This window comes from Camelina sativa, chromosome 5 (assembly GCF_030686135.1).
Source record: "Camelina sativa cultivar CO46 ecotype springtype chromosome 5, ASM3068613v1".
NCBI lineage: Eukaryota > Viridiplantae > Streptophyta > Magnoliopsida > Brassicales > Brassicaceae > Camelina > Camelina sativa.
The window spans coordinates 9,785,714-9,894,142 of NC_141884.1; the positions used below are offsets into that span (position 1 = coordinate 9,785,714).

Here is a 108,429-nt window from a genome sequence, read left to right on the forward strand (position 1 = left end):
GAAATGATGAAAAGAACGGGTTCTTTAATTCCTTGTAGAATTGGCAAAAATGATGCTTGTGGAGTCTTCTCTTTGAAATCTTCTAGTTCAGTGAGAGTAATCAGACTTGCAATGGACTTGTTGAATTGTTCCCTTAAGGTTCTTGCTCCCAGCCTTGTCATAGGTTTGTGTATCATTGTTGGCAGAACGGGTTCTTCAGGAAATGGTAGAACGGGTTCTTCAGGAAATGGTAGAACGGGTTCTTCAGGAAATGGTAGAACGGGTTCTTCGGGAAATGGCAGAACAGGTTCTTCCGGAAGTTTACTATTGATGTCCTCATGATTCCCTCCCTCTTGAGAAAGTTCTGTCTGCAGAACTATTTCATCTGCATGGAAAGGAGATAAATCAGCAACATTAAAGGTAGGAGAAATGTTCAACTCACCTGGCAGCTCAATCTTGTAGGCATTGTCATTGATTTTCTCTAAGACCCAAAATGGTCCATCTCCTCTTGGTGACAGCTTGGACTTTCTCTCCTTGGGAAATCTCTCTTTTCTCATGTGTACCCAGACCCAATCTCCAGGTAACGTCAGCTCCTTGCGGTGCTTATCCGCATGCTCTTTGTTCTTTGCGCTCTTCTTCTCAAGATTCTCTTTAACCTTTTGGTGGAGTTTCTTCACAAAATCAGCTTTGGTGACTCCTTCTGCACTAGAATAAACAGCTTGGGGGCAGAGGTGTGATGTCTAATGGGGTTAGAGGATTAAAACCATAGACAACTTCAAATGGAGAGTTTTTGGTACCAGAATGCTTAGCATGATTATAAGCAAATTCAATATAGGGTAAACAAGATAACCAATTTCGGAGATTTTTACCCACCGTAGCTCTCAAAAGAGTGGAGAGAGTACAATTAACTACCTCAGTTTGGCCATCAGTTTGAGGATGACAAGTGGTGGAGAAGAGTAGCTTAGTTCCTAGCTTTTTCCACAAAGTCTTCCAAAAGTGGCTGAGAAATTTGGTGTCTCGATCTGGAACAATGGTCCTTGGGATTCCATGTAAACGCACAACTTCTTTGAAAAAGATTTCAGCAGTTTGAGTAGCATCATTTGTCTTGTTACATGGAATGAAATGCGCCATTTTAGAGAACCGGTCCACCACAACAAAGATAGAATCTTGGTTGTTGATCTTAGGTAGCCCTAAAACAAAATCCATAGAAATATCTACCCATGGTAGGTTAGGAATAGGCAAAGGCATATATAAACCATAAGTATGTGACCTGGATTTTGCTTTCAAGCAAGTGATGCACTTTGCGCAGAACCTTTCCACATCTCTTTTCAAATGCGGCCAAAAGAAATGTTCCATAAGTCCTCCTCTATGTGCTTCTCCTATTAGCAGCTCTCTCATGGATCCTTGAGGAATGCACAGTCTTTTGTCCTTGAAGAGAAATCCATCATGTTGGTAGTATGACCCATAAGCGGATTTGCTTGTTTCCTTAAAGGCTTCTTTGAAATCTGGATCCTCCTCATATAAACCTTTGATATGATCAAATCCCATGACTTTAGCCTCCATTGTAGTGATCAAAGCATGTCTCCTTGATAAAGCATCAGCTACAATGTTCTCTTTGCCCTTCTTGTACTTAATCGCATATGGAAATGTCTCCACAAATTCAAGCCACCTTGCATGTCTCTTCTTAAGTGTAGTTTGTCCTCTTAGGTGCTTGAGTGTCTCATGATCTGTATGAATAACAAACTCTTTGGATAACAAATAATGTTGCCAAGTTTCTAGAGATCTTACCAAAGCGTAGAGTTCTTTATCATATGTTGGATAATTAAGTGCAGCTCCACTGAGTTTCTCACTGAAGTATGCTACTGGTTTTTCTCCTTGAGTTAGAACAACACCTATTCCTGTACCAGAAGCATCACATTCAATTTCAAACATTTTATCAAAGTTAGGAAGTACCAAAACAGGTGCATTTGTTAGGCTGTCTTTGAGCAGTTTGAATGCATCCTCTTTTGCTTGACCCCATTTGAATTCCACATTCTTTTTAATCACTGATGTCAAGGGTGCAGCAATGGTACTAAAATCCTTCACAAATCTCCTATAGAAGCTAGCCAGCCCATGGAAGCTCCTAACATGTCCAATGGTTGTTGGATTTGGCCAGTTTTGTATAGCCTTGATCTTTTCCTCATCGACCTTTAGTCCCTGAGAACTCACAACAAATCCTAGAAACACAACTTGATCAGTGCAAAACGTGCATTTCTTAAGATTAGCATAGAGATGTTCAGCCTTAAGCGCTTTTATCACCATTTCAAGATGCTTTATGTGATCTGCAAGACTTGTGCTATAAATCAAGATATCATCAAAATAAACAACGACAAACTTACAGATGTACTCCCTTAGGACCTGGTTCATTAACCTCATGAAGGTGCTTGGGGCATTGGCGAGTCCAAATGGCATGACTAACCACTCATATAATCCTTGTTTTGTCTTGAAAGCCGTTTTCCATTCATCACCTTCTTTCATTCTGACTTGATGATAACCACTCCTTAGATCAATTTTAGAAAAGACAGTAGCTCCATTAAGCTCATCTAGCATGTCATCAAGCCTGGGAATGGGATGTCTATATTTGACAGTGATGTTGTTGATTGCTCTGCAGTCTACACACATTCTCCAAGTTCCATTTTTCTTAGGCACTAGAAGAACCGGTACAGCACAAGGGCTTAGGCTTTCACGAATGTAGCCCTTTGACATTAGATCACGAACTTGCTTTTCCAGCTCCTTTGCTTCTTCAGGGTTTACGTGGTAGGCTGGTCTGTTAGGCAATGGTGCTCCGGGAACTAGATCAATTTGATGTTCGATTCCTCTTATAGGCGGTAGTCCAGGTGGTATCTCCTCAGGAAAGACCTCTTTAAACCTTCCTAGTAATTCAAGCACTTATGGTGGTAAGTCTTTCTCCTCTTGACCTGAAAACAAACCTTCCTTAAAGATCATTAGTAGCACCTTGTCCTGTGAATTAATTGATTTCAAAACAGTAGAAGGTGTTATGTAAAGATTGGTTTTGTTTGACTTAGACAATCTCCAATGGTTTTCCCTATTTTTACCTCTAAAATAGAGGAACTCTCTAATAGAAGTGACTTTTGCTCCAATGGATACCTCTATTTTTTCCTCTAAAAAAGAATATTCCATGGAGATTCCTTTTTAATTTTATTATTAATATCTTTTACGTATAAAAGTTGCAAGCTAACCCATTTATTTTAGTATTTATGAAACTTTCATAAAATTATGATATTATTTAAATTTTTAACATTCATAAATATTATTTAAATATCAAATTTATTAAAAGAAATACATTGCATCATATAAAATAATAAAAGTGTTAAAAGTTTAAGGACCATTAAATATATAATTTATTTATTTTGATCATAAATATAAAAGTGTTAAAAGTTCAAGGACCATTTTATAAATAAAAAAGTTCAACTCTATTATAGAGGAAAAAATAGAGTTCCTCTATATATAGAGGAAAAAATAGAGGAACCGTAGACAAAAAACTTTTGGCGATGGCGTATGCGATTAGGTTTTAGAGCTGAATGGTTCACGGCGGCGGGTATCGAGATGGATTTTTGGGGTTTCCTTTTGGATTTCGGGAGCGGCTTGATGGGGAGAGGCGATCTTTAGCGTCTTTAATGGTGATATATCGGGATTGGGTGGAAGATATTCATGGGATTTGGGGAGGGAGGGATCTCGCTCTTCAGGGATATGGATCGGATCATTGGCTGTTATCACATAAGATGACGGATCCGATTTGGTTGGATTTGGTTATGGTTATGGTGGGCTCCGTTGATGGTTATGATGGAGGATTCGGGTGTGGAAATGGAAAGAGGGAGATTTCGTTTCAGATTTTGTCGATGGGTCAGTTAGCTGGAACTTGGGGAGTGAGGGATTTTGTCTCTCAGGGATTCGGGTCAGAGGATTGGCTGTTCATACTGATAGCGATAAATCCGTTTTGCTGGGATACGGTTTTGGATTCCTCGAGACTTGTCTATGGATGTGTTAGGGGATTTGGGTGTGAAAAAGGAAAGTGGGAGATTTGGGTTCAGGTTCTATCGGGTAAGCAAATATTCCTTAGACTTTTGTTTAGGGATTCTACAGCTGGTTTACGGGTTTGTGGATTAATGGAGATTGTGCTCTTTCTTTCTGTGTTATGGGTATTTATTTGGTTCCTGATGGTGTCATGGTTCCTCATCTCGCTTTTTTCATTCAATCTCGGAGAAGCATTTTCCTCTCGAGAGTCTTTTGTTTTTACGTTGTTCTCTTTGAGTTATTCTTTTCTGTCTCAAGGGTTTCATCGTGTTTCGGTTATTGGCAGGGTTAACATGGCTCAACTGAATCTCAACAAAGGTAAAGCTGCCTTGGTTCGAACAGAAACGGTCAAGATTTCAGATTCCGTTATGGCACATCGTATCCAACAATTTTCTCTCACTCTCATTGGGAGATTGATGAATCCAACGGTCCAGCGAATGGAATCCCTGGTCGCGAATTTGCCAAAGATCTGGAAGCTCGAGGAGAGGGTTGAAGGTGCTGACTTGGGTCGGGACACTTTCCAGTTCAATTTTGAGACAGAGGATGATCTCCAAGGAGTGCTAAGGAATGGTCCTTATCACTTTGATAACTGGATGTTGTCGTTGGTTCGTTGGGAGCCTATTATTTCTGATACTTATCCTTCAGCCATTACTTTTTGGGTTAAAGTCTCGGGGATACCAATGCATTTTTGGGAGGTTGCAACCCTTCAGGCAATTAGGAAGAAGGTTGGGATCCTTCGAGAGGTAGATGAGGAATCTGGTAGTTTACTTGTCACGATCAATGGGTTTAATCCTCTCATTTTTCATCTACTGGTCCCTTTTAATACTGGTGATGAGGTGGTGGCCTCGTTAGAGTATGAGAAGTTGCTTGGCTACTGTAGCCATTGCTTGAGGTTAACTCATGATGCTAAGGTATGTCCAGAGGTAAGTAAAAGTGAAGGGGGTCGGGGTCAGGGGGAAGTCGATGATAGGAGGGGAGGTTCGTGGAATCAACCCTTGCTCAAACCGAAGGTTCAACATTTTGAGGGTGGTTGGGAGAAGCCAAGGAAGTTTGCTAAACGTTCTCTGGATTTTAATTCAGAGTCTTACCGTGACAGAGATCATCAGCTGGGGCGTAATGGTGAAAGCTCAAAGAATGGGCTTAGATTTCAAGCAAAGAATCAGGGGGATTTTGGATTCAGAGGAGTCATGGGAGAAATGCAGAGTCTAGGGAGGGTGCTGGTACTTTTCTGGTTCAACAGTCCCGTTCGCAACCTACTAGAAAGGGGAATGGGCCTGCCTGGCCAAAACTTTTGTATCAGGCGAAGCAGAAGCTTGATTTGCAGGCTACTGCTGTTCATGAGCCGGTTATCCCTTCAGTTAATGATTTGGTGGATCGGGATGAGGATTCTCTAATGGAGGAAGTTAAGGGAACGAATGGTGGAGACAATGAGGCTGGGTTTTCAGTGAGTTCCGATGACTTACTCGAAGATGGGGAATATCATGAGGGTGAGGCTTCGGAACATGAAGAGGATACTGGTGTTGATGACGATGGTGCTCAGTCGGATCAGGAGAAGGGTATGTCAGATCCCGAGAACGTTGCTCCACAAGGTACTATCTCTAACTCTTCTTATCTAGTTGATGATTTGGGGCAGGTTAATAAGGCTATGAAATCTTTTAAGTTGGGAAATACTGAGGTCATTAAGGCTAAGAAAGGTAGTTTTTCTGGTTATAGTGGTGCTAGGGGGAATAAAAGACATGTTGTAGCTATTGCTTCGCCGGGTAAACGGCTATTAGCTAAAGCTCTGTTATTGAAATCTGCAGGTGACGCTGGTAAGAATACAGGTACTGTCCGGTCAACTCAACAAAAGTCAGAGGGTGGCAGCAAGGGAGGAGGAACCCGCAAGCAGAAGAAAGGGATGGTGGCTCTCCCGAAACCACCGGCTCAAACGTGAAGATCTTGAGTTGGAACTGTCAGGGCATTGGTGCAGATCTAACAGAGAACTATCTGAAGGATTTATGGAAGCAGAATAAACCGGATATTTTATTTTTATCAGAAACAAAATGATGTTTTTCTTATTTAAAAAAGTTTCAGAATAATTTCCGTTATCATCATTTGTATACGGTCGAACCCTGTGAGTCTAGCGGTGGTTTGGCTATTTTCTATAACAATAATATAAAACTTGAAGTTATTTCTGCTTGTGACCGGTTAATAGATGTTCAAGCTTTTTTAGGGTCTCAAATCTTTTTTATTTCTTTCGTTTATGGTGATCTTGTGCCGGGGTGTAGACAGGTGGTTTGGGACAAATTAATAGAAATTGGTGCTGTTCGGCAGAATCCTTGGTTTATGATAGGTGATTTTAATGAATTAATTGGTAATCATGAAAAATTGGGAGGTGCGTTAAGATCGGTTTCTTCCTTCCTTCCATTTATTTCGATGATTCGAGAGTGTGGAATGTTAGAATTCCCGTGTTATGGGGATTTTCTTTCTTGGCGAGGTAATCGTTGCAATAACCAGGTGGTCCGTTGTAGGTTGGATCGCGCTCTAGGGAATGAAGATTGGCATGCGCTGTTCCCTTGTTCGCGAGTAGATTATCTGGAAATGATAGGTTCGGATCATCGTCCTATATTAGCCTCTTGTGCGAAATCTGGGGTTCGGCGGTTTCGTCAATTCCGTTTTGATAAGTGGTGGATGGGGAAAGAGGGGTTTTCCGGAGCCGTGGAATCGGGGTGGAATCGTACTAGAAATTTCAGAACACCGGTGTTTGTAGATAAAATTAAAAACTGTAGGAATTCTATTTCATGGTGGAGGAAGCAGAATGTTCCGAATAGTAACACTCTTATATCTTCCCTAAAGACGGCTTTAGAGGATGCTAAAAAAGATGATGCTATTTCGCAAGCGGAAATCCGTATTATTGAGAAGAAGCTAAAGGATGCCTACCACGATGAGGAATTGTATTGGCAACAGAAAAGCAGGAAATTTTGGTTGCGGGTTGGGGATAAGAATACGAGTTTCTTTCATGCTTCTACTAAACAGAGGAGAGCTAGGAATAAGATTGTGGGGCTGTTTGATTCAGAGGATGTTTGGGTTGAATCGACTGAGGGTATGGAGAGGATTGCGTCAGATTATTTCAGATTATTTCAGAGATGGTACAAGCGGTCAATCCTTTTGTTACTGAGCGTATGAATAGGGAGCTAACTAAGGATATATCGGAGATGGAAGTTCGTAAGGCTTTATTTGCGATGCACCCGGAGAAAACCCTGTGACCGGATGGGATGACCGCACTTTTCTTTCAGAGGTTTTGGGCGAGCCTTAAAGGGGATCTGATTGTTCTAGTCAGAGATTTCTTTCGGACTGGACAGTTTGATCCAAGAATTAATGAAACTAATATTTGTCTGATCCCAAAGGTTGAAGTGCCTAAAAGAATGGCAGAGTTCAGGCCTATTAGTTTGTGTAATGTGAGTTATAAAATCATATCGAAGATTCTTTGCTTCCGGTTAAAAAAGATTTTGCCCTCGATTATTTCTGAAACACAATCGGCCTTTGTTTCTGGACGGTTAATTACAGATAATATTCTGGTGGCACAAGAGATGTTCCATGGTTTACAGACCAATAGGATGTGTAGTTCGGAATTTTTGGCTTTCAAAACGGATATGAGCAAGGCCTATGACCGAGTTGAATGGGACTTTTTAAAGGCGGTTTTATTGAGGCTAGGCTTCGATTCCAGATGGATTTCTTGGATAATGTGGTGTGTGAGTTCGGTTTCCTATCAAGTGTTGCTTAATGGTCAACCACGCGGCTCCATACTGCCAAAACGGGGACTGCGACAGGGGGATCCTTTATCCCCTTATCTGTTTATTCTTTGTACAGAGGTGTTGATAGCTAATATAAAAAAGGCAGAGAGGGAGGAAAAAATATCGGGCGTCAAGATTGCCCGAGATTCTCCTCCTATTTCTCATCTGTTGTTTGCGGATGATAGTTTATTTTTTTGTAAAGCAGATGAGGAACAATGTTCAACGGTGATGGATATCATTGGTAACTATGGTAAAGCGTCAGGCCAAGAGGTAAACCTGGATAAATCCTCTATTATGTTCGGTAAAAAAGTGCCTTCAGAGGTCAAGGAAAAGGTTAAGTCCGTCATTGGCATTTCCAAGGAGGGGGGTTTGGGCTCCTATTTGGGGATCCCTGAGAGTCTTGGAGGATCGAAAGCTCAAGTTTTCGGTTACGTTCGCGATCGGTTGAATGACGGGTAAATGGCTGGAATGCAAAATTTTTATCTAAGGGTGGGAAGGAGGTTTTAATAAAGTCGGTTGCTTTGGCCCTGCCCACGCATGTAATGTCATGTTTCAAACTTCCTCAAGGTTTAACATCTAAATTGACGAGTGCAATTTCAAATTTCTGGTGGAGTTCTGAAGGGAAAGATCGGGGGCTCCACTGGGTGGCTTGGGATAAAATTTGTAAGGATAAATCAGAGGGAGGTTTGGGATTTCGAGATTTGGAAACTTTTAATGATGCGTTATTGGCTAAACAGTATTGGCGTTTAATACAGTTTCCGAATTCTTTATTTGCTCAAGTTTTTAGGGGTCGATATTTCAGGAACAAACATCCGTTAATGGCTACAAAACCATACTCTCCCTCATTTGGGTGGAGAAGCATTTTCTCAACTAAATCCCTAGTGGAGAAAGGAGCCCGATGGTCGGTTGGCTCGGGTATTAACATTTCGGTCTGGCGTGATCCGTGGATCCCGGACCAGCATCCTCGACCTGCAAATGGTAGGGGACGGCACCTTCATCCAAATTTAATGGTAAATCATTTGATTAACCCACAGACTAAAGATTGGTACCTCCCTATATTACAAGAATATATGGATCCGGAGGATATTCAAACTATTCTTAGTTTGCCTATTAGCAAATCTTATAGACCTGATCGTTTGGTGTGGCATTATTCACATTCTGGTCGGTATTCGGTTAAATCAGGGTATAAGGTAGCCCAAGATATGAAAGCTGAAATTGAGTATGGTCCCAATTTTAATGCTCTGAAGGCTAAGGCTTGGGACCTCCCGGTTCCACCTAAAATAAAACATTTCTTTTGGCAGATCGCATCGGGTTCTCTTCCGGTGATGGTGCGGTTAGCCTCCCGGGGAGTTAATTGTGATACGGTATGCAAGAGATGTGAAATGGAGGAAGAGTCGATTAATCATACCTTATTTCAATGCCTTCATTCTCGTCGGGTTTGGGAGAGGATTTTTGCTGGATCTAATATGGACAAGTTCCCTCTTGGTTCAATCTATTCCAATTTAGATTTTATATATGGAAAAGGTTTAGCCCATTTGGCTTCAGGCGTTACACATAGTTCGATTCCATGGCTGGTCTGGTTCTTATGGAAGGATAGGAATAATAAAGTCTTTCAAGGGTTACAATCAGAGCCAACTGATATTATCGATCAGGCTTTACGTGATCTATTATGGTGGGAGGAAGCCCAGGTAGCCGTAAGGGCGGGACCCGTTTTAAAAGAGTCCTCGAGTACGCTAGAGCTATCAATTTATTGTCAGGTTGATGGCTCGTGGAAAGCCACAGAACATCATTCAGGGTTAGGATGGTGGTGTGGTGATAGTGAACATCTGACCTTGGTAATGGGTGCCAGGTGTCAACGTCGCAGTGTTTCCCCACTTCATTCAGAGCTAGAAGCTTTATTATGGGCGATGGAGTGTATTCGTTCTAGAGGAATTGATTGCCGAAGATTCGAGACGGATTCTATAGAGTTATTAGCGATGGTGCAAGCTCCGGAGGAGTGGCCGATTTTCTCAACGCTTCTTGAGGAGTTCCAGATGCTTAGTGCTTCCTTGCCCCCCTTTTCCCTGATCAAGATCCCCAGGACGTCCAATATGAAGGCTGATTGCTTAGCTCGATCTTCTAGAGTGCTTTTATCAGAAACATCTTTTGTAAACAATTTCCCTCCAGATTGGGTAACCAATCGAGGAGTTTTATTTTAGCTTAATGTGAGGTTGACAAAAAAAAAAAAAAGAGGAAAAAATAGAGATCTCTATTATAGAGGTAGAAATAGAGATGGGTTGGAGTAGATTTTACTCTAAAATAGAGTTAAAAAGCAAATATAGAGATGGGTTGGAGATGCCCTTAGCTCCCTTTGACATTGTTTGTTGCATTTCATGCACTTCTTGAGGGGTGAGTGGAGCTAGAGTATGCTTCTTGTTGTTGTGTGAGAAGGTGTAGTAGTTGGTTTGGCCATTGTGTAAAGTCTCCTTATCAAATTGCCATGGCCGTCCTAGAAGAAGGTGTCCAGCTTGCATAGGAACCACATCACACACAACTTGATCTGAATATTTGCCTATGGTAAATGGTATGGTGACTTGCTCGGAGATCCTTAGTTCAGCCTCATCATTGAGCCACTTAAGTCGATATGGATGGGGATGCTTTGTCTTTTGGAGACCTAGCTTATCAACCAAATACTTGCTGGCTACATTAGTACATGAACCACATCAATGATTAAGCTACATACCTTAGAGTTTATTGACCAGCGAGAGTGGAAGATATTTTCTCTTTGAATTGTTTCAGGATCAAAAAGAGTGCTAAGAGCCCTCCTTATGACTAGAAGCTCTCCCATCTCTGGATAGTCCACAATATCCTCCTCAGATTCAACACGTTCTTCTTCCTCATCTTTTGATTCATACTCTCCATTGGCTTTAAGGATCATTACTCGCTGGTTTGGGCAGTCCCTTGCGTAGTGTCCTTTTCCCTGACATTTAAAACAAGTAATATCACGAGCTCTTTGGTTAGTAGGCTTACCTTGCTCTGGTTTGGTTACTTTTGATGCCTCAGGTGCAGCTCTTTTAAATCTCTGGTCCACATCAAGAGATTTTCCCTTGTCTAAAGGTTTTTGAGGTGGTGGTGTCCATGGAGTCTTACTGCGGTTAGTAGAAGCTGCCTTCCTTTTGATGTGTTGTTCAGCTTGGACTGCTAGATGCAACAACTCTTCAAGATCATGATATGTTTATCTTTCCACCTTTCTAGCAATCCGATCATGAAGACCATCTAGAAACTGTGCCATCAAGTTCTCCTCAGACTCTTCTACCTCCAATATGTTTTTAAGAGATTCAAACTCTTCAAAGTATTCCTCAACAGATTTGCTTCCTTGTGAGAGCTTGCAGAACTTCTTTTGTAGCTCCCAGTGGTAATAAGCTGGGACATATCTCTTTTTTAGCTGAAACCTCATATCATCCCAAGTAGTGATTGGTATATGTCTGTGCCTCCTCCTCTCAGATACATCTCTATCCCACCAAGCTAAGGCATTGTCGGTAAGTTGAGCAGCAGCTAGGGATACCTTTCTCTGTTCAGAATAGTTGTAGTAGCCAAAGATATGCTCCATACGTCTTTCCCAGTCAATGTAAGCTTCAGGATTAACCTTTCCAGCAAATGTCGGCGGATTGAGCTTAAGATCATAGCCTCCTACTCTTATGTTGCCCTCATCGCGTCCTCTACCTTGTTGGTAGTGTCTCCTTGGCCTTTGGTGTTGATTAAGATCTTGATATTCTTCTCTGAATCAGACTGATCTCCATTATCAACCTCATGGTTTCCTCTTGGCAAGTTACGAACTGGTGCTCTTGGTGCAGGTGGGGGTTGTTTAATTCGTGTCATGCGATCACAAAGCGTTTGGAGTTGGGTTTGAATAGCTGCAAGCATCTCAGCCATGTTCACTTCTCCTCCTTGTTCTCCCATAGTTCAAATCGTTTCTGTAAGAGTAAGAAAAAGAGATCAAGTGCACAGGAAGTCGAAAGGTCCAAAAACTAACAGATCTAATAAACAGATCTGAATAGATCTGAACGAATTTTTTTTTTTTTTTAAGAAGATGACCAGTCAAAATAGAACAAAGACACTCGAAAATAACAGATCTAAAAGTGAAAAACGAACTGAAACAAAATGAACTGAAACAGACACAAAATGAAACAAACAAAGGAAAGCAAACTGAAACAAAAGGATAGATAAAACCTGATTTGGAGCGTTTAGCTCTGATACGAGATGATATAGGAACCCAGATGAGGGAACCCACGAGGATAGATGGAAATAGGCAAATAGTTGATAACACTGTTCTGCCTATTCGGTGGATGATAGATGGAACGCAGTGAAGAGATGGAGAATAGACAAATGGTTGAAAACACTGTTCTGTCTATTCGGTAGCAGTGGAAGATGAAAGGATAGATGGGTGGATTGAGGGACGCCACACAGATCTGTGAAAAGATCTATGATAAGTCAAATCTGAGTCTTCAAGGATTCACACACAAGAAGAAGGAGAAAAGGGTGGTTGCTTCTATCTCAGAAGATAACCTAAGAAAACTCTCATTTTATTTCATTAAACTTGAAAGGTTACAATGCTGAGAAGAGACCTTATATAATGGTCCAGCAGCAGGGGACCTTCTAGGTCAAAATTTATTACAAATAAAAGGACTAAACTTGCAAAAACAACAGACTCGATTTTAGGACTTAAATAAATAAAAGACTCATAAAGACCCAACGGTCGATTCCTGCAAACAAGAAAAGAATGACCATTTATTATTTGAATTCAAACACTTACCTTGATAATAGCTCTCATGCACGCTCCAACCCTTCATTGATTGCTTCGAAAATGATGAAAAGAACGGGTTCTTTAATTCCTTGTAGAACTGGCAAAAATGATGCTTGTGGAGTCTTTTCTTTGGAATCTTCTAGTTCAATGAGAGTAATCAGACTTGCAATGGACTTGTTGAATTTTTCCCTTAAGGTTCTTGCTCCCAGCCTTGTCATAGGTTTGTGTATCATTGTTGGCAGAACGGGTTCTTCAGGAAATGGTAGAACGGGTTCTTCAGGAAATGGTAGAACGGGTTCTTCGGGAAATGGCAGAACGGGTTCTTCCGGAAGTTTACTATTGATGTCCTCATCATTTGTCTCCACTCCTTGCTGAAGTAGAAGCTCTCATTTGGGCTATGCGTTGCATGATTGGACATGATTACCGGGACGTGGTTTTTTATACGGACTGTTCTGATTTGGTGAAGATGGTGTCTTCTCCTCATGAATGGCCGGCTTTCACACCCTACCTCGACGACATCAAGATAGATCAAGCGGAGTTCTCTTCCTTCCCTCTATCTCTGGTTCCCCGTAATGCGAATGTCAAAGCGGATTCTCTGGCACGCCAAGCGCAACTGTCACCGCAACATGTTTTGTTTGTGAACTCTTTTCCTCCAAATTGGCTCTTTTGAGCTGATTCTATTGTTGTCAAAAAAAAAAAAAAAAAATAGTCAGACATACGCAAACCTAATTTGCCGTTGTAATTCATAAGAGTTGTTGCATCTTCCATCGGTCCACTGAGGTTCAGAAAGCTGAACTTCTCAGAACTAAAATCAAAACAAACTAGCATCGATTCATCAGAAGACCTGTCGGCCGAACCTAGATAGTAGAAAACACAATTGATGCATATCCCTCCAGTTACGGGTAAATGAGGTATACAACATTCGACCATTCTCCACAATGGTTTTCCAATTTCGAGTGTCAGAATTTGATACTTATCATAATCTCCACATCCTTCATCTAACAATACCTTTAACTGTTTCATAACCGGATCATACCACATAAAAGTAATCATGTTGCTCTTCGTCTTCAACCGCGGTAAAGGTAACGATTGACCGGTGCTGGGGTTAAATAGCAACGACACCGACACTCGCTTTTTCCTTCCCTCTAAGATCATGTTACCTCAAAGAAAGACGAAGCCGTTACTAATACCAACGATTTCACATAATCTGAGGGAATCGGTTAAACGATTGGCGGCTACAGCAAACAACGACGAGTTCTCCTCAACAGGATTTTGAGGATGAGGTGAGGAGAAGAAGATGAACCCGTCCTCGTTTTCTAAGGGCGAGAAAAAGATCTTGTCAAGTACAACTCCGTGAAATCTGGGCGGCGTAGTACGGCGTTCCAGAGCTTCGACACGCAACGACATCTAGCTATAGATTTTGCCGGCAACCACGAGAATATCTCCATAACAAGGTCAATTGGGATTGGCAATGAGTTTCCTCTTCCATTTACTAAAGTTATCGATCGAGTGTTGCGTCGAGAAATGGTTAGACGATCGTCTGAGACGCTTAGCCGCCGCGATAACATTGGTGGAGAGGAAACCCTAGACTCGTCTGAGTATTAAAAAAAAAAGTTTGAAATACAATAGAATAGAATGTTCAAGTTGTTTTATTCCACAGGGTAGAAGAAGTATTTATACACATACAAGTTTCATAAACGTGATAGAACCGAATACTAGTAATATCTAGGTTTATAAAATATTTACATATTTCCTATGCTATTACCCCCTCATGTTGATGTAACACCCAACGTGGACAAAAGTCTATCCGGCATAAAATTTTTGAGGAAAAATAATAACCGATAAAACTATACTAACATTATCTTTTTCTAAACAACTATACTAACATTATCATAAATTAATTGAAAGTTCATAATCGGTTATTATTTTTCCTCAAAAATTTTATGCCTGAAAATTAGAAATAGAAGATGAATTTAAAGTTAAGTTTACTAATCGCAAGAAAAAAAAAGAATATATGCATAATATACAAATATATGCTCTAAATTGCGTATATATATGATTTTTCAAAGAAAAGTTTGGTCTCGTAGTTAAATTTTGACCAAAAAAAAAGAGAAAATATCATATAGTTTATAAAATTGTCACATAGCTTTACTTTACAATATGAAATATCCTCATAAAAATGAGACAACTTTATACGAAATTATTTTTTATAAAAAAAAGTTTTAATAATATAACGAAGTTCAATATGGTGTATTTAGCCCTGGGCAAAATACCCGAACCCGAAAATCCGACCTGAACCCGATCCGAACCCGCATCCAAAATTTTAAAATATCTGAATGGGTTTAGGATTTATTGAAACCGGGTACCCAAACCCGATCGGATATTTTCCGATATCCGAACGGGTACCCGAATTAACCCGAACATGTATAAACATAGTGCAAAATAGTCAATTGTAGGATTCAAACCGATGACCTAAAGCATTAAGTGAGTGCACTGTAACCATTTTGCCACTTTAATATCTTTAACTAATTCTCAAACTTCCACTATTTATATATTACTATGTACAACTTTCATTTTTTAAAAAGAAATTTTGATATGAGAAATTTTACTTAATATGTAGAGACTTAATTGCATTTTTTTATTCCATACTCATGAACTCTAGATACCAAAATATTATTTTTACATATTAAAAAAACACAAAGAAGAAGAAATGCAAAACAAATAGAATATTTTCCACTAGAAACATGTATGTCATACATTTTCTTCACCTTTAATATCAGAGTTGGAGAGATTTGAATTCGGATATTGAACGGGTACCCAAATCTGAAGTATATTTCGGGTATTGAACGGTACCCGAACCCGATCCGAATCCGATGGGTGTTTATCCGAAATCCGATCCGAATACTAGAAATACCCGAATGGGTCTAGGACCCTTTTACCGAAATACCCGAAAATCCGAAATACCCGATCGGAACCCGAAGGGGTACCCAAATATCCAGGGCTAGGTGTATTTGAAGAAACTATTTTGTTATGAGACAATTTATTTGTTCATATGAAGGTAAGTATCTACGATCCTTTTTTTTAGGATAAATAATTGACGGTATAATTTATTTATGGTATTATAGTAATTTTAATTTTATAGTTTTCTGAATTCTTTTTTGTTATAGAATTAGTATTATCTTTTATATACATATAAGAGCAATATTTTTATATTTATTAAAATTGTTTAAATGTTTAATTTCTTATAATTATCTTTTTAATTTTAAAATTTGTTAAAAAAAGAGTTTTTGTATAACACATGATAAAATCTCTAATCTTTAAAATTGACACTTGTCATGATCTGGTGAGTTACTAACTTTGAAAAACAAGGTTTATATAATAAGATTAGTTGGACAAGTAGTAAAATTATTACATATGAGATTCCAAAATATGAAAAACATATATTTAAGATATTGTTACTTTTTCAAATATGAGATAATATTAATTTTCAGTTTTTTCTTTGAGAATTATGTTTTATTAATTTTTAGTTGTTTTTAGTATTAAGTAAGATGTAAATTTGATACAATGCACATATTTTTTTGATATGAAAATATTGAAAGTTACTCATTGGGATTGAATGGATAATCTAATTTTATTCTGATGTAATATATAGAGAAATTGTATTGCAAGATGGAGTGTGTGAACTATAAATCCAGTTTTAAAAAAATCAAAAGAAATAAAATTAATATTTGGAATATAACTTAAAATTTCACATATTTTCCTTATATCCGCGTTAATACGCGGGCCTAATGTAGTGGATTATAAAAGGATCAAGATTTTGGTTTAAGGAGGTAATTTGATCAACAAAAACATTAATTCACATTTCTAGATGCTAATCTTTGTGCATGATTCATGTGTAATATGTGATGTAAACACTTTTTTTTTTTTTGTGAGCTGATATGTATGATTACTTGGCCTTTCCAGTATACTGTTTGTATGCACACAGAGTTTTATACAATTTGTAAAAAAGCCACTTAAATTTAGAGGCTACAGTCAGAAATCAAGTTAGACGATCACCCAATTCATGTTTAAAAACCTAAAGTTTAGGCTTTAATTAGGACAACTCAAATTGCTCCCGAGTGTACTGAACAAATTCTATAAGTATAGAAAACATATCCATAGAAACTGAGAGAAAATTACAAAATAGTTATCCAAATAAGCCAGCCAAAAGGAGATACACTACACAAAACCAGTAGAAAGATACACTACACAAAACCAGCCAAAACCATTCTATTTGGTAAGACACTGTGTTCTCTGGGATAATAAAACGCAGGTTCTACTTGATTCAATCGAAATAGTACAAAACTAGCTCTGCAACAAGGGTTTCACAACCATCCTTTTGCCAAGGTCAAGCAGCAACCTTTAACTGAAAAAGCAATATTCTTGTTCTTAACTCTTCCACCTTGATCTAGCATCAGAATATCAAGTTTAAGAAATCTCTGTTTTGGATTAGTATTTATTAAAGATTCTGCAAATAACAAGACTATCTATCATCCATCCCCTTGCTGAATGTGCCACACGAGATAGCTTTTTTAAACGCATATCAAGGAGATAAAGATGCTAGAATATAAGAAACACAAAAAAGAAAAGTAACTACTCTGCTCTTATTCACACAAAAAGAAGTTCAATATGGCCTATTTGAAGAAACTATTTTGTTATGAGACAATTTATTTGTTTATATGAAGGTATGTATCTACGATCCTTTTTTTTAGGATAAATAATTGACGGTATAATTTATTTAATTATGGTATTATAGTAATATTAATTTTATAGTTTTCTGAATTCTTTTTTGTTATAGAATTAGTATTATCTTTTTATATACATATAAGAGCTATATTTTTATATTTATTAAAATTGTTTAAATGTTTAATTTCTTATAATTATCTTTTTAATTTTAAAATTTGTTAAAAAAAGTTTTTGTTTAACACATGATAAAATCTCTAATCTTTAAAATTGACACGTGTCACAATCTAGTGAGTTACTAACTTTGAAACCAAGGTTTACATTATAAGATTAGTTGGACAAGTAGTAAAATTATTATATATGAGATTACAAAAACGTTGAAAGGGAGTCTTCATCTGATAACTCGCGGACACAAGAGAGGAGTACTCATTTGGATTTTGGAATTGCGGTGCCGTGAAGAAGAACAGCTCATTTTCTTTTTCGCAGGCGAACAAAAGTTGTGGGCGAGTTGAAGATCTGGTCAAGTACAGCTCTGTGAAATCTGGACGGAGGAGTATGGAGGCCAGAGCTTCGATACGCAGCGACATCTCGCTATAGATTTTGTCGGCAGTTTCAAGAGGATATCAAAAATGAGATCAACTGGGATCGGCTCTGGTTGTGTATGGCGCCGGGAAATGGTTAGAGCATCATCAGACTCAGAGTCGTGCCGCCGCCGTGTTTTCATGGATTTGGTAATATGGTTTTACTATTGTTTACATTAAAACATTTTTGTTTTTTTTTTTTTATGAACATCCAAGCGTATACACCAAACTATGACCACATGGATATATATGATCAATGTATTCAAATTAAAAGGAAATTATTGGCCTATGCATTTAAACCCTAAATCCTAAACATTTAAACTCTAAATCCCAAACTATGACCACATGGATTGCGTATCATGGATTCGGTAATATGGTTTTACTATTAAACAAAGTTTGATAGTCTAACCTGAGGAAAGTATTCCTCTTTTAAAAGATTAATTTCACAAATCATAACTGAATCAGCAACCCAAATTGCAAATTCTCTAACTCCCACCAAATTACATCCAAAAAACACCTAAAATCCAAAATTAAACTTTTCTACATCTGAAAGCATCATTCACTTATTGTTCAAATCAAACATCAATCTAATTATAGTTTGAAGATGAGAGATAAAGAGAGGATGGATAAGATGATTGAAAAATGAAAGTGTATGAGATAAAAGAGAGACAAGAGGATGGAGAAGAAAGGGTTGATTTTGATAATGAGAGAAAGAAAGAGATAGAGACAATTAGAGAAGCCATGGAAGGAGAAGAAGTTACAGGCTATTGGTGTTTTGATACAGTGAGCAAAGGAGAGAGAAAATATTAGAGATATGGAGATAATAGAGGAAGAAAGAAAGATCTTAGATGTATTGTTGTTAATAAAGTTTAAGCTAGAGGATAGCATAGTTAATAAACATATAAAAAGTATAGCAATAGCTGAAAGTGGGTGTAGGTGATATTACTTTGTAGAAAAGTGGGTGTATATGCAAAATTCCCTATTATTAATGAGACAACAATTGGATAAAACAAAATTTAAATCAAGAACCGTACCGGTAGCCGAAACTCTACCGGTTTATGTTTTGCTTTTCTTCATATGAATGAGATATTTCAATTACCCGGTTTGAGTAATTTTTAATTTTGAAATATAATCCAAAAAATGTTTTTGAATTTTCATTTTTTTATAGATGATATGGATTTCTCATATAACATCTCTATATATATAATAGAGAAGTACAAATTCAAAAATTGCCAAAAATTTCCAAAATTGCCACTCAATTAGTTATGAAGGAGAGTGTTTATTGAAATTGAAAGGGGTAATTTTGTCAGAAATTGTCAATCGACATTACCCGACCCGTTCAAACAAGGATCCGCGTCCTTTCACTTATAACCCGGTTTGTATGTTGTTGGGCTTCGACTCCATTATCTTCGGCCTCTACGAAATCCAAAAAAAAAAAATCCTTCCGATTATTTGTTTGAAACATAATCGAAATTATCAGAAAATCTTCAAAACTCAATCACCACAACAATTACCTGAATCATCGCTCAATCAAATTTTCAAAAATTTATCCAGAAAATCTTCAAAACTAAATCACCACAGCAATTACCTGAATCATCGCTCAATCAAACTTCCCTAAACTCAATCCTTAATATTCGAATAAAGATTTTCAATTAAAAGAATCAAAGATTTTGTGCTTGCACACAGTGTATCATTAAACACTCTAACCTAAACACTAATACGTGAACCACCTATAAATATACTCATCACCACATAGATTAAAATCATCACAAATACACCATGGGGGGTGTATTGAACTTGATATTTTAAGAGATTTTGGAATATTCTGAAATCTCCTGTTATTTAATTGATGATTTTTAAAAATCATTTGAAATCCTATGTTATTGAATATGAAATTTATAAAAATCATTTAGAATCTCTTGTTATTCAATCAATAATTTATAAATCTCAACTCAAATCTACTGTTATTCAAAAAATCACAATTTTTTATAAAAAGCTATAGAATGGGATTTTAGGATACTTTTCTAATATTTCTAGTTAAAAAATATGTCTTACAAAATCCCACCCTAAATGGTGAAATTTTGAAAGAAAATATTCTTTTTAATAGGAGTTCAACATCTACTGCAATTTTTTTTTTTTATAAGTGCAACTCTCTACTGCTCTCTCTTACTCTGCCGGCGTCGTCACAACTCTCTCGGCCTCCCCATCACTACTACGGTCTCAACTGCCGGCGGCGCCACGACCACCACAACTCTCAACCAATCCATCTCTACCACAAGTAACGAACCTTCTCCGTCACCATCATCTAACATCGATTCTTTATCCAATCCTCTTTGCACATGCGTTCTTCAAACTCCAAACAAAACCCATTTTCACCATGAACCATCTTTACAAGCTTCTCTTGATCTGATTCAAGAAACCACGGCTTCTTCTGTTGATAACTTCATCTACATATCAAACCCAATTTACTCAAACGAAGCTACAAGTAAACAAACCACACCGTTTGAAACACCTCAGTCTTCACCGTCACGGCTTGAAGATGATTAAGACGACGACAATATAACCGAAGAAGATTCAACACCAACATTGTCTCCAATGAAGGATCTGCCTGAAAAGGCGTGCTCTGTTTCACTAAAAGACCGACCCAATATGTATCAAAATCAGATGTCTCAGCCACCTCCGCAGCGGAGCTTCCGACAACGGCGAGTCGGCGACGGTTGGTAACAACTTGAGACATTCATTCTTCTGCTGCTGCTGCATTACATATCGTCAACAATTCAATATTTCACGAGAGAATAAAACAGATCAACAACTTCATTTTCTTGTGGATGTGCTAAACAAACCATCGTTGATTAATTTCCAACTACTTTAAACACTCATTGGCAAAATGAGTTTCTCTTTGATCGTGTAGTCATCATGCTCATGAGGAATATTTATAGTGTTCAGTGTCATCATTGTAACCGGTTTATATCTCATGAGAGCTGCAGTTTCTTCATATTAGATTAATTTTTTTACGAACCTCACTTTTTGGTTAACAGTGACAGCTCTTTATTTTTTCGAAATGCATATCATCTTGGGCCTTTTATTTGTGTCGCAGTTACTTCACCAACGATTGGAAAAAGAACATGACCAATGTCTATTTTTCTTCTTAAATTAATCAAAGTATGAAAGAAGCTTACGTAAATTAATCAATGACATTCCAAGTTGCTCTTTTTATTTTATTTTTACATATCAAAATCACCTAAAATTCAATAATCAAATCTCAAAAATCTCAAAACTCAAATCTCATCAAATCCTAAAATCCCAAATTTAATAACCAAATCTCCTAAAATTACACTCAAATCTCTCACAATTCTAAAATATTAAAATCTCACTAAATCTCCTAAAATATCAAGTTCAATACACCCCCCCATATCTCGACTCTAAAACTTTGACACATATATGAACATATGAGTCCCCGTTTTTTTAATTATCTGTATAATTAAGTATGCTCAAGTATATGAACGTGAAATGGCTCTACAATCTTGCAGTGATCTCCTTGGAGCTGAAGCTTTTCTGGTTGTGACTATCGCTGGTTTGTCTACGGAGGTGAAATCAGGACAGATCTCAGGTTTCACGGCGGGAGCATGAGTTGTTTCGTGAGTAAATGCAACCAGGTCTCTCAGTTCAGTTTGTGGCTGTGAAACTGCAGGCTTCTGCAAAATGCAATGTTCAATTATAAGATGGGAAGGCACCATTGTGTGAACAAGAGTAGCTTTGCGCGTCTCTGCTCTTAACTCAGCTTGTGGTAGAGATGTTGCAGGTTCAGGTAGAGGAAGAGAAGGCACAGAGTGGACTAGAGCAGCTATGCGTGTCTCCGTTCTTAGCCCAGCTTGTGATTGAGAAGTTGCAGGCTTCTGCAAAACGAACGAAATATTCAGGTAATGGAAGAGAAGACAACACTGTGTGACGAGGCGTGAACATCCGCTTCTTCTTAAACGGGTCATCTCATAACATGCCCCAGTTCAATCCTTTGTGTCAAGGACAGATCATGACTACTAGAAGTCTATAACATGTATCTTAGGGGGTTAGAATAGGGTGTAGTCTGTTGGTAATTGTACATATAGTGGTTTCTCAAGACCGAGGTTTTCTGCAAGCCATGGAACCCTTTCAATCCTTAGTCAATATTAATCCAGTGAAAAAAAAAAAAACATGTAACCAATGTCACCGTAAATTGTCGTGGCTGTAGATGGATCATATTTAATTGTTTTACCATTTAAATTCTAAATTAAACTATATTTAAATATTAGCATTTAAATTAAACTTACAAGTATTATGATACACAAACTAAATTATACGTACTATTGTTTTTTTTTTTTTACAACATAAGTACTATTGTTAAATAACAAGTATTATGATTCATTCTTAGACCAAAATTATTGTAAGTGTTGAAATAAGTTAATAATATGGTTTCCAAAAATATTGTACTTAGATAATTTTTTTTTAACATGTCAAAAGACCCTTTTTTAAAAACGGGTCATGTAATTTGTGTTTTTGTTTTGCAAAGCACTAGGATTTTACATAATTAATAAATTTAATTGGTTACCACTTTTGAAAATATAGTTATTTTTCTATTGTAATGGTTTTCAAGATAAATAAAACGTAAATGACATTAAATAGCAAAATATATATCATTTTTTATTTTCTAAAATATATTATAACATTGAAATCATAAGTTATGTTTTAAACAAAAAGTTTTGTACCGCGATGGATCGCATGTTAATTAGTATCCACATTTAGACTTATTAATTAAAGTAAATTGTATTGGACGGATGCAACTGCAGGTCTAAATATTTCAATAAAAAAATAAATATATTTTATATATACTACAGTAGGATAATTTTCTGTGGGGGCTAAAAATCTTTAAATCAGTTGCGCGACAGGTCTAGCATAACGGGTTTGAACTAACCAACACTAAAATTTTTAACTTAATTATTTCTTTTATTGTATTTTTATTATATGAGATACAAAATATGTCAATACATCACAAAATATATTATATTATTTCTACTAATACTTAAAGATTAACAATAAAAAATGTATATTAAAAACACAATAAAATTAAAAATCATCCCACGGTGTACCGCGGGTTCAAACCTAGTTTTTATTCGTTGAAGCTTCTTATATTAGTAAATGAATCATCACAAAATAGAACTTCATTTTATGACGATCTCGATAATCTCTCGGGAAGTTTTCAACTTTTGATAAAAAACAGTATTTTTAAAAAATGCAAGTATGCAACTCACAGGTCCTACTTTTGGCATCGAAATATCTTGAATCTAAAAACTCTTCCACCTTTCATCTAGCATCAGAATATCAAATTCTAGAATCCTCTGTTTTGGATTAGTAGTATATAAAGAGTCTGCAGCTTCAAGACTATCTATCATCCCCTTGCTGAATCTGCCACAAGAGATGGATTTTAAATGTATATATCAAGGGACATGCGCACGAGAGATGGAGATCTATAGATGACTAACATATAACTCATCAATACAAAGGTCACAAAGTGGCTTTATTCATGAAGAAACTGAGTATACAAGGCTAAAACTTACTTTAGAACAACCATTCCTCAATGAATATATATGAACCATTAGTGCAAAAAGGAATAAATATAGTATCCAAAAAAACTGAATACTAAGAGCCGATGATCCGTTACAATTGCATAAGCTTCACGTCCTCCACCTGGTCTAGATAGGTTTGAACTCTAAGATGGCAGTACACATCCATTCCTTGGATTTCAACTTTTATGATTGTGTGCCTCTCGAGATTGTAGTAGAAAATATTGAAAATGGTAAATGGATAGCGTTCGGACAACACAATATCATTTGTACTAGTCAATCCAACAAAACATAACTCAGCCTTTGGAACTATATTCTTCCACAACGGGGGCAAGTCATATACGACCATTCATTTTTCTCAGCGTCTACCAGAACCCACAACTCAAGACTTCTAGTTTGGCTAGTAACTCTTTTATTACCCCTATCTGACTGAAGTGCACCTAATCTACCCTCATAGTTAACCAGAGTTGATTCACTAGACATTGCTATATCTTTCTTCACAAATCTAAACGTTTCAGACCTAACATCAAAGCAAACTATTGTAGAAACCCCTGAACGGTGATCATCGACCAAAGCTTGATAATACAAACAGCCATCAATGCATATCCCACGATATATAGGACGATGGGGTATACAACAATCAATCTTTCTCCATGAAAGTGTTTGAGTCCCTAATGTCAGAATTTGACACTCCTTACAGTTCCCTTCGTTTCTATGACGTGGCAAGGTCATGGACAATAATACCTTGAATAGTTTACCAATGGGATCATAAATAAAAAAGCTTTTCACCTGAACCCTTGTCGTCTTCAATGCGGGTAAAGGTAAGGCTTGTCGTCCAGTGCTAGGTTTGCATATCATTGGTACTATTTCCTTCCCTCCCTCTAAGTTCCGCTGATATATAAGACAGAACAAACCGCCAACAGGAACACAAATTCGAGGGGAACAACAATCAAAGGGGGGCTTCGTGTGATAAGGCCGGGATACAAGAGAAGAGTTCTGATCTGGATTTTGGACCTGCGGTGCCGTGAAGAAGAACAACTCGTCGTTATTTGGGCTGGAGAACAAGAGTTTCGGGGGAGTTGTAGATCTGGTCAAGAATAACTCCATGAAATCTGTACGGAGAAGTATGGAAGACCATAGCTTCGATACACAACGACATCTCGCTATAGATTTCGTCGGCAATTTCAAGAGTATTTCGAAGATGAGATCAACTGGGATCGCATCTGAGTTTTCTCCACCATATATTGACTGACTTTGAAGCTCGTGAGTTGAGTGCAATAGGACCATCCTCCGAGACGTGTTGCTGCTGTGATTTCATGACGGAGAGACTGCGTTAAACCCTAAAGCAATGTTCTAAAGTTTTCTTTATGTACTAATCTATATTTTATTATATAAAGTTGGTTTTTCTCTCTTTTGTCTTTTCGTTCATAACATAAAATCTAAATTTAATACATCAATTAATTCTCTCATATTTTGTAATATTTTATTATTATTAAAAACAATAATTTACACTAAAATATAAATTAAAAACAAAATGAAAAAAAATACAACCAAAAAAAATATCAAAATGAAATATGAATAAAGATAACATAAATATAAATATTTCTATCATCACATATAATAATTGTGTAAATATTTGTAAAATACTAGATATAGGAGAAAATAAAGCTATCATATATTTAATAGAACAACAATTACTATCAAGAGTTACAATTATTAGGATAAAGAAAAGAAAAGTTTTTTTTTTCAAACAAACACAAAAATTTAAAGTTTTTTTTTTTTAATATCAAGAGGTTAAGTTATTCAATTTCTCTTGTTAAATTATAAATTCATGTTCTCCATTAAAAGTTGGTGTATATTATTATTTTCAATTATAATATAATATAATTAATAATATATATATATATTTAAAATTTGAGACTATGTTTGTTAGTGTTAAATTATACATTCATGTTAAAGATTAGCACATATTGGTGATTCGGCAAATATTAAATAAATCATATTACCGATAAAAATTCATGTTTTTGGAAAATATTAAATAAATCATGTTTTTTGGCATTTTTTCTTCCAATTAAGTTTATAAATTTACTAATTTATAACTTTATCTCTATTTTTTTATCGGAAAAATGTCATAAAAACCTGAACTTTGCAAAAGTGGTGAAAAAAAACATCAGCTTTGTATATGTTGAAATAAAGCTTTAATTTTGATTGACTTTTTAGTTTAATTCTAAACTTTTGTTGACTATAAGGCACGTAGTTAACAAAAAATAACAAAGAAGACGTTTGGACCGCTTACCTTTAACAACTATAGCAAATGGTACTATTTTAGTGTTGTTTTTAAAGTCAATAAAGCTATAGGGAGGATCCCTATATTGTTTTGTAAGATCGTGATCTGTCTATAAAAGTCACCGCTTAGACATAGTGATGTGATATCTCAAACGATCATCACTATCCTATATGGGGATGGACTTACAAGAAAGGCAACCAAGCATGAGCTTTTTGCCTCCGGGAAGTGTATCACTCCGGCCGATGACTCTCTCCAACGTCGACGACTACATGGTTTGGGCAACATGTTTAAAGTCTCCATGACTTTTAAAATAATAAACTTCTCAGACCTAAAATCAAAACAAACTATCATATACTCTTCAGAAAACATGTTGACACGAGCTATATAGTAGTAAACACCATTGATGCATATCCCTTGATTTTAATGTATGGGATCATGTGGTGAGCAACATTGGATCATTCTCCATGACAATTTCCCTGTTCCCAACGTCAGAATCTGATGCTCCTTACAGATCCCATCAAATGACCAAGTCATATACAGTACCTTGAATTGTTTCTTAACCGGATCATACCCAAAATAGCTTCTCAGCCCACTCCTCTTCCTCGTCTTCATTCTAGGTAAAGTTAAAGATTCTCCGGTGCTAGGGTTACATATAACCGACACCAACGCTGGATTTTTCCTTCCCTTTAAGATCCGTTTTTCAGTAAGACAGACGACGCCGTTGCTAGGACCAATGAGTCCACATGCGTTGGGGAAATGTGCAAGCTGATTGGCTTTGATGAGGAGACTGGTGTGAGGAGAAGAAGACCAACCCTTGGTTTGTTTCGCAAGCAAACAACAGCTGCGGGCGAGCTGATGTTTTGGTCAAGAACAACTCCGTGAAATCTGGAAGTCTAAGTATGGTGGCCCAGAACTTGGATACGCAACGACGTATAGCTATAGATTTCGACGGCAACATCGAGAATATCTCTCGTTAATGAGATCTGTTGGGATCGGAAATGAATGTTCTCTTTCACTAATTAAGTGAGGTATTCGATCGTGTATTGCGTCGTCGGGAAATGGTTAGACCATCCTCCGAGACGTGCCGCCGCCGTGATTTCATGGTGGAGATACCGAGTTTGCAATCTCCATTTCGAAAAAAAGATTGTGCATGCTTTTTTGTTTAAGGGAAACCCCATTTAGCCTAAAATTTAGGCCTAAATATCGGAGGTTCGTTAAAGCTGATCTAGCAATTATGTAAAGTGATAAATAAGATAATAAGATTCATTAAGTATCCACATAAGTTTCACAACATCACAGATTCACCGGAAACATAACATACATATCCAACAAGGAAACAAAATGATAACTTACCCAAGAGATGCGGAGAAATAACGACGACTCAAGTAAGATTCCCATGGTCTTTATGATGAGAACTTTTAAAGAGCTATGTTACACAACCTCTTCAAGTTATAAATTCCTAAAATGCTCGAATAAGCTCCACATTCTCCACATGGTTTGAAAAGTCGTCAACACTATCACCATAAAACCCTTTCATTCCTCTAACTCCAACTCTTACGACAGTGTTCTTCTCAACATTGTAGTAGAAAACATAGAAAGGCTTATACAGAAATGCCGGCACAAACACAAATTCATTTGTACCAACCACTCCGAAAAAGCGTAATGTGGCCCCCTCAACTGCATGCTGCCAAACAGGAGGATATAATACAAAAACATGCTTGGACCATTCCTTTTTTTCCAAGTCGTCGAGAACCCACAACTCAAAACTTGTATCTCTCCCATAAAAATATTTAGACATAAGGGAACCTAGTTTCCCATTGTAATTTATCAGAGTAGTTGCACCTTGCATCGGTCCACTGAAGTTCAGAAAGCTGAACTTCTCAGAAGTTAAATCAATACAAACTACCATTATTGATTGATCAAAACCCCTGTCGGCCGCACCTAGATAGTAGAAAACACCATTGATGCATATCCCTCCAGATTTGGGATAATGGGGTAAGCAACATTCGACCATTCTCCATGATGGTTTCCCAATTCCTAGTGTCAGAACTTGAAACTCGTCATATCTTTCATAATCTCCGCATACACCTGACATGTTAGCGGACAATACCTTGAACTGTTTCTTAACTGGATCATACCCCATAAACTTAGTCAGCCCAATCATATAGCAATCGGGCTTCACTACCGGTTTCACTTCCGGTAAAAGTAACGATTGTCCGGTGCTGGGGTTGAATAGCAACGACAACACTCCTGGAGGATTTCTCTTGATACCTCTAAGAAGGACGAAGCCGTTACTAATACCAACGATATCATATAATTTGAGGGAATGGGTAAAACGACTGGTGGCTGCAGCAAAGGACGAGTTCTCAACAGGGTTTTGAGGATGCTGTAAGGAGAAGAAGACGAACCCATTTTCCTTTTCGTCGCGGAAGGCGAACAAGAGCTGCGGGCGGTCAGAATAAGATCTGGTCAAGTACAGCTCCGTGAAATCTGGGCGGCGTAGTACGGCGTTCCAGAGCTTCGACACGCAACGACATCTCGCTATAGATTTCGCCGGCAGCCACGAGAATATCTCCATCACGAGTTCGATTGAGATCGGCAACGTGTTTCCTCTTCCATTTACAAAGGTCATCGATCGCGTATTGCGCCGAGAAATGTTCTGACGCCGTGATTTCATGGTGGAGACTGGAGACACTGCAGCAAGAAGAACCCTAGACCCGCCTCAGATTCTTCAATGTACAAAAACAACAAAAAAATAATAATGTAGTCTCACTTTGCCCTAAACACGCAGTATAATAAAGTTTAGAGTTTTTCTCTGTTAATCAAAAATCTTTGGTTAAAAGAAAGCCCATCTAGCCCAAATGTTCAGGCGCGTTTATTGGATTAGGATTTATAAAAAAAAAAATACAAAATCTGGAAACATGCATTGACCAAGAATTCAGAAAAGAAGGCATTCACATTGTGATAATATTTAGGGGGTGTATTCAACTTGACATTTTAGGTGATTTGTATAAAAATTACAAATCTATGTTATTCAATTGGGGATTTTAAAAAGTCTCCTAAAATCCTCTGTTATTGAACTGATAATTTAAAATTCAACTTTAAAATCCACTGTTATTCAAAACAGTTTATGGATTTTGATTTTAATAAGTTTTAGGGATTCTGGAGGATTTGAGAGAATTTGTTTAGTTAAAAATACAGAAATCCAAATCTCATGGTTTTATGTGAGATTTGAAAGAATTTTACTATAAATCATATCAACTTTCCTAAAATCTATCAAAATTCCAAATTTCCTAAATCTCATAGAATCCTCCAAAATCATTTTTTCAATACACCCCCTTTAGTGTCTGGCCAGCAGGGGTGAGAATTTTGGTTAACCTTCGGGTTTGGTTTGGGTTCGGTTTATTCGGTTTTCATAAAACTCAACCAAAGTTAGTTTCGTTTGGTTTGTGTTCGGTTTGGTTTGGTTCGGATCAGTTTTAATTCGGTTCAAGAAAAATCAATTAATGTAAGAAACAAATTCATTGTCCTTTTTTTTTGTTAACCATTGGGCCACAACTGGCCGGCCCATTAGCCAAATTCCTACATTCGTAGAAAGCAGACTCGATTCCTGGTGTGATGGTGCCTTCTACAAATGGACTTACCTCCTGCCACTACACTAAGGTCACTTCACCAAATTCATTGTGTTTTGATATCCTAAAATAATCAACAACTTATAAATTGAATAATTCAAATAAACCACGAAAAACAAAACCTAAAAAAACCAACCATATTATAATCAGATGCCTATTAAGTAGAAGTTCACAACCTCCTTTTGGCAATATGCAATCGTGTGTAGTACTTGTGAGCTTAGAGCATGGGCATTGGTGTAGGATACATTTTGGTCCCTCAAATATAATAAGATTATTTCCAGAGTTTCTTAAGTTTGGTATGAGCATTGGTATCTCTCACAGTTGGTCCCCTGAATAAAATAATAATATTTTGGTCTCCTGAATAAAATAATAATATTTTAAATTTAAATTGTAGTGAGTCGGAGAGAAAACACAAATGAACTGGACGAACCGATTTTTGGGTTCGCCCTACCCAAACAACACCAACCACGCAGACGCTGCCACGTGTAAAGAAGGACGCAGCAAATTACGTCCCATTTGGAGGAACGTTTCTTCGAGAATTGGTTTATTTCGATCTAAATTTAAAATTTTAATACCGAAGGACGAACCAAACTAACGCTAATGTACTTGCTCTTACATATATCCAAATCTAATAATATTGATTAACATAAACACATTGGGTTATCGATAACCGTTCAGGTTGAGGAAAAACCTAACTAAATGGTTTGAGTGTATATTTGGATTTTGGTTTGGGTCGGTTTGAGTTTGGTTGGTTTGGTTCGGTTAAAATGCCCACCCGGCTTGTGATACCTTTGATGTCAAAGAACAAAAGAAAGGATCAATAAAAACATTTAATTCACAGTCTATATGCCCAAACTTTACTTTCTGTATAAATTCATACGAAGATGTGATGTAAAGCACTCTGTTTTTATTTTTCCTCTGTCGCTCTGTATTTGTGACCGTAATTTTAGTTTTCTACTGATGATATGAGTGTCTGTCTTGCCAAACAATTTCTTCTTAACCAAGCACTTCGCCTTCTCGGTATATTTTTCACCCATAATCTTTTTAGGCTTAGGAGTGTACTGAACATATTCTGTAGACTCTAGTGTTCAAACATATATATCCAGAAAAGAATCTCAAAAAATAACAGAATATAGTCATCCAATAAGCCAAAAGGAGATAAACTACAAGTTATGGACTGAATTAAGATCCCATGATCCTCATGATGACAACTGAAGAGCCTTAATTCTAGCTAACGTTACAAAATCTCTCTTTAAGTTACAAAATCCTAAAAAGACACTTCCAAAAGTTTCACATCTTCTATGTGGTCTACAAAGGTGGAAAAAAACTGTTATGTTAAAACGCTTCCATTCCCATTTCAGTTCTTCACGTGCCAGCACATTACTCATGCTTCTTCGCGCTTTTCTTTCTCATATTACATGCCTTAGAGAACCTATATCAGATGCATATCCCTTTATCACAGGAAACAAAACGTACTAATGTCCAATAAGCAAACAAAATGATAACTACTACACATGGTCATTAATCCTTGTGATGAGAATTTAAAAGAGCCAAACTAGCTATATTACACAATCTCAAGTTACAGATTCCTAAAATGCTCGAATAACCTCCACATTCTCTACATGATTTGCAAAGGCGTCAACACTATAACCTTCAAACGCTTCCATTCCTCGGACTCCAACTCTAACGACAGTGTTCTTCTCGACATTGTAGTAGAAAACATAGAAAGGATCAGACAGTGTTATCGGCACAAACACAAATTCATTTGTACCAACGACTCCTTTTGGAATCTGATCCTTTCTATGTTTTCTACTACAATGTCGAGAAGAACGATTGTTCCTTTTTCAATATTGTACTCGTAGATATATAAACTCCAACAAAGTAAAACTTGGCCTCTTCAACTACATTCTTCCACAAAGGTGGCAATACATATATGTATATGCTTGGACCATTGTTGCTTTTCGAAATATTAAAGAACATACAACATGATACTTTTTTACTTCTTCAATTCACAAAGGAAGACCTTGATCCACATGACCAGGGCCGGCTCAAACTTTACCTAGACCCAGTGCTATTTTCTAAAAACCCTCTAAACATTTACTATTAGTCATGTGCAGTGCCGGCTTTCCAATGAATGGAAAGCGTTTCATCATAACAGTTTTTTCCACCTTTGTAGACCACATAGAAGATGTGAAGCTTATGGAATTAAGGCTTATGAAATATGTGTCTTTTTAGGATTTTGTAACGTTAATTAAGGCTCTTCCATAACGTTAGCTAGAATTAAGGCTTTTCCACCTTTGTAGACCACATAGAAGATGTGCAGTGCCAGACCTAGTGCTATTTTTAGGGTTTTGTAACGTTAGCTAGAGTTAAGACATGGTCATTAATCCTTATGATGAAAACTTAAAAGAGAAAAACTAGCTTTGTTACACAATCTTCAAGTTACAAATTCCTAAAAGGCTCGAATAAGCTCCACATTCTCCACATAATTTGAAAAGGCTTCAACACTATAACGTTTAAACGCTTCCATTCCTCGGACTCCCACTCTAACGACAGTGTTCTTCTCGATATTGTAGTAGAAAACATAGAAAGGATCAGACACCTTTATCGGCACAAACACAAATTCATTTGTACCAACCACTCCAGAAAAGCATAAGATGGTCTTCTTAACTATATTTTGCCAAACAGGAGGAAATACATAAACGTGATTGGACAATTCCTTTTTGTCGAAGTCTTCCAAAACCCATAACTCAAAACTAGGCATGGGCACTAATACCCGTTACCCGTATTCGACCCGTTACTCGGCTCGTACCCGTCCCGAAAAAAAGGTACCCGCAGCTTTAGGGTCGAGTAAAGGGTATTATAACTATATTACCCGTGAGTAAGGGACGAGTATAGGGTATTAGTTTAGTTTTCAATACCCGTCCCGTTACTCGGCCCTTTACCCGTTTTGCTACCCGACCCGTAAATACCCGTTAATATTTTGTATTATTATTATTATTATTTATTATTAATTTATAGAGTTAGAGTTAAAACCTAAGTTCAACTTAGCCTAAGTGAATTAATATATTATTTTTATTTTCAAAATTCGTAATTTTATAACTTTTGGAACTATATATTGCATAAATTTATGAATTTTTCATTTTTTGGATTTCAAAAGATAAAATTATTATTGCGATTATTAACATTTTTTTATCGGGTACTCGTTTTCCGGGTAATAATAAAGGGTCGAGACGAGTAAAGGGTCAACTATTTTTTACCGGGTACCCGGAGAAACGGGTACCCGTTATTTAAGGGTCGAGTATGAGTAAATTTTTTCTGTTACCCGTTAGGGTCGGGACGAGTAAAGGGTCGGAGAAAATTCAAGGGTACCCGTCCCGTGCCCAGTCCTGCGCAAAACCACTACTTTTCCCGTTAAAATAGTCAGACATACAAAAAGGAAGAAGAAAAAAAATACTCTCTCTCTCTTGGGCGATGCTGAAGGCGACGGCGATCTAGGGTTTTTGACCTAGAAAGGATCTGGTGGAGATTTGGGGGTTTGTTTTTGGAGATTTTGGGATCTTCCAAGTTACTCTGGCGCTTTGTTCTGGATTTGTGGGTTTTCGATGGAATAGCTTTGGATGCGGCTTCCCAATTTCCTCGATTTGGAGTGATGGGGGCTTGATATGGTCAATACTTTGGGGGATTCTTGTGCGTGTTTCGCGGTTCACTCTGGAGATTTGGTTTCTATTTGGTGCTACCAGGGATTCAGATGTATCAGAGGTTTACAAGGAAGAACGAAGATCTCGGGATTGTATTCTTTCTCTTGAGCGATGGGGGTTTTACAAGGTCGGTAACTTGCCGTTTGTGGTTTCACATCTGATCTATTTTAGGTCTGAGAAACTGATGTTTGAGGCTGAATCTCTGACTTATTGGATTTTTAAGAGCGGATCTTCTTGTGGTTTGATAGCTGGGAGAGTTCAGAGATTGGAACTTCATTGTCTGCGATTTCTGACAGATACGGGATTTGATATGGGCTGTCATAGCTGCGGGAGAAGGGTTTATGGGAAGTTTATCAGATTTGGTCGATCGGTGGAGTTAAGGTTTGTGGTGCAGGGTGTGTGGGTCGTATCAACCTTGATGGGAATAATTCCATTTGTTGTCTTGGGGAATCAATCTTCTTCATTACGGTTCCACCTTCAGTATCTTCGGAGTTTAATGCTTTGCTGGATTGTTTGGTGGTGGTTTCACTATAAAAGAAGGTTGGGAATCATTATGTTTCGGCACTGCTTTCTTGATTATCTTCTCTTCATTTTGCTTTTGGTTCTTTTGGGTCACAAAGTTGTGTGTTTGAGAGTGTTTGTTTGGGTTAATATGTCGCAAGGTAGTCTCATGGGGAAGGGTTTAGCGGGTCAGAAAGAGGGGGAAGTGATGCCAAGGCGCAGAATCAAGATCTCATACTTCGACAATTCGGCTATTATTGCGGGTTACTCAAAAACTGTGGTCGGGAGGTGTTTTAACCCACAAGTGCAAGACATGAAATCGTTGTTGATCATGTTGCCTCGCATTTGGCAGGTTGAGGGGAGGGTCGCTGGTGCTGATCTAGGATCAGGCAAATTTCAGTTCCACTTCGACGAGGAGGCGGACATTGTTGAGGTTTTGTCCAAGGAGCCTTATCACTTTGATTCCTGGATGGTGTCCTTAGTGAGGTGGACACCAGTGGTGGATCCTAATTATCCTTCATCACTAAAATTCTGGGTCCGGATTTCTGATATTCCAATCTAGTTCTGGGCGGAACCCCTCCTTAGAGACATTGGTTCTGACTTGGGGGTGGTGGAGGCTGTCGATATTGACAGAGGGAGGGTGCGAGTGACCATCGATGGTCTGAAACCTTTGTGTTTCGAGACGGATATCGAGTTCTTCAATGGGGAAGTCACAGTGGTCAAGTTGTTCTATGAGAGGTTGCATGGGTGGTGTAAGAAGTGTAGTAGTCTTTGTCATGATGAGGTTGTTTGTCCCCTTGCGAAGGGTAAGGATTTGGCTTCTAGACTCTCTCCCTCGAAAGAGAAGCAAGATGAGGGTCAGCTTCTGAGCTACAAAGGGGCGGTTCTGGCAGATGTGAGAAGGGGTTCTTCTTATGGTGGTGCTTCCAAGGGATATCACAATGGGTCTCACCATGGGGGTGCTAAACCTAGAGCAGAGGATCATTCAGGCTCGTCGTCTCGCAGAAAGGGGTCGTCCAAGGGGGCTTCTGGTTCGGGTACCACACAGGAATTCCGGGGAAGGCAGGGTCTCCCTAGGGGTCAGGCTCGGCAACAATTTGCTCCAGTCTTGCCACCAGTTTCGGAGGAGATAGGGGAGGCAGAGGTGGGGCAGTCAAAACAAAAATCTGTCAAGAAGGCTTTATTTCAGGATACTATTGTTGAGGAAGGGTCTAACAGCAACATTGGTTTGGTGGAGAGCCCTCATGAAGAAGGTCAGATTCTCGATGGTTCGCCTGGAGCTGTGGGTAATGTGTGTTTAGGATCACAGTCGGGTATCCCTCCTATGGATACAGTTGGTGTTAAGGTTGTTAAGGAAAAAGCGGGAGAGGAGCAGGAGGGGATTTTACTTGGTGGTTCTTGTGCTGTTACAGTCGCAGCGGCAGGTTCGAGTGCCCCTAGTGTTGAGGTTCCAATGAGAGAGGTTTTGGCTGAGGATATTTCAATTGAGGAGTTTTCAATTGTGGAGGAGCTCGATATTGGAGACTTGGGATTACACGGTACTCGTGTTGTTGACAAGGATCCTATGGTGGTGGGAGAGACTGCTGGGGAGCTTTTTGACATGGAAGAAGATGATATGTTGGCTGAAGAGGGGGCTGACAAAGATCTGGTGGAGTCGGATGGTGTAGGGGATGTCTACATGGCACCGACTAGCGGGGATATTCAGGCGGCTCAAGGGGAGAAGGGGAAGAAAGGAAAGGACATTTGGTTCTTAGGGGGGTCAGCACGAAGAAGTGGAACACTAATCTGCTATTGTCACCAAGGCGAAGACCTCCTCTAACTGTTCCGGCTCTTGGGGAAAGCGAGCATACTCTTAAGGCCCAGGAAGGGCCTAAGGGAGGTCACGGTGGACTAAAACCACCAAAACCAATGGTTTTTAAATGAATATTATGAGTTGGAATTGTCAAGGTCTCGGAAATAAGGCCACCATCGGGAATCTCCGGGATCTATGGAATAAGCATAGGCCAGACTTTTTATTTCTAATGGAAACAAAGCAATCATTTTCTTTTTTGGAACAATTTGTAGGCCATTTTGGCTATAAAAAATTAAAAACTGTGGAACCTATTGGTTGTAGTGGAGGGTTGGCTCTCTTTTATAATAAAGACGTTTTTGATGTGTCAATTTTATTTGAGTCAAACCGTTTAATTGATGTCGAGACTGTCTACAATGGGCGAGTAATTAATCTCACTTTTATTTATGGGGATCCTGTCCCTAAAAATCGGGGATTTAGTATGGGAACGGTTATTGAGAATAAGCTCAACTCGGTCGACTCCCTGGTTTATTATTGGGGATCTCAATGAATTAACAGGTAATCATGAGAAGAGAGGGGGTAAACTTCGTCCTGCTTCTTCATTTCTTTCCTTTAATGGGATGATTCGGGATTGTGGTTTCTTGAAATTTCCATATCTCGGAGATTGTTTGTCGTGGAGGGGTTGGAGGGATAAAAAACCAATCCGTTGTCATTTGGATAGGGCTTTGGGTAACGAGGACTGGCATGATTTGTTTCCGGACACGGTTACAGAATATTTGCCAAGGATCGCTTCGGATCATGCCCCGCTTATTGTCAATATAGGTGCCAAGAGATCGCGAGGGAGACGAACTTTTATGTTCGATCGTAGGTGGGTTGGCAAGGCGGGTCTGATGGAGTCTATTTCGCAGGGATGGAACGGGGGACATCATGAGGGTCCGACATCTTTTGTGGACAAAATTGTGAATTGCCGACGAGCTATATCTCATTGGTGCAAGGAGCAGGTTCCGTTTGGACGAGACACTATTGAGGACCTTAAACGCCAGTTGGCAGTGGCTCAAGCGGATGATGCGGTTTCATTGGGGGTTATCACTGATTTAACCATGCGTCTGCGGGACGCCTATAATGATGAGGAAATTTATTGGTATCAAAAAAGTCGTAATCGATGGATGCGGGTGGGGGATAAAAACACGAAGTATTTTCAAGCTCAAACAAAGCAGCGACGGGCTCGCAATAGGATCACTGGCCTTTATGACAGGAATAATGTTTGGTCAACTAAGGATGATGATATTTGCACGGTGGCGGTCTCGTATTTTGAGGATTTGTTTACTTCTATTAATCCGTCAAATTTTGAGGATGCTTTAAGCGAGGTGAAGAGGGTAATAACGGAGGACGTAAACGAACGTTTAACAGCTCCAGCAACGGAGGCGGAGGTCCGTAAGGCCTTATTCCTGATGTCTCCGGATAAGGCCCCGGGACCAGATGGAATGACAGCGTTGTTCTTCCAGAAGGCTTGGAGAGTGGTCAAAGAGGATCTTGTGGCTATGGTAAATCGGTTCTTTGAAGAGGGTGTTTTTGATAAAAGTCTGAATAGGACGCATATTTGCTTGATTCCGAAGGTGGCTAAGCCAACCTGGATGGCGGAAATGCGGCCCATTAGCTTGTGTAATGTGGGGTATAAGCTTTTTTCAAAAATCTTGTGTCAACGGTTAAAAGGTGTGTTACCCTAGCTTATCTCGGATACGCAATCTGCTTTTGTCCCAGGACGATTGATTTCGGATAACATCCTCATCGCTCAGGAGATGTTCCATGGATTATGAACAAATCCATCGTGTAAAGGAAAATTTATGGCGATCAAAACGGATATGAGTAAGGCGTATGATAGGGTTGAATGGGGTTTTATTGAGGCTTTGTTACGGAAGATGGGCTTTGGGGAGACATGGATTTCTCGGATTATGTTTTGTGTCACTTCTGTTGAATATAAGGTTCTTTTAAATGGCCAACCCAATGGTAGGATTGTCCCCAAACGGGGTTTACGGCAGGGAGACTCTTTGTCTCCTTATCTGTTTATTTTGTGCACGGAGGTCTTAGTTGCAAATATTAAGCGGGCAGAACGGGAAAAACAAATAACAGGGATTAAAGTAGCAAACAAGTGCCCGCCAATTACGCATCTGCTTTTTGTAGATGATAGTCTTTTTTTCTGCAAAGCGGATAAGGTTCAATGTGGGGTTATTTTGGATATTTTAAAACAGTATGAGGCTGTATCGGGTCAGCAAATAAATTTTGCCAAATCCTCGATTCAATTTGGTCATAAGGTGGATGACGCTATGCGGACAGAGATGCAGGGGGTTTTGGGAATTTCGAATTTGGGTGGGATGGGATCATACCTCGGGCTACCGGAGAGTCTGGGAGGGTCCAAGACAAAAGTTTTCTCTTTTGTTCGGGACCGTCTTCAGGGACAAACGACGGGTTGGTCGGCAAAACTTCTTTCCAAAGGGAAAAAGAGGTGATGATCAAGTCCGTTGCCACGACTGTCCCCACTTTTGTGATGTCTTGTTTTTGGATACCGAAAACAATAACGTCAAAACTTACGAGTGCAGTGGCAAATTTTTGGTGGAGTACTTCAGGACAGTCTGGGGGGTTGCACTGGTTAGCTTGGGATAAACTCTGTTGTAGTAAGCAGTTGGGGGGGCTTGGGTTTCAGGAACGTCGATGCTTTTAATTCGGCATTGCTGGTAAAACAACTGTGGAGGCTGATTGAGGCCCTGGATACATTGTTTGCTCGGGTTTTGAAGGGCAGGTATTATCGCAATTCCAACTCTATGGATCCGATACGCTCTTATTCTCCATCTTACGTGTGGAGAAGTATTACTTCCGCTAGATCTTTGGTTAATAAAGGCCTTATTTTACGGGTTGGTTCGGGGGACTCCATTTCGATATGGACGGATCCCTGAGTACCGGCTCAATCCCCAAGACCAGCGTTCAGCAAGGGTCCCCATAAGGATCCTTCTCTTAAAATCTCTCATTTAATTGATTGTCACACTAATACTTGGCGTATGGATAGGCTCAAGGAGTTTCTTGCCCCGGAAGATGTTGATCTCATAGGGGCTATTCCTTTAGGAAGTCGTCGCCTAGATGATTCCATGGGTTGACATTATACGAAATCAGGAAAGTACACTGTTAAATCTGGTTATGAAGTGGAACGTCGTCCTGCTCCACAGCTTACGATAGTCCCTCGAGTGGGTCCAGAGATAACACCTCTGTTGACTGCTGTCTAGGATGTCTCCTGTCCACCAAAAATTAAACATTTTATGTGGCAGGTGTTGACAGGATGTATTTCGGTTTCGGCAAATCTGCGGCGGCGGGGTATTCCGTGTGACTCCGCGTGTGTACGGTGTGGGGCTGAAGAGGAAACAATTAATCATGCTATTTTCCGATGCTCACCGGCTCGGCAGGCGTGGGCTTTAGCTCAGGTTCCTGTCGGTCCTGGCTCTTTCCCGACGGAGTCTATTTATGCTAATGTAGACCATTTCTTAGGTTCTTCTAATCCGGGCTCTCAGACAGCCGCGTTCCCGTGGCTTATGTGGTATATTTGGAAGGCGCGAAATGCTCGTATTTTTGAGAATGTGATGGAAAATCCACTGGATGTAGTTCGCTTGGCGGAGGGGGAGGCGAATGTCTGGTGGAGGATGAGGATCAACCCCACACTCCACTTGTCCCCTCTACAAGACAAAGGGGGCCCACCCCTTTTCTTCCTACTTCTTTTACAGGATATCGGTGTTTTGTTGATGGCTCTTGGAAAGCGACAAATGCTCTTGCAGGTGCAGGTTGGTTTTGTTCTTCCACTGAAGATTCGAGGACAGATATGGGAGCTACCAATATCCGACGAAGTTTGTTGATATAGGAACCCAGATGAGGGAACCCACGTGGATAGATGGAAATAGGCAAATGGTTGATAACACTGTTCTGCCTATTCGGTGGATGATAGATGGAACGCAGTGAAGAGATGGAGAATAGACAAATGGTTGAAAACACTGTTCTGTCTATTTGGTAGCAGTGGAAGATGAAAGGATATATGGGTGGATTGAGGGACGCCACACAGATCTGTGAAAGGATCTATGATAAGTCAAATCTCAGTCTTCAAGGATTCACACACAAGAAGAAGGAGAAAAGGGTGGTTGCTTCTATCTCAGAAGATAACCTAAGAAAACTCTCATTTTATTTCATTAAAATTAAAAGGTTACATTACTGAGAAGGGACCTTATATAATGGTCCAGCAGCGGGGGACCTTCTAGGGTCGAATTTTATTACAAATAAAAGGACTAAACTTGCAAAAACAACAGACTCGATTTTAGGACTTAAATAAATAAAAGACTCATAAAGACCCAACGGTCGATTCCTGCAAACAAGAAAAGAACGACCATTTATTATTTGAATTCAAACACTTACCTTGATAATAGCTCTCATGCACGCTCCAGCCCTTCATTGATTGCTTCGGAAATGATGAAAAGAACGGGTTCTTTAATTCCTTGTAGAATTGGCAAAAATGATGCTTGTGGAGTCTTCTCTTTGAAATCTTCTAGTTCAGTGAGAGTAATCAGACTTGCAATGGACTTGTTGAATTGTTCCCTTAAGGTTCTTGCTCCCAGCCTTGTCATAGGTTTGTGTATCATTGTTGGCAGAACGGGTTCTTCAGGAAATGGTAGAACGGGTTCTTCAGGAAATGGTAGAACGGGTTCTTCAGGAAATGGTAGAACGGGTTCTTCGGGAAATGGCAGAACAGGTTCTTCCGGAAGTTTACTATTGATGTCCTCATGATTCCCTCCCTCTTGAGAAAGTTCTGTCTGCAGAACTATTTCATCTGCATGGAAAGGAGATAAATCAGCAACATTAAAGGTAGGAGAAATGTTCAACTCACCTGGCAGCTCAATCTTGTAGGCATTGTCATTGATTTTCTCTAAGACCCAAAATGGTCCATCTCCTCTTGGTGACAGCTTGGACTTTCTCTCCTTGGGAAATCTCTCTTTTCTCATGTGTACCCAGACCCAATCTCCAGGTAACGTCAGCTCCTTGCGGTGCTTATCCGCATGCTCTTTGTTCTTTGCGCTCTTCTTCTCAAGATTCTCTTTAACCTTTTGGTGGAGTTTCTTCACAAAATCAGCTTTGGTGACTCCTTCTGCACTAGAATAAACAGCTTGGGGGCAGAGGTGTGATGTCTAATGGGGTTAGAGGATTAAAACCATAGACAACTTCAAATGGAGAGTTTTTGGTACCAGAATGCTTAGCCTGATTATAAGCAAATTCAATATAGGGTAAACAAGATAACCAATTTCGGAGATTTTTACCCACCGTAGCTCTCAAAAGAGTGGAGAGAGTACAATTAACTACCTCAGTTTGGCCATCAGTTTGAGGATGACAAGTGGTGGAGAAGAGTAGCTTAGTTCCTAGCTTTTTCCACAAAGTCTTCCAAAAGTGGCTGAGAAATTTGGTGTCTCGATCTGGAACAATGGTCCTTGGGATTCCATGTAAACGCACAACTTCTTTGAAAAAGAGTTCAGCAGTTTGAGTAGCATCATTTGTCTTGTTACATGGAATGAAATGCGCCATTTTAGAGAACCGGTCCACCACAACAAAGATAGAATCTTGGTTGTTGATCTTAGGTAGCCCTAAAACAAAATCCATAGAAATATCTACCCATGGTAGGTTAGGAATAGGCAAAGGCATATATAAACCATAAGTATGTGACCTGGATTTTGCTTTCAAGCAAGTGATGCACTTTGCGCAGAACCTTTCCACATCTCTTTTCAAATGCGGCCAAAAGAAATGTTCCATAAGTCCTCCTCTATGTGCTTCTCCTATTAGCAGCTCTCTCATGGATCCTTGAGGAATGCACAGTCTTTTGTCCTTGAAGAGAAATCCATCATGTTGGTAGTATGACCCATAAGCGGATTTGCTTGTTTCCTTAAAGGCTTCTTTGAAATCTGGATCCTCCTCATATAAACCTTTGATATGATCAAATCCCATGACTTTAGCCTCCATTGTAGTGATCAAAGCATGTCTCCTTGATAAAGCATCAGCTACAATGTTCTCTTTGCCCTTCTTGTACTTAATCGCATATGGAAATGTCTCCACAAATTCAAGCCACCTTGCATGTCTCTTCTTAAGTGTAGTTTGTCCTCTTAGGTGCTTGAGTGTCTCATGATCTGTATGAATAACAAACTCTTTGGATAACAAATAATGTTGCCAAGTTTCTAGAGATCTTACTAAAGCGTAGAGTTCTTTATCATATGTTGGATAATTAAGTGCAGCTCCACTGAGTTTCTCACTGAAGTATGCTACTGGTTTTTCTCCTTGAGTTAGAACAACACCTATTCCTGTACCAGAAGCATCACATTCAATTTCAAACATTTTATCAAAGTTAGGAAGTACCAAAACAGGTGCATTTGTTAGGCTGTCTTTGAGCAGTTTGAATGCATCCTCTTTGGCTTGACCCCATTTGAATTCCACATTCTTTTTAATCACTGATGTCAAGGGTGCAGCAATGGTACTAAAATCCTTCACAAATCTCCTATAGAAGCTAGCCAGCCCATGGAAGCTCCTAACATGTCCAATGGTTGTTGGATTTGGCCAGTTTTGTATAGCCTTGATCTTTTCCTCATCGACCTTTAGTCCCTGAGAACTCACAACAAATCCTAGAAACACAACTTGATCAGTGCAAAACGTGCATTTCTTAAGATTAGCATAGAGATGTTCAGCCTTAAGCGCTTTTATCACCATTTCAAGATGCTTTATGTGATCTGCAAGACTTGTGCTATAAATCAAGATATCATCAAAATAAACAACGACAAACTTACAGATGTACTCCCTTAGGACCTGGTTCATTAACCTCATGAAGGTGCTTGGGGCATTGGCGAGTCCAAATGGCATGACTAACCACTCATATAATCCTTGTTTTGTCTTGAAAGCCGTTTTCCATTCATCACCTTCTTTCATTCTGACTTGATGATAACCACTCCTTAGATCAATTTTAGAAAAGACAGTAGCTCCATTAAGCTCATCTAGCATGTCATCAAGCCTGGGAATGGGATGTCTATATTTGACAGTGATGTTGTTGATTGCTCTGCAGTCTACACACATTCTCCAAGTTCCATTTTTCTTAGGCACTAGAAGAACCGGTACAGCACAAGGGCTTAGGCTTTCACGAATGTAGCCCTTTGACATTAGATCACGAACTTGCTTTTCCAGCTCCTTTGCTTCTTCAGGGTTTACGTGGTAGGCTGGTCTGTTAGGCAATGGTGCTCCGGGAACTAGATCAATTTGATGTTCGATTCCTCTTATAGGCGGTAGTCCAGGTGGTATCTCCTCAGGAAAGACCTCTTTAAACCTTCCTAGTAATTCAAGCACTTATGGTGGTAAGTCTTTCTCCTCTTGACCTGAAAACAAACCTTCCTTAAAGATCATTAGTAGCACCTTGTCCTGTGAATTAATTGATTTCAAAACAGTAGAAGGTGTTATGTAAAGATTGGTTTTGTTTGACTTAGACAATCTCCAATGGTTTTCCCTATTTTTACCTCTAAAATAGAGGAACTCTCTAATAGAAGTGACTTTTGCTCCAATGGATACCTCTATTTTTTCCTCTAAAAAAGAATATTCCATGGAGATTCCTTTTTAATTTTATTATTAATATCTTTTACTTATAAAAGTTGCAAGCTAACCCATTTATTTTAGTATTTATGAAACTTTCATAAAATTATGATATTATTTAAATTTTTAACATTCATAAATATTATTTAAATATCAAATTTATTAAAAGAAATACATTGCATCATATAAAATAATAAAAGTGTTAAAAGTTTAAGGACCATTAAATATATAATTTATTTATTTTGATCATAAATATAAAAGTGTTAAAAGTTCAAGGACCATTTTATAAATAAAAAAGTTCAACTCTATTATAGAGGAAAAAATAGAGTTCCTCTATATATAGAGGAAAAAATAGAGGAACCGTAGACAAAAAACTTTTGGCGATGGCGTATGCGATTAGGTTTTAGAGCTGAATGGTTCACGGCGGCGGGTATCGAGATGGATTTTTGGGGTTTCCTTTTGGATTTCGGGAGCGGCTTGATGGGGAGAGGCGATCTTTAGCGTCTTTAATGGTGATATATCGGGATTGGGTGGAAGATATTCATGGGATTTGGGGAGGGAGGGATCTCGCTCTTCAGGGATATGGATCGGATCATTGGCTGTTATCACATAAGATGACGGATCCGATTTGGTTGGATTTGGTTATGGTTATGGTGGGCTCCGTTGATGGTTATGATGGAGGATTCGGGTGTGGAAATGGAAAGAGGGAGATTTCGTTTCAGATTTTGTCGATGGGTCAGTTAGCTGGAACTTGGGGAGTGAGGGATTTTGTCTCTCAGGGATTCGGGTCAGAGGATTGGCTGTTCATACTGATAGCGATAAATCCGTTTTGCTGGGATACGGTTTTGGATTCCTCGAGACTTGTCTATGGATGTGTTAGGGGATTTGGGTGTGAAAAAGGAAAGTGGGAGATTTGGGTTCAGGTTCTATCGGGTAAGCAAATATTCCTTAGACTTTTGTTTAGGGATTCTACAGCTGGTTTACGGGTTTGTGGATTAATGGAGATTGTGCTCTTTCTTTCTGTGTTATGGGTATTTATTTGGTTCCTGATGGTGTCATGGTTCCTCATCTCGCTTTTTTCATTCAATCTCGGAGAAGCATTTTCCTCTCGAGAGTCTTTTGTTTTTACGTTGTTCTCTTTGAGTTATTCTTTTTTGTCTCAAGGGTTTCATCGTGTTTCGGTTATTGGCAGGGTTAACATGGCTCAACTGAATCTCAACAAAGGTAAAGCTGCCTTGGTTCGAACAGAAACGGTCAAGATTTCAGATTCCGTTATGGCACATCGTATCCAACAATTTTCTCTCACTCTCATTGGGAGATTGATGAATCCAACGGTCCAGCGAATGGAATCCCTGGTCGCGAATTTGCCAAAGATCTGGAAGCTCGAGGAGAGGGTTGAAGGTGCTGACTTGGGTCGGGACACTTTCCAGTTCAATTTTGAGACAGAGGATGATCTCCAAGGAGTGCTAAGGAATGGTCCTTATCACTTTGATAACTGGATGTTGTCGTTGGTTCGTTGGGAGCCTATTATTTCTGATACTTATCCTTCAGCCATTACTTTTTGGGTTAAAGTCTCGGGGATACCAATGCATTTTTGGGAGGTTGCAACCCTTCAGGCAATTAGGAAGAAGGTTGGGATCCTTCGAGAGGTAGATGAGGAATCTGGTAGTTTACTTGTCACGATCAATGGGTTTAATCCTCTCATTTTTCATCTACTGGTCCCTTTTAATACTGGTGATGAGGTGGTGGCCTCGTTAGAGTATGAGAAGTTGCTTGGCTACTGTAGCCATTGCTTGAGGTTAACTCATGATGCTAAGGTATGTCCAGAGGTAAGTAAAAGTGAAGGGGGTCGGGGTCAGGGGGAAGTCGATGATAGGAGGGGAGGTTCGTGGAATCAACCCTTGCTCAAACCGAAGGTTCAACATTTTGAGGGTGGTTGGGAGAAGCCAAGGAAGTTTGCTAAACGTTCTCTGGATTTTAATTCAGAGTCTTACCGTGACAGAGATCATCAGCTGGGGCGTAATGGTGAAAGCTCAAAGAATGGGCTTAGATTTCAAGCAAAGAATCAGGGGGATTTTGGATTCAGAGGAGTCATGGGAGAAATGCAGAGTCTAGGGAGGGTGCTGGTACTTTTCTGGTTCAACAGTCCCGTTCGCAACCTACTAGAAAGGGGAATGGACCTGCCTGGCCAAAACTTTTGTATCAGGCGAAGCAGAAGCTTGATTTGCAGGCTACTGCTGTTCATGAGCCGGTTATCCCTTCAGTTAATGATTTGGTGGATCGGGATGAGGATTCTCTAATGGAGGAAGTTAAGGGAACGAATGGTGGAGACAATGAGGCTGGGTTTTCAGTGAGTTCCGATGACTTACTCGAAGATGGGGAATATCATGAGGGTGAGGCTTCGGAACATGAAGAGGATACTGGTGTTGATGACAATGGTGCTCAGTCGGATCAGGAGAAGGGTATGTCAGATCCCGAGAACGTTGCTCCACAAGGTACTATCTCTAACTCTTCTTATCTAGTTGATGATTTGGGGCAGGTTAATAAGGCTATGAAATCTTTTAAGTTGGGAAATACTGAGGTCATTAAGGCTAAGAAAGGTAGTTTTTCTGGTTATAGTGGTGCTAGGGGGAATAAAAGACATGTTGTAGCTATTGCTTCGCCGGGTAAACGGCTATTAGCTAAAGCTCTGTTATTGAAATCTGCAGGTGACGCTGGTAAGAATACAGGTACTGTCCGGTCAACTCAACAAAAGTCAGAGGGTGGCAGCAAGGGAGGAGGAACCCGCAAGCAGAAGAAAGGGATGGTGGCTCTCCCGAAACCGCCGGCTCAAACGTGAAGATCTTGAGTTGGAACTGTCAGGGCATTGGTGCAGATCTAACAGAGAACTATCTGAAGGATTTATGGAAGCAGAATAAACCGGATATTTTATTTTTATCAGAAACAAAATGATGTTTTTCTTATTTAAAAAAGTTTCAGAATAATTTCCGTTATCATCATTTGTATACGGTCGAACCCTGTGAGTCTAGCGGTGGTTTGGCTATTTTCTATAACAATAATATAAAACTTGAAGTTATTTCTGCTTGTGACCGGTTAATAGATGTTCAAGCTTTTTTAGGGTCTCAAATCTTTTTTATTTCTTTCGTTTATGGTGATCCTGTGCCGGGGTGTAGACAGGTGGTTTGGGACAAATTAATAGAAATTGGTGCTGTTCGGCAGAATCCTTGGTTTATGATAGGTGATTTTAATGAATTAATTGGTAATCATGAAAAATCGGGAGGTGCGTTAAGATCGGTTTCTTCCTTCCTTCCATTTATTTCGATGATTCGAGAGTGTGGAATGTTAGAATTCCCGTGTTATGGGGATTTTCTTTCTTGGCGAGGTAATCGTTGCAATAACCAGGTGGTCCGTTGTAGGTTGGATCGCGCTCTAGGGAATGAAGATTGGCATGCGCTGTTCCCTTGTTCGCGAGTAGATTATCTGGAAATGATAGGTTCGGATCATCGTCCTATATTAGCCTCTTGTGCGAAATCTGGGGTTCGGCGGTTTCGTCAATTCCGTTTTGATAAGTGGTGGATGGGGAAAGAGGGGTTTTCCGGAGCCGTGGAATCGGGGTGGAATCGTACTAGAAATTTCAGAACACCGGTGTTTGTAGATAAAATTAAAAACTGTAGGAATTCTATTTCATGGTGGAGGAAGCAGAATGTTCCGAATAGTAACACTCTTATATCTTCCCTAAAGACGGCTTTAGAGGATGCTAAAAAAGATGATGCTATTTCGCAAGCGGAAATCCGTATTATTGAGAAGAAGCTAAAGGATGCCTACCACGATGAGGAATTGTATTGGCAACAGAAAAGCAGGAAATTTTGGTTGCGGGTTGGGGATAAGAATACGAGTTTCTTTCATGCTTCTACTAAACAGAGGAGAGCTAGGAATAAGATTGTGGGGCTGTTTGATTCAGAGGATGTTTGGGTTGAATCGACTGAGGGTATGGAGAGGATTGCGTCAGGTTATTTCAGATTATTTCAGAGATGGTACAAGCGGTCAATCCTTTTGTTACTGAGCGTATGAATAGGGAGCTAACTAAGGATATATCGGAGATGGAAGTTCGTAAGGCTTTATTTGCGATGCACCCGGAGAAAACCCTGGGACCGGATGGGATGACCGCACTTTTCTTTCAGAGGTTTTGGGCGAGCCTTAAAGGGGATCTGATTGTTCTAGTCAGAGATTTCTTTCGGACTGGACAGTTTGATCCAAGAATTAATGAAACTAATATTTGTCTGATCCCAAAGGTTGAAGTGCCTAAAAGAATGGCAGAGTTCAGGCCTATTAGTTTGTGTAATGTGAGTTATAAAATCATATCGAAGATTCTTTGCTTCCGGTTAAAAAAGATTTTGCCCTCGATTATTTCTGAAACACAATCGGCCTTTGTTTCTGGACGGTTAATTACAGATAATATTCTGGTGGCACAAGAGATGTTCCATGGTTTACAGACCAATAGGATGTGTAGTTCGGAATTTTTGGCTTTCAAAACGGATATGAGCAAGGCCTATGACCGAGTTGAATGGGACTTTTTAAAGGCGGTTTTATTGAGGCTAGGCTTCGATTCCAGATGGATTTCTTGGATAATGTGGTGTGTGAGTTCGGTTTCCTATCAAGTGTTGCTTAATGGTCAACCACGCGGCTCCATACTGCCAAAACGGGGACTGCGACAGGGGGATCCTTTATCCCCTTATCTGTTTATTCTTTGTACAGAGGTGTTGATAGCTAATATAAAAAAGGCAGAGAGGGAGGAAAAAATATCGGGCGTCAAGATTGCCCGAGATTCTCCTCCTATTTCTCATCTGTTGTTTGCGGATGATAGTTTATTTTTTTGTAAAGCAGATGAGGAACAATGTTCAACGGTGATGGATATCATTGGTAACTATGGTAAAGCGTCAGGCCAAGAGGTAAACCTGGATAAATCCTCTATTATGTTCGGTAAAAAAGTGCCTTCAGAGGTCAAGGAAAAGGTTAAGTCCGTCATTGGCATTTCCAAGGAGGGGGGTTTGGGCTCCTATTTGGGGATCCCTGAGAGTCTTGGAGGATCGAAAGCTCAAGTTTTCGGTTACGTTCGCGATCGGTTGAATGACGGGTAAATGGCTGGAATGCAAAATTTTTATCTAAGGGTGGGAAGGAGGTTTTAATAAAGTCGGTTGCTTTGGCCCTGCCCACGCATGTAATGTCATGTTTCAAACTTCCTCAAGGTTTAACATCTAAATTGACGAGTGCAATTTCAAATTTCTGGTGGAGTTCTGAAGGGAAAGATCGGGGGCTCCACTGGGTGGCTTGGGATAAAATTTGTAAGGATAAATCAGAGGGAGGTTTGGGATTTCGAGATTTGGAAACTTTTAATGATGCGTTATTGGCTAAACAGTATTGGCGTTTAATACAGTTTCCGAATTCTTTATTTGCTCAAGTTTTTAGGGGTCGATATTTCAGGAACAAACATCCGTTAATGGCTACAAAACCATACTCTCCCTCATTTGGGTGGAGAAGCATTTTCTCAACTAAATCCCTAGTGGAGAAAGGAGCCCGATGGCCGGTTGGCTCGGGTATTAACATTTCGGTCTGGCGTGATCCGTGGATCCCGGACCAGCATCCTCGACCTGCAAATGGTAGGGGACGGCACCTTCATCCAAATTTAATGGTAAATCATTTGATTAACCCACAGACTAAAGATTGGTACCTCCCTATATTACAAGAATATATGGATCCGGAGGATATTCAAACTATTCTTAGTTTGCCTATTAGCAAATCTTATAGACCTGATCGTTTGGTGTGGCATTATTCACATTCTGGTCGGTATTCGGTTAAATCAGGGTATAAGGTAGCCCAAGATATGAAAGCTGAAATTGAGTATGGTCCCAATTTTAATGCTCTGAAGGCTAAGGCTTGGGACCTCCCGGTTCCACCTAAAATAAAACATTTCTTTTGGCAGATCGCATCGGGTTCTCTTCCGGTGATGGTGCGGTTAGCCTCCCGGGGAGTTAATTGTGATACGGTATGCAAGAGATGTGAAATGGAGGAAGAGTCGATTAATCATACCTTATTTCAATGCCTTCATTCTCGTCGGGTTTGGGAGAGGATTTTTGCTGGATCTAATATGGACAAGTTCCCTCTTGGTTCAATCTATTCCAATTTAGATTTTATATATGGAAAAGGTTTAGCCCATTTGGCTTCAGGCGTTACACATAGTTCGATTCCGTGGCTGGTCTGGTTCTTATGGAAGGATAGGAATAATAAAGTCTTTCAAGGGTTACAATCAGAGCCAACTGATATTATCGATCAGGCTTTACGTGATCTATTATGGTGGGAGGAAGCCCAGGTAGCCGTAAGGGCGGGACCCGTTTTAAAAGAGTCCTCGAGTACGCTAGAGCTATCAATTTATTGTCAGGTTGATGGCTCGTGGAAAGCCACAGAACATCATTCAGGGTTAGGATGGTGGTGTGGTGATAGTGAACATCTGACCTTGGTAATGGGTGCCAGGTGTCAACGTCGCAGTGTTTCCCCACTTCATTCAGAGCTAGAAGCTTTATTATGGGCGATGGAGTGTATTCGTTCTAGAGGAATTGATTGCCGAAGATTCGAGACGGATTCTACAGAGTTATTAGCGATGATGCAAGCTCCGGAGGAGTGGCCGATTTTCTCAACGCTTCTTGAGGAGTTCCAGATGCTTAGTGCTTCCTTGCCCCCCTTTTCCCTGATCAAGATCCCCAGGACGTCCAATATGAAGGCTGATTGCTTAGCTCGATCTTCTAGAGTGCTTTTATCAGAAACATCTTTTGTAAACAATTTCCCTCCAGATTGGGTAACCAATCGAGGAGTTTTATTTTAGCTTAATGTGAGGTTGACAAAAAAAAAAAAGAGGAAAAAATAGAGATCTCTATTATAGAGGTAGAAATAGAGATGGGTTGGAGTAGATTTTACTCTAAAATAGAGTTAAAAAGCAAATATAGAGATGGGTTGGAGATGCCCTTAGCTCCCTTTGACATTGTTTGTTGCATTTCATGCACTTCTTGAGGGGTGAGTGGAGCTAGAGTATGCTTCTTGTTGTTGTGTGAGAAGGTGTAGTAGTTGGTTTGGCCATTGTGTAAAGTCTCCTTATCAAATTGCCATGGCCGTCCTAGAAGAAGGTGTCCAGCTTGCATAGGAACCACATCACACACAACTTGATCTGAATATTTGCCTATGGTAAATGGTATGGTGACTTGCTCGGAGATCCTTAGTTCAGCCTCATCATTGAGCCACTTAAGTCGATATGGATGGGGATGCTTTGTCTTTTGGAGACCTAGCTTATCAACCAAATACTTGCTGGCTACATTAGTACATGAACCACATCAATGATTAAGCTACATACCTTAGAGTTTATTGACCAGCGAGAGTGGAAGATATTTTCTCTTTGAATTGTTTCAGGATCAAAAAGAGTGCTAAGAGCCCTCCTTATGACTAGAAGCTCTCCCATCTCTGGATAGTCCACAATATCCTCCTCAGATTCAACACGTTCTTCTTCCTCATCTTTTGATTCATACTCTCCATTGGCTTTAAGGATCATTACTCGCTGGTTTGGGCAGTCCCTTGCATAGTGTCCTTTTCCCTGACATTTAAAACAAGTAATATTACGAGCTCTTTGGTTAGTAGGCTTACCTTGCTCTGGTTTGGTTACTTTTGATGCCTCAGGTGCAGCTCTTTTAAATCTCTGGTCCACATCAAGAGATTTTCCCTTGTCTAAAGGTTTTTGAGGTGGTGGTGTCCATGGAGTCTTACTGCGGTTAGTAGCAGCTGCCTTCCTTTTGATGTGTTGTTCAGCTTGGACTGCTAGATGCAACAACTCTTCAAGATCATGATATGTTTATCTTTCCACCTTTCTAGCAATCCGATCATGAAGACCATCTAGAAACTGTGCCATCAAGTTCTCCTCAGACTCTTCTACCTCCAATATGTTTTTAAGAGATTCAAACTCTTCAAAGTATTCCTCAACAGATTTGCTTCCTTGTGAGAGCTTGCAGAACTTCTTTTGTAGCTCCCAGTGGTAATAAGCTGGGACATATCTCTTTTTTAGCTGAAACCTCATATCATCCCAAGTAGTGATTGGTATATGTCTGTGCCTCCTCCTCTCAGATACATCTCTATCCCACCAAGCTAAGGCATTGTCGGTAAGTTGAGCAGCAGCTAGGGATACCTTTCTCTGTTCAGAATAGTTGTAGTAGCCAAAGATATGCTCCATACGTCTTTCCCAGTCAATGTAAGCTTCAGGATTAACCTTTCCAGCAAATGTCGGCGGATTGAGCTTAAGATCATAGCCTCCTTCTCTTATGTTGCCCTCATCGCGTCCTCTACCTTGTTGGTAGTGTCTCCTTGGCCTTTGGTGTTGATTAAGATCTTGATATTCTTCTCTGAATCAGACTGATCTCCATTATCAACCTCATGGTTTCCTCTTGGCAAGTTACGAACTGGTGCTCTTGGTGCAGGTGGGGGTTGTTTAATTCGTGTCATGCGATCACAAAGCGTTTGGAGTTGGGTTTGAATAGCTGCAAGCATCTCAGCCATGTTCACTTCTCCTCCTTGTTCTCCCATAGTTCAAATCGTTTCTGTAAGAGTAAGAAAAAGAGATCAAGTGCACAGGAAGTCGAAAGGTCCAAAAACTAACAGATCTAATAAACAGATCTGAATAGATCTGAACGAATTTTTTTTTTTTTTTAAGAAGATGACCAGTCAAAATAGAACAAAGACACTCGAAAATAACAGATCTAAAAGTGAAAAACGAACTGAAACAAAATGAACTGAAACAGACACAAAATGAAACAAACAAAGGAAAGCAAACTGAAACAAAAGGATAGATAAAACCTGATTTGGAGCGTTTAGCTCTGATACGAGATGATATAGGAACCCAGATGAGGGAACCCACGTGGATAGATGGAAATAGGCAAATAGTTGATAACACTGTTCTGCCTATTCGGTGGATGATAGATGGAACGCAGTGAAGAGATGGAGAATAGACAAATGGTTGAAAACACTGTTCTGTCTATTCGGTAGCAGTGGAAGATGAAAGGATAGATGGGTGGATTGAGGGACGCCACACAGATCTGTGAAAAGATCTATGATAAGTCAAATCTGAGTCTTCAAGGATTCACACACAAGAAGAAGGAGAAAAGGGTGGTTGCTTCTATCTCAGAAGATAACCTAAGAAAACTCTCATTTTATTTCATTAAACTTGAAAGGTTACAATGCTGAGAAGAGACCTTATATAATGGTCCAGCAGCAGGGGACCTTCTAGGTCAAAATTTATTACAAATAAAAGGACTAAACTTGCAAAAACAACAGACTCGATTTTAGGACTTAAATAAATAAAAGACTCATAAAGACCCAACGGTCGATTCCTGCAAACAAGAAAAGAATGACCATTTATTATTTGAATTCAAACACTTACCTTGATAATAGCTCTCATGCACGCTCCAACCCTTCATTGATTGCTTCGAAAATGATGAAAAGAACGGGTTCTTTAATTCCTTGTAGAACTGGCAAAAATGATGCTTGTGGAGTCTTTTCTTTGGAATCTTCTAGTTCAATGAGAGTAATCAGACTTGCAATGGACTTGTTGAATTTTTCCCTTAAGGTTCTTGCTCCCAGCCTTGTCATAGGTTTGTGTATCATTGTTGGCAGAACGGGTTCTTCAGGAAATGGTAGAACGGGTTCTTCAGGAAATGGTAGAACGGGTTCTTCGGGAAATGGCAGAACGGGTTCTTCCGGAAGTTTACTATTGATGTCCTCATCATTTGTCTCCACTCCTTGCTGAAGTAGAAGCTCTCATTTGGGCTATGCGTTGCATGATTGGACATGATTACCGGGACGTGGTTTTTTATACGGACTGTTCTGATTTGGTGAAGATGGTGTCTTCTCCTCATGAATGGCCGGCTTTCACACCCTACCTCGACGACATCAAGATAGATCAAGCGGAGTTCTCTTCCTTCCCTCTATCTCTGGTTCCCCGTAATGCGAATGTCAAAGCGGATTCTCTGGCACGCCAAGCGCAACTGTCACCGCAACATGTTTTGTTTGTGAACTCTTTTCCTCCAAATTGGCTCTTTTGAGCTGATTCTATTGTTGTCAAAAAAAAAAAAAAAAATAGTCAGACATACGCAAACCTAATTTGCCGTTGTAATTCATAAGAGTTGTTGCATCTTCCATCGGTCCACTGAGGTTCAGAAAGCTGAACTTCTCAGAACTAAAATCAAAACAAACTAGCATCGATTCATCAGAAGACCTGTCGGCCGAACCTAGATAGTAGAAAACACAATTGATGCATATCCCTCCAGTTACGGGTAAATGAGGTATACAACATTCGACCATTCTCCACAATGGTTTTCCAATTTCGAGTGTCAGAATTTGATACTTATCATAATCTCCACATCCTTCATCTAACAATACCTTTAACTGTTTCATAACCGGATCATACCACATAAAAGTAATCATGTTGCTCTTCGTCTTCAACCGCGGTAAAGGTAACGATTGACCGGTGCTGGGGTTAAATAGCAACGACACCGACACTCGCTTTTTCCTTCCCTCTAAGATCATGTTACCTCAAAGAAAGACGAAGCCGTTACTAATACCAACGATTTCACATAATCTGAGGGAATCGGTTAAACGATTGGCGGCTACAGCAAACAACGACGAGTTCTCCTCAACAGGATTTTGAGGATGAGGTGAGGAGAAGAAGATGAACCCGTCCTCGTTTTCTAAGGGCGAGAAAAAGATCTTGTCAAGTACAACTCCGTGAAATCTGGGCGGCGTAGTACGGCGTTCCAGAGCTTCGACACGCAACGACATCTAGCTATAGATTTTGCCGGCAACCACGAGAATATCTCCATAACAAGGTCAATTGGGATTGGCAATGAGTTTCCTCTTCCATTTACTAAAGTTATCGATCGAGTGTTGCGTCGAGAAATGGTTAGACGATCGTCTGAGACGCTTAGCCGCCGCGATAACATTGGTGGAGAGGAAACCCTAGACTCGTCTGAGTATTAAAAAAAAAAGTTTGAAATACAATAGAATAGAATGTTCAAGTTGTTTTATTCCACAGGGTAGAAGAAGTATTTATACACATACAAGTTTCATAAACGTGATAGAACCGAATACTAGTAATATCTAGGTTTATAAAATATTTACATATTTCCTATGCTATTACCCCCTCATGTTGATGTAACACCCAACGTGGACAAAAGTCTATCCGGCATAAAATTTTTGAGGAAAAATAATAACCGATAAAACTATACTAACATTATCTTTTTCTAAACAACTATACTAACATTATCATAAATTAATTGAAAGTTCATAATCGGTTATTATTTTTCCTCAAAAATTTTATGCCTGAAAATTAGAAATAGAAGATGAATTTAAAGTTAAGTTTACTAATCGCAAGAAAAAAAAGAATATATGCATAATATACAAATATATGCTCTAAATTGCGTATATATATGATTTTTCAAAGAAAAGTTTGGTCTCGTAGTTAAATTTTGACCAAAAAAAAAGAGAAAATATCATATAGTTTATAAAATTGTCACATAGCTTTACTTTACAATATGAAATATCCTCATAAAAATGAGACAACTTTATACGAAATTATTTTTTATAAAAAAAAGTTTTAATAATATAACGAAGTTCAATATGGTGTATTTAGCCCTGGGCAAAATACCCGAACCCGAAAATCCGACCTGAACCCGATCCGAACCCGCATCCAAAATTTTAAAATATCTGAATGGGTTTAGGATTTATTGAAACCGGGTACCCAAACCCGATCGGATATTTTCCGATATCCGAACGGGTACCCGAATTAACCCGAACATGTATAAACATAGTGCAAAATAGTCAATTGTAGGATTCAAACCGATGACCTAAAGCATTAAGTGAGTGCACTGTAACCATTTTGCCACTTTAATATCTTTAACTAATTCTCAAACTTCCACTATTTATATATTACTATGTACAACTTTCATTTTTTAAAAAGAAATTTTGATATGAGAAATTTTACTTAATATGTAGAGACTTAATTGCATTTTTTTATTCCATACTCATGAACTCTAGATACCAAAATATTATTTTTACATATTAAAAAAACACAAAGAAGAAGAAATGCAAAACAAATAGAATATTTTCCACTAGAAACATGTATGTCATACATTTTCTTCACCTTTAATATCAGAGTTGGAGAGATTTGAATTCGGATATTGAACGGGTACCCAAATCTGAAGTATATTTCGGGTATTGAACGGTACCCGAACCCGATCCGAATCCGATGGGTGTTTATCCGAAATCCGATCCGAATACTAGAAATACCCGAATGGGTCTAGGACCCTTTTACCGAAATACCCGAAAATCCGAAATACCCGATCGGAACCCGAAGGGGTACCCAAATATCCAGGGCTAGGTGTATTTGAAGAAACTATTTTGTTATGAGACAATTTATTTGTTCATATGAAGGTAAGTATCTACGATCCTTTTTTTTAGGATAAATAATTGACGGTATAATTTATTTATGGTATTATAGTAATTTTAATTTTATAGTTTTCTGAATTCTTTTTTGTTATAGAATTAGTATTATCTTTTATATACATATAAGAGCAATATTTTTATATTTATTAAAATTGTTTAAATGTTTAATTTCTTATAATTATCTTTTTAATTTTAAAATTTGTTAAAAAAAGAGTTTTTGTATAACACATGATAAAATCTCTAATCTTTAAAATTGACACTTGTCATGATCTGGTGAGTTACTAACTTTGAAAAACAAGGTTTATATAATAAGATTAGTTGGACAAGTAGTAAAATTATTACATATGAGATTCCAAAATATGAAAAACATATATTTAAGATATTGTTACTTTTTCAAATATGAGATAATATTAATTTTCAGTTTTTTCTTTGAGAATTATGTTTTATTAATTTTTAGTTGTTTTTAGTATTAAGTAAGATGTAAATTTGATACAATGCACATATTTTTTTGATATGAAAATATTGAAAGTTACTCATTGGGATTGAATGGATAATCTAATTTTATTCTGATGTAATATATAGAGAAATTGTATTGCAAGATGGAGTGTGTGAACTATAAATTCAGTTTTAAAAAAATCAAAAGAAATAAAATTAATATTTGGAATATAACTTAAAATTTCACATATTTTCCTTATATCCGCGTTAATACGCGGGCCTAATGTAGTGGATTATAAAAGGATCAAGATTTTGGTTTAAGGAGGTAATTTGATCAACAAAAACATTAATTCACATTTCTAGATGCTAATCTTTGTGCATGATTCATGTGTAATATGTGATGTAAACACTTTTTTTTTTTTGTGAGCTGATATGTATGATTACTTGGCCTTTCCAGTATACTGTTTGTATGCACACAGAGTTTTATACAATTTGTAAAAAAGCCACTTAAATTTAGAGGCTACAGTCAGAAATCAAGTTAGACGATCACCCAATTCATGTTTAAAAACCTAAAGTTTAGGCTTTAATTAGGACAACTCAAATTGCTCCCGAGTGTACTGAACAAATTCTATAAGTATAGAAAACATATCCATAGAAACTGAGAGAAAATTACAAAATAGTTATCCAAATAAGCCAGCCAAAAGGAGATACACTACACAAAACCAGTAGAAAGATACACTACACAAAACCAGCCAAAACCATTCTATTTGGTAAGACTCTGTGTTCTCTGGGATAATAAAACGCAGGTTCTACTTGATTCAATCGAAATAGTACAAAACTAGCTCTGCAACAAGGGTTTCACAACCATCCTTTTGCCAAGGTCAAGCAGCAACCTTTAACTGAAAAAGCAATATTCTTGTTCTTAACTCTTCCACCTTGATCTAGCATCAGAATATCAAGTTTAAGAAATCTCTGTTTTGGATTAGTATTTATTAAAGATTCTGCAAATAACAAGACTATCTATCATCCATCCCCTTGCTGAATGTGCCACACGAGATAGCTTTTTTAAACGCATATCAAGGAGATAAAGATGCTAGAATATAAGAAACACAAAAAAGAAAAGTAACTACTCTGCTCTTATTCACACAAAAAGAAGTTCAATATGGCCTATTTGAAGAAACTATTTTGTTATGAGACAATTTATTTGTTTATATGAAGGTATGTATCTACGATCCTTTTTTTTAGGATAAATAATTGACGGTATAATTTATTTAATTATGGTATTATAGTAATATTAATTTTATAGTTTTCTGAATTCTTTTTTGTTATAGAATTAGTATTATCTTTTTATATACATATAAGAGCTATATTTTTATATTTATTAAAATTGTTTAAATGTTTAATTTCTTATAATTATCTTTTTAATTTTAAAATTTGTTAAAAAAAGTTTTTGTTTAACACATGATAAAATCTCTAATCTTTAAAATTGACACGTGTCACAATCTAGTGAGTTACTAACTTTGAAACCAAGGTTTACATTATAAGATTAGTTGGACAAGTAGTAAAATTATTATATATGAGATTACAAAAACGTTGAAAGGGAGTCTTCATCTGATAACTCGCGGACACAAGAGAGGAGTACTCATTTGGATTTTGGAATTGCGGTGCCGTGAAGAAGAACAGCTCATTTTCTTTTTCGCAGGCGAACAAAAGTTGTGGGCGAGTTGAAGATCTGGTCAAGTACAGCTCTGTGAAATCTGGACGGAGGAGTATGGAGGCCAGAGCTTCGATACGCAGCGACATCTCGCTATAGATTTTGTCGGCAGTTTCAAGAGGATATCAAAAATGAGATCAACTGGGATCGGCTCTGGTTGTGTATGGCGCCGGGAAATGGTTAGAGCATCATCAGACTCAGAGTCGTGCCGCCGCCGTGTTTTCATGGATTTGGTAATATGGTTTTACTATTGTTTACATTAAAACATTTTTGTTTTTTTTTTTTTATGAACATCCAAGCGTATACACCAAACTATGACCACATGGATATATATGATCAATGTATTCAAATTAAAAGGAAATTATTGGCCTATGCATTTAAACCCTAAATCCTAAACATTTAAACTCTAAATCCCAAACTATGACCACATGGATTGCGTATCATGGATTCGGTAATATGGTTTTACTATTAAACAAAGTTTGATAGTCTAACCTGAGGAAAGTATTCCTCTTTTAAAAGATTAATTTCACAAATCATAACTGAATCAGCAACCCAAATTGCAAATTCTCTAACTCCCACCAAATTACATCCAAAAAACACCTAAAATCCAAAATTAAACTTTTCTACATCTGAAAGCATCATTCACTTATTGTTCAAATCAAACATCAATCTAATTATAGTTTGAAGATGAGAGATAAAGAGAGGATGGATAAGATGATTGAAAAATGAAAGTGTATGAGATAAAAGAGAGACAAGAGGATGGAGAAGAAAGGGTTGATTTTGATAATGAGAGAAAGAAAGAGATAGAGACAATTAGAGAAGCCATGGAAGGAGAAGAAGTTACAGGCTATTGGTGTTTTGATACAGTGAGCAAAGGAGAGAGAAAATATTAGAGATATGGAGATAATAGAGGAAGAAAGAAAGATCTTAGATGTATTGTTGTTAATAAAGTTTAAGCTAGAGGATAGCATAGTTAATAAACATATAAAAAGTATAGCAATAGCTGAAAGTGGGTGTAGGTGATATTACTTTGTAGAAAAGTGGGTGTATATGCAAAATTCCCTATTATTAATGAGACAACAATTGGATAAAACAAAATTTAAATCAAGAACCGTACCGGTAGCCGAAACTCTACCGGTTTATGTTTTGCTTTTCTTCATATGAATGAGATATTTCAATTACCCGGTTTGAGTAATTTTTAATTTTGAAATATAATCCAAAAAATGTTTTTGAATTTTCATTTTTTTATAGATGATATGGATTTCTCATATAACATCTCTATATATATAATAGAGAAGTACAAATTCAAAAATTGCCAAAAATTTCCAAAATTGCCACTCAATTAGTTATGAAGGAGAGTGTTTATTGAAATTGAAAGGGGTAATTTTGTCAGAAATTGTCAATCGACATTACCCGACCCGTTCAAACAAGGATCCGCGTCCTTTCACTTATAACCCGGTTTGTATGTTGTTGGGCTTCGACTCCATTATCTTCGGCCTCTACGAAATCCAAAAAAAAAAAATCCTTCCGATTATTTGTTTGAAACATAATCGAAATTATCAGAAAATCTTCAAAACTCAATCACCACAACAATTACCTGAATCATCGCTCAATCAAATTTTCAAAAATTTATCCAGAAAATCTTCAAAACTAAATCACCACAGCAATTACCTGAATCATCGCTCAATCAAACTTCCCTAAACTCAATCCTTAATATTCGAATAAAGATTTTCAATTAAAAGAATCAAAGATTTTGTGCTTGCACACAGTGTATCATTAAACACTCTAACCTAAACACTAATACGTGAACCACCTATAAATATACTCATCACCACATAGATTAAAATCATCACAAATACACCATGGGGGTGTATTGAACTTGATATTTTAAGAGATTTTGGAATATTCTGAAATCTCCTGTTATTTAATTGATGATTTTTAAAAATCATTTGAAATCCTATGTTATTGAATATGAAATTTATAAAAATCATTTAGAATCTCTTGTTATTCAATCAATAATTTATAAATCTCAACTCAAATCTACTGTTATTCAAAAAATCACAATTTTTTATAAAAAGCTATAGAATGGGATTTTAGGATACTTTTCTAATATTTCTAGTTAAAAAATATGTCTTACAAAATCCCACCCTAAATGGTGAAATTTTGAAAGAAAATATTCTTTTTAATAGGAGTTCAACATCTACTGCAATTTTTTTTTTTTATAAGTGCAACTCTCTACTGCTCTCTCTTACTCTGCCGGCGTCGTCACAACTCTCTCGGCCTCCCCATCACTACTACGGTCTCAACTGCCGGCGGCGCCACGACCACCACAACTCTCAACCAATCCATCTCTACCACAAGTAACGAACCTTCTCCGTCACCATCATCTAACATCGATTCTTTATCCAATCCTCTTTGCACATGCGTTCTTCAAACTCCAAACAAAACCCATTTTCACCATGAACCATCTTTACAAGCTTCTCTTGATCTGATTCAAGAAACCACGGCTTCTTCTGTTGATAACTTCATCTACATATCAAACCCAATTTACTCAAACGAAGCTACAAGTAAACAAACCACACCGTTTGAAACACCTCAGTCTTCACCGTCACGGCTTGAAGATGATTAAGACGACGACAATATAACCGAAGAAGATTCAACACCAACATTGTCTCCAATGAAGGATCTGCCTGAAAAGGCGTGCTCTGTTTCACTAAAAGACCGACCCAATATGTATCAAAATCAGATGTCTCAGCCACCTCCGCAGCGGAGCTTCCGACAACGGCGAGTCGGCGACGGTTGGTAACAACTTGAGACATTCATTCTTCTGCTGCTGCTGCATTACATATCGTCAACAATTCAATATTTCACGAGAGAATAAAACAGATCAACAACTTCATTTTCTTGTGGATGTGCTAAACAAACCATCGTTGATTAATTTCCAACTACTTTAAACACTCATTGGCAAAATGAGTTTCTCTTTGATCGTGTAGTCATCATGCTCATGAGGAATATTTATAGTGTTCAGTGTCATCATTGTAACCGGTTTATATCTCATGAGAGCTGCAGTTTCTTCATATTAGATTAATTTTTTTACGAACCTCACTTTTTGGTTAACAGTGACAGCTCTTTATTTTTTCGAAATGCATATCATCTTGGGCCTTTTATTTGTGTCGCAGTTACTTCACCAACGATTGGAAAAAGAACATGACCAATGTCTATTTTTCTTCTTAAATTAATCAAAGTATGAAAGAAGCTTACGTAAATTAATCAATGACATTCCAAGTTGCTCTTTTTATTTTATTTTTACATATCAAAATCACCTAAAATTCAATAATCAAATCTCAAAAATCTCAAAACTCAAATCTCATCAAATCCTAAAATCCCAAATTTAATAACCAAATCTCCTAAAATTACACTCAAATCTCTCACAATTCTAAAATATTAAAATCTCACTAAATCTCCTAAAATATCAAGTTCAATACACCCCCCCATATCTCGACTCTAAAACTTTGACACATATATGAACATATGAGTCCCCGTTTTTTTAATTATCTGTATAATTAAGTATGCTCAAGTATATGAACGTGAAATGGCTCTACAATCTTGCAGTGATCTCCTTGGAGCTGAAGCTTTTCTGGTTGTGACTATCGCTGGTTTGTCTACGGAGGTGAAATCAGGACAGATCTCAGGTTTCACGGCGGGAGCATGAGTTGTTTCGTGAGTAAATGCAACCAGGTCTCTCAGTTCAGTTTGTGGCTGTGAAACTGCAGGCTTCTGCAAAATGCAATGTTCAATTATAAGATGGGAAGGCACCATTGTGTGAACAAGAGTAGCTTTGCGCGTCTCTGCTCTTAACTCAGCTTGTGGTAGAGATGTTGCAGGTTCAGGTAGAGGAAGAGAAGGCACAGAGTGGACTAGAGCAGCTATGCGTGTCTCCGTTCTTAGCCCAGCTTGTGATTGAGAAGTTGCAGGCTTCTGCAAAACGAACGAAATATTCAGGTAATGGAAGAGAAGACAACACTGTGTGACGAGGCGTGAACATCCGCTTCTTCTTAAACGGGTCATCTCATAACATGCCCCAGTTCAATCCTTTGTGTCAAGGACAGATCATGACTACTAGAAGTCTATAACATGTATCTTAGGGGGTTAGAATAGGGTGTAGTCTGTTGGTAATTGTACATATAGTGGTTTCTCAAGACCGAGGTTTTCTGCAAGCCATGGAACCCTTTCAATCCTTAGTCAATATTAATCCAGTGAAAAAAAAAAAAACATGTAACCAATGTCACCGTAAATTGTCGTGGCTGTAGATGGATCATATTTAATTGTTTTACCATTTAAATTCTAAATTAAACTATATTTAAATATTAGCATTTAAATTAAACTTACAAGTATTATGATACACAAACTAAATTATACGTACTATTGTTTTTTTTTTTTTACAACATAAGTACTATTGTTAAATAACAAGTATTATGATTCATTCTTAGACCAAAATTATTGTAAGTGTTGAAATAAGTTAATAATATGGTTTCCAAAAATATTGTACTTAGATAATTTTTTTTTAACATGTCAAAAGACCCTTTTTTAAAAACGGGTCATGTAATTTGTGTTTTTGTTTTGCAAAGCACTAGGATTTTACATAATTAATAAATTTAATTGGTTACCACTTTTGAAAATATAGTTATTTTTCTATTGTAATGGTTTTCAAGATAAATAAAACGTAAATGACATTAAATAGCAAAATATATATCATTTTTTATTTTCTAAAATATACTATAACATTGAAATCATAAGTTATGTTTTAAACAAAAAGTTTTGTACCGCGATGGATCGCATGTTAATTAGTATCCACATTTAGACTTATTAATTAAAGTAAATTGTATTGGACGGATGCAACTGCAGGTCTAAATATTTCAATAAAAAAATAAATATATTTTATATATACTACAGTAGGATAATTTTCTGTGGGGGCTAAAAATCTTTAAATCAGTTGCGCGACAGGTCTAGCATAACGGGTTTGAACTAACCAACACTAAAATTTTTAACTTAATTATTTCTTTTATTGTATTTTTATTATATGAAATACAAAATATGTCAATACATCACAAAATATATTATATTATTTCTACTAATACTTAAAGATTAACAATAAAAAATATATATTAAAAACACAATAAAATTAAAAATCATCCCACGGTGTACCGCGGGTTCAAACCTAGTTTTTATTCGTTGAAGCTTCTTATATTAGTAAATGAATCATCACAAAATAGAACTTCATTTTATGACGATCTCGATAATCTCTCGGGAAGTTTTCAACTTTTGATAAAAAACAGTATTTTTAAAAAATGCAAGTATGCAACTCACAGGTCCTACTTTTGGCATCGAAATATCTTGAATCTAAAAACTCTTCCACCTTTCATCTAGCATCAGAATATCAAATTCTAGAATCCTCTGTTTTGGATTAGTAGTATATAAAGAGTCTGCAGCTTCAAGACTATCTATCATCCCCTTGCTGAATCTGCCACAAGAGATGGATTTTAAATGTATATATCAAGGGACATGCGCACGAGAGATGGAGATCTATAGATGACTAACATATAACTCATCAATACAAAGGTCACAAAGTGGCTTTATTCATGAAGAAACTGAGTATACAAGGCTAAAACTTACTTTAGAACAACCATTCCTCAATGAATATATATGAACCATTAGTGCAAAAAGGAATAAATATAGTATCCAAAAAAACTGAATACTAAGAGCCGATGATCCGTTACAATTGCATAAGCTTCACGTCCTCCACCTGGTCTAGATAGGTTTGAACTCTAAGATGGCAGTACACATCCATTCCTTGGATTTCAACTTTTATGATTGTGTGCCTCTCGAGATTGTAGTAGAAAATATTGAAAATGGTAAATGGATAGCGTTCGGACAACACAATATCATTTGTACTAGTCAATCCAACAAAACATAACTCAGCCTTTGGAACTATATTCTTCCACAACGGGGGCAAGTCATATACGACCATTCATTTTTCTCAGCGTCTACCAGAACCCACAACTCAAGACTTCTAGTTTGGCTAGTAACTCTTTTATTACCCCTATCTGACTGAAGTGCACCTAATCTACCCTCATAGTTAACCAGAGTTGATTCACTAGACATTGCTATATCTTTCTTCACAAATCTAAACGTTTCAGACCTAACATCAAAGCAAACTATTGTAGAAACCCCTGAACGGTGATCATCGACCAAAGCTTGATAATACAAACAGCCATCAATGCATATCCCACGATATATAGGACGATGGGGTATACAACAATCAATCTTTCTCCATGAAAGTGTTTGAGTCCCTAATGTCAGAATTTGACACTCCTTACAGTTCCCTTCGTTTCTATGACGTGGCAAGGTCATGGACAATAATACCTTGAATAGTTTACCAATGGGATCATAAATAAAAAAGCTTTTCACCTGAACCCTTGTCGTCTTCAATGCGGGTAAAGGTAAGGCTTGTCGTCCAGTGCTAGGTTTGCATATCATTGGTACTATTTCCTTCCCTCCCTCTAAGTTCCGCTGATATATAAGACAGAACAAACCGCCAACAGGAACACAAATTCGAGGGGAACAACAATCAAAGGGGGGCTTCGTGTGATAAGGCCGGGATACAAGAGAAGAGTTCTGATCTGGATTTTGGACCTGCGGTGCCGTGAAGAAGAACAACTCGTCGTTATTTGGGCTGGAGAACAAGAGTTTCGGGGGAGTTGTAGATCTGGTCAAGAATAACTCCATGAAATCTGTACGGAGAAGTATGGAAGACCATAGCTTCGATACACAACGACATCTCGCTATAGATTTCGTCGGCAATTTCAAGAGTATTTCGAAGATGAGATCAACTGGGATCGCATCTGAGTTTTCTCCACCATATATTGACTGACTTTGAAGCTCGTGAGTTGAGTGCAATAGGACCATCCTCCGAGACGTGTTGCTGCTGTGATTTCATGACGGAGAGACTGCGTTAAACCCTAAAGCAATGTTCTAAAGTTTTCTTTATGTACTAATCTATATTTTATTATATAAAGTTGGTTTTTCTCTCTTTTGTCTTTTCGTTCATAACATAAAATCTAAATTTAATACATCAATTAATTCTCTCATATTTTGTAATATTTTATTATTATTAAAAACAATAATTTACACTAAAATATAAATTAAAAACAAAATGAAAAAAAATACAACCAAAAAAAATATCAAAATGAAATATGAATAAAGGTAACATAAATATAAATATTTCTATCATCACATATAATAATTGTGTAAATATTTGTAAAATACTAGATATAGGAGAAAATAAAGCTATCATATATTTAATAGAACAACAATTACTATCAAGAGTTACAATTATTAGGATAAAGAAAAGAAAAGTTTTTTTTTTCAAACAAACACAAAAATTTAAAGTTTTTTTTTTTTAATATCAAGAGGTTACGTTATTCAATTTCTCTTGTTAAATTATAAATTCATGTTCTCCATTAAAAGTTGGTGTATATTATTATTTTCAATTATAATATAATATAATTAATAATATATATATATATTTAAAATTTGAGACTATGTTTGTTAGTGTTAAATTATACATTCATGTTAAAGATTAGCACATATTGGTGATTCGGCAAATATTAAATAAATCATATTACCGATAAAAATTCATGTTTTTGGAAAATATTAAATAAATCATGTTTTTTGGCATTTTTTCTTCCAATTAAGTTTATAAATTTACTAATTTATAACTTTATCTCTATTTTTTTATCGGAAAAATGTCATAAAAACCTGAACTTTGCAAAAGTGGTGAAAAAAAACATCAGCTTTGTATATGTTGAAATAAAGCTTTAATTTTGATTGACTTTTTAGTTTAATTCTAAACTTTTGTTGACTATAAGGCACGTAGTTAACAAAAAATAACAAAGAAGACGTTTGGACCGCTTACCTTTAACAACTATAGCAAATGGTACTATTTTAGTGTTGTTTTTAAAGTCAATAAAGCTATAGGGAGGATCCCTATATTGTTTTGTAAGATCGTGATCTGTCTATAAAAGTCACCGCTTAGACATAGTGATGTGATATCTCAAACGATCATCACTATCCTATATGGGGATGGACTTACAAGAAAGGCAACCAAGCATGAGCTTTTTGCCTCCGGGAAGTGTATCACTCCGGCCGATGACTCTCTCCAACGTCGACGACTACATGGTTTGGGCAACATGTTTAAAGTCTCCATGACTTTTAAAATAATAAACTTCTCAGACCTAAAATCAAAACAAACTATCATATACTCTTCAGAAAACATGTTGACACGAGCTATATAGTAGTAAACACCATTGATGCATATCCCTTGATTTTAATGTATGGGATCATGTGGTGAGCAACATTGGATCATTCTCCATGACAATTTCCCTGTTCCCAACGTCAGAATCTGATGCTCCTTACAGATCCCATCAAATGACCAAGTCATATACAGTACCTTGAATTGTTTCTTAACCGGATCATACCCAAAATAGCTTCTCAGCCCACTCCTCTTCCTCGTCTTCATTCTAGGTAAAGTTAAAGATTCTCCGGTGCTAGGGTTACATATAACCGACACCAACGCTGGATTTTTCCTTCCCTTTAAGATCCGTTTTTCAGTAAGACAGACGACGCCGTTGCTAGGACCAATGAGTCCACATGCGTTGGGGAAATGTGCAAGCTGATTGGCTTTGATGAGGAGACTGGTGTGAGGAGAAGAAGACCAACCCTTGGTTTGTTTCGCAAGCAAACAACAGCTGCGGGCGAGCTGATGTTTTGGTCAAGAACAACTCCGTGAAATCTGGAAGTCTAAGTATGGTGGCCCAGAACTTGGATACGCAACGACGTATAGCTATAGATTTCGACGGCAACATCGAGAATATCTCTCGTTAATGAGATCTGTTGGGATCGGAAATGAATGTTCTCTTTCACTAATTAAGTGAGGTATTCGATCGTGTATTGCGTCGTCGGGAAATGGTTAGACCATCCTCCGAGACGTGCCGCCGCCGTGATTTCATGGTGGAGATACCGAGTTTGCAATCTCCATTTCGAAAAAAAGATTGTGCATGCTTTTTTGTTTAAGGGAAACCCCATTTAGCCTAAAATTTAGGCCTAAATATCGGAGGTTCGTTAAAGCTGATCTAGCAATTATGTAAAGTGATAAATAAGATAATAAGATTCATTAAGTATCCACATAAGTTTCACAACATCACAGATTCACCGGAAACATAACATACATATCCAACAAGGAAACAAAATGATAACTTACCCAAGAGATGCGGAGAAATAACGACGACTCAAGTAAGATTCCCATGGTCTTTATGATGAGAACTTTTAAAGAGCTATGTTACACAACCTCTTCAAGTTATAAATTCCTAAAATGCTCGAATAAGCTCCACATTCTCCACATGGTTTGAAAAGTCGTCAACACTATCACCATAAAACCCTTTCATTCCTCTAACTCCAACTCTTACGACAGTGTTCTTCTCAACATTGTAGTAGAAAACATAGAAAGGCTTATACAGAAATGCCGGCACAAACACAAATTCATTTGTACCAACCACTCCGAAAAAGCGTAATGTGGCCCCCTCAACTGCATGCTGCCAAACAGGAGGATATAATACAAAAACATGCTTGGACCATTCCTTTTTTTCCAAGTCGTCGAGAACCCACAACTCAAAACTTGTATCTCTCCCATAAAAATATTTAGACATAAGGGAACCTAGTTTCCCATTGTAATTTATCAGAGTAGTTGCACCTTGCATCGGTCCACTGAAGTTCAGAAAGCTGAACTTCTCAGAAGTTAAATCAATACAAACTACCATTATTGATTGATCAAAACCCCTGTCGGCCGCACCTAGATAGTAGAAAACACCATTGATGCATATCCCTCCAGATTTGGGATAATGGGGTAAGCAACATTCGACCATTCTCCATGATGGTTTCCCAATTCCTAGTGTCAGAACTTGAAACTCGTCATATCTTTCATAATCTCCGCATACACCTGACATGTTAGCGGACAATACCTTGAACTGTTTCTTAACTGGATCATACCCCATAAACTTAGTCAGCCCAATCATATAGCAATCGGGCTTCACTACCGGTTTCACTTCCGGTAAAAGTAACGATTGTCCGGTGCTGGGGTTGAATAGCAACGACAACACTCCTGGAGGATTTCTCTTGATACCTCTAAGAAGGACGAAGCCGTTACTAATACCAACGATATCATATAATTTGAGGGAATGGGTAAAACGACTGGTGGCTGCAGCAAAGGACGAGTTCTCAACAGGGTTTTGAGGATGCTGTAAGGAGAAGAAGACGAACCCATTTTCCTTTTCGTCGCGGAAGGCGAACAAGAGCTGCGGGCGGTCAGAATAAGATCTGGTCAAGTACAGCTCCGTGAAATCTGGGCGGCGTAGTACGGCGTTCCAGAGCTTCGACACGCAACGACATCTCGCTATAGATTTCGCCGGCAGCCACGAGAATATCTCCATCACGAGTTCGATTGAGATCGGCAACGTGTTTCCTCTTCCATTTACAAAGGTCATCGATCGCGTATTGCGCCGAGAAATGTTCTGACGCCGTGATTTCATGGTGGAGACTGGAGACACTGCAGCAAGAAGAACCCTAGACCCGCCTCAGATTCTTCAATGTACAAAAACAACAAAAAAATAATAATGTAGTCTCACTTTGCCCTAAACACGCAGTATAATAAAGTTTAGAGTTTTTCTCTGTTAATCAAAAATCTTTGGTTAAAAGAAAGCCCATCTAGCCCAAATGTTCAGGCCCGTTTATTGGATTAGGATTTATAAAAAAAAAAATACAAAATTTGGAAACATGCATTGACCAAGAATTCAGAGAAGAAGGCATTCACATTGTGATAATATTTGGGGGGTGTATTCAACTTGACATTTTAGGTGATTTGCACTAGTAAAAACAGAGCCTATAGCCATGGAATATTCCGTGAATAAGGTCATATTTTCGTGGCTATATGATCCAACAGACCCGGCATGACACGGAAAAATATCGTGTCTATACGATCGTGGACTAAAATATTTTGTGGCTTTTCGTGACGTTATAGCCACGATTTTGGCACGCGTGTTTCGTAACAATATTTGCCACGGAATAGCCAGGCAGATTTTCGTGGTTATTAGCCACGATTTTGGCACGCTTATTTCGTGAGAGTAATTGCCACGAAATGGTCAGGCATATTTTCGTGGTCAGCTAGCCACGATTATGTTCATGTCTATTCAGTGACTATAGTGGACACAAACCACTTGTGTCTAAACAGTGCCATTTCCTAACCACGAACCATCGTGACATTGCCATTGTGACAAAATTACTATGTCACAAATATTTATGTGACTAATCGTGGATTGCAGATTCAATAAAATATTGAAACATTTACCCTAAAATTTCTAAATCTGAAACATGAAATAGAAATTATAAAAACTGAAAACGTGAAATATAAAATCTAAAATACAATATCATATATTTCCAAAGTTTTACAAAAAGATCCAAGAGATTCCAAAAAACTTACAAAAGCCGATTAAGTCTTACAAAAGTTGCAAATATTTTGCAAAGCTAAAAGATAAACAATCAAGCAAAGTCAGCTTGTTGAGCTTGAGTCAAAGGTGGAGTCGAGGTCGAGGCAATATTAGGCATTGTGGCATTCAGGGCAGTGGGATTACTAGGTGTTGCAGCAGGAACAGAAGGTTGAGTATGATTAACCTGTTGGACAGTAGCAGAATTCACCCCAAGAGCCTATAGAATCACATTTAGTGAAGCTCGTGCTGCAGCCATCTCGTCCTTGAACTCACTCTTCAAGGCAACCATATCATCTTTGAGTGTTGTCATGTCAGCCTTGAGCGTTTCAACATTAGTGTTGACAGTTTCAGAGTTCTTTTCCAAGCCAGAGATACGCAAGTCTATGTCGAGATTGCGTTGAAGAGAAGCTGGGACAGTCTCAGAAGGATCGAAATCCTGGTATTGAACACTGCCTATTCCATAAATGCGTCCTTTGCTTGACTTACCCCGCTGTGAATGGATATAAAACCAAATGAGTATCAACCAACAATCAAAGACAAACATTCAGACCAGAAGTCAAAAACATCCAGTCACAACAAAAACTAAATCAAAACAATTAACATTCTCTTATGGATTGTGAATGAAACGTGCATACATCATACAAAACATAATCCACGTAATACAAAAGTGAAAGTTATTTCAAGAGTACCTTGAGATATTCTTGGTTTAGCAGAATGTGGGTAGGAGTAGCATCACTTGAGTCAGTTTGGTTGATAGAAGTGGGAGATCCATCATCATTCGTAATCAGTGTAACAGCTTCCTCTACATCAAGTACAAGGGACTTAGCTCGTTCATCAATGAAAGTTCCATCTTTACGAGTGTGAGTCTTCCGCACAAGATCCGTGAAAGGTGGTGGTTGATCAAGACCAGACGCAATCATCTGCACAATAAAAGAGAAAAAAAAAACAGAAGTATGTTTATTACGGATTTATACTAAGATAGAAACAAAAAAGAGAGGTTTAACAGTTTATCATTACCATATCATACTCAATCTTTAAAAAGTTCTGAGGACCTGCACAATGTTTGTGCATCCCTTTGCCATCAGGATCTGATGTACGAGAATTAGCAGCTGACTGGCTCCTCTGAATTGCTGCTTCGGTTGCCCATTGCTCCAGCAGTTCAGTCCAATCCTCATCATCAATGTACTTAGGTTTCTTACCTTCCCTCTTCTTCTTGCTGATGCGCTGACAGATTGTAGTTTGCGTATGCAGTTTCCAGAGGAAGTAGACCAGGTTATGAAATCGAGACTCCCAATAAAAGTTTTGCTACAACATTAAAAGAAACATTAGTAAATATGACTAAGTAAACTTACAAATGTAAAGTAAGAAATAGTAGTATAAATTCTAAACATTTACCACAAAAGTTTGCCACCAGTTTGTTTTCCTCTCCTGAGGAACAAATTTCCAGCTTGACCATGGTCCCATGTAGTTGCCTTGCCAAGTTGTCCGGATGAATTTGTGGACAAAGGGGTCTATACCAAACCTGGCAGAAGAAAAATGAGAATCAGAGACAAAAAAATTATACATTCATGCTATAGACATTCATAGAATTTTGCCTTTTAACTTACCATAAAGCACCATTGATTTTCCTTGGATGGAGGTGTGGTTGGCCTTCTCTTGAGGCAGCACGTAGTAATGCGTCTTCGGTTCTACGAGCGTAGTTGTTTGCAGCTGAAGATGCTGCGCTTGTAGATCCAATAGCTCCTGGAGGCATGGAAGGACCTGGAGGACTGGGAGAACCTAAAGGTGAAGACCTTGTAGGCCTTCTCTGTTGCATATCTGAAAACAAAGCATAACACATATCGTTTATACATTGAAACAGACCGAAAACCTAAACAAAGCAGAACTCTCAAAACAGATCCAAAAACCTAAACGTTTATACATTGAAAGGGAAGAAACTCATATCGAGAAAGAGAAGAATACGATTTACCCGGCAGATTCAAGTCAGAAGTGTTGGATATGGGCTTTGCCCCCAACGTTCCTGAAGCCCAAACAGAAGATTCTGAAGAGATTTTGGGCCAAAAGTCTTGGATCAGGCCCAACAGGCCGCAGGGGCAAAATCGTCATTTTGCCTGAAGACAGAAGAAACCCTAGGTCAAGGTCCCACTATAAATACCTGACATCATTGTCAGAAAAGGGAATCCGAAATTCTGGGCAATTTGAGAGAGAAAAGCAATTATTTTCATATTAACTGCATTTAGCTCTGTAATCGCCATTTTTTCTGTAAACCCTTCTACAAATTCTACGTTAAATAAAAGGACCATATCCGATTCATCCCACTTTACTCTTATTATTTATATTGTCGATTTCATACATCAACAATTTGGCGCCCACCGTGGGGCCGAACGAGATCCTTTCATTTTGACGAGAAGAATTTGAAGAACAAGGCGTTTTCGGAAAACCAGAAGCATGTCTCAGACCAATCACTCAAGCAACGAAGGCGTGAACTCCTCCCCAGCCTGCGACGTGTCTCCTCCACGCACCGTATGGGGGCGCACCCGTGCGAGGACGCAACACTCACTGACCGCGCAGCCGTAGGCACTACGCGTGTCGCTCCCACCAATGGCGTAGCCGAAGGCGTTACGTCCCTTGTTCGCGAAACCACTGGAGTCAATCCAACCGACCGTGAAGCCGTAGGCGCTACGCGTGTCGCTCCGACAAATGGCGGAACCAATGGAGCAATCCTTCCTGATCGAGTAGCTGTTGAAGACGCTCCAAATGGCCGCAAAGATATGGGCACTACGCGCGACATTTACCCCCGTCGATCATCCAGACACGTGAAAATCAGTCAAGCCGCGCTTGACGAAGCTGTACGAAGAACCTTGGACAAGATGAGCGGTCAAGCGGCGCAGATAGAATCGCAAGGACGAAATGACCATGCAAGGTATCATCGGCGACAGGAGGATGACGCATTGGCACCACGCACTCCACGAGCTGACCTCAACGCTCCGCGAGCTGATCTCAACGCTCCGCGAGCTGACCTCAACGCTCCGCGAGCTGACTTCAACGCTCCACGAGCTGACCTCAACGCTCCGCGAGCTGACTTCAACGCTCCGCGAGCTGACCTCAACGCTCCGCGAGCTGACCTCAACGCTCCGCGAGCTGACCTCCACGCTCCGCGAGCTGACCTCAACGCTCCGCGAGCTGACCTCTATGCTCCACGAGCTGACCACCATGCTCCGCAAGCTAACCATTACACCGCTAACATACCAAGAGCTGAGCACAACGTTAATGGAAGGCCCCGTCTCTCGTCGATCATCGTCGGACCCAATGGTGAGCAGCCAAGGGTACATTTTCAGGCCAGTCAGGTCTCCGCAGATCAGCGTGCTGATCCAAGTCGCTCCGAGAATGCTGAGAATCACGCGCTACGGCAAGAACTTCAGCAAATGCAAGCTCAGCTGCAAACACTTACGACTCAGATGCACCGAGCAACAAGTGCAGCACCAGAGCTTCACGTCCTCCACCTGGTCTAGATAGGTTTGAACTCTAAGATGGCAGTACACATCCATTCCTTGGATTTCAACTTTTATGATTGTGTGCCTCTCGAGATTGTAGTAGAAAATATTGAAAATGGTAAATGGATAGCGTTCGGACAACACAATATCATTTGTACTAGTCAATCCAACAAAACATAACTCAGCCTTTGGAACTATATTCTTCCACAACGGGGGCAAGTCATATACGACCATTCATTTTTCTCAGCGTCTACCAGAACCCACAACTCAAGACTTCTAGTTTGGCTAGTAACTTATTACCCCTATCTGACTGAAGTGCACCTAATCTACCCTCATAGTTAACCAGAGTTGATTCACTAGACATTGCTATATCTTTCTTCACAAATCTAAACGTTTCAGACCTAACATCAAAGCAAACTATCGTAGAAACCCCTGAACGGTGATCATCGACCAAAGCTTGATAATACAAACAGCCATCAATGCATATCCCACGATATATAGGACGATGGGGTATACAACAATCAATCTTTCTCCATGAAAGTGTTTGAGTCCCTAATGTCAGAATTTGACACTCCTTACAGTTCCCTTCGTTTCTATGACGTGGCAAGGTCATGGACAATAATACCTTGAATAGTTTACCAATGGGATCATAAACAAAAAAGCTTTTCACCTGAACCCTTGTCGTCTTCAATGCGGGTAAAGGTAAGGCTTGTCGTCCAGTGCTAGGTTTGCATATCATTGGTACTATTTCCTTCCCTCCCTCTAAGTTCCGCTGATATATAAGACAGACCAAACCGCCAACAGGAACACAAATTCGAGGGGAACAACAATCAAAGGGGGGCTTCGTGTGATAAGGCCGGGATACAAGAGAAGAGTTCTGATCTGGATTTTGGACCTGCGGTGCCGTGAAGAAGAACAACTCGTCGTTATTTGGGCTGGAGAACAAGAGTTTCGGGGGAGTTGTAGATCTGGTCAAGAATAACTCCATGAAATCTGTACGGAGAAGTATGGAAGACCATAGCTTCGATACACAACGACATCTCGCTATAGATTTCGTCGGCAATTTCAAGAGTATTTCGAAGATGAGATCAACTGGGATCGCATCTGAGTTTTCTCCACCATATATTGACTGACTTTGAAGCTCGTGAGTTGAGTGCAATAGGACCATCCTCCGAGACGTGTTGCTGCTGTGATTTCATGACGGAGAGACTGCGTTAAACCCTAAAGCAATGTTCTAAAGTTTTCTTTATGTACTAATCTATATCTTATTATATAAAGTTGGTTTTTCTCTCTTTTGTCTTTTCGTTCATAACATAAAATCTAAATTTAATACATCAATTAATTCTCTCATATTTTGTAATATTTTATTATTATTAAAAACAATAATTTACACTAAAATATAAATTAAAAACAAAATGAAAAAAAATACAACCAAAAAAAATATCAAAATGAAATATGAATAAAGGTAACATAAATATAAATTTTGATATTTCTATCATCACATATAATAATTGTGTAAATATTTGTAAAATACTAGATATAGGAGAAAAATAAAGCTATCATATATTTAATAGAACAACAATTACTATCAAGAGTTACAATTATTAGGATAAAGAAAAGAAAAGTTTTTTTTTTTCAAACAAACACAAAAATTTAAAGTTTTTTTTTTTTAATATCAAGAGGTTACGTTATTCAATTTCTCTTGTTAAATTATAAATTCATGTTCTCCATTAAAAGTTGGTGTATATTATTATTTTCAATTATAATATAATATAATTAATAATATATATATATATATATATATTTAAAATTTGAGACTATGTTTGTTAGTGTTAAATTATACATTCATGTTAAAGATTAGCACATATTGGTGATTCGGCAAATATTAAATAAATCATATTACCGATAAAAATTCATGTTTTTGGAAAATATTAAATAAATCATGTTTTTTGGCCTTTTTTCTTCCAACTAAGTTTATAAATTTACTAATTTATAACTTTATCTCTATTTTTTTATCGGAAAAACGTCATAAAAACCTGAACTTTGCAAAAGTGGTGAAAAAAACATCAGCTTTGTATATGTTGAAATAAAGCTTTAATTTTGATTGACTTTTTAGTTTAATTCTAAACTTTTGTTGACTATAAGGCACGTAGTTAACAAAAAATAACAAAGAAGACGTTTGGACCGCTTACCTTTAACAACTATAGCAAATGGTACTATTTTAGTGTTGTTTTTAAAGTCAATAAAGCTATAGGGAGGATCCCTATATTGTTTTGTAAGATCGTGATCTGTCTATAAAAGTCACCGCTTAGACATAGTGATGTGATATCTCAAACGATCATCACTATCCTATATGGGGATGGACTTACAAGAAAGGCAACCAAGCATGAGCTTTTTGCCTCCGGGAAGTGTATCACTCCGGCCGATGACTCTCTCCAACGTCGACGACTACATGGTTTGGGCAACATGTTTAAAGTCTCCATGACTTTTAAAATAATAAACTTCTCAGACCTAAAATCAAAACAAACTATCATATACTCTTCAGAAAACATGTTGACACGAGCTATATAGTAGTAAACACCATTGATGCATATCCCTTGATTTTAATGTATGGGATCATGTGGTGAGCAACATTGGATCATTCTCCATGACAATTTCCCTGTTCCCAACGTCAGAATCTGATGCTCCTTACAGATCCCATCAAATGACCAAGTCATATACAGTACCTTGAATTGTTTCTTAACCGGATCATACCCAAAATAGCTTCTCAGCCCACTCCTCTTCCTCGTCTTCATTCTAGGTAAAGTTAAAGATTCTCCGGTGCTAGGGTTACATATAACCGACACCAACGCTGGATTTTTCCTTCCCTTTAAGATCCGTTTTTCAGTAAGACAGACGACGCCGTTGCTAGGACCAATGAGTCCACATGCGTTGGGGAAATGTGCAAGCTGATTGGCTTTGATGAGGAGACTGGTGTGAGGAGAAGAAGACCAACCCTTGGTTTGTTTCGCAAGCAAACAACAGCTGCGGGCGAGCTGATGTTTTGGTCAAGAACAACTCCGTGAAATCTGGAAGTCTAAGTATGGTGGCCCAGAACTTGGATACGCAACGACGTATAGCTATAGATTTCGACGGCAACATCGAGAATATCTCTCGTTAATGAGATCTGTTGGGATCGGAAATGAATGTTCTCTTTCACTAATTAAGTGAGGTATTCGATCGTGTATTGCGTCGTCGGGAAATGGTTAGACCATCCTCCGAGACGTGCCGCCGCCGTGATTTCATGGTGGAGATACCGAGTTTGCAATCTCCATTTCGAAAAAAAGATTGTGCATGCTTTTTTGTTTAAGGGAAACCCCATTTAGCCTAAAATTTAGGCCTAAATATCGGAGGTTCGTTAAAGCTGATCTAGCAATTATGTAAAGTGATAAATAAGATAATAAGATTCATTAAGTATCCACATAAGTTTCACAACATCACAGATTCACCGGAAACATAACATACATATCCAACAAGGAAACAAAATGATAACTTACCCAAGAGATGCGGAGAAATAACGACGACTCAAGTAAGATTCCCATGGTCTTTATGATGAGAACTTTTAAAGAGCTATGTTACACAACCTCTTCAAGTTATAAATTCCTAAAATGCTCGAATAAGCTCCACATTCTCCACATGGTTTGAAAAGTCGTCAACACTATCACCATAAAACCCTTTCATTCCTCTAACTCCAACTCTTACGACAGTGTTCTTCTCAACATTGTAGTAGAAAACATAGAAAGGCTTATACAGAAATGCCGGCACAAACACAAATTCATTTGTACCAACCACTCCGAAAAAGCGTAATGTGGCCCCCTCAACTGCATGCTGCCAAACAGGAGGATATAATACAAAAACATGCTTGGACCATTCCTTTTTTTCCAAGTCGTCGAGAACCCACAACTCAAAACTTGTATCTCTCCCATAAAAATATTTAGACATAAGGGAACCTAGTTTCCCATTGTAATTTATCAGAGTAGTTGCACCTTGCATCGGTCCACTGAAGTTCAGAAAGCTGAACTTCTCAGAAGTTAAATCAATACAAACTACCATTATTGATTGATAAAAACCCCTGTCGGCCGCACCTAGATAGTAGAAAACACCATTGATGCATATCCCTCCAGATTTGGGATAATGGGGTAAGCAACATTCGACCATTCTCCATGATGGTTTCCCAATTCCTAGTGTCAGAACTTGAAACTCGTCATATCTTTCATAATCTCCGCATACACCTGACATGTTAGCGGACAATACCTTGAACTGTTTCTTAACTGGATCATACCCCATAAACTTAGTCAGCCCAATCATATAGCAATCGGGCTTCACTACCGGTTTCACTTCCGGTAAAAGTAACGATTGTCCGGTGCTGGGGTTGAATAGCAACGACAACACTCCTGGAGGATTTCTCTTGATACCTCTAAGAAGGACGAAGCCGTTACTAATACCAACGATATCATATAATTTGAGGGAATGGGTAAAACGACTGGTGGCTGCAGCAAAGGACGAGTTCTCAACAGGGTTTTGAGGATGCTGTAAGGAGAAGAAGACGAACCCATTTTCCTTTTCGTCGCGGAAGGCGAACAAGAGCTGCGGGCGGTCAGAATAAGATCTGGTCAAGTACAGCTCCGTGAAATCTGGGCGGCGTAGTACGGCGTTCCAGAGCTTCGACACGCAACGACATCTCGCTATAGATTTCGCCGGCAGCCACGAGAATATCTCCATCACGAGTTCGATTGAGATCGGCAACGTGTTTCCTCTTCCATTTACAAAGGTCATCGATCGCGTATTGCGCCGAGAAATGTTCTGACGCCGTGATTTCATGGTGGAGACTGGAGACACTGCAGCAAGAAGAACCCTAGACCCGCCTCAGATTCTTCAATGTACAAAAACAACAAAAAAATAATAATGTAGTCTCACTTTGCCCTAAACACGCAGTATAATAAAGTTTAGAGTTTTTCTCTGTTAATCAAAAATCTTTGGTTAAAAGAAAGCCCATCTAGCCCAAATGTTCAGGCGCGTTTATTGGATTAGGATTTATAAAAAAAAAAATACAAAATCTGGAAACATGCATTGACCAAGAATTCAGAAAAGAAGGCATTCACATTGTGATAATATTTAGGGGGTGTATTCAACTTGACATTTTAGGTGATTTGTATAAAAATTACAAATCTATGTTATTCAATTGGGGATTTTAAAAAGTCTCCTAAAATCCTCTGTTATTGAACTGATAATTTAAAATTCAACTTTAAAATCCACTGTTATTCAAAACAGTTTATGGATTTTGATTTTAATAAGTTTTAGGGATTCTGGAGGATTTGAGAGAATTTGTTTAGTTAAAAATACAGAAATCCAAATCTCATGGTTTTATGTGAGATTTGAAAGAATTTTACTATAAATCATATCAACTTTCCTAAAATCTATCAAAATTCCAAATTTCCTAAATCTCATAGAATCCTCCAAAATCATTTTTTCAATACACCCCCTTTAGTGTCTGGCCAGCAGGGGTGAGAATTTTGGTTAACCTTCGGGTTTGGTTTGGGTTCGGTTTATTCGGTTTTCATAAAACTCAACCAAAGTTAGTTTCGTTTGGTTTGTGTTCGGTTTGGTTTGGTTCGGATCAGTTTTAATTCGGTTCAAGAAAAATCAATTAATGTAAGAAACAAATTCATTGTCCTTTTTTTTTGTTAACCATTGGGCCACAACTGGCCGGCCCATTAGCCAAATTCCTACATTCGTAGAAAGCAGACTCGATTCCTGGTGTGATGGTGCCTTCTACAAATGGACTTACCTCCTGCCACTACACTTCACCAAATTCATTGTGTTTTGATATCCTAAAATAATCAACAACTTATAAATTGAATAATTCAAATAAACCACGAAAAACAAAACCTAAAAAAACCAACCATATTATAATCAGATGCCTATTAAGTAGAAGTTCACAACCTCCTTTTGGCAATATGCAATCGTGTGTAGTACTTGTGAGCTTAGAGCATGGACATTGGTGTAGGATACATTTTGGTCCCTCAAATATAATAAGATTATTTCCAGAGTATCTTAAGTTTGGTATGAGCATTGGTATCTCTCACAGTTGGTCCCCTGAATAAAATAATAATATTTTGGTCCCCTGAATAAAATAATAATATTTTAAATTTAAATTGTAGTGAGTCGGAGAGAAAACACAAATGAACTGGACGAACCGATTTTTGGGTTCGCCCTACCCAAACAACACCAACCACGCAGACGCTGCCACGTGTAAAGAAGGACGCAGCAAATTACGTCCCATTTGGAGGAACGTTTCTTCGAGAATTGGTTTATTTCGATCTAAATTTAAAATTTTAATACCGAAGGACGAACCAAACTAACGCTAATGTACTTGCTCTTACATATATCCAAATCTAATAATATTGATTAACATAAACACATTGGGTTATCGATAACCGTTCAGGTTGAGGAAAAACCTAACTAAATGGTTTGAGTGTATATTTGGATTTTGGTTTGGGTCGGTTTGAGTTTGGTTGGTTTGGTTCGGTTAAAATGCCCACCCGGCTTGTGATACCTTTGATGTCAAAGAACAAAAGAAAGGATCAATAAAAACATTTAATTCACAGTCTATATGCCCAAACTTTACTTTCTGTATAAATTCATACGAAGATGTGATGTAAAGCACTCTGTTTTTATTTTTCCTCTGTCGCTCTGTATTTGTGACCGTAATTTTAGTTTTCTACTGATGATATGAGTGTCTGTCTTGCCAAACAATTTCTTCTTAACCAAGCACTTCGCCTTCTCGGTATATTTTTCACCCATAATCTTTTTAGGCTTAGGAGTGTACTGAACATATTCTGTAGACTCTAGTGTTCAAACATATATATCCAGAAAAGAATCTCAAAAAATAACAGAATATAGTCATCCAATAAGCCAAAAGGAGATAAACTACAAGTTATGGACTGAATTAAGATCCCATGATCCTCATGATGACAACTGAAGAGCCTTAATTCTAGCTAACGTTACAAAATCTCTCTTTAAGTTACAAAATCCTAAAAAGACACTTCCAAAAGTTTCACATCTTCTATGTGGTCTACAAAGGTGGAAAAAAACTGTTATGTTAAAACGCTTCCATTCCCATTTCAGTTCTTCACGTGCCAGCACATTACTCATGCTTCTTCGCGCTTTTCTTTCTCATATTACATGCCTTAGAGAACCTATATCAGATGCATATCCCTTTATCACAGGAAACAAAACGTACTAATGTCCAATAAGCAAACAAAATGATAACTACTACACATGGTCATTAATCCTTGTGATGAGAATTTAAAAGAGCCAAACTAGCTATATTACACAATCTCAAGTTACAGATTCCTAAAATGCTCGAATAACCTCCACATTCTCTACATGATTTGCAAAGGCGTCAACACTATAACCTTCAAACGCTTCCATTCCTCGGACTCCAACTCTAACGACAGTGTTCTTCTCGACATTGTAGTAGAAAACATAGAAAGGATCAGACAGTGTTATCGGCACAAACACAAATTCATTTGTACCAACGACTCCTTTTGGAATCTGATCCTTTCTATGTTTTCTACTACAATGTCGAGAAGAACGATTGTTCCTTTTTCAATATTGTACTCGTAGATATATAAACTCCAACAAAGTAAAACTTGGCCTCTTCAACTACATTCTTCCACAAAGGTGGCAATACATATATGTATATGCTTGGACCATTGTTGCTTTTCGAAATATTAAAGAACATACAACATGATACTTTTTTACTTCTTCAATTCACAAAGGAAGACCTTGATCCACATGACCAGGGCCGGCTCAAACTTTACCTAGACCCAGTGCTATTTTCTAAAAACCCTCTAAACATTTACTATTAGTCATGTGCAGTGCCGGCTTTCCAATGAATGGAAAGCGTTTCATCATAACAGTTTTTTCCACCTTTGTAGACCACATAGAAGATGTGAAGCTTATGGAATTAAGGCTTATGAAATATGTGTCTTTTTAGGATTTTGTAACGTTAATTAAGGCTCTTCCATAACGTTAGCTAGAATTAAGGCTTTTCCACCTTTGTAGACCACATAGAAGATGTGCAGTGCCAGACCTAGTGCTATTTTTAGGGTTTTGTAACGTTAGCTAGAGTTAAGACATGGTCATTAATCCTTATGATGAAAACTTAAAAGAGAAAAACTAGCTTTGTTACACAATCTTCAAGTTACAAATTCCTAAAAGGCTCGAATAAGCTCCACATTCTCCACATAATTTGAAAAGGCTTCAACACTATAACGTTTAAACGCTTCCATTCCTCGGACTCCCACTCTAACGACAGTGTTCTTCTCAATATTGTAGTAGAAAACATAGAAAGGATCAGACACCTTTATCGGCACAAACACAAATTCATTTGTACCAACCACTCCAGAAAAGCATAAGATGGTCTTCTTAACTATATTTTGCCAAACAGGAGGAAATACATAAACGTGATTGGACAATTCCTTTTTGTCGAAGTCTTCCAAAACCCATAACTCAAAACTAGGCCTGGGCACTAATACCCGTTACCCGTATTCGACCCGTTACTCGGCTCGTACCCGTCCCGAAAAAAAGGTACCCGCAGCTTTAGGGTCGAGTAAAGGGTATTATAACTATATTACCCGTGAGTAAGGGACGAGTATAGGGTATTAGTTTAGTTTTCAATACCCGTCCCGTTACTCGGCCCTTTACCCGTTTTGCTACCCGACCCGTAAATACCCGTTAATATTTTGTATTATTATTATTATTATTTATTATTAATTTATAGAGTTAGAGTTAAAACCTAAGTTCAACTTAGCCTAAGTGAATTAATATATTATTTTTATTTTCAAAATTCGTAATTTTATAACTTTTGGAACTATATATTGCATAAATTTATGAATTTTTCATTTTTTGGATTTCAAAAGATAAAATTATTATTGCGATTATTAACATTTTTTTATCGGGTACTCGTTTTCCGGGTAATAATAAAGGGTCGAGACGAGTAAAGGGTCAACTATTTTTTACCGGGTACCCGGAGAAACGGGTACCCGTTATTTAAGGGTCGAGTATGAGTAAATTTTTTCTGTTACCCGTTAGGGTCGGGACGAGTAAAGGGTCGGAGAAAATTCAAGGGTACCCGTCCCGTGCCCAGTCCTGCGCAAAACCACTACTTTTCCCGTTAAAATAGTCAGACATACAAAAAGGAAGAAGAAAAAAAATACTCTCTCTCTCTTGGGCGATGCTGAAGGCGACGGCGATCTAGGGTTTTTGACCTAGAAAGGATCTGGTGGAGATTTGGGGGTTTGTTTTTGGAGATTTTGGGATCTTCCAAGTTACTCTGGCGCTTTGTTCTGGATTTGTGGATTTTCGATGGAATAGCTTTGGATGCGGCTTCCCGATTTCCTCGATTTGGAGTGATGGGGGCTTGATATGGTCAATACTTTGGGGGATTCTTGTGCGTGTTTCGCGGTTCACTCTGGAGATTAGGTTTCTATTTGGTGCTACCAGGGATTCAGATGTATCAGAGGTTTACAAGGAAGAACGAAGATCTCGGGATTGTATTCTTTCTCTTGAGCGATGGGGGTTTTACAAGGTCGGTAACTTGCCGTTTGTGGTTTCACATCTGATCTATTTTAGGTCTGAGAAACTGATGTTTGAGGCTGAATCTCTGACTTATTGGATTTTTAAGAGCGGATCTTCTTGTGGTTTGATAGCTGGGAGAGTTCAGAGATTGGAACTTCATTGTCTGCGATTTCTGACAGATACGGGATTTGATATGGGCTGTCATAGCTGCGGGAGAAGGGTTTATGGGAAGTTTATCAGATTTGGTCGATCGGTGGAGTTAAGGTTTGTGGTGCAGGGTGTGTGGGTCGTATCAACCTTGATGGGAATAATTCCATTTGTTGTCTTGGGGAATCAATCTTCTTCATTACGGTTCCACCTTCAGTATCTTCGGAGTTTAATGCTTTGCTGGATTGTTTGGTGGTGGTTTCACTATAAAAGAAGGTTGGGAATCATTATGTTTCGGCACTGCTTTCTTGATTATCTTCTCTTCATTTTGCTTTTGGTTCTTTTGGGTCACAAAGTTGTGTGTTTGAGAGTGTTTGTTTGGGTTAATATGTCGCAAGGTAGTCTCATGGGGAAGGGTTTAGCGGGTCAGAAAGAGGGGGAAGTGATGCCAAGGCGCAGAATCAAGATCTCATACTTCGACAATTCGGCTATTATTGCGGGTTACTCAAAAACTGTGGTCGGGAGGTGTTTTAACCCACAAGTGCAAGACATGAAATCGTTGTTGATCATGTTGCCTCGCATTTGGCAGGTTGAGGGGAGGGTCGCTGGTGCTGATCTAGGATCAGGCAAATTTCAGTTCCACTTCGACGAGGAGGCGGACATTGTTGAGGTTTTGTCCAAGGAGCCTTATCACTTTGATTCCTGGATGGTGTCCTTAGTGAGGTGGACACCAGTGGTGGATCCTAATTATCCTTCATCACTAAAATTCTGGGTCCGGATTTCTGATATTCCAATCTAGTTCTGGGCGGAACCCCTCCTTAGAGACATTGGTTCTGACTTGGGGGTGGTGGAGGCTGTCGATATTGACAGAGGGAGGGTGCGAGTGACCATCGATGGTCTGAAACCTTTGTGTTTCGAGACGGATATCGAGTTCTTCAATGGGGAAGTCACAGTGGTCAAGTTGTTCTATGAGAGGTTGCATGGGTGGTGTAAGAAGTGTAGTAGTCTTTGTCATGATGAGGTTGTTTGTCCCCTTGCGAAGGGTAAGGATTTGGCTTCTAGACTCTCTCCCTCGAAAGAGAAGCAAGATGAGGGTCAGCTTCTGAGCTACAAAGGGGCGGTTCTGGCAGATGTGAGAAGGGGTTCTTCTTATGGTGGTGCTTCCAAGGGATATCACAATGGGTCTCACCATGGGGGTGCTAAACCTAGAGCAGAGGATCATTCAGGCTCGTCGTCTCGCAGAAAGGGGTCGTCCAAGGGGGCTTCTGGTTCGGGTACCACACAGGAATTCCGGGGAAGGCAGGGTCTCCCTAGGGGTCAGGCTCGGCAACAATTTGCTCCAGTCTTGCCACCAGTTTCGGAGGAGATAGGGGAGGCAGAGGTGGGGCAGTCAAAACAAAAATCTGTCAAGAAGGCTTTATTTCAGGATACTATTGTTGAGGAAGGGTCTAACAGCAACATTGGTTTGGTGGAGAGCCCTCATGAAGAAGGTCAGATTCTCGATGGTTCGCCTGGAGCTGTGGGTAATGTGTGTTTAGGATCACAGTCGGGTATCCCTCCTATGGATACAGTTGGTGTTAAGGTTGTTAAGGAAAAAGCGGGAGAGGAGCAGGAGGGGATTTTACTTGGTGGTTCTTGTGCTGTTACAGTCGCAGCGGCAGGTTCGAGTGCCCCTAGTGTTGAGGTTCCAATGAGAGAGGTTTTGGCTGAGGATATTTCAATTGAGGAGTTTTCAATTGTGGAGGAGCTCGATATTGGAGACTTGGGATTACACGGTACTCGTGTTGTTGACAAGGATCCTATGGTGGTGGGAGAGACTGCTGGGGAGCTTTTTGACATGGAAGAAGATGATATGTTGGCTGAAGAGGGGGCTGACAAAGATCTGGTGGAGTCAGATGGTGTAGGGGATGTCTACATGGCACCGACTAGCGGGGATATTCAGGCGGCTCAAGGGGAGAAGGGGAAGAAAGGAAAGGACATTTGGTTCTTAGGGGGGTCAGCACGAAGAAGTGGAACACTAATCTGCTATTGTCACCAAGGCGAAGACCTCCTCTAACTGTTCCGGCTCTTGGGGAAAGCGAGCATACTCTTAAGGCCCAGGAAGGGCCTAAGGGAGGTCACGGTGGACTAAAACCACCAAAACCAATGGTTTTTAAATGAATATTATGAGTTGGAATTGTCAAGGTCTCGGAAATAAGGCCACCATCGGGAATCTCCGGGATCTATGGAATAAGCATAGGCCAGACTTTTTATTTCTAATGGAAACAAAGCAATCATTTTCTTTTTTGGAACAATTTGTAGGCCATTTTGGCTATAAAAATTTAAAAACTGTGGAACCTATTGGTTGTAGTGGAGGGTTGGCTCTCTTTTATAATAAAGACGTTTTTGATGTGTCAATTTTATTTGAGTCAAACCGTTTAATTGATGTCGAGACTGTCTACAATGGGCGAGTAATTAATCTCACTTTTATTTATGGGGATCCTGTCCCTAAAAATCGGGGATTTAGTATGGGAACGGTTATTGAGAATAAGCTCAACTCGGTCGACTCCCTGGTTTATTATTGGGGATCTCAATGAATTAACAGGTAATCATGAGAAGAGAGGGGGTAAACTTCGTCCTGCTTCTTCATTTCTTTCCTTTAATGGGATGATTCGGGATTGTGGTTTCTTGAAATTTCCATATCTCGGAGATTGTTTGTCGTGGAGGGGTTGGAGGGATAAAAAACCAATCCGTTGTCATTTGGATAGGGCTTTGGGTAACGAGGACTGGCATGATTTGTTTCCGGACACGGTTACAGAATATTTGCCAAGGATCGCTTCGGATCATGCCCCGCTTATTGTCAATATAGGTGCCAAGAGATCGCGAGGGAGACGAACTTTTATGTTCGATCGTAGGTGGGTTGGGAAGGCGGGTCTGATGGAGTCTATTTCGCAGGGATGGAACGGGGGACATCATGAGGGTCCGACATCTTTTGTGGACAAAATTGTGAATTGCCGACGAGCTATATCTCATTGGTGCAAGGAGCAGGTTCCGTTTGGACGTGACACTATTGAGGACCTTAAACGCCAGTTGGCAGTGGCTCAAGCGGATGATGCGGTTTCATTGGGGGTTATCACTGATTTAACCATGCGTCTGCGGGACGCCTATAATGATGAGGAAATTTATTGGTATCAAAAAAGTCGTAATCGATGGATGCGGGTGGGGGATAAAAACACGAAGTATTTTCAAGCTCAAACAAAGCAGCGACGGGCTCGCAATAGGATCACTGGCCTTTATGACAGGAATAATGTTTGGTCAACTAAGGATGATGATATTTGCACGGTGGCGGTCTCGTATTTTGAGGATTTGTTTACTTCTATTAATCCGTCAAATTTTGAGGATGCTTTAAGCGAGGTGAAGAGGGTAATAACGGAGGACGTAAACGAACGTTTAACAGCTCCAGCAACGGAGGCGGAGGTCCGTAAGGCCTTATTCCTGATGTCTCCGGATAAGGCCCCGGGACCAGATGGAATGACAGCGTTGTTCTTCCAGAAGGCTTGGAGAGTGGTCAAAGAGGATCTTGTGGCTATGGTAAATCGGTTCTTTGAAGAGGGTGTTTTTGATAAAAGTCTGAATAGGACGCATATTTGCTTGATTCCGAAGGTGGCTAAGCCAACCTGGATGGCGGAAATGCGGCCCATTAGCTTGTGTAATGTGGGGTATAAGCTTTTTTCAAAAATCTTGTGTCAACGGTTAAAAGGTGTGTTACCCTAGCTTATCTCGGATACGCAATCTGCTTTTGTCCCAGGACGATTGATTTCGGATAACATCCTCATCGCTCAGGAGATGTTCCATGGATTATGAACAAATCCATCGTGTAAAGGAAAATTTATGGCGATCAAAACGGATATGAGTAAGGCGTATGATAGGGTTGAATGGGGTTTTATTGAGGCTTTGTTACGGAAGATGGGCTTTGGGGAGACATGGATTTCTCGGATTATGTTTTGTGTCACTTCTGTTGAATATAAGGTTCTTTTAAATGGCCAACCCAATGGTAGGATTGTCCCCAAACGGGGTTTACGGCAGGGAGACTCTTTGTCTCCTTATCTGTTTATTTTGTGCACGGAGGTCTTAGTTGCAAATATTAAGCGGGCAGAACGGGAAAAACAAATAACAGGGATTAAAGTAGCAAACAAGTGCCCGCCAATTACGCATCTGCTTTTTGTAGATGATAGTCTTTTTTTCTGCAAAGCGGATAAGGTTCAATGTGGGGTTATTTTGGATATTTTAAAACAGTATGAGGCTGTATCGGGTCAGCAAATAAATTTTGCCAAATCCTCGATTCAATTTGGTCATAAGGTGGATGACGCTATGCGGACAGAGATGCAGGGGGTTTTGGGAATTTCGAATTTGGGTGGGATGGGATCATACCTCGGGCTACCGGAGAGTCTGGGAGGGTCCAAGACAAAAGTTTTCTCTTTTGTTCGGGACCGTCTTCAGGGACAAACGACGGGTTGGTCGGCAAAACTTCTTTCCAAAGGGAAAAAGAGGTGATGATCAAGTCCGTTGCCACGACTGTCCCCACTTTTGTGATGTCTTGTTTTTGGATACCGAAAACAATAACGTCAAAACTTACGAGTGCAGTGGCAAATTTTTGGTGGAGTACTTCAGGACAGTCTGGGGGGTTGCACTGGTTAGCTTGGGATAAACTCTGTTGTAGTAAGCAGTTGGGGGGGCTTGGGTTTCAGGAACGTCGATGCTTTTAATTCGGCATTGCTGGTAAAACAACTGTGGAGGCTGATTGAGGCCCTGGATACATTGTTTGCTCGGGTTTTGAAGGGCAGGATTATCGCAATTCCAACTCTATGGATCCGATACGCTCTTATTCTCCATCTTACGTGTGGAGAAGTATTACTTCCGCTAGATCTTTGGTTAATAAAGGCCTTATTTTACGGGTTGGTTCGGGGGACTCCATTTCGATATGGACGGATCCCTGAGTACCGGCTCAATCCCCAAGACCAGCGTTCAGCAAGGGTCCCCATAAGGATCCTTCTCTTAAAATCTCTCATTTAATTGATTGTCACACTAATACTTGGCGTATGGATAGGCTCAAGGAGTTTCTTGCCCCGGAAGATGTTGATCTCATAGGGGCTATTCCTTTAGGAAGTCGTCGCCTAGATGATTCCATGGGTTGACATTATACGAAATCAGGAAAGTACACTGTTAAATCTGGTTATGAAGTGGAACGTCGTCCTGCTCCACAGCTTACGATAGTCCCTCGAGTGGGTCCAGAGATAACACCTCTGTTGGCTGCTGTCTAGGATGTCTCCTGTCCACCAAAAATTAAACATTTTATGTGGCAGGTGTTGACAGGATGTATTTCGGTTTCGGCAAATCTGCGGCGGCGGGGTATTCCGTGTGACTCCGCGTGTGTACGGTGTGGGGCTGAAGAGGAAACAATTAATCATGCTATTTTCCGATGCTCACCGGCTCGGCAGGCGTGGGCTTTAGCTCAGGTTCCTGTCGGTCCTGGCTCTTTCCCGACGGAGTCTATTTATGCTAATGTAGACCATTTCTTAGGTTCTTCTAATCCGGGCTCTCAGACAGCCGCGTTCCCGTGGCTTATGTGGTATATTTGGAAGGCGCGAAATGCTCGTATTTTTGAGAATGTGATGGAAAATCCACTGGATGTAGTTCGCTTGGCGGAGGGGGAGGCGAATGTCTGGTGGAGGATGAGGATCAACCCCACACTCCACTTGTCCCCTCTACAAGACAAAGGGGGCCCACCCCTTTTCTTCCTACTTCTTTTACAGGATATCGGTGTTTTGTTGATGGCTCTTGGAAAGCGACAAATGCTCTTGCAGGTGCAGGTTGGTTTTGTTCTTCCACTGAAGATTCGAGGACAGATATGGGAGCTACCAATATCCGACGAAGTTTGTTGATATAGGAACCCAGATGAGGGAACCCACGTGGATAGATGGAAATAGGCAAATGGTTGATAACACTGTTCTGCCTATTCGGTGGATGATAGATGGAACGCAGTGAAGAGATGGAGAATAGACAAATGGTTGAAAACACTGTTCTGTCTATTTGGTAGCAGTGGAAGATGAAAGGATATATGGGTGGATTGAGGGACGCCACACAGATCTGTGAAAGGATCTATGATAAGTCAAATCTCAGTCTTCAAGGATTCACACACAAGAAGAAGGAGAAAAGGGTGGTTGCTTCTATCTCAGAAGATAACCTAAGAAAACTCTCAATTTATTTCATTAAAATTAAAAGGTTACATTACTGAGAAGGGACCTTATATAATGGTCCAGCAGCGGGGGACCTTCTAGGGTCGAATTTTATTACAAATAAAAGGACTAAACTTGCAAAAACAACAGACTCGATTTTAGGACTTAAATAAATAAAAGACTCATAAAGACCCAACGGTCGATTCCTGCAAACAAGAAAAGAACGACCATTTATTATTTGAATTCAAACACTTACCTTGATAATAGCTCTCATGCACGCTCCAGCCCTTCATTGATTGCTTCGGAAATGATGAAAAGAACGGGTTCTTTAATTCCTTGTAGAATTGGCAAAAATGATGCTTGTGGAGTCTTCTCTTTGAAATCTTCTAGTTCAGTGAGAGTAATCAGACTTGCAATGGACTTGTTGAATTGTTCCCTTAAGGTTCTTGCTCCCAGCCTTGTCATAGGTTTGTGTATCATTGTTGGCAGAACGGGTTCTTCAGGAAATGGTAGAACGGGTTCTTCAGGAAATGGTAGAACGGGTTCTTCAGGAAATGGTAGAACGGGTTCTTCGGGAAATGGCAGAACAGGTTCTTCCGGAAGTTTACTATTGATGTCCTCATGATTCCCTCCCTCTTGAGAAAGTTCTGTCTGCAGAACTATTTCATCTGCATGGAAAGGAGATAAATCAGCAACATTAAAGGTAGGAGAAATGTTCAACTCACCTGGCAGCTCAATCTTGTAGGCATTGTCATTGATTTTCTCTAAGACCCAAAATGGTCCATCTCCTCTTGGTGACAGCTTGGACTTTCTCTCCTTGGGAAATCTCTCTTTTCTCATGTGTACCCAGACCCAATCTCCAGGTAACGTCAGCTCCTTGCGGTGCTTATCCGCATGCTCTTTGTTCTTTGCGCTCTTCTTCTCAAGATTCTCTTTAACCTTTTGGTGGAGTTTCTTCACAAAATCAGCTTTGGTGACTCCTTCTGCACTAGAATAAACAGCTTGGGGGCAGAGGTGTGATGTCTAATGGGGTTAGAGGATTAAAACCATAGACAACTTCAAATGGAGAGTTTTTGGTACCAGAATGCTTAGCATGATTATAAGCAAATTCAATATAGGGTAAACAAGATAACCAATTTCGGAGATTTTTACCCACCGTAGCTCTCAAAAGAGTGGAGAGAGTACAATTAACTACCTCAGTTTGGCCATCAGTTTGAGGATGACAAGTGGTGGAGAAGAGTAGCTTAGTTCCTAGCTTTTTCCACAAAGTCTTCCAAAAGTGGCTGAGAAATTTGGTGTCTCGATCTGGAACAATGGTCCTTGGGATTCCATGTAAACACACAACTTCTTTGAAAAAGATTTCAGCAGTTTGAGTAGCATCATTTGTCTTGTTACATGGAATGAAATGCGCCATTTTAGAGAACCGGTCCACCACAACAAAGATAGAATCTTGGTTGTTGATCTTAGGTAGCCCTAAAACAAAATCCATAGAAATATCTACCCATGGTAGGTTAGGAATAGGCAAAGGCATATATAAACCATAAGTATGTGACCTGGATTTTGCTTTCAAGCAAGTGATGCACTTTGCGCAGAACCTTTCCACATCTCTTTTCAAATGCGGCCAAAAGAAATGTTCCATAAGTCCTCCTCTATGTGCTTCTCCTATTAGCAGCTCTCTCATGGATCCTTGAGGAATGCACAGTCTTTTGTCCTTGAAGAGAAATCCATCATGTTGGTAGTATGACCCATAAGCGGATTTGCTTGTTTCCTTAAAGGCTTCTTTGAAATCTGGATCCTCCTCATATAAACCTTTGATATGATCAAATCCCATGACTTTAGCCTCCATTGTAGTGATCAAAGCATGTCTCCTTGATAAAGCATCAGCTACAATGTTCTCTTTGCCCTTCTTGTACTTAATCGCATATGGAAATGTCTCCACAAATTCAAGCCACCTTGCATGTCTCTTCTTAAGTGTAGTTTGTCCTCTTAGGTGCTTGAGTGTCTCATGATCTGTATGAATAACAAACTCTTTGGATAACAAATAATGTTGCCAAGTTTCTAGAGATCTTACCAAAGCGTAGAGTTCTTTATCATATGTTGGATAATTAAGTGCAGCTCCACTGAGTTTCTCACTGAAGTATGCTACTGGTTTTTCTCCTTGAGTTAGAACAACACCTATTCCTGTACCAGAAGCATCACATTCAATTTCAAACATTTTATCAAAGTTAGGAAGTACCAAAACAGGTGCATTTGTTAGGCTGTCTTTGAGCAGTTTGAATGCATCCTCTTTTGCTTGACCCCATTTGAATTCCACATTCTTTTTAATCACTGATGTCAAGGGTGCAGCAATGGTACTAAAATCCTTCACAAATCTCCTATAGAAGCTAGCCAGCCCATGGAAGCTCCTAACATGTCCAATGGTTGTTGGATTTGGCCAGTTTTGTATAGCCTTGATCTTTTCCTCATCGACCTTTAGTCCCTGAGAACTCACAACAAATCCTAGAAACACAACTTGATCAGTGCAAAACGTGCATTTCTTAAGATTAGCATAGAGATGTTCAGCCTTAAGCGCTTTTATCACCATTTCAAGATGCTTTATGTGATCTGCAAGACTTGTGCTATAAATCAAGATATCATCAAAATAAACAACGACAAACTTACAGATGTACTCCCTTAGGACCTGGTTCATTAACCTCATGAAGGTGCTTGGGGCATTGGCGAGTCCAAATGGCATGACTAACCACTCATATAATCCTTGTTTTGTCTTGAAAGCCGTTTTCCATTCATCACCTTCTTTCATTCTGACTTGATGATAACCACTCCTTAGATCAATTTTAGAAAAGACAGTAGCTCCATTAAGCTCATCTAGCATGTCATCAAGCCTGGGAATGGGATGTCTATATTTGACAGTGATGTTGTTGATTGCTCTGCAGTCTACACACATTCTCCAAGTTCCATTTTTCTTAGGCACTAGAAGAACCGGTACAGCACAAGGGCTTAGGCTTTCACGAATGTAGCCCTTTGACATTAGATCACGAACTTGCTTTTCCAGCTCCTTTGCTTCTTCAGGGTTTACGTGGTAGGCTGGTCTGTTAGGCAATGGTGCTCCGGGAACTAGATCAATTTGATGTTCGATTCCTCTTATAGGCGGTAGTCCAGGTGGTATCTCCTCAGGAAAGACCTCTTTAAACCTTCCTAGTAATTCAAGCACTTATGGTGGTAAGTCTTTCTCCTCTTGACCTGAAAACAAACCTTCCTTAAAGATCATTAGTAGCACCTTGTCCTGTGAATTAATTGATTTCAAAACAGTAGAAGGTGTTATGTAAAGATTGGTTTTGTTTGACTTAGACAATCTCCAATGGTTTTCCCTATTTTTACCTCTAAAATAGAGGAACTCTCTAATAGAAGTGACTTTTGCTCCAATGGATACCTCTATTTTTTCCTCTAAAAAAGAATATTCCATGGAGATTCCTTTTTAATTTTATTATTAATATCTTTTACGTATAAAAGTTGCAAGCTAACCCATTTATTTTAGTATTTATGAAACTTTCATAAAATTATGATATTATTTAAATTTTTAACATTCATAAATATTATTTAAATATCAAATTTATTAAAAGAAATACATTGCATCATATAAAATAATAAAAGTGTTAAAAGTTTAAGGACCATTAAATATATAATTTATTTATTTTGATCATAAATATAAAAGTGTTAAAAGTTCAAGGACCATTTTATAAATAAAAAAGTTCAACTCTATTATAGAGGAAAAAATAGAGTTCCTCTATATATAGAGGAAAAAATAGAGGAACCGTAGACAAAAAACTTTTGGCGATGGCGTATGCGATTAGGTTTTAGAGCTGAATGGTTCACGGCGGCGGGTATCGAGATGGATTTTTGGGGTTTCCTTTTGGATTTCGGGAGCGGCTTGATGGGGAGAGGCGATCTTTAGCGTCTTTAATGGTGATATATCGGGATTGGGTGGAAGATATTCATGGGATTTGGGGAGGGAGGGATCTCGCTCTTCAGGGATATGGATCGGATCATTGGCTGTTATCACATAAGATGACGGATCCGATTTGGTTGGATTTGGTTATGGTTATGGTGGGCTCCGTTGATGGTTATGATGGAGGATTCGGGTGTGGAAATGGAAAGAGGGAGATTTCGTTTCAGATTTTGTCGATGGGTCAGTTAGCTGGAACTTGGGGAGTGAGGGATTTTGTCTCTCAGGGATTCGGGTCAGAGGATTGGCTGTTCATACTGATAGCGATAAATCCGTTTTGCTGGGATACGGTTTTGGATTCCTCGAGACTTGTCTATGGATGTGTTAGGGGATTTGGGTGTGAAAAAGGAAAGTGGGAGATTTGGGTTCAGGTTCTATCGGGTAAGCAAATATTCCTTAGACTTTTGTTTAGGGATTCTACAGCTGGTTTACGGGTTTGTGGATTAATGGAGATTGTGCTCTTTCTTTCTGTGTTATGGGTATTTATTTGGTTCCTGATGGTGTCATGGTTCCTCATCTCGCTTTTTTCATTCAATCTCGGAGAAGCATTTTCCTCTCGAGAGTCTTTTGTTTTTACGTTGTTCTCTTTGAGTTATTCTTTTCTGTCTCAAGGGTTTCATCGTGTTTCGGTTATTGGCAGGGTTAACATGGCTCAACTGAATCTCAACAAAGGTAAAGCTGCCTTGGTTCGAACAGAAACGGTCAAGATTTCAGATTCCGTTATGGCACATCGTATCCAACAATTTTCTCTCACTCTCATTGGGAGATTGATGAATCCAACGGTCCAGCGAATGGAATCCCTGGTCGCGAATTTGCCAAAGATCTGGAAGCTCGAGGAGAGGGTTGAAGGTGCTGACTTGGGTCGGGACACTTTCCAGTTCAATTTTGAGACAGAGGATGATCTCCAAGGAGTGCTAAGGAATGGTCCTTATCACTTTGATAACTGGATGTTGTCGTTGGTTCGTTGGGAGCCTATTATTTCTGATACTTATCCTTCAGCCATTACTTTTTGGGTTAAAGTCTCGGGGATACCAATGCATTTTTGGGAGGTTGCAACCCTTCAGGCAATTAGGAAGAAGGTTGGGATCCTTCGAGAGGTAGATGAGGAATCTGGTAGTTTACTTGTCACGATCAATGGGTTTAATCCTCTCATTTTTCATCTACTGGTCCCTTTTAATACTGGTGATGAGGTGGTGGCCTCGTTAGAGTATGAGAAGTTGCTTGGCTACTGTAGCCATTGCTTGAGGTTAACTCATGATGCTAAGGTATGTCCAGAGGTAAGTAAAAGTGAAGGGGGTCGGGGTCAGGGGGAAGTCGATGATAGGAGGGGAGGTTCGTGGAATCAACCCTTGCTCAAACCGAAGGTTCAACATTTTGAGGGTGGTTGGGAGAAGCCAAGGAAGTTTGCTAAACGTTCTCTGGATTTTAATTCAGAGTCTTACCGTGACAGAGATCATCAGCTGGGGCGTAATGGTGAAAGCTCAAAGAATGGGCTTAGATTTCAAGCAAAGAATCAGGGGGATTTTGGATTCAGAGGAGTCATGGGAGAAATGCAGAGTCTAGGGAGGGTGCTGGTACTTTTCTGGTTCAACAGTCCCGTTCGCAACCTACTAGAAAGGGGAATGGGCCTGCCTGGCCAAAACTTTTGTATCAGGCGAAGCAGAAGCTTGATTTGCAGGCTACTGCTGTTCATGAGCCGGTTATCCCTTCAGTTAATGATTTGGTGGATCGGGATGAGGATTCTCTAATGGAGGAAGTTAAGGGAACGAATGGTGGAGACAATGAGGCTGGGTTTTCAGTGAGTTCCGATGACTTACTCGAAGATGGGGAATATCATGAGGGTGAGGCTTCGGAACATGAAGAGGATACTGGTGTTGATGACGATGGTGCTCAGTCGGATCAGGAGAAGGGTATGTCAGATCCCGAGAACGTTGCTCCACAAGGTACTATCTCTAACTCTTCTTATCTAGTTGATGATTTGGGGCAGGTTAATAAGGCTATGAAATCTTTTAAGTTGGGAAATACTGAGGTCATTAAGGCTAAGAAAGGTAGTTTTTCTGGTTATAGTGGTGCTAGGGGGAATAAAAGACATGTTGTAGCTATTGCTTCGCCGGGTAAACGGCTATTAGCTAAAGCTCTGTTATTGAAATCTGCAGGTGACGCTGGTAAGAATACAGGTACTGTCCGGTCAACTCAACAAAAGTCAGAGGGTGGCAGCAAGGGAGGAGGAACCCGCAAGCAGAAGAAAGGGATGGTGGCTCTCCCGAAACCACCGGCTCAAACGTGAAGATCTTGAGTTGGAACTGTCAGGGCATTGGTGCAGATCTAACAGAGAACTATCTGAAGGATTTATGGAAGCAGAATAAACCGGATATTTTATTTTTATCAGAAACAAAATGATGTTTTTCTTATTTAAAAAAGTTTCAGAATAATTTCCGTTATCATCATTTGTATACGGTCGAACCCTGTGAGTCTAGCGGTGGTTTGGCTATTTTCTATAACAATAATATAAAACTTGAAGTTATTTCTGCTTGTGACCGGTTAATAGATGTTCAAGCTTTTTTAGGGTCTCAAATCTTTTTTATTTCTTTCGTTTATGGTGATCTTGTGCCGGGGTGTAGACAGGTGGTTTGGGACAAATTAATAGAAATTGGTGCTGTTCGGCAGAATCCTTGGTTTATGATAGGTGATTTTAATGAATTAATTGGTAATCATGAAAAATCGGGAGGTGCGTTAAGATCGGTTTCTTCCTTCCTTCCATTTATTTCGATGATTCGAGAGTGTGGAATGTTAGAATTCCCGTGTTATGGGGATTTTCTTTCTTGGCGAGGTAATCGTTGCAATAACCAGGTGGTCCGTTGTAGGTTGGATCGCGCTCTAGGGAATGAAGATTGGCATGCGCTGTTCCCTTGTTCGCGAGTAGATTATCTGGAAATGATAGGTTCGGATCATCGTCCTATATTAGCCTCTTGTGCGAAATCTGGGGTTCGGCGGTTTCGTCAATTCTGTTTTGATAAGTGGTGGATGGGGAAAGAGGGGTTTTCCGGAGCCGTGGAATCGGGGTGGAATCGTACTAGAAATTTCAGAACACCGGTGTTTGTAGATAAAATTAAAAACTGTAGGAATTCTATTTCATGGTGGAGGAAGCAGAATGTTCCGAATAGTAACACTCTTATATCTTCCCTAAAGACGGCTTTAGAGGATGCTAAAAAAGATGATGCTATTTCGCAAGCGGAAATCCGTATTATTGAGAAGAAGCTAAAGGATGCCTACCACGATGAGGAATTGTATTGGCAACAGAAAAGCAGGAAATTTTGGTTGCGGGTTGGGGATAAGAATACGAGTTTCTTTCATGCTTCTACTAAACAGAGGAGAGCTAGGAATAAGATTGTGGGGCTGTTTGATTCAGAGGATGTTTGGGTTGAATCGACTGAGGGTATGGAGAGGATTGCGTCAGATTATTTCAGATTATTTCAGAGATGGTACAAGCGGTCAATCCTTTTGTTACTGAGCGTATGAATAGGGAGCTAACTAAGGATATATCGGAGATGGAAGTTCGTAAGGCTTTATTTGCGATGCACCCGGAGAAAACCCTGTGACCGGATGGGATGACCGCACTTTTCTTTCAGAGGTTTTGGGCGAGCCTTAAAGGGGATCTGATTGTTCTAGTCAGAGATTTCTTTCGGACTGGACAGTTTGATCCAAGAATTAATGAAACTAATATTTGTCTGATCCCAAAGGTTGAAGTGCCTAAAAGAATGGCAGAGTTCAGGCCTATTAGTTTGTGTAATGTGAGTTATAAAATCATATCGAAGATTCTTTGCTTCCGGTTAAAAAAGATTTTGCCCTCGATTATTTCTGAAACACAATCGGCCTTTGTTTCTGGACGGTTAATTACAGATAATATTCTGGTGGCACAAGAGATGTTCCATGGTTTACAGACCAATAGGATGTGTAGTTCGGAATTTTTGGCTTTCAAAACGGATATGAGCAAGGCCTATGACCGAGTTGAATGGGACTTTTTAAAGGCGGTTTTATTGAAGCTAGGCTTCGATTCCAGATGGATTTCTTGGATAATGTGGTGTGTGAGTTCGGTTTCCTATCAAGTGTTGCTTAATGGTCAACCACGCGGCTCCATACTGCCAAAACGGGGACTGCGACAGGGGGATCCTTTATCCCCTTATCTGTTTATTCTTTGTACAGAGGTGTTGATAGCTAATATAAAAAAGGCAGAGAGGGAGGAAAAAATATCGGGCGTCAAGATTGCCCGAGATTCTCCTCCTATTTCTCATCTGTTGTTTGCGGATGATAGTTTATTTTTTTGTAAAGCAGATGAGGAACAATGTTCAACGGTGATGGATATCATTGGTAACTATGGTAAAGCGTCAGGCCAAGAGGTAAACCTGGATAAATCCTCTATTATGTTCGGTAAAAAAGTGCCTTCAGAGGTCAAGGAAAAGGTTAAGTCCGTCATTGGCATTTCCAAGGAGGGGGGTTTGGGCTCCTATTTGGGGATCCCTGAGAGTCTTGGAGGATCGAAAGCTCAAGTTTTCGGTTACGTTCGCGATCGGTTGAATGACGGGTAAATGGCTGGAATGCAAAATTTTTATCTAAGGGTGGGAAGGAGGTTTTAATAAAGTCGGTTGCTTTGGCCCTGCCCACGCATGTAATGTCATGTTTCAAACTTCCTCAAGGTTTAACATCTAAATTGACGAGTGCAATTTCAAATTTCTGGTGGAGTTCTGAAGGGAAAGATCGGGGGCTCCACTGGGTGGCTTGGGATAAAATTTGTAAGGATAAATCAGAGGGAGGTTTGGGATTTCGAGATTTGGAAACTTTTAATGATGCGTTATTGGCTAAACAGTATTGGCGTTTAATACAGTTTCCGAATTCTTTATTTGCTCAAGTTTTTAGGGGTCGATATTTCAGGAACAAACATCCGTTAATGGCTACAAAACCATACTCTCCCTCATTTGGGTGGAGAAGCATTTTCTCAACTAAATCCCTAGTGGAGAAAGGAGCCCGATGGTCGGTTGGCTCGGGTATTAACATTTCGGTCTGGCGTGATCCGTGGATCCCGGACCAGCATCCTCGACCTGCAAATGGTAGGGGACGGCACCTTCATCCAAATTTAATGGTAAATCATTTGATTAACCCACAGACTAAAGATTGGTACCTCCCTATATTACAAGAATATATGGATCCGGAGGATATTCAAACTATTCTTAGTTTGCCTATTAGCAAATCTTATAGACCTGATCGTTTGGTGTGGCATTATTCACATTCTGGTCGGTATTCGGTTAAATCAGGGTATAAGGTAGCCCAAGATATGAAAGCTGAAATTGAGTATGGTCCCAATTTTAATGCTCTGAAGGCTAAGGCTTGGGACCTCCCGGTTCCACCTAAAATAAAACATTTCTTTTGGCAGATCGCATCGGGTTCTCTTCCGGTGATGGTGCGGTTAGCCTCCCGGGGAGTTAATTGTGATACGGTATGCAAGAGATGTGAAATGGAGGAAGAGTCGATTAATCATACCTTATTTCAATGCCTTCATTCTCGTCGGGTTTGGGAGAGGATTTTTGCTGGATCTAATATGGACAAGTTCCCTCTTGGTTCAATCTATTCCAATTTAGATTTTATATATGGAAAAGGTTTAGCCCATTTGGCTTCAGGCGTTACACATAGTTCGATTCCATGGCTGGTCTGGTTCTTATGGAAGGATAGGAATAATAAAGTCTTTCAAGGGTTACAATCAGAGCCAACTGATATTATCGATCAGGCTTTACGTGATCTATTATGGTGGGAGGAAGCCCAGGTAGCCGTAAGGGCGGGACCCGTTTTAAAAGAGTCCTCGAGTACGCTAGAGCTATCAATTTATTGTCAGGTTGATGGCTCGTGGAAAGCCACAGAACATCATTCAGGGTTAGGATGGTGGTGTGGTGATAGTGAACATCTGACCTTGGTAATGGGTGCCAGGTGTCAACGTCGCAGTGTTTCCCCACTTCATTCAGAGCTAGAAGCTTTATTATGGGCGATGGAGTGTATTCGTTCTAGAGGAATTGATTGCCGAAGATTCGAGACGGATTCTATAGAGTTATTAGCGATGGTGCAAGCTCCGGAGGAGTGGCCGATTTTCTCAACGCTTCTTGAGGAGTTCCAGATGCTTAGTGCTTCCTTGCCCCCCTTTTCCCTGATCAAGATCCCCAGGACGTCCAATATGAAGGCTGATTGCTTAGCTCGATCTTCTAGAGTGCTTTTATCAGAAACATCTTTTGTAAACAATTTCCCTCCAGATTGGGTAACCAATCGAGGAGTTTTATTTTAGCTTAATGTGAGGTTGACAAAAAAAAAAAAAAAGAGGAAAAAATAGAGATCTCTATTATAGAGGTAGAAATAGAGATGGGTTGGAGTAGATTTTACTCTAAAATAGAGTTAAAAAGCAAATATAGAGATGGGTTGGAGATGCCCTTAGCTCCCTTTGACATTGTTTGTTGCATTTCATGCACTTCTTGAGGGGTGAGTGGAGCTAGAGTATGCTTCTTGTTGTTGTGTGAGAAGGTGTAGTAGTTGGTTTGGCCATTGTGTAAAGTCTCCTTATCAAATTGCCATGGCCGTCCTAGAAGAAGGTGTCCAGCTTGCATAGGAACCACATCACACACAACTTGATCTGAATATTTGCCTATGGTAAATGGTATGGTGACTTGCTCGGAGATCCTTAGTTCAGCCTCATCATTGAGCCACTTAAGTCGATATGGATGGGGATGCTTTGTCTTTTGGAGACCTAGCTTATCAACCAAATACTTGCTGGCTACATTAGTACATGAACCACATCAATGATTAAGCTACATACCTTAGAGTTTATTGACCAGCGAGAGTGGAAGATATTTTCTCTTTGAATTGTTTCAGGATCAAAAAGAGTGCTAAGAGCCCTCCTTATGACTAGAAGCTCTCCCATCTCTGGATAGTCCACAATATCCTCCTCAGATTCAACACGTTCTTCTTCCTCATCTTTTGATTCATACTCTCCATTGGCTTTAAGGATCATTACTCGCTGGTTTGGGCAGTCCCTTGCATAGTGTCCTTTTCCCTGACATTTAAAACAAGTAATATCACGAGCTCTTTGGTTAGTAGGCTTACCTTGCTCTGGTTTGGTTACTTTTGATGCCTCAGGTGCAGCTCTTTTAAATCTCTGGTCCACATCAAGAGATTTTCCCTTGTCTAAAGGTTTTTGAGGTGGTGGTGTCCATGGAGTCTTACTGCGGTTAGTAGAAGCTGCCTTCCTTTTGATGTGTTGTTCAGCTTGGACTGCTAGATGCAACAACTCTTCAAGATCATGATATGTTTATCTTTCCACCTTTCTAGCAATCCGATCATGAAGACCATCTAGAAACTGTGCCATCAAGTTCTCCTCAGACTCTTCTACCTCCAATATGTTTTTAAGAGATTCAAACTCTTCAAAGTATTCCTCAACAGATTTGCTTCCTTGTGAGAGCTTGCAGAACTTCTTTTGTAGCTCCCAGTGGTAATAAGCTGGGACATATCTCTTTTTTAGCTGAAACCTCATATCATCCCAAGTAGTGATTGGTATATGTCTGTGCCTCCTCCTCTCAGATACATCTCTATCCCACCAAGCTAAGGCATTGTCGGTAAGTTGAGCAGCAGCTAGGGATACCTTTCTCTGTTCAGAATAGTTGTAGTAGCCAAAGATATGCTCCATACGTCTTTCCCAGTCAATGTAAGCTTCAGGATTAACCTTTCCAGCAAATGTCGGCGGATTGAGCTTAAGATCATAGCCTCCTACTCTTATGTTGCCCTCATCGCGTCCTCTACCTTGTTGGTAGTGTCTCCTTGGCCTTTGGTGTTGATTAAGATCTTGATATTCTTCTCTGAATCAGACTGATCTCCATTATCAACCTCATGGTTTCCTCTTGGCAAGTTACGAACTGGTGCTCTTGGTGCAGGTGGGGGTTGTTTAATTCGTGTCATGCGATCACAAAGCGTTTGGAGTTGGGTTTGAATAGCTGCAAGCATCTCAGCCATGTTCACTTCTCCTCCTTGTTCTCCCATAGTTCAAATCGTTTCTGTAAGAGTAAGAAAAAGAGATCAAGTGCACAGGAAGTCGAAAGGTCCAAAAACTAACAGATCTAATAAACAGATCTGAATAGATCTGAACGAATTTTTTTTTTTTTTTAAGAAGATGACCAGTCAAAATAGAACAAAGACACTCGAAAATAACAGATCTAAAAGTGAAAAACGAACTGAAACAAAATGAACTGAAACAGACACAAAATGAAACAAACAAAGGAAAGCAAACTGAAACAAAAGGATAGATAAAACCTGATTTGGAGCGTTTAGCTCTGATACGAGATGATATAGGAACCCAGATGAGGGAACCCACGAGGATAGATGGAAATAGGCAAATAGTTGATAACACTGTTCTGCCTATTCGGTGGATGATAGATGGAACGCAGTGAAGAGATGGAGAATAGACAAATGGTTGAAAACACTGTTCTGTCTATTCGGTAGCAGTGGAAGATGAAAGGATAGATGGGTGGATTGAGGGACGCCACACAGATCTGTGAAAAGATCTATGATAAGTCAAATCTGAGTCTTCAAGGATTCACACACAAGAAGAAGGAGAAAAGGGTGGTTGCTTCTATCTCAGAAGATAACCTAAGAAAACTCTCATTTTATTTCATTAAACTTGAAAGGTTACAATGCTGAGAAGAGACCTTATATAATGGTCCAGCAGCAGGGGACCTTCTAGGTCAAAATTTATTACAAATAAAAGGACTAAACTTGCAAAAACAACAGACTCGATTTTAGGACTTAAATAAATAAAAGACTCATAAAGACCCAACGGTCGATTCCTGCAAACAAGAAAAGAATGACCATTTATTATTTGAATTCAAACACTTACCTTGATAATAGCTCTCATGCACGCTCCAACCCTTCATTGATTGCTTCGAAAATGATGAAAAGAACGGGTTCTTTAATTCCTTGTAGAACTGGCAAAAATGATGCTTGTGGAGTCTTTTCTTTGGAATCTTCTAGTTCAATGAGAGTAATCAGACTTGCAATGGACTTGTTGAATTTTTCCCTTAAGGTTCTTGCTCCCAGCCTTGTCATAGGTTTGTGTATCATTGTTGGCAGAACGGGTTCTTCAGGAAATGGTAGAACGGGTTCTTCAGGAAATGGTAGAACGGGTTCTTCGGGAAATGGCAGAACGGGTTCTTCCGGAAGTTTACTATTGATGTCCTCATCATTTGTCTCCACTCCTTGCTGAAGTAGAAGCTCTCATTTGGGCTATGCGTTGCATGATTGGACATGATTACCGGGACGTGGTTTTTTATACGGACTGTTCTGATTTGGTGAAGATGGTGTCTTCTCCTCATGAATGGCCGGCTTTCACACCCTACCTCGACGACATCAAGATAGATCAAGCGGAGTTCTCTTCCTTCCCTCTATCTCTGGTTCCCCGTAATGCGAATGTCAAAGCGGATTCTCTGGCACGCCAAGCGCAACTGTCACCGCAACATGTTTTGTTTGTGAACTCTTTTCCTCCAAATTGGCTCTTTTGAGCTGATTCTATTGTTGTCAAAAAAAAAAAAAAAAAATAGTCAGACATACGCAAACCTAATTTGCCGTTGTAATTCATAAGAGTTGTTGCATCTTCCATCGGTCCACTGAGGTTCAGAAAGCTGAACTTCTCAGAACTAAAATCAAAACAAACTAGCATCGATTCATCAGAAGACCTGTCGGCCGAACCTAGATAGTAGAAAACACAATTGATGCATATCCCTCCAGTTACGGGTAAATGAGGTATACAACATTCGACCATTCTCCACAATGGTTTTCCAATTTCGAGTGTCAGAATTTGATACTTATCATAATCTCCACATCCTTCATCTAACAATACCTTTAACTGTTTCATAACCGGATCATACCACATAAAAGTAATCATGTTGCTCTTCGTCTTCAACCGCGGTAAAGGTAACGATTGACCGGTGCTGGGGTTAAATAGCAACGACACCGACACTCGCTTTTTCCTTCCCTCTAAGATCATGTTACCTCAAAGAAAGACGAAGCCGTTACTAATACCAACGATTTCACATAATCTGAGGGAATCGGTTAAACGATTGGCGGCTACAGCAAACAACGACGAGTTCTCCTCAACAGGATTTTGAGGATGAGGTGAGGAGAAGAAGATGAACCCGTCCTCGTTTTCTAAGGGCGAGAAAAAGATCTTGTCAAGTACAACTCCGTGAAATCTGGGCGGCGTAGTACGGCGTTCCAGAGCTTCGACACGCAACGACATCTAGCTATAGATTTTGCCGGCAACCACGAGAATATCTCCATAACAAGGTCAATTGGGATTGGCAATGAGTTTCCTCTTCCATTTACTAAAGTTATCGATCGAGTGTTGCGTCGAGAAATGGTTAGACGATCGTCTGAGACGCTTAGCCGCCGCGATAACATTGGTGGAGAGGAAACCCTAGACTCGTCTGAGTATTAAAAAAAAAAGTTTGAAATACAATAGAATAGAATGTTCAAGTTGTTTTATTCCACAGGGTAGAAGAAGTATTTATACACATACAAGTTTCATAAACGTGATAGAACCGAATACTAGTAATATCTAGGTTTATAAAATATTTACATATTTCCTATGCTATTACCCCCTCATGTTGATGTAACACCCAACGTGGACAAAAGTCTATCCGGCATAAAATTTTTGAGGAAAAATAATAACCGATAAAACTATACTAACATTATCTTTTTCTAAACAACTATACTAACATTATCATAAATTAATTGAAAGTTCATAATCGGTTATTATTTTTCCTCAAAAATTTTATGCCTGAAAATTAGAAATAGAAGATGAATTTAAAGTTAAGTTTACTAATCGCAAGAAAAAAAAAGAATATATGCATAATATACAAATATATGCTCTAAATTGCGTATATATATGATTTTTCAAAGAAAAGTTTGGTCTCGTAGTTAAATTTTGACCAAAAAAAAAGAGAAAATATCATATAGTTTATAAAATTGTCACATAGCTTTACTTTACAATATGAAATATCCTCATAAAAATGAGACAACTTTATACGAAATTATTTTTTATAAAAAAAAGTTTTAATAATATAACGAAGTTCAATATGGTGTATTTAGCCCTGGGCAAAATACCCGAACCCGAAAATCCGACCTGAACCCGATCCGAACCCGCATCCAAAATTTTAAAATATCTGAATGGGTTTAGGATTTATTGAAACCGGGTACCCAAACCCGATCGGATATTTTCCGATATCCGAACGGGTACCCGAATTAACCCGAACATGTATAAACATAGTGCAAAATAGTCAATTGTAGGATTCAAACCGATGACCTAAAGCATTAAGTGAGTGCACTGTAACCATTTTGCCACTTTAATATCTTTAACTAATTCTCAAACTTCCACTATTTATATATTACTATGTACAACTTTCATTTTTTAAAAAGAAATTTTGATATGAGAAATTTTACTTAATATGTAGAGACTTAATTGCATTTTTTTATTCCATACTCATGAACTCTAGATACCAAAATATTATTTTTACATATTAAAAAAACACAAAGAAGAAGAAATGCAAAACAAATAGAATATTTTCCACTAGAAACATGTATGTCATACATTTTCTTCACCTTTAATATCAGAGTTGGAGAGATTTGAATTCGGATATTGAACGGGTACCCAAATCTGAAGTATATTTCGGGTATTGAACGGTACCCGAACCCGATCCGAATCCGATGGGTGTTTATCCGAAATCCGATCCGAATACTAGAAATACCCGAATGGGTCTAGGACCCTTTTACCGAAATACCCGAAAATCCGAAATACCCGATCGGAACCCGAAGGGGTACCCAAATATCCAGGGCTAGGTGTATTTGAAGAAACTATTTTGTTATGAGACAATTTATTTGTTCATATGAAGGTAAGTATCTACGATCCTTTTTTTTAGGATAAATAATTGACGGTATAATTTATTTATGGTATTATAGTAATTTTAATTTTATAGTTTTCTGAATTCTTTTTTGTTATAGAATTAGTATTATCTTTTATATACATATAAGAGCAATATTTTTATATTTATTAAAATTGTTTAAATGTTTAATTTCTTATAATTATCTTTTTAATTTTAAAATTTGTTAAAAAAAGAGTTTTTGTATAACACATGATAAAATCTCTAATCTTTAAAATTGACACTTGTCATGATCTGGTGAGTTACTAACTTTGAAAAACAAGGTTTATATAATAAGATTAGTTGGACAAGTAGTAAAATTATTACATATGAGATTCCAAAATATGAAAAACATATATTTAAGATATTGTTACTTTTTCAAATATGAGATAATATTAATTTTCAGTTTTTTCTTTGAGAATTATGTTTTATTAATTTTTAGTTGTTTTTAGTATTAAGTAAGATGTAAATTTGATACAATGCACATATTTTTTTGATATGAAAATATTGAAAGTTACTCATTGGGATTGAATGGATAATCTAATTTTATTCTGATGTAATATATAGAGAAATTGTATTGCAAGATGGAGTGTGTGAACTATAAATCCAGTTTTAAAAAAATCAAAAGAAATAAAATTAATATTTGGAATATAACTTAAAATTTCACATATTTTCCTTATATCCGCGTTAATACGCGGGCCTAATGTAGTGGATTATAAAAGGATCAAGATTTTGGTTTAAGGAGGTAATTTGATCAACAAAAACATTAATTCACATTTCTAGATGCTAATCTTTGTGCATGATTCATGTGTAATATGTGATGTAAACACTTTTTTTTTTTTTGTGAGCTGATATGTATGATTACTTGGCCTTTCCAGTATACTGTTTGTATGCACACAGAGTTTTATACAATTTGTAAAAAAGCCACTTAAATTTAGAGGCTACAGTCAGAAATCAAGTTAGACGATCACCCAATTCATGTTTAAAAACCTAAAGTTTAGGCTTTAATTAGGACAACTCAAATTGCTCCCGAGTGTACTGAACAAATTCTATAAGTATAGAAAACATATCCATAGAAACTGAGAGAAAATTACAAAATAGTTATCCAAATAAGCCAGCCAAAAGGAGATACACTACACAAAACCAGTAGAAAGATACACTACACAAAACCAGCCAAAACCATTCTATTTGGTAAGACACTGTGTTCTCTGGGATAATAAAACGCAGGTTCTACTTGATTCAATCGAAATAGTACAAAACTAGCTCTGCAACAAGGGTTTCACAACCATCCTTTTGCCAAGGTCAAGCAGCAACCTTTAACTGAAAAAGCAATATTCTTGTTCTTAACTCTTCCACCTTGATCTAGCATCAGAATATCAAGTTTAAGAAATCTCTGTTTTGGATTAGTATTTATTAAAGATTCTGCAAATAACAAGACTATCTATCATCCATCCCCTTGCTGAATGTGCCACACGAGATAGCTTTTTTAAACGCATATCAAGGAGATAAAGATGCTAGAATATAAGAAACACAAAAAAGAAAAGTAACTACTCTGCTCTTATTCACACAAAAAGAAGTTCAATATGGCCTATTTGAAGAAACTATTTTGTTATGAGACAATTTATTTGTTTATATGAAGGTATGTATCTACGATCCTTTTTTTTAGGATAAATAATTGACGGTATAATTTATTTAATTATGGTATTATAGTAATATTAATTTTATAGTTTTCTGAATTCTTTTTTGTTATAGAATTAGTATTATCTTTTTATATACATATAAGAGCTATATTTTTATATTTATTAAAATTGTTTAAATGTTTAATTTCTTATAATTATCTTTTTAATTTTAAAATTTGTTAAAAAAAGTTTTTGTTTAACACATGATAAAATCTCTAATCTTTAAAATTGACACGTGTCACAATCTAGTGAGTTACTAACTTTGAAACCAAGGTTTACATTATAAGATTAGTTGGACAAGTAGTAAAATTATTATATATGAGATTACAAAAACGTTGAAAGGGAGTCTTCATCTGATAACTCGCGGACACAAGAGAGGAGTACTCATTTGGATTTTGGAATTGCGGTGCCGTGAAGAAGAACAGCTCATTTTCTTTTTCGCAGGCGAACAAAAGTTGTGGGCGAGTTGAAGATCTGGTCAAGTACAGCTCTGTGAAATCTGGACGGAGGAGTATGGAGGCCAGAGCTTCGATACGCAGCGACATCTCGCTATAGATTTTGTCGGCAGTTTCAAGAGGATATCAAAAATGAGATCAACTGGGATCGGCTCTGGTTGTGTATGGCGCCGGGAAATGGTTAGAGCATCATCAGACTCAGAGTCGTGCCGCCGCCGTGTTTTCATGGATTTGGTAATATGGTTTTACTATTGTTTACATTAAAACATTTTTGTTTTTTTTTTTTTATGAACATCCAAGCGTATACACCAAACTATGACCACATGGATATATATGATCAATGTATTCAAATTAAAAGGAAATTATTGGCCTATGCATTTAAACCCTAAATCCTAAACATTTAAACTCTAAATCCCAAACTATGACCACATGGATTGCGTATCATGGATTCGGTAATATGGTTTTACTATTAAACAAAGTTTGATAGTCTAACCTGAGGAAAGTATTCCTCTTTTAAAAGATTAATTTCACAAATCATAACTGAATCAGCAACCCAAATTGCAAATTCTCTAACTCCCACCAAATTACATCCAAAAAACACCTAAAATCCAAAATTAAACTTTTCTACATCTGAAAGCATCATTCACTTATTGTTCAAATCAAACATCAATCTAATTATAGTTTGAAGATGAGAGATAAAGAGAGGATGGATAAGATGATTGAAAAATGAAAGTGTATGAGATAAAAGAGAGACAAGAGGATGGAGAAGAAAGGGTTGATTTTGATAATGAGAGAAAGAAAGAGATAGAGACAATTAGAGAAGCCATGGAAGGAGAAGAAGTTACAGGCTATTGGTGTTTTGATACAGTGAGCAAAGGAGAGAGAAAATATTAGAGATATGGAGATAATAGAGGAAGAAAGAAAGATCTTAGATGTATTGTTGTTAATAAAGTTTAAGCTAGAGGATAGCATAGTTAATAAACATATAAAAAGTATAGCAATAGCTGAAAGTGGGTGTAGGTGATATTACTTTGTAGAAAAGTGGGTGTATATGCAAAATTCCCTATTATTAATGAGACAACAATTGGATAAAACAAAATTTAAATCAAGAACCGTACCGGTAGCCGAAACTCTACCGGTTTATGTTTTGCTTTTCTTCATATGAATGAGATATTTCAATTACCCGGTTTGAGTAATTTTTAATTTTGAAATATAATCCAAAAAATGTTTTTGAATTTTCATTTTTTTATAGATGATATGGATTTCTCATATAACATCTCTATATATATAATAGAGAAGTACAAATTCAAAAATTGCCAAAAATTTCCAAAATTGCCACTCAATTAGTTATGAAGGAGAGTGTTTATTGAAATTGAAAGGGGTAATTTTGTCAGAAATTGTCAATCGACATTACCCGACCCGTTCAAACAAGGATCCGCGTCCTTTCACTTATAACCCGGTTTGTATGTTGTTGGGCTTCGA

General features: G+C 38.8%; 2 protein-coding genes, 3 long non-coding RNA genes and 9 pseudogenes across 5 annotated transcripts in view; 3 read left to right on the top strand and 11 right to left on the bottom strand.

The window, feature by feature from the left end:
* Nucleotides 1-19,055: 19,055 nt before the first annotated feature.
* LOC147943468 (uncharacterized) lies at nucleotides 19,056-19,692 on the bottom strand. Its single transcript, XR_015598148.1, has 2 exons — nucleotides 19,427-19,692; nucleotides 19,056-19,328 (listed from the first exon to the last, which is right to left on the bottom strand). It is a non-coding gene; the product is annotated as an uncharacterized LOC147943468 (long non-coding RNA).
* Nucleotides 19,692-20,947, top strand: LOC147943469 (uncharacterized; annotated as a pseudogene).
* Nucleotides 20,948-23,448: 2,501 nt separating this feature from the next.
* LOC147943470 (F-box protein DOR pseudogene) lies at nucleotides 23,449-24,827 on the bottom strand (annotated as a pseudogene).
* A 2,428-nt stretch (nucleotides 24,828-27,255) lies between these two features.
* LOC147943471 (putative F-box protein At3g23960 pseudogene) lies at nucleotides 27,256-28,428 on the bottom strand (annotated as a pseudogene).
* Nucleotides 28,429-31,880: 3,452 nt separating this feature from the next.
* On the bottom strand, nucleotides 31,881-32,192 carry LOC147943472 (putative F-box protein At3g23960 pseudogene; annotated as a pseudogene).
* Nucleotides 32,193-35,865: 3,673 nt separating this feature from the next.
* Nucleotides 35,866-39,470, top strand: LOC147943473 (uncharacterized). Its single transcript, XM_087512256.1, has 7 exons — nucleotides 35,866-37,091; nucleotides 38,121-38,216; nucleotides 38,481-38,539; nucleotides 38,585-38,655; nucleotides 38,737-39,093; nucleotides 39,187-39,306; nucleotides 39,405-39,470. Exons 1-7 carry the CDS (start codon nucleotides 35,866-35,868, stop codon nucleotides 39,468-39,470), a joined length of 1,995 nt encoding a protein of 664 aa, XP_087368382.1.
* Nucleotides 39,471-58,963: 19,493 nt separating this feature from the next.
* On the bottom strand, nucleotides 58,964-59,600 carry LOC147943474 (uncharacterized). Its single transcript, XR_015598151.1, has 2 exons — nucleotides 59,335-59,600; nucleotides 58,964-59,236 (listed from the first exon to the last, which is right to left on the bottom strand). It is a non-coding gene; the product is annotated as an uncharacterized LOC147943474 (long non-coding RNA).
* LOC147943475 (uncharacterized) lies at nucleotides 59,600-60,854 on the top strand (annotated as a pseudogene).
* A 2,501-nt stretch (nucleotides 60,855-63,355) lies between these two features.
* Nucleotides 63,356-64,734, bottom strand: LOC147943476 (F-box protein DOR pseudogene; annotated as a pseudogene).
* Nucleotides 64,735-67,162: 2,428 nt separating this feature from the next.
* Nucleotides 67,163-68,335, bottom strand: LOC147943477 (putative F-box protein At3g23960 pseudogene; annotated as a pseudogene).
* A 1,002-nt stretch (nucleotides 68,336-69,337) lies between these two features.
* Nucleotides 69,338-71,589, bottom strand: LOC147943478 (uncharacterized). Its single transcript, XM_087512257.1, has 7 exons — nucleotides 71,490-71,589; nucleotides 71,304-71,375; nucleotides 70,942-71,152; nucleotides 70,730-70,856; nucleotides 70,352-70,639; nucleotides 70,024-70,254; nucleotides 69,338-69,824 (listed from the first exon to the last, which is right to left on the bottom strand). The coding sequence occupies exons 1-7, from the start codon at nucleotides 71,587-71,589 to the stop codon at nucleotides 69,552-69,554; spliced, it is 1,302 nt and encodes a 433-aa protein (XP_087368383.1). The 3' UTR covers nucleotides 69,338-69,551.
* Nucleotides 71,590-72,752: 1,163 nt separating this feature from the next.
* Nucleotides 72,753-74,034, bottom strand: LOC147943479 (F-box protein DOR pseudogene; annotated as a pseudogene).
* Nucleotides 74,035-76,271: 2,237 nt separating this feature from the next.
* LOC104732472 (putative F-box protein At3g23960 pseudogene) lies at nucleotides 76,272-77,746 on the bottom strand (annotated as a pseudogene).
* Nucleotides 77,747-108,174: 30,428 nt separating this feature from the next.
* Nucleotides 108,175-108,429, bottom strand: part of LOC147943480 (uncharacterized) — a 637-nt gene continuing 382 nt past the window's right edge. Inside the window, exon 2 of the long non-coding RNA XR_015598147.1 lies at nucleotides 108,175-108,429. This exon is cut by the window's right edge and continues 18 nt beyond it. This is a non-coding gene — a long non-coding RNA (uncharacterized LOC147943480).

Coding starts and splice junctions, on each gene's coding strand:
- LOC147943473 (XM_087512256.1), top strand. CDS start 35,866: ATGGGGATCCTGTCCCTAAAAATCGGGGATTTAGTATGGGAACGGTTA. Junction 37,092..38,120: donor ATTAGCTTGTGTAATGTGGG/GTATAAGCTTTT, acceptor CTTGGGTTTCAG/GAACGTCGATGCTTTTAATT. Junction 39,307..39,404: donor AGCTACCAATATCCGACGAA/GTTTGTTGATAT, acceptor GGTGGATGATAG/ATGGAACGCAGTGAAGAGAT.
- LOC147943478 (XM_087512257.1), bottom strand. CDS start 71,589: ATGGCGATTACAGAGCTAAATGCAGTTAATATGAAAATAATTGCTTTT. Junction 71,153..71,303: donor TTCTGACTTGAATCTGCCGG/GTAAATCGTATT, acceptor CTTTGTTTTCAG/ATATGCAACAGAGAAGGCCT. Junction 70,255..70,351: donor TAAAGATTGAGTATGATATG/GTAATGATAAAC, acceptor TTTATTGTGCAG/ATGATTGCGTCTGGTCTTGA.